General features: G+C 41.4%; 3 protein-coding genes across 7 annotated transcripts; 1 reads left to right on the plus strand and 2 right to left on the minus strand.

Moving 5' to 3' along the window:
- Positions 1-5,065: 5,065 nt before the first annotated feature.
- DPH3 (diphthamide biosynthesis 3) lies at positions 5,066-7,401 on the minus strand. The gene is made up of 3 exons (XM_068674312.1): positions 7,234-7,401; positions 6,995-7,069; positions 5,066-6,526 (listed from the first exon to the last, which is right to left on the minus strand). The coding sequence occupies exons 1-3, from the start codon at positions 7,342-7,344 to the stop codon at positions 6,461-6,463; spliced, it is 252 nt and encodes an 83-aa protein (XP_068530413.1). The 5' UTR covers positions 7,345-7,401; the 3' UTR covers positions 5,066-6,460.
- Positions 7,387-24,058, plus strand: OXNAD1 (oxidoreductase NAD binding domain containing 1). Of its 5 annotated transcripts, none has more exons than XM_068674307.1 (9): positions 7,387-7,466; positions 10,013-10,122; positions 10,621-10,783; positions 11,050-11,113; positions 13,586-13,692; positions 17,356-17,497; positions 19,839-20,081; positions 22,899-23,007; positions 23,692-24,058. In XM_068674307.1, the coding sequence occupies exons 3-9, from the start codon at positions 10,653-10,655 to the stop codon at positions 23,844-23,846; spliced, it is 951 nt and encodes a 316-aa protein (XP_068530408.1). In that variant the 5' UTR covers positions 7,387-7,466; positions 10,013-10,122; positions 10,621-10,652; the 3' UTR covers positions 23,847-24,058. The 5 variants fall into 5 exon arrangements, with proteins under 5 accessions (XP_068530408.1, XP_068530412.1, XP_068530409.1 ...); XM_068674308.1 differs by lacking the exon at positions 7,387-7,466 and adding an exon at positions 7,544-8,073; XM_068674309.1 differs by lacking the exon at positions 7,387-7,466 and adding an exon at positions 8,107-9,327.
- A 4,655-nt stretch (positions 24,059-28,713) lies between these two features.
- On the minus strand, positions 28,714-121,184 carry RFTN1 (raftlin, lipid raft linker 1). The gene is made up of 10 exons (XM_068674306.1): positions 121,053-121,184; positions 112,012-112,167; positions 83,968-84,154; positions 71,853-71,961; positions 57,718-58,135; positions 53,768-53,971; positions 45,998-46,113; positions 35,660-35,763; positions 34,164-34,245; positions 28,714-31,122 (listed from the first exon to the last, which is right to left on the minus strand). The coding sequence occupies exons 2-10, from the start codon at positions 112,154-112,156 to the stop codon at positions 30,730-30,732; spliced, it is 1,758 nt and encodes a 585-aa protein (XP_068530407.1). The 5' UTR covers positions 112,157-112,167; positions 121,053-121,184; the 3' UTR covers positions 28,714-30,729.
- Positions 121,185-121,896: the final 712 nt, after the last annotated feature.

Raw genomic sequence — 121,896 nt, forward strand, 5'->3', positions numbered from 1 at the left:
AAGCACATGGAAAGGAAGTATACAAATTACAAAATTAAACAAAGTCAGCTAAATGCTGGGAGGAGGGGAGCATTAACCAGCCTGGAAGTCCCACCAGAATACGTGGAGCTTCCACCCCTTCATCAGCTGCTGCGAGGGGAGTGCAGCAGAAAGACACCCCAGCTGGAGCAGGAAGGCCACCTGAGCTGATGGAACCAGCAAGGTTCATTTGTGGGGTTCACCACGAACAGAACGAGGCAGCTCTCCTAACAGAGCGTACTGACACCATGTAACTCCTTTACACGGAATGCAGAGGATTATAATTTGTCACACAACTTCAACAAGTGATTAGCTGAGCTTACAGAAAGATATATTTATTTCTGAGACCGTGCCACTAGTGCATCAGGCTCAAGAAACCTGTAACTTACCAACTGTGTGGTAGTGTTGTGGGGAAGCACCCCCAAATGCTGGCCCTGCTCCTTATTACACTCCTCCTTAGCTGAGGGCAGTGCTGCTGCTGGACAGCAGGCCAGGCAGCACCATGCTCTGACCTGGGACAGCCACTGCTGCTGGCACCACACGTCACCTCACCCCCTGGGACAGAAGAGTTCTCACTGGCTCTGAAACAGCACTCCGATGGGTGGTTTATCTCTGCCTCCAGCCTGATTTTGCATTTAAATTCAAAGTCTGATCCTCTTTACCAGGCTCCGGGATGTACACCAGAATCCACCAGTGTGTTAACGCCAGTGCAATGCACTGGGGGTTACAGAAGCCTCTGCATGATAAAAAAGCAAAGCCAAGGGTATTCCATCATTATGAGAGGGAAAAGAAAGGATAACGGGTTCGTATTTTATCTACTTTTTTTCTCCACTATATATAATTAAATCAAACTTTAATCTTAACATCTGCCACAAGCCACAGTATCGGTTCTAATCTGTATGGAGTGACACAAAATGATAATTTTTTTGCCGCAGTGTACGGAGATCTGTACAGCACTATCTGAGAGATGCAATAAATGCCATAAGATGATTGCATCGGCTTTGCACGGGTGCAGAATTTCCCCAGACAGACCCAACTATGGGTCAGAGATCTGCAGAAATGAGAACAGTTAGGCAGTAACTATGTCAATGTACTTAAAAAAAAAATCCTCCTTGATAAATGTATTTTATTTTCCTAGAGAGCGTGAAATAGTTATTTCTAAGGTATCAGCAAACTTGTGTGTAAATACTGTTAAGACTACACACTAGTCCTACAAATGTAGGACTAAACACAGTAGGACTGCATCAAGCTCCGAAACACTGCAGCTATTTAGACAGCTACTGGGCTGGAGTAACTTTTACTTGAAACAAGGAACGTGTCAATAGGTGTTTACTAACCTGTCCAGCATTTGTGAGGCCAAAGCAAGATCATTTGCCAAAGGAACAGAAAGAGCCTGAAGAGGGCACCACAGGAATGACTTAGAGGACAGCTCCTGTTGATTTTACCCTGAGACTTGCGATAGCTGGAGCCTTCCCCAAAGGAACAGCTGCTGCACTCAAACAGCAAGGCAAGAACCTGAACTTTGACCTCAAATTAAAAAATCATCACCACACAACAACAACAAAAAGAGGAAATCACAGTAGCAAAATGAAAACATGACCCCTATAAGTTTCAATAGTTGAGAATTAGTTTAAAATACATTTTTAAAACTAAGATTTTAAGCCTAACTTAGAATTGACAGGGGCCTAACTCACAGATTTCAAAAGCTTGGTTTCAGCAATGTCAATGACCTAACTGCAAGCACAACTGCAAACACAGAGAAGAGCAAAAAGAAGAGATGCTTAGTTAACAACGTATATAGGGCAAATACTCATGAATAAATTATTGCTCTGTGAATCCACCTTAGATTACTTTTCCACTGGAAGGAAGAAAGCAGACAGAAGGTTATCACATACAGAAATCAGTCTAGCTGCCGTTCAGACATGTTTCACAACAGTGACCCCTGACAAGTCTTCATGAAGCTTTGAGGGTCCCAAAATTTTCCTTCTCAATCACACAGCTGCCGACACCACAATCACGTACATTTTGAATCGTTCCCTCACATCACCTTATGCTAGTAGGGCTTCTTCCCTCTCTATAGCAAGGAAAAGAAAAGAAAGCCAAGAATGAGGGTGGAAAACAAGAAACAAGGAGTGTTCAGGGGGCTAGGCCTCCCTCGGTGTGCTGGTGGGCAGCACAATCCAGCTTGTGGCTCAGGAAAAAGCCCACAGGTATAGCTCAAAAGAACTCCACTTTCTGCTTTACCTGCTGTAAGAGCTAGATTTGCATGGCACGGCACATAACCTCAAGCAGATGATGCCACTTTGCTGTTCAGGGTTTTTCTTTGTATTTAGGGTTTTTCCCAGAGCTATGGTCACTGCCTGCCGGCTGCATAAAGGCACTGGTGGATGGGGCAGCTGGCCTCACGCCTGCAGAGCCATTCACTCTCTGCTGTGACTGCTCGGTGGCAGGGTTCGTGGCAGAGCAATGATTTTCCACGACACGGTGAGAAGCCTGCACCAGGTGGGTGAGCTGCCAGGATTTGTGCAGAGTTGACCTGAGATGCAAACAGATTGAAATGGGGCTGTAAAGGGGCAGGAAGGAGTGATGACAGGTCTTAAGCATTCACCCTCCTGGTTAGCATTTACCCTCTTCCCTAGTCCCTTTTGCCCCATTTCCTCCCTGACAGCAAGTGACACCAAAAGCTGCTTCCCAGCTTGGCACAGCTTCTTTCAGCTGCTGCCACTGTCACTCAAAAGGTTTGACCAGTTGCAGCATCCTCAGGGTTACACAGGATCCCCCGGATCCTCGCTGTCTCCTCTATGCCATGGCTACCACAGAGACATGAAGAAATGAGCGTTTTAAATTACCATGAAGCAGAATCAAAGCTATATCCTAGCCAACTGTAAAGAGAAAGGAATCCACGAGAAACTCATGGCCAACATTTGTTACTACTTCAAGTATTCTGATAAAAACACTCCACTAAGCTTTCAGCGTAACAAATACCTGTCCCTGCAGTCAACGTAGATCTGAATGTTACACCAAAATGCAGGAGGGATGGAAATGGGATATGGGGAAACTACTTTTCCTAGTGACAACGCACAGCTGTCAGCTCACTTTAATTTACACCTTGAAGGTTTATTTGAAACTAACCAGAATCTGCTTCTTGGTGGACAGACCAGCTGGTCCACACAATCACCTTTATTCACTCACATGATGCTCTGCAAAGGAGATGAGTTTTTTTGGCAGTGCTGAGAATCAAAATTAAAAATGATGATGGTAGGAAGGAATGACAAGGTATTTGCCTGACAGCCCTTCAGGTCACCACGACTTCCCTGCCACACAGGCACAGGGAGCGAGTGCAAGAGCTGTAATTGGTGACCCACAGACCTCAGCTCTGAGAGGTCCAGGGCTTTGTCCCAGACTGCCAGCGCAGCTATTCAGAACTAATCGTGTCTGCCTGGTACACAGGCACAATGAGTTAGCAGTACATGACCTTCTCAGCTCGTTTCTTTGAAATGCAAACAAGAACCTGACTGTTGGAGAAGCAGAGCCTCTTCAGCTTAACAAAGAGCAAATTATTTCCCATTTCTTTCCTTAACATTGTGGCAACAGGGTATTGCTTGTTTTCAATACGACATGGGAGCCTAGCGGTGTGTAATAGTGCTGATGGCATTAGCAATTTCAGAGCTTGGCTGTCTGAAACTGATCACAAGTTTCTCCACCCTCTGTAACCCCCAGTGAGCATGACTTACTCCAGCGGCGTCTGCATTAACGTCCGCACAATGCTGTTCTTTATCAAATACATCAGACCCCTCTGTGCAGTCAAGGACCTAATCAATTACACAACCCATCTCCTTGTCAGAGACAAGCAAGCAGCCAAAGCCTTCTTTGTGCCCCACATAGCTCTTTGCAGCAGACAAGTGAGCCATTGGTTTCCAAGAGCACGCAGCACACAAGGGATGGATAAGAGGCCTACACACTGGGCAGGAGCCCACGGTGGTATGAGGAAATCTTGTGACTGAATTCCAAGACAGGAACATTGCTGATGGGTTACTCAGATTGCCCTGCCTGCAGTTTTGGAATTACACAGCACAGAAGAATTTAAAAAAAAAAAAAAAAAAAACGGGCACCATGTCACCATCACTGAGCTTTTATTAAGGCTCCACTCCGTTGCTACAGAACTCCACCCCCCTCTGCAGAGCAGAAGGGAAAGCAATGAAACGGCTCAACACTTTCTAAATATCTTTCTCAGACTCCCAAAAGGCAACAGAAGGGGGAGAGAGATCATCCATCCTCTTTGCTTTGTCTGTCTCCTCCCTCCTCCACCTAGGACAGCAACCGTTCTCTCAAGATCTCTAAGACACTGCAATGAAACCAAGTTGAAAGCAATTTCTGCAGGCAAATGTGGACACATCCTGTTCTAACAAAGTCAGACATGACATTGTGCTGTTGTTATCCTACGAAAAAGCTCTGGAAAAGGAAAAAGGGAGACAAAATAGTTGACTGAAGCATTGATATGTACTACCTAACATACCCATAGCACATACATAAGTGGCATTATTAAATAAATGCAATCCACATAAGATGCAGCTGATAAACACTTCCTTACAATCTTGTTGGAATTCGACCACATGGAATATAAATAATTCTCTACTTAAGTTTCAAAAAACGTATCTTCATGGCAATGCCTTACCTTCATTAAAAAAATAACAACTCCCCTTGAAATCCGGCCAAATTAATTCTGTAAAATGCATGCACGTTCAGATATCCTACATGAATCACTTTGGGTGAAATAAAACACATGGTTTTATTTATAAGACTTGGGTGGGAAAAAAACAAACAACTGATATTTATGCAGTCTGAACATGAGCTTAAATGGGGTTCCTGTAAATTTCCCTTGTAGCACCCACTCCTGGACTGACACTTAACCACTTTTTTTTAGCTAAGCTGAAGAGATTTCAGTACCACACTGAAACTGCAGCAGCAACTCAACACCTTCAGAAACTATTCTGGCCGGTGCACAAACAGAATAACAGAATAAGCAACAGCTCATTATAACCACTGGTGCAATTTCAAGAATCTTTATTTAAATAAACAGTCGAAATAAATATTTGCTAAGAAATATCTAACCAGTTACCACAGCATCTTCTGAAGCACAGGTATTTAAGTGACACGAGTGCCACCTGCTGGTTTCGGCATGAAAACACTTCGGGTTGTGCACGGTGCCTTCAAAACTTCTAGCTAGAGGGTGTAGGGTTTGATTGTTTCTGAATAACTCGAATGTTCCTTTCCAACATTCACAGAACGTTGTAAGAACAAAAATAATTAAAAGATGGATATCAGTAAGACTTGTTTATCTCTAGTGCCTGGAGTGAAGTAATTATATAAACGCTGCACAAATATTTCCCCCCAAATTTACCTTCACAGATGTCAAATCCTACAAAACATATGAATGATCATTCTTTTCAATAAATACTTATACGCAGTGGCCTGTAATACAAGAAGTAGTCTTAGAATCAAGGTACTTTCAGAGTACACTCTTCCAACTCTATCTTAAAATTCTTTTTTATTCATAAATCAAGCGAACTGTGGGCATTTCTTCTCCGGGAAGTGACAGAACAAAGTGAGACCAAAAAATTCAGGAAGTGCACTGCTATAAATGGGACAGAGAACTGCAGCCTGCTTTATATTTGCTGTAACAGTCAAATCACTGAGAAGATATGGGCATATTAAAATCCACTTTTGAGTTCAAGTCCATTTGCACATTATTAGTTTTGAAGGGTAGAAGGGTTGGACTCCTTTTGTTTCATTTCACACAACAGAAGTATATTGTTATTTCAGATATCCAGTTAATACAGCTACCAAAGCTGTTACTAACTGCAATTTATCAAACACATCTGCTTCATCCACATGCTGCGCCTTCTTTGTGCTTGCAGTAGTGAAAACAATTTACCAGCAGCAGTGGTTCTGGGCCTCCTGTTCCTCCTAAACTCAGCACAGGCTGGAAGCACGAGGGTCCACTTCCTAGGTGACACCGAGCTGCACCAACACAGTAATTCTGTATGGCATCACGCCCCACAGGCCTTTACGTTTCGTCTCCCAACATTTCATCTCTCTGTGCCATTTGGCACTCATATATGCTCACTGCTCTCTACCATATCCAACTGTAATGTCACTCTGCACGCTTCTGAATATTGATTTGAAGTCAATCCGGATCGTATTCCAAGTCTTCCAGAATATGTAACCCAGCTATTATTTTCTTAAAATGTGCAACATTTTAGAACAAAACCCGTTCACGTTCGTGTCCAATAAAATTCTTATTTGTGTCATTATGACAGCCACTTATTGCACTCATTTCTCACAGCAGCAAGAACTTCCAGGCGGAGCACCACGTCTCTTCCCGAAGTTGTCAATCCCACAATTTCTTATCCTAAAGCAGCAACAGTTCATGACGCGTTCGTCAGCACTTAACCAGTTCCTTGTTTGCCACAGGTTCTGCAATGACTTCATCACGCATGAACTGTTCCTAGAGACAGCAAGCAGAGTTTTAGTTGGATTTCGTTATTTTTGCATCTCCTCTCCCTCAGAAGACATCAGATCACCATTTTGCTTTCTGGCGTGGATGTTAGCGGCATGAAATTGTCTCCCAAAAGATGAAAGCTGTAGCATGCCTACTACTTATGAAAATTAGATTAGATGGCTGTGCTGCTGGAGTCACAGACATCTTAACATCTCTGAGGCTGTTTTGCCCACGTTTCACCCCATGCTCACCCAGAGCAGGCATGACATAAAGCTCAGACACAGCAGCAGGCAGGCACCAGGAAAGAAAATGAGGCAGGAGAGGGAGCCACAATGGAAGGGACACTTCAGCCGGCTCCCTGCCAGCCTCACCCCAGGCTTCCCAAGTCCCTTTAAAAGCCCACAACAAACCCCAACCCCCCCTAGACTGAGGCAGCACGAAGCGAGGAGGCGCAGACCACCCTCCCGCACCCACCTGGTCGTAGATGACGCGCAGGATGAGCGAGCAGCTGGGGCAGGTGGCCACCTCCTCGCCGTTCTCCAGGTCCTCCTGGAACAACAGAGGCGAGAAACGCTCAGACAGCGGCCACCCCTCACCCAGGGACCCTTCCCTCCCCCCCCTCACCTCACCTCACAGCTGCCCCCTCCCCCCCCATCACCTCACGGGGGCCCCCCCCAACCCCAAGTGCTCGTCCCCAGCCCCCCGGCCGTTACCCGCGTGATGAGGAAGCGGTCCCCGCAGGGGCAGGGGTAGCTGTAGGTGCCGCTCTCGGCGTCGTACTCGAAGTCCTCGATCTCCACCTCGTCGTGGAACACCGCCATCATGGCGCCCGGCCGGAACGGGCGGGGAGGGACGGGACGGGGCGGAAAGGGAGCGGCGGCGCATGCGCAGAGCCCGCCTGCGCCCTTCTCCTTCCCGCCCCTCCCGTCACGTGACGCGGCGCCGGGTAGGGCACGGCGGGGCGGCCGTTGGGGGGGGGGGAGCGCGCGCGGCGGGCGGCCGTTGGGCCGGTAACGGTCGGTAACGGTCGGTAAGGGGGCTGAGGGGAGGCTCCCCGCGGGGCTGCGGGCTCGCCCTCAGGCTGCTCGCCGGGCACCGCGGGGGTCACAGCCGCGGGATCCGGTCCGTGAGGGCACGGCCCGGGCTCGTTGTGAGGGGTTCCGGGGTTTGTCAGCCGCGGGGTGACAGCCGCAAAAGGGTTGAGTGGGGTCTGTAGGGCTGGGAAGGGGTCGGCGGTGGGATCAGCCAAATCTGAGGGAGAGCTGATGCTCAAGGGTTTAGGGCACTCCCTCTCTTTTTTTTTAACTTATTTCTTAATATATATATTTTTTAACGCGTAGAACTACACATATCTATATCCTAAATGAACAGCTGTCAAAATAGGGCTAGCTGTAATGGCCTGCCAGCCCTAGCAGCACAATGATTAAGTCAAAGCAAGGGTGTAAATCAAGCAGCTGAGAATCTTCCTGTTGGGTTTTAAAGGCAGGCCGCGTGTTGGACCAGCAGGTGTCGCCGTGGTTGGCAGCAGTGAATCCCAGAAGAGGTTTTGAAGGGTGCGAGATGCGTTACAAAAGAAAAAAAAATGATTTAATCTTCATTCTCAGTCCTGGGCCTCCAAAGCAAAACATTAGACTTTTTGCTGTGATGATATAGTTGAAGTCCCAGCTATTGGAATAAACTCCTCACATAAAAATGTCCTCTTTCAAACTTCACTTTTAATTAATTAGTGTGATAGAGTGAAAAGCTCGAAAAAAGGTATCAGAAAGCATGTGGAAGCCTGAAAAAGGAGATACAGGTGAATGTAAGCAAGCTGCAGTACCTAAACAACTCTAGGTCATAAGCTGGTCTCATGGATTTGGGTAACTCAGTGCTTTCTGAGCAGGGTTTACAAACTGAACATGCTGATCTCAATTGAGGGATGTGATTTCTTCATGGGATGTGTACTTTGTCCCAATAGACTACTTAAAGAACGGTAATACACGTTACCAATACCTTTTCTATGTTTGCACATAGACACCACAGAAGTACTTTGTTCAACAAAGTATTCAGTATGTGCTCTGGCAAAAACTTTTTCCAGCAGTTTTGCCTGCTGGTGGTGGAAGAGTTTTTAATAATTCCGCTTTGAAAAGTCGCAAGCTGCTGTGTAATTAAATGCTAAGAAGCTATTACGAATTACGGACAGGAAGTATTTCTTACGCTTGAAGTGGGCATTTTAAGCAGTTACAGTAAATGTATTCCGTTTCTGAGCAGCCTCATTTACCAAAGCTCTGCCTCCCATTTGTATGAGATTACAAACAGGACAAATTGCCCAGTGACCAGCCATGCAGCTGCCTGTGAAAGCCTGGCGTATAGGCCTGATTAGTTAAACAAGCTGGATCATTGCCATTTAAAGGGGTTCAAAAGGAGAAACAAACAGTTTGAAAATAAATTACATGCTTTAAAAGAATGCAGGAAAAGGGGATTTAAATGGAAGTAATGGATCAAGAATGCTTTAAAGAAGCAAGGGACAGCTTCATAGAGCCAGTATGATAACTTGCTAGGTGAGGGTAACATGATGGAGAATTACGCTAATCCGTTTTAGGAAAAACGAGGGCAGATTTACAAGCAATGGGAAATGTCTTTGGGCTCAGTGTGAACCTTTTCCTACACTTGATGAGTGAAGGATATTTCCGACTTGTTTTGGAAATTGTACGTCAGCTCATATTTCTCTGTCAACGCTCCGTTTTGGTACGCAGCTCTGAAATGCACGCTGTGTCTCCACAGGAGTGCGCGCTAAGTCTCCTCGAGCCGCTTAGCTGTTTAGAGGTGTAAGTATTTTGTAGGGTGTGCTGCATTGACATGTATTTCTACATCAGCCCCTTAACCAGGAAATAGGAGGCATGTATGTGTTTTTAACCCATAAGCGGTTTTATTTAATGTTTATAAATGTCTGTTAGAAAATAAATTCTGGCTGGGAAAAGGTAATACGTTTCCAGTGTTTGTCCAATCTTTTTTTTTTCAAACACAAATACTGTGCGAGCACTTAGAGTGACAGACACGCTGACCGGGGGGACTGCTGGGTGTCACCTGGTCAAAGTCCTGCTGGGAGCAGGACGGGTGCCAGCGCGGGATTAGGCCAGCCCCAGGTGCAGACCTTCACGCTTCAGTTCACGAGGTTTCTGTCACCCAGTTTCTCAGTGTCCCTGGGAAGGGACGCCGTCCCTGTAACTTGGTATCACCCCCAGGCTTGCTGGCAGTCCGTTCTGTCACCATCAGCCAAGCTCTCGATGCAGGTAACAACATCAAGTGGCCACTGAGCCTCAGGTTCCTAACGGCTGTGGTGTGGGAGGTGGTGTCAAAAACCCCAGGGAAGTCGAAGCACGTTGCGTCCACTGCCGTCCCCTGGCTGCCTGAGCACACATCATCAAGGAGACGGCCTGCTTTGTCAAACTGGATTTGCCCTTGGTACATCCCTGTTGAATTGCACTGATTGCTTCCCCGGCTTTCACACAGGTTCCCAAAGGGCGAGCTCTGAGCAGTTTTCTGGTGACACGGGTGGTACTGACTGGACACGGACGCTGCTGCTTGCCTCCTAAAGATGGCCACGCACCTGTCCTAGTCAGGTGAGGACTTTCCCTGTTAGCTGTGGCCTTTCACAGATGACAGGCAGGGTCTCACAAGCATGTCTTCTGTGTCTCATGGTGCCCTTGACTATATCCTGCCGGGCTTTGTGCATTTGGATACATCCAGCTCCCCTAAGCAGTCCCTAAAACTGTTGCTGCCTCACTCTTACCTGCCCTCTGTCCCAAACACTCCTGGTACAAGCAGAGGTCTGGCGGCAGGCTCTGCTTGTGAGGACAGAGGTGAAAACAGGGGGGACTTCATCGTTTTATGCATCATTTGTGACTGGGTTGCCTTCCTGTTCTATTCACAGATGCAGTTTCACTTCTTTATTATACTTTTGTATTTCTAAAATTCTTTCTTGCTGCCTTGTGCATCTGTTGCTAATTTTAGCTCCAGCTGAGTTTTGGCCTTCCTGATTTCCTGTAAGTAAAGGGTGAGAGCAAGCAGTGTCAAACAGTGGGTATTTCACTTAACAAATATTTACATGGATTTTTCAGGAGCTGGAGATTCTGAAGACAGCTCGGCCATCATGGCTCATGCCACTATTCACATGGGTGTGACTATTCCTCAGCTCCTGAGAGGTGCCAGCAGAATTTGTCCTGCGCATTCCACGCTGACGGTGTTGAGGCACTCTGCTTTCTGTTACTGCACAGCGAATGGGTAGGTTAGCCATCTATTTTTTTTTATTTTTTTTTTAAGGAGAACGTCACGATAACACTTCAAAATGAAGCTGACAAGTTGTTACAGACCTGTAAATACTTAGCTAGCTCCTGATTATATTTTTCTATTTAATTCCTGCTTAGACTTATGTCTTCTGAAACGTAGGCTGGATTACACAGGCAAATCATCGTGTTAACAGAAATTCCTGTCAGTGAAGGACAGTAGCAGAGTTGTCAAAATGACAATTTGTTTGCTTTGTGTTGCAGCACACTAAAATCAAAAAGGAAAATGGATCATCTAGAGAGAACAGCAAGCAATTTTCGCCAGGAGGTTAGTGTTCTGTTCTTTGGGGTGTTAGAAACTTTTTTTGTCTCGAGTGAATAAATTGGATAATTGGTTTTGATTCTTAGGATTCCCTTTCTCTTCTACTAGAGTATATTTCACTTTTTTCTCCTCATTTATGCATAATTGTTCACTTCATGTTAGACAAGAAATTTAATTTAATTCTAATCAAATACAGACTATGATAGGTAATGAAAGCACACCCATGTCCACCATGATGTGAGCACTTCCTAGGGTACAGGTTAGCATCGCTTGTGGACGTACAGCTTCTCAAGTGCGTCCGATTTACGCTGAATTAATTCAGCACACGGATGGAGTGACTGCATAGAGACAGGTGCAGATGGATGCATGTTCTTGTTTACTTGAGACATAGCAAGAAGGATTGCAGTTTTACAACCATGTTTTCATCTTGTATGTTTCTGATTGCTTGCCGTGCTTTTTATGCTGAAAACAGAAACTGGGTAACTGGAAAATAAGTGGAATAAGTGGATACTTAGGAGTTGGGAGCTCTGAGGTGGTGCAGAGAGCTGTGTAAGGTCTGAGGGCAAGAAGGAAGCTGTATGGCTTAGGTGGAAGAGCAGAGCTCAGTTCTGCTAACACATTCTCAGCATGTTAGAGGATTATGTTGTTTCTTTTTTTAAAAATGCTTGATTTATATTTTGTTACTTTTCTTCTGACCACTTTAAAATCAGTTTATTTTAAATCCTTCACTTGGTTTGAAATTCCATGTAATCAGCAGTTTGCTGCTCTCAGCCTGTATTGCCTTATTTGGCCAGCGCAATCCTTTAGAAAGATTAAAGAATTATAGGTCTGTGTTGTATTAACGTACATGACACACTGTGTCACCTGCCGAAGTGTGGTAATGTGAAGGGCAAGGGCAAGCAAAAGTGCCTGACTCTTTCTTGAAATACAGTGGCAAAGTCTAGGGGCTTCCTCTCTTACTGCCGCCTTGCTCAGGGCTGATCGGATACACTTGTGATGGTCCAAAATACTGGCTGAACATCCTTGGTCACCCTGGCAAATTTCATCTTTGTAATAACTTTATCCTGATTATGAGTTATGTTTCCAGTGCCCTGTCAGATGCATTGACCAAAGAACAAATTAGGGAGTGTACAGAAGAGTAAAGGGAAGAAGGAAGATCCAAACTTAAAGTCCATTTCCTCCACTTAGAGTTTCTCTGTTAAAACAGCCATTTAAGTCATGTATTTGACATTTTGTCTTGTTAATGTAGAATGATCACTTTTCCCATTTAATGCTATCTGTTAACACGGAAAGGAAACGTATGCTACTTTATTTTAAATTGGCAAATGTCCTGCTGTTTTGTGGGACAGCGGATGTGTTCAGATGTTGCTTTATGAAGAAATTAATTTCCTGCCATGTGTTTCAAATTAACACAGTTTCTTTTCCTCCTTTTCTCGTTCCTCCTTTTCCCTTTCCTCTGCTATTTAGTCTTACACAAATAAGAAATGATAAAGTTGTGGTGGCATTACTGGTATTTACTTATTATTTTATTTGTCATTAGCTTTTTCTAATAGGGTTATGGTATTGGCCTGTTTGGACAATATGTGGGGTACTACTTCTGTTGTAGAGGTAAAAAATTGATAATTATAAGTGAAAAATACCCAAAGAGGAAGGTCAGGGAGGGAATGATAATCTATGTTGCACTTACAGGCATCAAAGAGTTTAAAGTCATGTGGTGCAGTCCTCCCCAAGTGATTCTGTTGCTAGATCTGCTTTTCATTTAGAAATGCACTATTTTTCATTATTTGTATTTGTTTTTTTGTTATTGTGTTTCATTGTTTGGTTTTTAACTCTTTAGAAGTGGTATCAGATAAATAACTATGACTTATGCGTCCCCTTCCATCTGGTTGCAAAATAAAAACTCTTACATTAGCCAGTAATGAACGCGTGTGTCTCAGTTTCCCTGTGTTCGCAGGTGACACACATGGTCAAATTGGTACATGGGTAAATGCAGTAATGCAAGGCATTCAATTACTTCAGTAAAACTAGATGCAGCTCCCAAAATCTGACAGTAACTTCAATAGCAGCTGATATTTTGCAAATTTCCTTTGTCAGTCTTCACATCAGAGATCTTTTATTTCATTGCTGGGAAGATACAGGAGTGTTTGCTTTGTGCAGGTGTCAAGAGAATCTGAAAAGTGGTAGTTGGCAGCTGCTTCTCTGTAGCTGAAGTAAAACAAGCTGATACACAATCTTAGATGAACCCTGACAAAACTGACAGACGTGGTGGTCTATAAGTAGAAAACCATTTCTCTGTTCATTCTGTAGGCCGATGGCTTCTTGTTTCTCTATCACAGTGCAAAAATGTTGGTGCTTTAGGTAATTAACTATTGCAGGTAATGGGAAGTGATAGATATCTCCTATACAGATCCTGAACTACTTTCCCTGCAGATACTGTTGACATAACTTATTTACAGTGACTTATCTTCCTTTTGGTAGGTAATTTCACAAGCCAAAGTGTGTGGAATCACCAATGAATCAGAGACAGTCAAAAGACTCCGTTTGGCTATTGCAAATAAAGATTTTACATTCAAAGCAGGACAGTGGTAAGATTTTCCAATATTTAAGGGGGAAATTACTCACAGAAGCCCACTATAACATGGTAAATGTTATATGGCCTCTGATATATGGTAAATGTTATATGGCGTCAGTAAATGGCCTCTGATAATTGTGCCTTGGAAAAATGTAGTAGTTCATATAAGAGGATGTTTTATTATTCAGGGCTGAGAAAGTGCTGGTATTTTTTAAAAAGCCATTATTAAATATGTTAATATTAATTTTAAATGTTAGTTCTGATTGTTTCATTTTTTGTCTCTGGTTTATATGTGCTACAAGATTTCTTCAAGAGAACTTTAGAATCAAATTGTTTAGTTGGAATGGACTTGCAAAGATCTTTGATTCCAACTGCCTTTGAAGTACCCTGCACTTTATTCTGCAAGTTGTCTTTACAGCTTTTATTTACTAGTCGTTCTTACAGGGGAGCAGGGACTGCTGCTGCTTTGCAAGTTATTTATTTTTTGTTTTTAACTGTATAATTAAATCAGAATTGCCTGGTATCTTTTATTCTCCCTCCCCCCAAAGCTTCCTCTTTGAAAGGAAGAGCCTGTTAAGTCAGTTTCATACAGAACTACATATCCACAAACTTGAAAATAATGTGGAATTATTAAGTCTTTAAAATTAGCTGCCTGCTTAAGCAACCTTGCAGTGCTTTTGTTGTTCACACATACACACACACACACACACACACACAGAACACACTGGATTTTCATGTTTGTCTTCCTTTCTTATTAAAAATGCTTTCGCTCCATCAATGTTTTTCTCTCTTAATTTAAAACTATGAGTAGTTGCTTTTGGCACCGGTCATTTAAATGGTTCTTAAACTTTTTATTGGCTTAGGCCATCTGAAAGTGGTTTTGCTGGAATCAAAGTATAGCTGTGAGGGTATTAACAGCATATGTTACTCTTGTAGTGTTAATATGCTGGCTTTTAAATTTAGAACCAGAACACAAGATGTTGATTGCAATAATTTGTATTTGTGGAGTAATTTGCTGCAGTTTTTGCACATGTGCAGTGACTCATATTAAATTCTTGCTTGCCAGTACTCAGAAAGTGCATTTACCCTCCAAAAATGCTGTAGCAATTATCCTGCTGAAAACTGAAAGCTTTAATTATAATTACTCTTTTTCATTTTCTTCTTCCTTTAAAGTGTTCTAATGCTATTGTAAGGGATACAACAAGTTTTCTATACTTGTAGCTATAAACCGTGGTAACATTTTTTGATGAGCCATACAAAATACCAGACCACAATTTCCTGAGTAGAAAAGGCTAACTTGTTAGAATTCGCTATAGATGTTACAGACAACGATTATCGCTAAAAAATATAGGTATTTTTGAAAGTGTTTTAATCACCCAGTTTTTCAGAAGCAAAGCTTAATTTGGTTTTCAAGCATGCTGGTAGATGTTGGTCTCCATCTGACTTCAAGTAATAACGAAAAGACTTCTTGTTATCTGTTTTAATTTCCTAAAACACGTGTTGAGGTATGTGCGTGTTATAAATAACCTACAAGAAGTAGCTTTATGGTTTTGTTTCTAATCTCCAGCAACCATTAGCGACTGCTATTGGTTGTTCTTTTCTTAAACGTTTGGCTTAGGTAGCCTGTAAAATGAAGGAAATGAAAAACAGCCCTAAGGTCTTCTCTGAGTTGCATCTTTTTGAGCCTCTCCTTTTTGTGAGGCTGTAACGCTGTGGTTTTTTTCTCTGTTCTCTACAGTTCCTTTCACTGAAGCTGTCACAGACAGTATTTCTTCTGTCCTCTTACACTCCCTACGCACAGCTGAGACGTGTCATCAGAAATAAAGCTAGCCCAGAAATTATAGTATCCTAAGCACTGAAATCTTTCATCATGATGTAATTGGGAAAGGAATACATAGAAGGAAAAGCACACCTGCATTAGTACTATAGAAGGGAAGAACTACCTTCAGTTTAGGCTTTACAGCAATGTTTGGTTTTGTATCTAAGTTTCTCCACCAGGCATGATGAATTTCTCCCTTTATAGGTCAAGGAGAACATTATAACTTGAATGTAAATTGTTACTTTACAGCATAAATGTCATTTCTTATTCATCTCGTTAATCTAAATAGTGAGATTATTTTCCACCAGAGGGTGGTAAAGAGCTTTAGTAGCTTATTGAGGTGTTCTTTGATATGATACGCACTGCAACACAAGAATCGTCCTTCCTTGTCTCTAGATCCTTACTGCCAGGGATGCTGAGCCCCAGTCGGTGGGCCTGCAGAAGCTGAGGACAGCGAAATTAGTGGAGTGACTGATTTTGCAGATCAGCCAGCCTTCTCAAGTTTTGTTGTTTGTTTGCCTTTCATGTGCAGTCAGATACTTCTGTAAGTCAACAAGTTTATTAGCATAAAGTAGGAAATTGTTTCACAATATTATTGTGCACTGTGCACTTTGTGCATACTGCAGGAGAAAAAGAGTATTTTTCTTTGAAGGCTGAAGCTTTGTAGGGAGCAACCAGGCAAGATTTTCTATTCAGTAATAAACCATTCAGAGTGCTTCTCTCCCCCCTCAAGATTCTGAAGTCTCCATGAATACAGCCTTTCTGTTTAAAGACAACATGCAGTGGAAACTGGTCTACATTTCATGTTGCATTCCCACTTCACTAATACTGAGCCAGCTTAATTGAGGCTTGAATTGCGTAATCACGATGAAGTACTTGGCACTGCTTACCACTGTGGCTGTTCCCTAAGCGGAGCAGCACAATTGGCTTTGAACATTAGTTTTATTTTGAAATACAAGGATATTGTTATGTGCTGTAGAAAATTGAAGGATTTAAAGATTTGGCAACCCGGAGGAGTTTAAATGTTAGTTCACACACTGACGTAAAACTTTTTCAGATGCTATTTGAGCATGGAAGCCTTACGTTTATGAAAATGAATTACAGCTTAATGACTTGCCTTCCATATTCTCTAATTGCTGATGTTGCAAACGGTTGGCCATATGTTACCTGCTCGTGTGTAGAAACAAGTGATGCATGGTTTACTTTTGCTTGAAAGAAATTCTTACTTATTTCAGTCCTAATTTCTACCAACCAGAAAAAGGTATCTGCCACCAGAGGGCACTGCAGCTCAATAGGTAAAGCAAAGCTGCTTGTTCTAGTAACTGACTGTGTACATAAAGAATTTTTTTTTTTTTTTTAATTCAAATATTTCATCTTCCAAAGAAAAGAAAAGTGTTTATTCAAAACCCTCAAATTTCTCCCAGATGAGTTTCCCACCTTTCCTTTGTTTCAAAATCGAAGAGAGCAACAAAGGCACTGAAAAGAGTGGGATTCAAGCTACTCTGTCAGGCCATATTGTGTTTTGGCTTTGTTTTAATATGCAATTAATTTATTTAAACAGTTATAATTCTAGTCTGTTGTAAGACATTGCATCTAACGCTCAAGGCAGAACAGTTAAAGACCTGCTGGTATAATAATGATGATGACGTGTTTCCAGATGACAATAAATCTAACAAAATGGTGTTACTCAAGATTAGGTCTACTTATTGGAAAAGTTATCTTGTGGAAGTGAAGATGTCTTTGTAAAGGTTGGGTAATAGAAATAAAGCCAGCAATTCTGTTTTGCCTACCGTTTTCCATGTTTGGTTTTGTTTGTTTCTTTGCTTGTTTTAATTTTTGGTTCTCATCACTTTTTAGGGTTGATTTCTTTATTCCTGGAGTATCTGTAGTTGGGGGATTCTCAATGTGTTCAAGCCCTGGTCTGTTGGAACGAGAAGGAATATTAGAGCTGGCAGTTAAGTACACTGCTCATCCTCCTGCTCACTGGATTCACACTGAGGTAAACAAGATTAGCTGTTGATTGTGACATTTAGCATTAGTTTTTCATTTTCTTTTTCTCAGTTGGGGAGGGTGGGGGTGTTAGACTAATTTTTGTATTTACTACAGAACTCCTGTTGACTTGTTTGAGCATTTTTAATACAATATAAATGTTAAAACCTTTATTCGGTGAGAAACTGAGATAGGATACTGATACGGTAATTTAGTTATTGTGATCATTTTAGGCAACTTGTGCTTGGTGGGCTTACTGATACTGCAATCTTCATCTCAGGGTTCTTGCTCCTTTGTAATTTATGCACTGAGATCCAGCATTTCTATAGCATTCTTTTAAATATGCAGTATTTTTGTAGTATTGACATAATCTAAAACTTGATTTGTTTCCTATATTAAACATGAGGTCTGACACGGGCCTCCTGCAATGTTTTGTCCATCTGTTTACCCTGCTGAGTAAGAAGTGTAGTATCGCTGCTGCTGATCTTGTTTCATTGATGATCCGTCTTAGCAACTTCTGTGCTTTTCAGTGCTCTGTCCTATTTGCTATTTCCTGTCTGGTATTTAAATTGCTTAAATGCGGCCGCAGGATTTAAATTGACAGATTCTTTCAGGTTTACAAATACCGCAGCAGTGTTCCTCGTACAACAGATACAGTAAAGATTAATGCAACTTCACTAAAATTGAAAACATCCAAAGTGATGCTCACCTAGTACTTAATCCAGTACTAGGCCATCCACAATATTTCAGCTGGTGCTGTATCAACTCATCTCCACCAGATCTTACCCAAAATAACCTTTTTGAGGTGTTCTGTAGAAAGTGTAGTGGGCATACCAGCAAGACCACGTAGTACTTAAAAGAGAATTGCCTGTTGTTTTGGTAATGCTCTTTAGAGAGCACGAGAGCCTAAGTTCACAATATCCAGTCTCTGAAGACTGTCTTTTAGGATTTTTGATGTTGTAATTCAGTTTGCTGCTGCTGAATGTTCTGGTTGAATTTATAGGAAAAGCTTTAGTGAAAAGGTAAGATAGTTCACCCATGATGCTGAAGAAAAACCTGCAGGGTGTGTATTGACTCTTCTACCTAAACAAAAATGCATGCTTTTTCCTTAAGAAAGAAAAATAAAAAATCAACCTAGAGTTTGAAAAGGTTGTATATCGGGAGAAAAAAATCTGGTACTTAATTGTTTAAAAGTTACTTATAAAGGAAGTTAATATCTCAGGGTAAAAGATGTCATGGGACCAGTACGGGTTCAGAGGCATTTAATTTTTAATATTTCTGAATATAAAATCAATAATTTCAATACAGTGTACCTTATAGCTTTTGGAAAATATAGCCTTTTATTTTAGAACAATGCATGTGTAATGCATTGCTTTGCTTCTCTAAGGCAGTTTAGATCAGACAGGAATGAGATTGTTGCACTCTAAAAATGCTTATTTCCACAAAGAATATCATACCCAATTTCTTAGGAGGAAGTGCTTCTTTCTATAAATGATTCACTTCTAATGTTTCAACTTTTCTTTTTCTCTCTTTTTTCCTGCCTCATTTTGTTTACGTCTCCTTTTTATTTTTAAAACCCTGTATATTGTCTGAAACGAGTGCTGTTTGCTGCTGCTGTTCATTCTGTTAACTTACAGGGAGATGTGGGAGAACTCACCTGGCTCCTCTGTACTGCATTCTCACTCTTCATATAGAGAAGCAGTACCAGTTTACCACGAAGATGCTTACCCACATGTTTTATTTATTGTACTTTAGTTTTCTATGTTTGGCAAATTTCTGTAAGAAATTATTTTTTTCCGTACAGAGATTTTCCCCCCTTTTCTTCTGCAACACTGAAGCTGCAAATGCAGAAGTGGTTCTGCAGGAGATGGTGTAGCTACTGACATCACTTCTGGGTCATTTATTATTTTTTGGAATGGGAAAGAAAAACCTTGAGTCTGTGAAGCTCATTCTGACTTGCTATGAGGCCTCCCAGCAAGGCCTTTTTTGACATGAGACTGGGATTGCGTATAATTGTGATCCTTGCATGTTAACCTCGGGTTTTCACAGCCAAATAAAAAAAACGTCAGGTGAATCATTCCTCTTACGTGGGTGGGAAGGGGGAGTCACCATCCTGCCTCAGCAGAAGACTGAAACTTCTGAAAGTAGAACTTGATCTCTAGAGACACTGTGTAACAGATGACTTCAGCTAACTGGAAACTGCATTTATTTTAAAATATGTTAGTTTTCCCTCATTGGTCATTAAGAATAAAAAGCCGAAGTTCAGCAATCTTGTGATGGTGAGGTACAAGAAGAGTAATTTCAGCTTTTGCTTTTGGTTTTGAAATTAAATATCTTCTTTTCCATCCTAGTGTACTGTTGACTCAGAAGTGGCTCTTCGAGTGGGAGGTGATTTCTTCTTTGATCCTCAGCCTGGTGACTCCCCTGTAAAACTAGTGCTGATAGCAGGGGGTGTTGGAATTAACCCATTGTTTTCTATACTGCTGCATGTAGCAGATCTTCATGGATACCAAGAGCGTAAAGGAAACGAATACAAAATGGGAACGGTGAAGCTGTACTACAGTGCAAAAAATACAAAGGAACTCTTATTTAAGGTAAATAACAACTAAAAAAAATAGAACTCAGCTATTCAGCTATTAGTGTGTGTATCATTCCGTTGCCAAATTACAGAGAACTCCTCTGTGCAGGATACCATACAAGCAGAGGCCAAATCACTTCCTGCCTCAAATCCCACGTGCGTTTTAATTACTTACACTGGTGTACAAATTTTGGATGCTGTAAGATATACCTGCTTTCATCAACTTCCCTGATCAATCGATTAGCCCTGCATGTCTACGGTGTGCTGTAATCTTGTAAGAGCATCACAGCATACCAGAGGTTCCACGTACGGTAATATATCTGTGTATAGACACACTAATAGTATGCATACTGCTATATATCGTGATAGCACAACCACGTAATTGCAGAACAGATTGTATTGAATGTAAAGACTAGCAAGAGCAATTATATCAGAAGGAAACACTTTCCAAACTCATAGGGAACCTTTGTTGATACGACATTAGTAGTTACTGGGTGTATGAATTAAGGATTTTATAAGCAGGTCTCATAAAACTGCTTCTAGCAGTACTTCATCAGCATTTCCTTAGCAGTTTAAGATCAGTTATCACGCACTTGGCCATTAAGGGTTACTGACAGTGTTTTATGGTCATGTCAGCACAGCTTCTGTAATGAAGCATCCCTAATGATTTAGGTTTCTTTGAAGAATTGAAAGCTTTTGATTGCAAGATCAAGGTGAAAATTTATGATGACTCCTGAAATTGTATATAGGATCCATCATGAGTTTTTCCTCTGTACTCCTACCTTATTTTGAGACCCGGAGATGTTTGCTTTCTTGAAGAGGCATTTGTTTGTTGTTAGAAGCAGCATAACAAACTGGAACCTATCTATTCTTCCATCTGGCCCTTCTAATCTCCCATCCTGTTCTGAGCCTGCCCGCTATTTTTCAGCACAAGAGCCAGCATTTCTTGGGTTCCGGTTCAGTAGTATTATGACAGCAGAGCTGTATTAGAGCTTCTGGAACAGAAGAGAGCACAATGATATGTTGCAATGCTTAAAATAGATCTTTCCCTTCATTTTTCATGTCCCTCCAGAGCACTTATAAGAAAATTCTTTATATCTGTGCAGAGGATTGAGGGAATAGGATCACTAGAGTCTTTATGTTGTTGTGAGATACATCTATATAAATTGCCACAAGGAATTCCTAGGGTTTTGCTGGTGCTTTGGAGGATCTGTTTCCTGCAGCAGTGTACATTCTGTGTGGTCCTTCAGCCTAGTGTGACTGGTTTATACTGGTTAGTACTGCTTTGGGATGTGCTTTGGTTTCACAGCTATATGCGCTGCTTTTGAAAATCTCATTCTTTAAAATGGTGGAAGCAGTCAATCTTAGAATAGAACTGCGAAGGACAGCATATTAACTTTGCTACTTCAGGATGCCGTTCAGCTGGGGTTTCCTCATTTCATTAGGGCTGAATGTGATCCTTATTTCTTTATTGTGGCTGGGACGCTGGGATAGGTGTTTTCCCTTAGGTCTGTATGGCTCAGCTGTCTGCTTCACTGGCTTACCAGGCTGCAAAGATCCTGCTGAGCTGTTCAAATTCTCCTTCACTCAGTTAAAGCGAGCCTGTCCCTTGCCTCAGGATAGCACAGGAAAGTATTTTGGTGTTTTATGCCACACGTGTGTGATACCTGCCACTACCCATGTGTCTGAATTTACGGAGTAGTAGATTTACAAGTAGGTGCTGTGAATGACTGGAGGATTATTTCAGCAGGTTAAGTCCTGCCTTAAAATGGGTTTGGCATGCCGTCTGGCTAGGTCTTAGGACTCCAACTCCCCAGGACAGGATTTGTTCCAGAAGTGCTATCAAATTGTGCATGGTTCCATATGAAGGGGACAGAAGTTTAGAGTTGGACTCAGAACAGTGCAGGCAGGCCAGCATTAGAGGTACTTGTGCAGCAGTGTACAGCACTGCCTTACGTGCTGCTCTGTATTCCATGTCTTTATAGGGGATCAGAAACAGGTTTGCTGGGGAATTAAAAAATGTCTGCCTTTTTTTTTTTTTTTTTTTTCTTTTTTTGCTAAGCAGTCCATGGCAGTCTGTTCTTAGTAAGGAAACACATAGCAAAATGAGCTAACTTACCTATTCACAGAAAATAAACTATTTCCAGTGTCAATTCCAGCAATGAAAATCCCAGTTGGTATAGAATCTAGACAGTAAACTAGTCTTAGTTTCAGAACTAAGTATAGCATCTGACTGACAGGGGTTTTTTGTTTGTACGTTTCTGTTGGTTTGGTTTGGTTATTGAACCAAAGCCACTAGATTTGTGGTGCTAACTACCACAGCTGTGAATTACTGAACTCAAAATCAGAGATTCTACTCTGGTAAAAATAGTGTTAGCATTACACTGTAGTTGGTTTTACTTGGGGAAGAAGAAATAGTAAAGGACCTAGTAATTTTACCAGATAAAGCAGCTGAGACTTAAAAAAAATTCTAAGGGATGATAAACACTTGCTGTGTGGTGGTTTTCTTTTGTTTGTTTTAAATGGAAAACCCACATGGGAAGTGTAGGAAACCTGGAAAGCACATACCTGGTTGTTAGATTCAAATCTTAGAAATTACAACCTGTTGTAAAAAAGGAGAAAAGCTCTAATAACATAGCTGGTAGTATATCCAGATTCCATGTTCAGAAACTCTGTGTACGTGTGCAGATCAGTCCTTTGAAGTGGAGCCCACTGCGTCCTCAGTGCTGAAAAGCAAGAGTCTTGGTCCTGGCTAATAATCACTGGGACGGTATGCGTACATCTGCTTTGATTTAATGGCCTGTGGTATAAGCAAGTGTGTTTAACATTACAGAAAAATATTCTTGGTTTGATGAATGCATTTCCTGGAAAGATCATGTGTCGTTTCCACGTTACCCAGCAGAGCTCACAGATCTGCGAAGAGCTTCAGCCGCACGTCACAGGTAAGCACCACGGCACCGCACAGCGCCCCTTCCTCCACGCCTAAGTCTGATTGCCTCCTTGGAGATGAAGTTTAACATAACTAGTAGCAGCGTATGTTTACATACATAATTTAGTATTTTTAAAGTTAAAGATTTAAAATGAGATGTGAGTTAAACCCAAGTAATTTCAGTGTACATATTATGCTTCGGAGAAAAATTATACTTTTGCAGTATTTGTTTGCTTTTCTACTGAACCACCTCTGTTGAATCTAAACTTCATACTGGTATTTCCCACTGAAAATTTATTCCAGAAACTAGTATTTACTTTGCTTAAGGCAGGACTGATGAAGGATAAGATGACTGTTTGCAAGAGGTACTTCATCATGTTTCCATTTCTGTTGTATTTGTCTTAGAGATACTTATCTGGTTTTTTTTTCATCTTAATATGGGATTTTTAGTTGCATGTAAGCCATGTTTCTGTTCAGTGACTAATATCCCATGCATTCCAAGCTGGAAGTACTGATCTAGATTCCCAGAAGCACAAATGGGTTTGGAGGCCTCAAAACTTGATACCTATTACCCTTAACTGGGCCTGACATTTTTAAGAAATGAGCGGTTAAAACGCCCCTAACCATCATTCTTTTTGATATTACTACATAAGTAAATATCTCTGTTCTCATTTCCTACTTTTTTTTTTTTCATCAGAGGGAAGAATATCTGAAAAGGATCTAGAAAAACATGTATCTAAGGATACTTTATGGTACATCTGTGGTCCGCCTCCAATGATAGAATCTATATCCAAACTACTGTCCAACATTGGTGTTCCTACAAACTGTGTTTTCTTTGAGAAATGGTGGTAGTGAACAGAAAATAATTTGTTTTCAGTGTTTTTTGATGTAGTAAAATGTACAGAAAACGGACTTTGAATTACTTGGGAGATTTTACTTCATAAATGAAGCTGTCTTCAATCATGATGGTGTTCTTTTAATTTAACAAAAATACAACTGTAATACAGTGCTGCTGCTTTTGGGGAGAAAAAAAAGGTGATTTTATATTAAAGACATTAACTGTTCTGGTTTGTGGATGATTTGTTTATTTCTTATGGTAGCAGCATATTTTGACTCTATGCACTTGTTTTACTAGTGACATTTTAAAAGACTCTCAGTGTCCAATTCCGTAATTGTAGAGAACTGATTGTGCAGCAGTGCCCAATCAGTTTATAATAAATAATAATTCAGGCCATGACTTCTGAAGCACTGCTGAACTGTTGTGCTGCTGAGTGAACACACTCCCTTCCACAGTTCTAGATATTAAAGTAATGGCTTTATAGAAGCAGAGGTACTGCACTGTGACTTCCTACACCTGGCCATTCTTGTTTAAAAATAAACAAACCCTTTCATGTGGTTTACTTAGGTCACTGTCAACTGTGTTGACAGTAGGAGACGTTTTCTTCATAATCGTATTCAGACCTGCATTAAAAATACTGGTGGGTGAAAAATCTGTGAGCCCTGACAGAGCTGCACAGAGCTCTTCCTGTGAACCTGCATCCCTTTGCTGGTGCTGAGGCCACCCAGCTGGTGCTTGCAAGCGCCGTGTCCTCAAAAGCAGCAAAGATCAGCAACAGCTGAGGCAGGAAATCTCCTTAATCCTGCTTCAGTGTAGAGTTTTAGAAGGTTCCAGGACATTCCCATTTTGGTTGGGTGAAAAAAAGTCTCTAGAAACCTTGCTCTTCTGTGCCCCTGTGTGCTGAGAGCTATGCCCTTCTTGAACAAAGTTTCCCCCTCCCCCAGCTTGTAGAAAATCTCATCATAAAAATGTGGAAAATAATCATTTAAAAAGCTATAATGAGAGAGAATTAATTATCTGTATAGACAGTTCAGGTCCTTAAGTGGTAGATTCCCAGTCTATACCTGAAGACCTCAAAATGGAACATTTAAATTACTACAAATACTAAGTGATATTGGATTATTTTAAAATCTGAAACAGATGAGGCCTCCTCTTTGTTAGTGGTTCTTTTCCTTGCGCTAAATATTTCAGGCAGTGGTCAATAGATAACGCAGCAAGTTTCCTGCCATCAACAGCCCTGTACTTTGCCTTAAAGGGAGGTTGCAAGTATGCTGATCCCATCACCTGCTTTTCAGCCTGTCACAGCACTGTTGGTGTCAAACAACTTTTCAAGGATCCCTTCCCAGTGCTTGGGTAAAAAGGCCTGTCACCAGCCCAGCTGTAGTTTTTCTCCCAAAAAATTGTTTCAGCTGAATCTTGGCACCGTTAACCTCTTCCATCAGTCTCAGACACATTTTACAGGTTGTAGGATGCCTCCTGCCCCATCTGCATTCATCTCGTCCTCAACAAATAGACAGCTGAAGAAGGAACCTCCTAGCCCTTGCTGCAGTTGCTTCTCCCCTCAGCAGTCCCTGCAGCCCAGGGGGAATGTCTCATCAGATTCCCTCCTGCTGAAATGAGGGGAAGGATTCTTCCCGAGTAGCCCTATTTCAAGGAACAGTTCCCTGTTCAGTCACTCCCAAATGTAAATAGGACAGTGTGCTTGTCACGAAGAATAAAACCAAGGGGTTTTGTGTTCATGAAGATCACAACTGACAGGTCAGAGCTTGATGCTTGAAGGAAGCAGGGTTTTTCCCTAGAAAAGTGCAATAAACAGGGCTCTTGGGAAGTGCAGTGGCCTAAAATAAAAATCTGATGAGGTTCCTCTGTGTTTTACCAGTGTAATGATAAAGAGACTCTGAGAAACCTTTAAATGTCATTTTCCTTATGACTTTGAAGTTATTAAGTGTATTATAAACTGCTGTACCCTTTATTTCCCTTAATGCACATGCTTTCTTCAGCCCAAATGACATCTCTCATAAACCGCTCCTCACTCGCACCAAAATGGCCACTTTACAAAAGGCATTTCAAAACCCTTTGCTGCTGTAATCATCCTCATTCCCTCTAACCTCTTTCTGTCATCCCCTGTTACACTCAGACGGAGAGCTGTGGGGCAAAGACACGGCTCTCTAATCGTATGCTTGTGCAGGGGTATTAAAAACTCACCCACGCGCCCCTCTACAGCAAAAGGTGACACACACAGACACACCCCACCGTACCACTCACCTCCGTTACTGTGAACAAGAAGTCCTTTTCTTACCTTGAAGTTATCCTGCCAAAAGGCCCTGAACATCTTAACTCCATAATGCATACATTGGTAATAAACGTCAGCACCCCCTGCCTCCATAGATCTTTCCTGTTGACACACAAGAATATTTTGGAAGTCTCTTCTTTAATGGTCTTGTAGTGAAACATCAGTTTCACCTTAATAGCCATTTATTGGATCCTACTCCATCGTAATTGATGCAGGAAGAAAAAAAAATGGGAAATTAATTAACCTATATAAACGTACGCTGTACAAATAATTAAATAAATGTGATGCTACTCTAGGCTGAAGGAAACAGAAAGCAACCCCTGCTGTTCCGCAGCTACTGAGTTGGAGAAACATTCTCTTCACACTGTCAAATCGCAATATATCATTTGAGAAAATGTTTATTCTGCTCGTATTTGTGCTATCAGCTAAGGAAAGACTTCTTAGGAAGAAAAAGTAGACTAATGATTACTTCTTTCCTGATAAAAAGTGGTAGAATGAGCTATGTGTTCATCTCTACACTTAGATGTAAACTTCGTGAGCTGGTTTGTGAGTTACCTGGTGTTGCAGCTTTATTGGGCTGAATCGTTTTCGTCCTCCTGTGACATTTACTTTAGCAGTGTGCTGTGTGCTTGTCTGCTACAACGAATATGAAGCATTCCGATTGGATTTGCATTAATTAACTGGAAAATAGTGACTATTCAGTTATTACATCATTTTAGTTAGTAGGGTGCTTTTAGAGGGAATAAAAGAAAGCACTTACATTGAAAGCCTTTTCTTCCAGCCCTTCAGTGTATAGGTAAGGTACTGATTAGAGTCAGCTGCCACATTGAGCACCACAGGCACCTTTCTGCTGATGAAGGCTTTTGCGAGGATAGCCTTTTAAATCCTGAAGCACGTTTCCACTGACAGCCTTGGATACAACTCTTAATTCATAGGTGCTTTGGCATTGTTAGCCAGCACCCTTCATGCCTTTGAGAAGCGTTTATTGGCAAGAAATTAGTATCTGCTCTTCTTACGCTTTTCAGTTACGGGATGATGAAAATCCTGCATGAAAATCGGGAAGGGCTTTAGTTCTGCCCTATAATTGGCTCCCTGAGGCAAACGCACCGAGTCACAGAAACTACAGTGAAAAAGCAGGGCATCCAAATGCTCACCTCAGAAACTGAGGGTGATCTAGGAGGCAAATTAAGAAAAAAATAAAACCAACAATGTACATTGTGTATTGTTTTCTGCTTCATTTCTAGCTTCATTTCCATGTGTATGTGAAAGCACCTGTGCGCTATTATTTCAAAGAAATTGTTTGCACGTACACAGACCAATTGAAATAACTACACAAGATGAGGCGCCAGATACAACTTCTGTGCAGTTGGCCTCTCTTAAACTTCACCTAAAACTATTTTGACGCCTGAACATTTTGGACTTTCAGCCCACCTTCAGCCCCTCTCTCCTCACCCCCTGGTGCTGGTTTCAATATCCAACTGTATCAATTTCAATATCCGTGATTTCAAAATCAAGGGATAGTTTCAGCAATCCCTTTTCCATCCATCGTTGAATTTCGCCAGTCCCCTGTTCCATCTTCATTCAGCCTTTACATTTCCTTAGTTGTCTGTTCCCTTTGAACTCACCCTCTCTGCCACTTGTCTTGCTCTGAGCACCACCAGCCCGCACAGCTCCTCCTGCCAGCGTAACCCGTGTGATCCTCCTTCGAGAGGCAGCTCCTGCGACTGCTCTGCACCTGTGGGTTCTGTGGGCTCAAGGAAGCGTTAAAACCCGTGTTAAAACATCAGAGGGCCACCTGCCTGTGCTGCAGCGCCTCACGGTCACTCACCAGCCCACACGGCTGGGAGCTCGGAGGAGCTGGGGCTTCGCTGGGAGAGGTCAGTACGAGTCCTGCACCTTCCCTGTCAACTTGAGATTGAGGCCGTGGCTCCGCAGCCAAACTTCCCTGTCAGCCTCTGCCACGTCCAGCCCCTCCACCGCTGGCCAGGTTTGCAGATAGGGGAGTTAAGCTCTGGCCTGGCCATTTCCCTTCTCCGTTCAGGCCTTAAATAAGGTGCCGACTGCTTGCTTTCATTTCCTTGGCCCCTGTGGTGGTCTTGCTTCTTCAAGCCTGAAGTGGCAAAGAAGGCCGTGATACACAACACGGGTTAACAGAGCACTGCTCTACCCCAGGCCGCCTCTGCAGCCCGCCTCACGTCGGTGTCGTGGCCGCACGGAGAGCCAAGCTCCCACATCTACTCGAGACAGGGGCATGGTGAAAGCACGCACACAGCTCCAGATGGCCAAACTACCTCAGACTCCTTCAGAGTGACAAGTTTTTTTAACTGAAAACCAGCGATTTTCTTGTCAAACCTGCCCAACCCTAACCCACTACGTCAGGTACAGAACAGGGATTGGTGTCAGCCAAGGAAACCTCCCCACAGTGCCTACGTGCCCTGTCAGGCTGGGGGCAGACAACCAAGAAAGCAAGAAGTCGTAGCACTGGGTGACTACAGCTAACCCAGAAGTTAGGAACTTCACCACCACGCCGAGACCCCGAGTTCCTCCTTCTGGGGACAAACAACTGGCAGTTGAGCAATTACCACAAATAGAAAACCTCCTCATGAACTTTATTTCTCTTTAGTTTTGTAAGCAGTTGGGATCCAAAAAGGCTCGAATTGCAATCCAATAAATGCTTTCGCTATTCAGAAGTATTTGCAAAGTTCATTCTGTAGCAACACTTTTTACGAGTAAAATATTCATTAAATACAGGATTTTTTTAAACAAGGTTAATAATATAAAGCTAGTCCTTAAAACAGAAACCGTCAGGAGAAGTATCCTATGATAGTAAAATTTGCAGACAGCTACTTTAAACTGTCCAGAGCAAGAGACCTTGGCTTTAATGGGAACAACTGAAATAACAAAGTTTTGACGTTACTGGAACTTCAGCCTAATATCAAGAAACGGAATGAAATAATTGAAAAATATCGCCAGAAACTGAATTTACTTACGGTCCTGTGGTTCAGCCACAGAATTCAAAATAAATACTCTTCAGTCAATCGATGAAAAAAAAATATTACAGTACTTTGTAGGTATGAAATGGAATGGCTTCAACTTGAGTGCCAACCTTCCAAATTAAATGAATATTCAAATGGCATGATTTTTCCCTTCTCTGCAGTGTTCTGCCAACTGTGCAATTTTAAGGCATGGAAGAGGCTTTTGAACCACGCTAGGTGTGCATCTGATGCAGAACACGGTTCTTCTGTTGTACAGCATTTTGGTTAGAAGAGTAAGGAAAACTATCAGGCAGAAATCAGTCAAGGGAAAAAGCAACAAATCACTTCCAAAGCTTTTGCTTCAAAAAAAAATATGAACAGGGAAATTCAGAATATATTTCTCACCTTTTTTAGCAGATCGCGTGACCGCTTCTAAATAGGGATCAAGATGGTAAAGAAGAGAGAAACAACTATTTTCTACATTTTTAAGAACGCTGAAGTGCTTGGAGAATATTGGTACAGAAATTATGTTACACATGTACATTCACTTGTAAATATTTTAACATAGCTCCAAACATAAAAATGTTGGTAATGTTACAGAATTCTGTTAGGTCCCAAAATTTGGTTACTTGTATTAAAACAAAACAAAACAAAGCTCTATTAAGGTTTTTGTATTCTGTAAGGTCATTTAGTGGCACGTGTAGGCCACTGACCCCTGCTATTTGTGTATCATTTTGGTTCTTTCCCACAACATATTTCATAGCAATGAGGAAGTTGGGGAAAATCACATGGAAGGGGCAGATGGTGACATCTAATTCCTATTTTAGTGGAGAGCCACTGCAAGTGCTCTTAACCAGCTTTGCCATTTCATCTGCTTTTCTGTCTTCCAAAACCCCCACAACTATTGCTGAACTTGATTGGCAAAGAGAACGTAAGCAACAGGAATGCGAAATGTCATTTTATACTGGAGTCATCTGCCTCACACAAGTGTATCGTGAGGCTTGTTTACCCAGTGTGCCTAAAATAGGTGTATGATTTGCTTATTGCTTGAAGATCTGCAAGAGTTAATAAAATTCAGAAGAGAGTATCATCGTAAATATGCTGTTTGAGATAAATACAGATATGGCCTTCGTATCTAAGCCTTCTGATTTCAGCCTGTTTAAGCCCAAATTCCGTTTTCATGACACTACAAGCTTAATGACAAAATAACATATGGCACAGTAACTTCTCCAGCAAAGATACGTGGACAAGAAAATATTACAGAGTAAAATCTGAGCAAGTGGGACGTTCGCCTTGCACTAGATACAAACCTATTTTGCTACGGTCAGTCACAGAAAAACCCGAGTATGTTTCTGTCCCTACTTTTCAATTTCAAGTGTACCTTCAGAAGACGGAGTAGGGCCTTTCCCACTCCGTAATGTGGATGGAATTTTGGCATTAATTTCTGTGGGTTAAAAAGCCTCCTGTAGTTAAAACATTAAGATAGCAGTATGCTAAGGAGCAAAAATAAGTACAATGCCAAAGAAATGCTGAATTGAGCAATGGAGTTAGTGATGGCGATTAGCGAAATCTGTTCTTTTGCCTTGGCAAAGTATCAGCAACTCACAGGGTTCCTAAAAAGTCAGTCTTTTACTCACAGCAACAGTCCGCATCCAGTCCTGCCCCCTCACTCCCGGGAGCGCAGTCCTGCCCTGACACTCCCAGCCCCTCGCAGACCCCGGCGCTGTCTTCATGGGTGTCGCAGCCGGCAGGACACGTTTCCTCCGACGATGCCCCATCGTGATGGGTACCTCTGTCGTTGCTGCCACCTACCTCATCCCCCAAGTCTATCACATCACACGGCTGCTGCTCTGGGTCAGGCCTTGCTGCTGCTGAGATTTGTGCTTCCAAGTTTCTTGTGTTCTCCGTGACTTCAAATTCCTGCTTCTCCGACATCTGCTTCTCCCCGCTGCTCAGCTTGGCCTTCACGGATTTCTTCGTTTGTTTGTTGTGCATGTCCTCTTTGGAGAACCTCCAGTGAAACTACAAGTAAGAGGTGCAAATGTTAAGGGCCACTTGAAACAATCTCAAGCTGTCATTTGCTTTCCTGAGTAGAAATGTTTTTGTTATTTAGTTTTAATTCAAAGTTACTCTGCCTAAGAAGACCTAAGATGAAAAAATTGTGTGACTAAACCAGACGGCCTTAAGATCATTTGTGCCTACATGTATGCATCTATTGCACAGAGAAGAGACTGTTCCGCGTTCTGCTTCTGCTGTTTTACGTACCCAGTAGGTTCCTTTCTAAAAGATATTTCATCACTGGGGCCCAGGGCATCCTGGCAGTGTGCACTGTGTGGAAAGCAGGACTGGAAAGCTGCACCAGTGCTGACAGAGGAAGCAATTGTGTGGTGTTATTCCATCTTTTTCCACCAGGCTAACAGGGGAACTAGTACTGTACCCCAAACTATCCCCAAACAGTAAAATACTCTGCTTTTTGGAGAGACAATACAATACCGGGTCTTGCAGCATTTGCCACAAGACTTGCCACAGCTGCCATTTCAGAACTGTTTTAACTACCGTTGAAAGCAAACAGCAGCAGTACCTTGAAACCTTGAAATACTGACTCGACTGGTCTAACATACACAGGGTCTGACAAATATTTCATTAATATATATGCTTCATTCATCAAAAATAAAAAAGACTTCTCAAGGAAAGGCAGACCAGGTTCCAAGCCACAGCTGAGCCATCCTACAGCACACTACGCCCATGTGAGCACACAGCCATTTCACCAGGGGTGTCCATGCTGAAGCAGATTCAGGGATGGGTTAGGAGGAGGTGCTCAGTACTTTCCACATCACAAATAAAAAAGCCATTTTTCCCCTGCGACCATGGCTGTGTCAAAGTTGGTCAAGAGAACAATTTACATTCATAAATGTTTGATTCAGCTATTTATTCCTTAAGCACAAAGCAATTCAAAGCCCATTAAGTTTATTAGATTGCAAAGATGGAGCAGCGCTCCTTCCTGCTGCTTGTCAGAAGGTAGTATTAAATAAAATAATAAGAAAAGGACAGAAACTGGCTTTCACAAGATTCTTGGTTTAACTTAGAGGAAGCTTTCTTTCCTTTTTCTATAAATTGTAATGGTATTTAAGTGAAAGATAACTTCTTAGTTCTGGAGCTCAATTGTTTAAAATTCACAGACACCTGAATGTTTTCCTCTTTGATTTGCAGAAGTGCTGGACACCCACAGCTCCTTTGTAACTCAAAGCTCTCTCTGACAGAAGACAAGATCAGAGCCCTGAACATGATAAAGATCAAACTGTAGGAGATTCTGCATATGTATGTGTAGTTATTCAGGTATATACACTGTATTTCACCAAAAAAAAAAAAAAAGTATACAGCTTGTTTCTGCTGAAATGAGTACCACTTTTTAATTAAGTAAATGAACACGATTACCTCATCATTAGTTGAATATTGCGCTAGGAAGAGTACTTGTGTCTTACCAGAGAGAAAAAGAAGTTCTACCAATCCTTGCACATTTTCTTTTCTGTTCACGTGGCTAAACTGAACGGCAGCGGGTTGGTAAGCACAGATAGGATGGATCCGTTTCCAACACTGCAACATCCTTTTAATCTTATCGGTGCATTTCCCTCCACGAAGTGGTTATCTACAGACATTTTAGACATGCCCTACCTAAGCTGAAAAAAACCCTGAGAGCTTGTGATGTTACATGTGCAGAATATTCAGCAACTTAATCAAATGCTAAGCTTGGTGTCTTTGAAGTGACTCATAACAGCCATTTACAGACGTTGGCCAAGTCTCAGAAATATCTATGTAATTATAACCAACGTGCCCTATTTTCCTTGACCTTTAGGCTGAAAACGCATGCTAGCAATTTTTGCCCTCAAGTATGTCTGTATATTTAATACTGCCAACAAGCGAATCCTTTGTTTTGTCAACCAAACATTGTTCAATAAGTTTTTACATCCCCGAATGAAAAAATGTAAGCAAATTATTGAGTCATCTGGATGGTATGCGTTTGTTAGTACAATACAAGAAAGTCCTATCATACTGTTTTCTCTGTTTGAAGGCTTACAATTGATTACAGCTTCCCGCCCCTTCAATTCAAACCACACAAAGTGGCAATAAAAGAATGACCGAGTATGGGCACCCCAACCCTTGTCCCAACATCCCTTTAATCACTTGAAAACGAAGAGAAGAAACAAGAAAGATGGGCTTCGTAGCAAGTTCACAGTGTTATTTGGCTCCAGCTTCACTACCAAGAGAGGGTAAATCCTAAGTCACCGCCATACTCCCAGCAGTTCCCTCCTACTTCGGTCAGTTCAAATAGTTTCCTATTCTCCACTGTATCTAAAAGGTGACTTTCACAGAACCAGGCTCCAATTCATGGCTTTATAGATGAAATCTATCTGGAGTTACCTAAACCATTGGGTAAAATGCTCTCAGTGCTCAGCTCTGCTTAGCTTCCAAAAAGGGAAACGTGAATACGTATGTGTATCCACATATGTGCATTGTTAGCTGTCAGCTGCCTTCTCTGATCATGTAGGTGGATTCTGGGGACTTCTTTTGCTTACATTCTAGAAGAATTTGTCAACCTTCTGGTTTGTTTTTCTACCTGCTAGCACGAGGTAGAAACATGAGCCATGATCAGGCCTGCACTGTGCTAGGCTCTATCAAAAGGTGTAGCAAGAAAGAGAACAAGTTAAATAGAAAAGCCAGGCAATGGGGGAGAGACAGTTGTACCAGTTCCACCTTGCAAGACAGTGAATATGGGCAGAGAATTGTTAAGTCACGTATGCAGGTTTATGACAGAGCTGTAAAGAGAAATCTACGTCTCTTCTGCTGCTGTGAGTTCAACAGAGAATGAAATACAAGAGCTTTCACATCATCTGAGCATCTTCTTTCATTTGAACAGTTCAAGTCCTAGTGTGTTGCTACTGTTTACCAGGCCTCTTTATCACAGAAATGTTGAATAGGCCATTTTTACTTCTATGGGAAATCAATTACAATATTAAAATTCTGCCAACAAAACACAAAGAAACCAGGAACATAAGGTTATTTACCTTAGATTCTTTCTTCTTTGCTTTCTGGGGCAAAGAAGGTCTCTGAAGAAATACAATTTGCTTTGTAGATAAATTCCCTTCCCTGAAAAGAAACAAATGCACACTCCTGAGAATGAATTAAATCCACATGCAGCACCGTTCAAAGTGAAAATCCATCTCAGTCATTTATTTCTGCAGGTCAAAGTAGAACAAAATGAAGGATGACCTAAACATCGCCCGTCCCCAGTGCTTTTGAGCAGCCTGGTATTTTGGGGGAAAAAAGATTGACTGGTTAGCCTGATAGTCTGTGACATAACTTTGCTGAATGTTTTAGCATTAGAGTGTAACCAGAATAAATCGTTGTGAAGAAAAAGCAAGAAACCTGAGTGCCAAGGTGCATGTACTTAGCAGAGTCTCAGTGACAGGGGAGGGCTCCCTCCCTGGTGGGGCACACATCCTGGATGGGGCTTTGCACCCCCTACAGGTGTGCAGCAAGGCAGGAGGCACAAGCAAATGCCACCTGCAGCTGGATTTTGGTGCCTCCTGAGCTGTCGACCTGACCTGTGTTACTCAAGTTATAAATGGGACACAAAAAGCGAGAAGAAAAAAATACATATATTTTTATATACATATATATATATATATATATATATATATACATGCCTTTAAGGGAGGCTTAAAAATCGTAATTATGATTTTTCATTCATTCCTATATTTAAACACACATGAAAGACTTAAATCCTATTTTTCCACCAGCACAGATGGCCTCTACTTTTTAGGCTTTTATGTGTTGAAGCAGTCTTCATCTATATCTCATAAAGAACAGGGCGTATTTTTAATTTTTTAAGATAAAAAATAATGAGCGATCGTATTGGTTTATATATAAATATATTCCTGAGTAGTTCAGATCCAGAATGTTTCATCTTTGTGATTAACAAGCAGGATGACTGTTTTTCACCACCATTATGAAGAGTATTCTTAAGTGACTTGCATTTACGTCTGAAAGCTCCAAATATTAGTAACAGCAAAGTAGCCCCCCACAGTGATTATATATGCAAACAAAGCTCCTAGAGTAATGACGTGCTCATCTCACATGGTTCTGCTCAGCTAGACTGTGTACACCAACAGCATTAGACAGATACTGGTTAAGAACAAAATAAATTTCCTCCAAATTGGCAACATCTCACTACAAACCGAACCCCAGGTTTTGGTTTTGCTCTAAGCGGGGCTTTTAGGAGATCCAGTGCAGGGATATTTTTTCTTTTTACACAGAAGCAAAGCCAATAAACAGAAAATAAATGCAGAAACCACAGGGCCATGCTGCATTATTTTGCCCACCAGACATGTGCTTCCTGCCCTCTGTGGCTTGTGATGCTCAGGAAACCCAGCCAGCAGCTGCAGGAGGGTTTGCGAGGGTAGCTATTGTGTGCAGGCAAGGAAATCTCTGCAGAGAGAACTGCTTGTGGTGCACAGACAGTGCCTTCACGGCCAGAAAGCAGCGCTCGCCCCCTCCCTACCTGTTTGTCTTCACAATTGGGGTAGGAAGCACACACGTCAGCTGCCAGCCGTACATGGCAAGGGAATTCAGCAGTGGAACGTAGTCTGTCTGCACCTCGGCTCCCTAGGAGAGAAAAATCAACAGTTAACATCATGGCTTTGGAGCACGACAGTCACTGTGGCAAAAACAATAATAATAATAATTTTAAAAATGCACATAGGTTTTCTGGGAGGGGCAGAGGGTTTTTGTGTTGAAGTGAATCATTCTGTATGTTCAGCTACGCAGGAAGGAAAACGTGAGACTCGGGACCAACCACCAGGTCATCCTAAGTGTTAAATGGATTTCCTTAAAACGGTAAACATCTGTGAACTTATTTATTTTTTAATAGCGCCTAAATCATCCATAAAGCTTTCTGTGTTTCCGGATCTGAACAAGACAACCTCGTTGTATTTTATCAATTACCTCCTCCCAGGCAAAAAGATATTCAAGAAGATAAAGACAATACTGCTTTGCCCAGATTCTGTGCTTGTCTAGGCTAAAGAAAATCCTGCAGATCTGTCCTGGGATCTGTTAGGTGACGCCGTAATGGTGCACCAAGAGCACGGCCAGAATGGCCAACAACAACAACAGAAACAAAACCTAAGTGCAGGTCTATTCCTTTTATCACCCAGGAGCACGCATTGCCTCCTTGTTATTTCCAATCAGGAAATCCGTGGGCGAGACCCAAAACACTGCCTTTCTGTGTGGAAGTCTGGCTTTAGTCACAGAGCCACACCACAGAGCCTTGCTCATGCTCCTCCTAACAAACGGCAAAGCCTGCAATTCACACATGGAGAACACTGGTGATTTCAACAAAGATTGCTCCAGCGAGGTGTCTAATTGCCAAGACGTCCACTAATTCAGCGAATAGATGCTGCAGCACATTTACTAGGTTTTAATAAACGCAAAGCAGAGAAGTGGCTACCACTGGCCTCTGCAAATCCAGCTATATTCCGTCAGGATGACAATTGGATTTGCCAGAAAGCCCAAGCCCTTGCACTGGTTTCATGTGCACGCAAGGAGTTTTAATTGCCAATTCTCAACACTGGCCAAAGCACAATGTCCTCAGTGTTAATCAGAGCTCTTCCAAAAAATCCATTTATTCTGCAGAAACAGTCATTTGATCAGAATTAATCCAAATCCTGCTGTGGGATTTCAAAGTATTCAGGTGATTTCCAACCTCAGCTATTCCTTTTTTCTAATGCATGCCCTACAGGTCACCTGATGTCTTCATAACTGAGGAACTGCCTGACTATGCCTATTCAAAACCTGATCTTGATTGCAAATAGCTGAAGAAGCTCTACCACTCCTGCTTAAAAAGGAGAGCGTGCTCAACTAATGTCACCTCTGATTTCTGTGCAGAGGCTTTCAGGGACTTTTACAGGTACTTTACCACATCAGCAGGTACAGACCAGCACTGCTAACTCCAGGTGAGGAGAGAGATGTCCTGAGAAAGGGAGCAATACCACGTGGCCTCTGGCTCCTTCTCTCTGCAGTGATCAGGACGGATCACACAGCTGTGACTGTGGTGGGTCCAGAGCCTGCCCAGACTCCCATTCTCCTATTTGCCCTCCCTCTCTCCACAACTGGTTTTTAAAATAGAGATTGCAAGGGTAGTGCAAAAAATGATGACATATCTGGATGCCTTTAATTAGCTAACGCCTCGAAAACAGATTAATCACACTCTGAGATTTATCAGGTTGGTCAACAATGCCTTCCAGAAACGCAGATGAAAACGGGAGCGTTAAGAACAAGGTCAGAGCACCCACCACCACCAGCCCCCCACGAGGCACCTGGAAGGCCACGTAATAGGATCTGACCTAGTCCTGTCAAACAGTGTTTGTAAATGAAAAACCAGCAGGAGCTCACTCATTTAGGGAGTGCAAGAACAGCAGGTCAGGAAAGACTGGCAGGGCAGACCTCGCTTGTGCCCCGAGCAAGTTCCTGTGATGCAAAGAGGACTCGTATTTTGATTTCGTTGCCTCAGGTCGGTGCTTACCAAGGAGACCCTTCTCCTTCCACCAGGATGCCCAACAAACATGTCAAAAACCAGACAAGGATTACGGCAACGAGGGAGGACGCGGGCACCACGCAGAGCTCGTTGGGCTGCTGCAGAAGCCGGCTTGTCTCGGGGATGTGCTGCCGTTCCTGCCACAGCCCGCGGCCCCTGCGGGCTCCGAGACAGGGACCTGTCTGCGCGGGGACCTGTCTGACCTGCCGGGATTAAGCACCTGATTAAGCAGCTGATGGGGTTGCACTGCACAGCCCCAGTGCTGCAGAAGGGAAAGAAGGTAAATCACATCCCGAAGTGCGAAGTTAGTGGAAATTAAGTCGATTGAGCTAAAAGGAAATACAAAGAAAATACGGAAAAGGGAAAAAAAAAAAATCTGTTGAAAGAGTGCCGTGCAACTGGCACAAGAAGGTGGTGTATTGCTTTGTGCACGGGCTGCTGGCTGACAGCACGATGTGCACGTGGACTGTTGGGAGGAAGGACGTGTATCCATTATGCAGAGGCACACACCGCCTCCCAGCTCCACAGGCCCTTCACCAAGCCCTCACCCACGCTGCTTTGGAGGACTCCGGCCCTGCAGCTCTTCCCAGATCCCCGGGGGAACGAACTCCTCCTAATAATCGCCTTCGTTTGAAGGTGACAGACGAGAGGAGGAGTCTCTCCTGAATAAACAGGTGTAATTCATGCGGGCTCCTAGCTCCTTCCTTGCCAAAGCAGGTAATTGCAGCCTGAAAGCCACAAGAAATGAATTCCCCGGCCCCCTCCTGAATCAGCAGCCGTGACCCCATCCCACAGCCAGAATTCACCTACCAGCAGGAGTCACGGTTACACACACCTCCGGACAGCTAGACAGAGGAATACAGTATTAAAATTGTTTTATCTACTATTACTTCAGGTGGAGGAAATTTAATTTCAAGCACCGGGTTTCATAAGAGGAAATTTCCGTGCTCTTTCTGCCTAACAGATTCGGGTTAGAAAACCACCAGGAGCAGAAAGTAGGTGCCAGAGCTCTCTCTGCTGAAAAAGAAGTGTTCAAATAACGTGCCTCAAACCGGGAGACGTTTCATTCAGTGAGAGGGTGGAAAATTTTAATTAACTTGCTTCCCACTCTCCTGTAGATGAGAAGTAATCTCTGATCACACCTTGAGTGTCAAGAAGCCAGAGCATATTGAGCTAGGCTTTTCCCTTGACTTCCATCACATGAAAAGAATTCATTTTATTTATAGTTGTATTGTCTGTTTGCAGGATTGTTTTTTTCCTTTCACAGAAGCTTTTGCTCATTAGAAAAGAATAAAAAATATGATTAAAAAATGATAAAGATAATATCTAGGGCAAGCCACACAAACAACGGCATTAACCATTTTTCTTTTCTTTTCTCCCCCCTACTGCGGCAATTTTAACCACAGCAAGATAATAAACACGACAACTACTAAGCTCTTCTGAGACTGAAAAAAGTTCATTAGAAACCATTCTTTTCTGGGCTAAGTGAATGTGATTTAGTTACCAGGCAGCTATGGATTGTCACTATTTAATATTTTTTTGCCAACGTGGATTAAAGAGTGGAAGATTGAAAATCCCATTAAGTAAATCCTAATAAAAACCTTTATGAGGAAATCCCGACAGACGGCACGCTAAGGTCTATGGACAGATGGCAAAGAGGATGGGAAGTGAGAAACGTGGCTGCTTTGCGAGCACAACCAACTCTTTGTGGGGGCAAACACAGTGCGTGCCATCCCAGCTCCTTACAAAACACGACAGAGATCCCGCTGAGGGGGCAGCGGGCGCTCCTGGCTGCTGGGCTGCAAGGCTCCAGAGCTGGGCCTTTTGCTGTTTCACTGCAGGAAGGATGAAGAATTGGTGAAGGTAAGGAAGGGGACAAGGAGACCAAGTCCAAGCTCCAAATTGGCAAATGATTTCTCCATTCCTCTTTCAAACTCGTTCCATAAAAGAACTTCTCTTAATAATGCAACATTATTGATCCATTAAAACCATTTATTGCAAACAAATGAAAAGTTTCACAAGTGTTTCAGCAATAAAAGTTGGACTAGGCTCTTCTAATATTGTGCTCCTCCTAAATTACAGCGTATAATGTATCACAGAACCTTGTTAGCAGACCTGCAGTGCTGTAGGAAAACAACGCCCCCACTCCAAGACCAAGCCAAAATAAACCAAAGACACAATGAAAAACCACACAACAGCAAACCAAACAAAACAAAAACCAGGAATAAATAAATCTACGGGCAGCCTTTTGCTCATTATCCTGGGTATATGTAGTTTAGGCTTCTTATTAATGATTACTTGTTATATGTGAATTCATGCACAGTGAATTATTTTTGAGAGTATGATGAGGCTTCAACACTGCACTGGGCAGCATCCTGTTGAGACAGCTTTTCTGAGATTCAAATGTGCCCAATCCCAATCTCAGCACACGCACGCACTGCTGAGCAGCATTTACATCTGTCTCCATGTCTGGAGTAAAATAAGAATAAAAGAAAATAAAAAACTTCCTGTGCCAGCAAAGTCCATGTCTCTCAGTGACTTCTCTGGAGGCACACCCTACTTTCTAGCACATGTATAAACCGGTAAAAATAAATGTTTGAGTACTCCTGGTATTGCCTGCACCTGTAACGCAGAAGCACGTCTGTGTAGCAGTGCTGCTTTGCATTTATCAAAGCAGAGGACAGGTAGCAAAAGCTCCTCGAGCTGAACACAGTGTGCTCTCCTCAAAGGAAGTGTGGAAACATCTTATGAAATGTGTTAAACTTAATATCGCACAGGAGCATCCACATGACAGGACAATTCCACATAATTGGCCACGGAGCACAAGAAATAAACATGACCTAGCAGTCCATTAATACGTTTTCTTAAATAGCTCTGGTTTATCTTGTTTCCCAATTCCTGCAACATTTGTGTGCTATGTCTTTACATGAGTGCTAGGTTTTCCATTTATCCTTCAACTGGCTTCGGACTAAAAAACAAACCAAAATAAGAAAACAAACAAACAAACAAACAATCTGAGAACCTGTGTAACCCAGCTTGCCTTACCACACAGAGCTTAATCTCCTCCACACAGCTTCCCCGGTGTAATTCCCTCGGTTATACCTTATTCTCAGACAGACTTTGGCTTCTGCAAAAAGGCCTCGTACACCACTTCACCCTTACGAAACTAATAATCTGTTTCCAAGCAAGAAATGCAGCCAAAGAACAAACTCTCCACAGCCCCAGGTCCAGTCAACGGGGGAGGAGACCTTGAAAAATGCCCTTTTCGAACTTGCAGGGTTGTGTGCATCCCAGCGGCTGCTTCCTGAGCTCCTCAAAATGCCGAGGCCCATCTTCTACCTGCCCAGCAGCAGCACAGGGTCAAGGAGGTGCATGAGCCAGTGCCCTACTGCCTGGGTGAAGATGACCTGCTGTGAAAAAGGAAAAGACTTGTGCCTTTTGTGAGACTTTATGAAGAATAAAATTCGAGGTCTGAAATGCTTCTTCACAGCTCCTTTCTTAAGTGGACGGATCAGATCTGGTATGCTCACTTTTTCCTGAAAGATTTATGGCTGAGTGGGAACTAATGCTTACCTGCAATCGTGTCGCAAACCTAGGCAAAACGTTACAAATAGAAGCGATTTTTTTATTCAGACTGTTTTAAATCCTGTGCTTTTCTGCCCATTTATCTCAAGTGCCTGTTACTCAGGTGGAAGAAGTGTTCGCGTTGTCAGATTCCAGTACCTCGAGCACCACAAGGAAGTATTGGAAAGTTCCAAATTTATGTTGCTAAATTTATCAAAAAACAAACAAACAAAAAAAAAAACCAAAAGATTCACTTCTGCATTTTAATCCTATATACAGCATATGTCTACTGAGTCCAATAAGCAAATATGTAGACATTTATGCTGCTTTTGGATCTTACCTAAAAGAAAGAAACCATTATAAAAACCTGTTAAAGATAACAGGTTCCTGAAGGTTTTGTTCAGCTTTACTTAAACAACAGCAAGGGACAAAATACTGAAATACTATGCCCAGACAACACAGACACCCTTTGGATGGCAAAAAGGGTCACTCACAGAACTGCATTTCATGCCCATCGCCATCAGCTCCTTTGCTGCCCTCGTCTATGGCTAAACCAGAACTGGCTTAATTGACGTATGACCTAAATCAAATCTGCAGTCAAATCAAATCTTCATTTCCAGAGAATTTTTCTAAAGGCTTACATTAAGGCAACTTGCAACCTAGGCTCAGCAGAGATCAGTCTTAAATCTTCTGATATGTCACACGGTAAAAGATTTACCATGTCTACAGAAGGCACTGACCCCAATCAGTTTTGAAAGGGAAGTGGCAACACCGTGATATATTTGAGATTGTATTCATGCTGGTGTACCAGAGATATGGTACAGCAGAAAATAAAAAAGTGATGAATCGCAAGCTGAAGATTTTCAGTGAGAAAATATCTGTAAATTAAGGAGAGTATTTTCAGAATGAACAGGCCTTCAGAAGAAGAACAACGAAGAAATCAAAAATAAATATTATAGCACAACTTTAAAGACAGTACTAGCTATTTTGTCATGGCTAATGGGGGAGAGAAGGTGACAGATTAGAGTTGGGGAGAGGGAAATCATGCAGGCTTTGATTAATCAGAGCTGTCTCCACACATTTGCCCACACAAGCAGAATTAAAACCATCATGCAAGTTTTAGGGCTAGATCTCAGAGACTGCAGTGGAAATAACATGCCCTGACATTTCTACAGTTAAAATGACAGGGATGCGAGCAGCATTTTGTCATTAGAAGTCCTCTGGTCAGTCACAGAGGATGTCACAGCTCTACTTAGCTTGAGAAGAAAGAGTTAAATTACTCAGAGCTATTACATCCTGTCTGCTGCTTGGCGGGACCACATACTGTGACAGCTGCAAGCTTTACATCCTCTGCAAACTGACATTTTACACACAGACCCAGTGCATCACACTGTTCAGCTTGTTTTTTCTATTAGCCTTAGCAATTAAAAAGGCAGCACTTTCCCTGCTAAGAGGTGTGCCAGCCCCTCTCTTTTGCCTTTATGATTAAACAGCAAAACTTTACCTTTTCAGTGAGAAAGGTTCTCTCCAGATATATATATATATATATATATATATATATATATATATTATTACTGAGGGCATCGTGCTTGCTGTATGTCTTCCTGTCTTAAACAGCTTTCTTTTGTTGTGGCTGGGATTCTATTCATTTGTTTCTTCTTAATTGGGCTACAGCACAATGAATTCGCACAGTTCAGACCACATCTGAACAAGTTCACAGCTCATCCAGACAATCATATCTGATGCAAATTTAAAACTAGGATCCATTACACACATTCATGTCATGCTGTCCATCACTGCCTCTGCTGCTGCCTTGGTATATACAAAAATAACAAACGGAAAGGTTAATCTAAATCACAGCTAAACTTATATCAAAAAATAAGAAATTCCACAATAACAAGGCATTTCACTGCTCCAATACTCTCTCTGATAATATTTTGAACCACCCATAATAGAAATAAAGCATTTACTGGCTACCAAACTCTGTCTCCTTCCTCCCATGTTACAGTCCCTCCCTCTGCCCCTTCATTAGTCCATGCTTACAGCAAATAAGGGTGAATTCCAACAGGATTTAGCAGAGAGGCAGCTGGTCTTCTGGTCAGGACACTGGGCAAGTGCCTACAGATTCTTCTGGCTTCCACTACTTCTTTCATGCATTTGGTAACTTTACTTATCTGTGCCTGCTATCTCAGAAAGCACAAAACATGAAATACCCAGGAAATTACTTAAATCTCAGGGGAAGAAAACAGAGGTGGTCAGCTCTGCTCTGTCTCTGTCTGGGGAGAACCTTTCCAAGAGTTCCTCCACACCTCAGCCTCCTTCAGCAGGCTTTTTTCCCTCCACTTTCAGATCGGCATGTAATGCACCCATCATGTCCCCAGAAGAGGGGCACCGTATCTCAGAAGAGCAGAATTGCCAGGAAACTGCCAGCATCCAGATTTCAAATTACAGCAGAGAACAATCTGATCACACCAGCAAGTTGTGCACATGCTGCCAGCCAGCTTCTGAAACTGCACACAGACCTCCCAAATCTTGCGTCTGGAACACGAGATCCTCCACATCAGCCCTCCCACAGACACGGTATGCAGCACTACAGCATCTCTGGACACACCAGATGGGTTTCGTTGGCTGGTTCCCTAATCTGTTGACCAGCTGTGCCTCCAGCCCGGGACAGCTAACCAGGAGAAACGCACTGCTACTACGATTAGGGCAAATGATGCTCTATCTTCCAGGGCTCTGATACTTTAAGGGGCCCTGCCAGAAGATACTCCTCAACTGTACCCTAGTTTCAGTCCCTGCCATCACAAGGTTCCCTTTATCAGATGCTGTCCTTCTCACGTAGCATGAGGCAAACTTTCTTATGTTCACCAAGAGCAAACTACAAGGTGTGTAGGGAGCATCGTGTGTAACTCCATTGCAATATCCTTCTGAGCCTCACAGAGGTGGTTGTCTGAGAAAAGCCAAACTGATTCAGACCAAGAACCCATTTAACTCCGAAAGCTGCCTCCAGTGTGGCTCTACAGGACACCTACGGGAGAGTAATATCAGGGCAAGCACGTAGGATACCTGCCCCAAATATTCCCTCAGCACAGCACATGGTTTAGTTTCTACTGAAACCAGTTGGTGAGGTGAGGCACAGTAAGTGGAGAGGACCTGGGGGGGGTTCCCTTCCAAAACGCACACCTAATCTGGACTAAAATGCTTGTACAGATGCATAGATAGCGATAGAGAAGACAGAAACTGTGGAAGAGATGACTTTCTCTATCCAAACCCATCTAAATTTTTGAAGCCATAGCATTCTCCAGAAATGTGATCCACAGATCTACCTTCTGCTGCATAAAGAATGACCTAAATTAATTTCTTTTTGCTTGTTTTCACCTGGCCCTTCACTAGTGCCATATGAGGGCTCTCATTTTTTTAGATACACATTAGCACAAGAAAAACTGCTGTTAACACATTACACTGTTCTTCAAAAAGTTTCTAGCCATTATTATACAGCCATTCCTTGCTACACTACAAAGTCATCATCTAATAACCAAACTCTTAACCCTAGCCTCTTGGAATTTCACACATTTCGTCTAGCATCTGTCCCAATTTTCGTTACTTTTAGTAATCCATACTTTTGGCATGTATTTGCCTTGCTTAAGTCTCTCTTAGGATTTCACACCATTTAGGATATATTCTAAGCTGGAAGATCAAGCATCGCCTTTATAGATACCTAAAATATATTTCTGGCAGACCAGAGTAATTTAACAATAAATCAAAAAAAAAAAATCTGAAAGCTAGCCAACAATTTCTTCTTTACCCCTGTGATCTTTTTGCTTCTTTTTGTGAAGTATTTTAAGCCCAGTTTTTTAAATACCTACCTGCATACCAAACTTGCTGTGGAAGATCTGTATTGATTGATCTGAACGGTGGTTTTACTGATCTGAGTGTGCATTTAGATCAATAAAAAGTCCACCTATGATATGTACAGTTTGTTTTCAGGGATCTACCCAGAACATACATTTTTTTCAGCATATGAAGGAGGTCAGACAGAAGCAAATGTGATAATTTCTGCACTCCTACTGCATGTAAGTCTATGTAAAGGGCCACAGCCTTTTTAACTGCAATACTACACTGACCCTCATGGTCATATTCCCCTTGCAACCAATGGAGATAGTCTACAATTCATCTAACAAACACCTGTATTTTTGGGACAGACAGCCCTGAGTTTCATTGCTCACCACCACCCACGTTGCCCCCTCTTCCCACTCACCCAATAAAGTATGGAAAGGATCAAAACAGTATCAAATGTCAAAAAAGTTTAGGACAAGAGGGAATGGCCTTAAGTTGTGCCAGGGGAGGTTTAGGTTGGAAATGAGGAGACATTTCTGCTCAGAAAGAGCAGTCAGGCACTGGGACGGGTTGCCCAGGGAGTGGTAGAGTCACCGTCCCTGGGGGTGTTCAAGGAGAGGCTGGATGTGGTGGCAGGGACATGGCTCAGTGGATGACAGTGGTGGTAGAGGGATGGTTGGATTAGGTGATCTTGGAGGGCTTTTCCAACCGTAATGATTCTATGAAAATCAAAAGAGCACTGTTCAAAACCAGAGTGTGGTTAGCTGACATTATTAATGCTGATCCCTGTACCTCCGTCACCTGTATGCTACTGCTGAAGGACAGGTAAATACGTAAGTCCGCCTCTATGCAGTGATTTGATTTATCAAAAAAAAAAAGAAAATCAAAGAAAAACTGCACACGTACCTTCAGTACAGTCCACTGTTCTACAACAATAGCATCATAGCCCTGCATGGTTTTACCGTCTTCCACAGCAACATCTTCAAAGAGAAACACTCCATCCGTTGTTCCATGAAAGGAATCTGTGAAAACGCAGGGTTACAAGTAAGCTCTACAGAAGACAACCCACGTGTAACGAGGCATTTGAATTCATTAACAGCATGTTGCTCCAGGCATGTTAATAAGAGAAGTGCGTAGACCTTCATCTGAAAGCCCAGCTATATTAAATGAATGAAACGGAGATCTCTAGCAGTTTTTAAGAGCAGCCACCACCGTCCACTCTGTTACTCCAGAGTCTGTCATCAAAAGACACAGCTCTTGCATTCTGAGCAGGCACAATGAGTTCAGCCCTCAGTTCTGCACTACCTAAATGAAGTTATACATCCATCTGCAGGCTGAAGACCATGCATTATGTTGCATCAACTTCTCAAAGGCTTTTGTAGGTACTCTGATAATATTAACATCATGCATGCAACCTCCCAAGTCCAAACCCTATCCATGGATCAGGCACCGCGGTTACCATGATCTACACGGACAAAGGATGATCTGGCATATCTGAATGCTGTGAAAGAAAAGATACATTCATAACTATTTCATCAATTTGTAAAGGCATTTGGACCATCTGGCTTAGTGGCTCTCTACTCTCATTTGTATTCCCAGCATGTTCAGCCCTTTTTCAGACTCCACATACTATCCAAGTTACTTCAGCACCGCTTTCTCCTTGAACCTAGCTGTATACTTGGTTATCAGCAGCCACTCCCATAGGCAAGCCCTCATTTTTTATCAGCTTCGTGACACAATAGACTCCAACTAATTGGAAAAACTGGCTTACCTTTCCTTGCTAAAGTAAGATAAATGATGAAATAATAGGCTTTTCTAACAAACAGTACATAAACAGTATTGTGCTCTTTATCAACAGAGAGAACTCCTGTCACATTGTCACAAGCATGTTCCTCAGCCTGCCTTCCTGGTTTAAATAACACATTTACCCTGTACAACTGATTATAAAGACCTTGCTCATCCCCGGCCTGAGTGTTGTATTTTACACAATAGTTTCTTTGCATTTTTAGGAAAACAGTGTTCCTTGCAGCACACATGCCAAACTGATAGACCCTCAAACTGACTTGTAGGTAAGACAACACATATCAAACTCATCATCAATTTTCACAAAGGAGGAGTGAAGAGGATTAAAAGGCTTCTTACCCTTGTCAACACGACTCCTAGCCAACACTTCATATAACCTATACTCAGTTTATTATTCAGAAATGCAAAGCCCATAAAAAAATAGACTCCTGTGCTTGAAGGCTCCTGTCTAGAAATATATGTGGCAAGACTGTTGTTGCAGGTGTAAAGCATCTGCACGGCCCCTTGCTTCGACATGCATGGTCCACTGCTCTTTTTTTTGCTGAAGTTTCAATCCAGTCATTCAGTTACAAATGAGCAGATGCAAATACTCATAGATAACACAAAACCAGATTAATCATTTATTTCTGTTGAGGAGGAGGAAAGTTGTAAACCTTTTAATAATTCCCACTCTCTTTGGGACTATGTGGATTAGGTAGATTTCTTATCTCAGTGAGGTGAACATTCATTTTTGCTGTGAAATAGCAGGTAATGTCTCTAAAATAGCTGGGTTACAGGCTGGAAAACATGGGGAGAACGAGCTTGTCATATCCAAACAGGCACAAGCCTCGATTACCATATTTTATACAGAAATGGCATTTTGTTAGGTCCTACATTTCAAAGTGGGAACCAACCCAGCTTCTGTGCCATACATTGCATCCCAACACCCCAGCCCACGCCCAGATCTATTTTAGGATGCACAGCATACAAATAACCCTTTGCTTTTCTAAAGTGGGGTTCGCAGGACAGCACCTAGGGCTGAAAGCAGAATCCCATGCAACCACTGCACACAGACATCGGAGTCTTGTAAGGGAAGCTTGATACGCTAGCAGTGCTCTCGCCTCTCCACAGCGAGTCCTGTTCATGAAATTCAATGTCACACTGTTGGCACAACTGCAGCCTGAGCTCTGCCCACACATTTGCTTAGCCAATTAGTAAGCGATCACAACACAATCAGCATGCGTGTGTTTACGCTCTCATAAATCATCCACCGTGCTCCGCTCCGCTGCGCGTCCCACTTGCACAGCTCGCAGCTCCCACACACGTGAGCGTTACGGCACATAGGCAACGCTTTAGAAACTAACAGCCGAGCTCGTGAGACCCTACAGGGAGCAGACAAAGTTGACTCCACTTCCTTGTTGGGTGTACAGGGATTGTGGTCGCAGGCTACACCCTGTCCACCCTAAAATCCATTGATCTGCAAAGAGAGGCACTGAGTCTCCCTGCAATACCTTTATCCCACAGATCCTACAAAGTCTGCAGCAACTTAGGCTACAAACTATGTTCTATAGGTGAGATTTGCATCACTTGGCATTACATATTTATGGCATGGATGTCTACAGTTGAATTAGCCACCCAAGTCTCTCTTTTACAACTGATGCAGAGAAATAAGCATTACTTCATTCAGTACCCAGCTTCATAGGTTCACAGAGTAACTGAGCTGGATGGGGACCTCAGGATGTCTCCAGTTCAATCTCCTGTTCAAAGCAGGAGCAAACCCAGTTGCTCAGGGCTTTACCCAGTTGTATCTTGAAAACCTTCAAGGATGGAGACCATATAACTTCCCAGGCAGCCTCTTCCAAAGTCTGACTGTTCTTATGATGAAAAAGTTTTTCCTTACATCCAGCTAGGACGTGGCTTGTTTCAATTTACACACATTCTTTCTCATCCTCCAACCATGCACCTCAGCCAATGGTGCATCTATTTGGGTTATCTGTCTTCTTAATATTCTCCTCGTGCACTAGCAGGCACTGTTAGGACCCCCAAATTTGACCCTTTTCCAGAGTGAACAAAGCCATCTCCTTCAGTCTTCCCTCACAGGACACGTGCTCCAGCCACTCATGCTCAGCTTGCCACCTACTAACACCGCCCAGGGCCCTTTCACCAGAGCTGCTGCCTCGCCAGGCAGTCTCCAGCCTGCGTGTGTGCAAGGAGCTCTCCCTGCCCAGAGGCAGGAGATTTGTCCTCATTGAATTTCCAGCAGCTCCTGCTGGGCTGTTCTTCCAGCCTGCCCAGGTCCCTCCGAAGAGCAGCCCAACCCTGACGTACATCAACCGCACCCTGAGCACGGGATCGTCCGTAAACCTGGCAGAAGCACCCACCCTCGCCTCCTCTGCAGCTCTGCTAGCGCTGTTGGACACAGCAGATCCCCGGACAGATCTCTGTGGTACTCAAAGCACGACCTGTAATTATTACCCCGAGCCCCGCCGTGCAACCAGCTGTTTGTAACTGTCCAGTTGGCTTCCCATACAGGCTGCTGCTAAATCCCTGCTGACTCTTCACAATGACTTTCCTCTCCTTCATGTCTCCAGAAATGTGTTTCAAGGCAACTCAGCGATTTTTCCAGTGAAAAGAAGTGAGGCTGGATTGTCTTTTTGGTCTTTTTTGAAGACGGGCGCAACCTCTGCCTTTCCCAGGTGTTGGGGACCTGCCCTGATCTGCAGGACCTTTCAGAGATGAATAAGAGTGACCTCAAAACACCACCAGCTCTCCCAGCACCTTGGATGCAGACCATCTGGTCTCAGAACTCAAGCAACCCGTCTCGATCTTCATCCACTGCTGCTTTCCTGCACCTCCCTGAACCCTGCCCCTAAGCTCTGTGGCCTAGCAAAGGAGGCGCTAGGTATCTCAGCCTTTCCTAGGTCTTCTGTCATTACATCATGTACCTCAGAGTACCCACCCATCTCTTCTATGTCTGATGTGGGACAAGGTGAATCACAACACAGACTGTCTTGGCCTAGGCCTATTTTACACCAATTAGAGTGACAATTTTGGGTGATAACTCATGCAGACACCTGCATGGCACATTCCAACATTTATTTGGCTGAATCTTACCTAACCAGCCTACAAAGATCAGCCATCCGAAGCTTTAGATGGTGAGTCGGTCTTTCCAGTTTCCACTGTTTCTCACAAATAAGTATTCATTGATTCTGGTGTGGTTATATACTCTTTTGGTAAAGCCTTGCTTAACAATATTATTTCCTGGAACTTAGCCTGCATTAACAAGGTCTTTAATAATACCAAATATTAATTCACTTGCAATAGGGCAATAAGTAATGCCAATAAAACAAGCTACTGACATTGCTGTTTATGCCATCATTTCCCAGTCTCTACTCTTGAACCGACATAACTTCACACTTCCTTAAAGAAAAGGCTCAGAACACAGAGGTTACAATCATTGTCCCTCCTCTGAAAATGTTCTATTGCCACTGCATTTTCATTAAGGTATCCCACTGTGCACAAAAAGCTATTTTCACTGGTTGTATAAATATTTGATGTAGCTCTGTTGACAAAAAGCTATTTTGATGTTCTGGCTTCTGATTTACAAGAGGTATACGGTAAAAAAATTCTTTCTTTGCTATGACAGCTTTTCTAGCATGCAACAATTTTCACTGTGTTGTCTTTGAACTACAAATCTCCCTCATCTAGGAAACTAACCTTTAGGCTGCTGGTGCTCTCAGAGATGAAAACCAGCTATCTGGTTCTATGCTTCTATGTGCAATGTGATCTGAATGTTGGCCTTTGCTTCAAATTTATATTCCTCCCCTCCCTTGAACCTTTTCACCTTCACTATGAGCAGAAAAAATAATTCCATATGGATGATAAAAATTCCAGCCACTTCAGTGGATAAGGTGAAAATAATTGGCCAAATGCATCACTGGTTCATCTCTGTCAGCAGCAGCGCAAATATAACAGAGACAATCAACTTGCTCCTCTAAAAACCTGACTACTTTCCTCCTCCAACCGACTCATATTTTGTTTAAGCCCTGTCAATGTTTTATGGCCGGTTGGCTGGCTTTTTCTAAGCTTGAAAGCCAGGAAATTTACAGACAACGGTAAAACAAATACAAGAATGCCCAGTATTTAAAGAACTGTAGTTCAAAACAACTAAAAATGATCAAGCTAGTAATTACTCTGTTAATGCATGAAAACATAGCTTTGATTCTTCCTCTCTTCTCATCCTCACCTACTCTTACAGTGCTGACTGAAAACTTACTGTTAAAGGAAAGAAACAGATCCTTCCTGTTACCTCTTTTCCATTTTCAGTGGTATTCATTTGTACCTGGCTGCTATGGTCTTTACTTCTCACTAGAAGAGGGAATGGGTAAAGTCCTAAAATCACTTCAGATCACTTCAGATCACTTCACATTTGCCAGCATCAGTTACGCCTGGGATTACAGGCAGCATTAGCAATGACATGAGTTGGATGAAGTTAACAGCAAGTAGTAACAACTCCAAATTTAAATAATTTATGCTGCTGTTTCTAACTTACTAGCAAAGTCTGAAAACATTTAATGTATGGTGTAACACTCCATGGTTTACATTTTGTAATTTGCAAGTGTGTTGTATCTCTGTTTATTATTATATGGCATGATAAGCAAAAATAAACAGTTGCTATCAGTGAACTTTAAAATTCTTTTAAATACAAATTATTAAACTGTTGGCAGAAGGAAGAAACAAATTATGTCTGCTGATAATCTGCAAATCTTTACTTCAGTGGGCATTCCAAGGACAAGGGGGAAGAAGATAATAACTCTGCTTTTAAGTCTAATAAGCAAAATAATGAATTTGTACTTTAAGGCAAAGAGAAAACCAGTTCCCAGAACAAAGAAATGTATATAAGCAATTAGATAAAGTATGCTAATATTACCTTGATTTGCAAAGGGATTAATCAGTGAATACAGAGATCAACTGTGAGGAGATGGATAGGCTGCCTTAAAAGACTAGAAAAAAGACAAGAAGCCCTCAGCCTCCTCTTTCTTCTGCCTTTCTACCCTGGTTGGTGTAAGACTGAAAAATCTGTTCCACTGCTCTGCAGCATAGGAAAATGTTAGGATTTAAATCACAAACACTTAACTGCAACTGAGAGTGACTTACAGATGTTCCTAGCAAATATCCTTCTAATAGCACGGGCATAGTCACAGCGTGTTAATGCAAGAGTTTTAACTGATACCCTTTTAAAAGCCTTAACTCTGAGCTTCCTGGCTACTAAAACTGTTCTTCCTGAAACTGGAAGACGCTAAAGGAAAAAATGTTTATTAATTGCTCATCTTCAGTCTCTAATCTAAATTAAGCATGAATCTGTCCACTTTCATATAATTCATTGTCCTGTTTGCATAGAAACTTTCATGTCATCTTCAAGCTTACTTTATCTATGTCTGTAGGCAGTTATCCAGCACTCCTCACTGGGGTGTCCGAGTACATGAACTTCTCTCAGAGCTGTTATATAAATGAACTTTATAAGTTTAAATAACAGAAAAATGCTGTGTTTAAAGCATTTTAGAGTACATTGATAAGCAGATTTTGTTAAAGAAAACACTGAGCCTGATACAGCCAATTAGTTTTGCCTTGATGAGTTGCAATTTATACACATAAAATAAATGACCATGGCTTTAAATAAGTTAACTAACAATTAGGCTTGCCAGGAAGCTGTACGAAAGCATTCCATCGAATGAACTTTAGCCCTTCTTTTTTTTTTGCTACTTGCCACAAAACAAAACAAAACAAAAAAATAGGATTGCTTATTAATTTCCCAATTGACTTTTACCAGAACCAACTAATATCAGTGTGTTTTATCACAGGCCCTGGAATTCTGACTGGCAGCAAAATGGGAAGAAGATGCTCTCGAAGCAGTTCTCCTATAATTTTGTGGCACAAACCCATGGAACTTAGTAGCAGGGCCCAATCTATGGGTTACCACATCCCTTTTGAAGAATGCAAAACAAACCAAAATTAGGTGAAAGGTTCATAGCATTCACAGCATTCAGCCATAAGCATTTTAACTGGGCAGTATACTAGTCACATAATTTTCCAGTAAATCTAATTTGGCTGCAAGTTCAACATTTCGATGTTCAAGTACTTCCCTTGATTTGTCCCCATGGTCATGTCTCCAAGATCCCTATTATGCACCAAAACCTTTCTTTGTGCAACAGGCTTGTCTGCAGGGACACCCCGGTGGCCAGGAGTGTAGTACAGATTGGCTGCATACAGTATGAAGTTGAATTCACTGCTACATTTTCACAGCATGCAAAAATCTGGTTTTCAGTCTTTTCATCTTAATAATACCATCATTGACTCATCACACACATGAAACTTGTATCACTAGGATGAAACGAGAAGCACAGACATTTTTTATAAAAATATTGTTCCATAAATGTGAAAATATCCTCTGCAAGAACTGGGAGTAACAAGCCAGATACTGGCCAGATAAGACTAGAGGGTCCTTATAGGTCCTTATACTGCCCTAGCATCAGACCCAGGCACAGCGTGTGGCCAGAGAGCTAAGAGGAAAGACACTTCCATTTATGTCATCTGCTTTACAATCTTAGTAATTTAATTCATTTTACTTGGTACTGTTGATTAAGTCTGTGTATTTCTGCAGTTACAGAATCTCTATTATGTTTATAAAATACATGATCTCAGCTTTCCTTATTCAGATGCCAAAATATTTCCTGTGCTTTCATTCCACTTCACTGAAATAGGATGATTTAAAACAAATATGCCCCAAGCCTATATTAAAAGCACCTCCCAAATGTCTTCTCTTCAAAGATAATGACCTCTATTAGAGGGGAAAGGAAAACAATCACAACATAATGCTTTCTGTAATTTCCATACCATTTACCATTCCCAGGCTGAAGATGGCGTTTACCAAGGAGCCTCCTTTCCTGAAGTGATCTGTCATGTGCTCCAGCCAATTTGCTTCTAAGCTGTTGACAGTCTGCCCGTTCCTGGAGATCCTCATAGGGATGGTCACCGTGTAATACTGGCTGCATTTCTGGGGGGTTTTAGGCTTGTTGAAGAGCGCGAAGATCTCTGTCTCTAACAGAAAGTAAAAAATGGAGTAAGACAACAACCACATTATGGTATGTCAGCTAAAACAATGCAGAACCCACTGTTTGGCCTCGTCTGACTATACGGTGCAATTGCAAATACTTTGGGACATGTTTTTCTCCTTATTACAATTCTGCAGTGTCCAACACAGGAGGAACCCCAAATGCAACCCAGTACTTTGATTGCCGTTACACTATTTGTTACTAACAATGGATTCACTATTGATAATAACACATTTTCAGGTAACCATAGTTGTGTACTAATGGACAGTCCCCCCACTACGGTTACCAGTATAAATCAAGATACAAACCCTAAGAAGCTCCACAAACTGCATTAAGTACCATACAAGTCACAATATCACTAAAACTTAAGGCACATTTTTTGACTTCTTTTTGCCTACTGAATGCACTCTTAAAAGAGGTTGGTTCAAATATGAAATCTTGCAGATTTAGGAGCAACTGCATTACACAGATCATGGCCATTAAAATGAAGCATTAAATAACTTGTTTTTGATAATGCTATGGCACGGAACCAGCAAGCAGTAGGCTCATCTAAAGAAAACACAATGAATCATAAATAGAGAGACAATGCTAGCTGGTTAGTTGATTTACTCTGGGTCTGAGCCAAGGCGAGACATTGACACAACAGCAAATGAATCTTGAAAGTAGAATTGTGAACGGGCTCAAAAATGAGAACATTTTCTAGACTCTGTTCCATATCTCCTCTTACAACTGAAAAAAAGTCACCGTTGACAGCAAAGTTGAGCTTTCACAGCTCTGAGGTTGGAAGTAAATTTAAGTGCAGATTGACTATTGACTTGCAAGAGCCAAAAAAATCCCTCTAAATAAATAAAAAGGGCAAAAACGTCAAGTGAAATCCATTCATTCAACAAGCTCCTCTTTTTTTTCCAAGTTATTATATTCTAATCTCAAATATTAAAATAAAGAAAGAAATGTCAAGAGAAATGCTAAGATTGCTCTCTAACAGAAACGTCTCTGAGCATGAAGTGTGTAAATGAAAATAATATCAGAAAGGAGATGCTGGCAGCACTTGGAAGCAGGAAGCTCACTATATAACCAAACATGAGAAGGAGACCTGAAGATCTCAGACATGAACCGTGATTAAAATAGAATTAAAAGAAATAATTAACATGGCTCCTCTTGCTGTTTGCCAACTGCTTAGAAAGAACAAAACGATGGAAATCCTACCTCAAAAGAGCATACACATAGAAGTTCTGCAATCAGTTGGATTCTGACCCCTAAAACAAACTCATGTTGGAAATTGAGATCTTTTGGTGTATAAGAAGACATTTTACTAACAACAGTAAATCATGGAACTGGAAACCCATAGGGAGATGATAATTTGGATTTGACACTGGGCTGTTGACAACACGCGTTTAAAACGTGTGGGAGTCTTTCAGTGGTTGACTTGGTTTTGCAACCATTGCTACACCAGTCCTTCCCACTGTTCCGGTCACTACTGACAAAAGTTTCCCCCAGGCAGCCTGGCTGCTCAGGCATGGACAAATACACCTCCAGTTTGGTTGTAAATAACACGGCACTTTGGGACACAGCATTGGAATATTTGTGCCTTGTTCAAAAATAATTATCATTGGTGTTTTCAGAGCCCTTTAACCAAAAGGCAATTAAATGAGCATTACAAAATATTCAGAAAAAAAATATGAAGCAGCATAAAAATAACTCTTAAAGAGTACACAACTTAAATGAAAGGACAAAATTAAGATCCCACAAATTGTAAATATCACTCCCCCCCACAAAGTTTAATGTAGGGAAGAAGGAGTTCAAGAGTGATCACTTCCTATGGAATAAGTAGGGTAACCGGGAAAAAAAACACCTGGTACTTTCTACCTTCATGTTCCCAAGGAAGGATGGAGAACTGGTGCCAAAGACTGAAATACATTTTCCATGGGAGGAAGAGGGAGTGCTGTAATAACAAAAAGCCATACCAGAGTAATAAAGAAGTCAGCAATGTTGTATAGGCAATAGATTCGGGAAAATCCTACTGGAGGGGAGCTATTTCATTTTCTGTCATATAAAAGTGCCTTCTCAGACTTTTACTCTTGGAAAGTATTTGCATAACTCACCAGTAAAAATACATGAAAAATAAATAAGGCACTCAGAGAAAGAAAGATAAATAAGGAAACTAACCACATCTTTTTAAATAAAACCTCTTATCTGGCAAATCAGAAGCTGTAATAAACTCAGCTAGGGTGTCTCACACAGAAGGCTGGGAAGATTTGAGGTGGTCAGCTTCCCACTATGCAGAAATATTAAGAACATGGTTGCTTGCAGCAAACAATTTCCACAGTTCAGTGCGGAGAGTAGCATCAAAAAGATAATTGCTAGGTTAACTCTCTCAAGGACAGGATATATAAAAAGAGAAAGAAGAACTACAGAACTCAAAGGGGTTCTATAATGAGTAAGTATCTAGCATAAAACAGCAGAAATTATTCAAATAATAGCAGTGCTTTGACCAAACCTGGCTGCTGCCTTGCCCCCAAAATTTGAGGATCGTATAGCGAGAGGTTACTGAAGAATGATCCAAATCTGGTGACAAAAACCTAATTACATGACAATGCAACGGAAACCAAGACAATAGTCCAAGTCCAAATAGTCCAAGAATGCATATTCATTCTCAGTCCTACATTATAAAATCCCCAAAGGGCCAGGATTGTTTGACTGAATCTATGTAAAACATGAAGAACAGCGATAAATTGAAGTCAAGGACAGTACCAGCTCAAAGGAATGTAGATGGAATTTCCTTATGTAGATTTATAACTCGTAAGGAAAGTAAGTAAAGAAGTAATAGAAATAAGTGCACACAATCTCTTCTAGGATGTAGACAAATATAGGAAAGAGAGATTTAAAGTGAAAAGGGGACAAGAATCTTTTTCTGATGATTTTTGATTTTCTAAATTACTCTGGTTTACATCCTATTTTAAACTACAACTTCTGCTACTGAATTAACCTCTGAGAAACAAACACCTTAAGGAGGGAACTTTGAGCCCTCAGCTGAGATTATTTTTTTTTAGATGATATAAAATGACATCTAAAATTGGAAAGCATATCAGAAGAGATATAAATCAAAGCAGAGGAGAGAAAGAACAGGAGAAGGGGAGAGAGAAGGGGGGAAAGAGAGAGAAGAAAAAGGGATGGGATGAGATGAGAATAAAGAAAAGAAAAAAGAGAAAAGAAAAATTGAAAAAGAAAGAACAAAAAAGAAAAGAAAAAAGAAGTGAAAAAAGAAAAGTGGTCTGTGAAAAATAACCTTCAAAAATATGAAAATCATAAGGTAAATTATTAGGAACACCATTTCCACAAGGACCGTTATTATGAATTAGCAAACATGAACCATTAACAGAAATAACTGCTGATTTCCAGATACCAAATAACCAGAGTTCTCAGATTATCACAACAAATCCAGAAATCAACCAGTTCAGCTGAACAGCGGACTAAAATAAATCTTTCCACTGAGGCACAGGAACAGGACATAACACAGTTGCACCTGGCTATATCAGCTCTTCATTTGCCATCCGACTTACCCTCAGTGATTGCGAACCGCCTAACAATGCTGAAATGGGGTTAAGTGGTTCAGTTGGTGCACCCGTTCTTGGCTTTTACAGCGCTCAGTTCCCAGCCCCGAAGGAGCTGGGAACATAATTGAGGCAATTTTAAACTTGGCTTTTAAGTATTAGAGGTCACTGCCATACTCACTGCCGGTAAGTGGTTTTGAGCCTCGTGCTGGCACTTCGTTCTCTGCAACTCCATTCTGCGTGTCTGTTGCTTCTCTGACGCTCGGGCTCTCAGGTTGTTCTTCGTTGCCCTTCACAGACTTGAAATTGGGCTCCTCAGTAGCCTGTCCTTCACCCCTCCAGCCTTCCCTGGATGTGGCACATTGGTCAGCACTCTCCTCACTTGGCGCTTGAGTATTGCATCCATTAATGCCGTCTATTTTCTCGCCATCCAGCGAAGCCTGATCCTCAGGGCAATTTGAAACATTTTTATTATCTCTTGATTGCACAGAGTTGTTACTGGCGGGTGTCAAAGAGGAGCTGACAAGACAGTTCTTTTGGGAACGGTACTGAGGTATAATTCCAACAAATTTCAAGCCTTGACTTGCTGCATCTTGAATCTACAAGTCAAAGAAGATTAGATTTTAACTGTCAAGCTGTCTTAGCTAAATAGAAATACAGAAAATAACACCTTTCAAGGGAGCTAGCGTGTCATTTTGCTACATTTGTCCACTACCACAGGAAATTGTCGTTACATTTCCATAAAAAGCTAAATTCCGCAGAAGTAGGATGAGAAATTCCCTACACAGCCTAAACTGCAATAATACAGAAGTGCACACATGCATGCACACACACAAAGGGAAGCAAATGCCTAAATATTTCTTCACAAAGCATAAAGGATTCTTCAAAAAGTTTATTCTGAATTACCAGAGGTTGCATTACTCACACGAAGTTTCAGCATCAACCTTATGAAGTCACAGGCTGACTGTTACACCTTCTGCTGTATTAGGCACGTGACTGTGACTTTCACACAAGAAAAAGGTTATTAATTCTCTCTGTTACATGCACCAGCAGAACAACAGTTGTTGTTTTTCCTATTTTGGATTCAGACACAAATGGCAAACTTTCACATAATGAGTACATAAAAGCAAAGTTATTTTAGTACATCACGTTTGGGAAGACAGAGAACTCCACACAATAGCTGGGAGATGAGTGAAGAAGAAGAATGAAAACTAAGAGGCTGTATTACTAATCCTTTACATTTTAGGTAAAGAAAGTACACGAAGGAATCAAAATCAAAAGGTCCTAAGAAAAGAGCACTGGGCTAGTAGTGACGATCAGATAAAGCAGGAATTAACCAAGGAAGGTTTGAGATGTAGCAGAAAGAGAAATCTATTGCAGAGACTCAGCACTACGGACACACCATCCAACAGAGATCTCAGCCTCACACTCCTGAAATCCAGCGAGCCAGACTCTTGTGAAAAGGCCTGAGTTCATTTATCAAAATCACCAACAGAAAAGGAAAGCTTTCCATGTAATGCACACACTTTGTATAACATACAGTCTAAACACGCATAAATATTTCAAAAAGAAATGGCTTAAGAACGGAGAAACAGTTTCACTTTCTGTGCGTACCATGCAATTCTGGAGAGCTGAAGTGTCTTAATTATTCTCTGAGGTTCAATTTTGTATGAACTTGTGTGAAACAGTTCAGGCTTCTTTTCAGGAGCAAGTGAAATACAGTATTTTACATGAATCTTTGCGTTGTGAAACCACAAGGGATGGAACAGAATAGGGAAGAATTTTGTATAGATGTATATTTAAATATATACCCACATATTTTAAGAGGAAGCTCGTTTCTGCATTTTCCCTACCCAGAATTATTTTTTTTCTAAATGAATCATCTACTTCCTGCTAACGTGGTCCTGTTCTGAACATACAAACCTACAGATGATACCTGATCTACAAGAACTTCCTCTTTCAAACCACCGCTTTATTTTTCCTGTTAAATTAACCCTTAATGCTGTGATGGCAGGAACTTAAACAGGGCTCTCCAGGAAACAAACAACAGTTTTTACAGGGGTTTAGCCTGACGAACGTGAGATGCTGACTTTACTAAAGCTCACTGCTAAATGGGGAGGATAACCTCCAGATAAAAATACTACCTACAGTATCTTGATCAAATGGATGTGTGTCTGCAAGGAACATCAGCACGCCACTTTGCTCAGAAAGGTTGATGTTGCACTCATAACACACTTAAAGTTCCTGAATCCCTGTTGCTATTTTACAAATACATTTTTAAGAAGTCATCGAAAGAATTACAAATTCAGCTCATCTGTTATCACTAATCTATACACACATCACCACATTTGTTTAGCAGGTTGCAGGGCAGCTAATTATAGAAATTTAACTTGTATGCAACTCCTAAGGGTGTGAGGATAGTACATATGTAGTTTTGTTACTGGTCCTGGAAGCCTGCTTGTCAGCCCATAGCAGGCTCTCCCACACTGTGATTTGGATGAGAACAGCTTTCACAGCTATTGTAGCAATGTTTTACAGTCTTGGCACACTCAAAGAAAATATGTTCATTCTAAGGAATACCTGAACCTGATGTTTTCCTTCTGAGGCTCTTGTTCTCAGAAGAGCAAGAGGAGGAAATAAGGATGGGATGATACTCTAAGCTCTATTAGCCTAATGGTTTAGCACAAATATTACAAAAAGAGAACACGTCTGCACTTTCCAAATAAGCTAATCAGCAGTATATAGAATACAACATTTTATTTAAACCTACATTTCCAATTTTCCCACTTGCGTAAGGGAGAACCAAGCATCTCGTTATTTTCAATAAAGCCAATGTAACAGGAAACGTTACATCGACTGGGCAATGGAAGCTGCAGAAAAGCAAAGTGATGCATCAGCAGATGCAAACAGGCTGTCCTTCCAACTTCCCACAAAACGACGAGGAAGCTAGCTCACGTCATAAATAAAGTATGAAGCCCTAGCATTTTTGACCTATGAACGAAAGTAATTTGATTTCAAACAACAAACAAAAATAATTTGATTTTTTGGCACCCTATTTAGAGTCTAAGTAGTGCAGAATTATAGTTGCCTTTACAGCCAGAATGAATTATGCCATCCGGTATCCATCTCTAGTTCTTGTTTCCTGTATTTGAAATGCTCAAATTCCAAAAAACACAAACCCGGGCTCAGACAAGAAACCAAACCTCGGTACCCTGACAATCAGTAACAGGGCAACGTGCAGGAGAAAGCAGGAGTAGAGGTGAACTGAATGGAAAGAACACGCTGCTGCTTTGTCAGGCTCACCCACAGCATAGCCCAGATCAGATAAATGCTGCAATTCATTGATTTTATGTGCCAGCCTAGAGAACAAATGGGGAAAAGCCCGTGCCATGCTACAATAAGAGGAAAAAGCAGAGAAAATGCATCTCTACTGTGTGCCACATCAAAAAAAAAAAAGGCAATAGAAGTGCTTACACCAGTTGATCCACAGTAATTTCAGTGATTTCCCTGACCTTTTTTATATTTTAAACGTGCTACATAGTTGCTCTTTACACATTGGGAAATTTTTGAAAGGGAAACTCCGACAAAGAAAAAAAAATTATATATATATAAACATAAAACCACAATTCTTTGGTTCTTTCCCCAGATAGGAACAGAAACATTTTTAGTGCCTCAGAGAGCAGCCTGGATGATACTAACCACAAATTCAAACACAGGTCTACATCACAAAAGATGCTGTTATCAACAGAAGCAGAACTTAACTCATTTATTTTAATTTGGGTAAAAGAAAACAACAACAAGTGGGTCCATCTAAATCAGTTTATAACTGGTTTGTATTAATCTGGAGACGTGCCAGTTTAAAAACAGGACCTGTTTAAAGAAGGGGTGAAATTTCATGTGTACAGAGGGCCAGTGCCATTACAGAATTTAATGTCAATCCTATAATTTGCTTGATTAGAAACCTGGCATTTTCCCTAGAGGGGAAAAAAGGACCAAAGGACCATTTAGCCTTTGCTATCTGTGAAACAAATATCAAATCTCCCACTGACTGCAGCAGGGACAGGGACAAGCACTGTGTCAAACCCCAACGTCACTACCTTAACCGAATTTCTGCTGGGGCACTTGTGTTAACACTGCTTAACATTTGTAAAGCATTATTGATCATTTTGTGACCGCCTGACCACTGTTTGAATACTGCCTTTGGAAAAAAGGCACCAGCAGTAGCACAGAGCAGTGGCACTGAACGTTATGTTGATGTACCAAATTTATGTCCCACCTTCTGATCCTCTTAAAGGCTTCCTACCTAGTTCGAAAATTGCTGGTGGTCAAATGTAAAGGTCTGTAACAACACGCCTTGCGATGGTATAAATGAAAGACGAAATCCTCTTTTCTGAAAACTACTTATTTTTAAACTATAGGCATCACGACCATGAAGGAAACCCACAGACTCCAGGCTGAAAGCCCATTTTGAACGGTTACGTACAGGTTTTCTTTTTCATATGTTTAGAATAGAGACACCTTGAAATTCATTGCACAGTTCACGTATTGTCTGTGTGTCTGTGTTTCTTGTTGCATTATCAGCTCCAAAATAATCTCCAATTCACAGAAAGCAAGATGGTATTACGTATAAATACAGGAGCTCAAGGATACCGTTCCCCCGCTGAAGAGAACTGTGATTTGTCAGCTTCTGTAATTGCTCACAGTGAGATTCTGCACGCCTGTCCCATGGGATGGCACACAGCAAACCAGACACTGCCAGGAAGCTCAGGGTAGTATCCCACCTGCATCAGTAAGCACGGGAAGTAACACCAAGCCACTTAATAATGAGAATCTCTCTCTTGGATAAGGATTTCCAAACGGTAGACTTAATAAGACAAGTGTTAGGGATTTCTCCTAGCTCTTGTATGCCAGAAGCTGGAAGCTCTCAGCATGCATGCAGAGCAAAAGTAGTTTTATTACTGTCATCAGGACACTCCAATTGGTAACAGTCCCAAATGGGCTCAAGACTTACACTTCCTGACGATCTGGATGAAAGCTATCTTCGAAACTTGGACTCACTTGGACTGAACATTTCATGAACAGGTTTGCTGTAAGTTTCATGATGTAACAAGGTAAAATGCCAGGTTAAAGGGGACTGCTGCTAATACAAAAACAAACAAGAGAAAAAACCTACAAAGAGCATGGATAGCAAAAGCACACTTGGAGAACGGACAACATTCTCCAGTGGCAACAGACTGATTTCCCAACAGCCAGATGCATGCAGTTAGCTCTGCAGTGAACGAAGAGGAAGACAGCCACTTAGTCCTGCTGATGGGAAAACATATGGCCTTTGAAACAGTAACTTTGAAACAATTTTGCTCAGAGCTATCTACATTTTTTTAAACCAAACATAAGCTGTCTTAGCTAATAAAAGAAATGCTCATCTGTCTGTTTGCTTGTTGTTTTTAAAAGAATAATGTTCGAGGCATCAGATCTCCTAATGCACACCAGAAATAAGGTCGCTGTATTCTTCCACCTCATTTTAGGATTCAGACAAACCTTCTTTGCCAACAGAGATAGCACCAGGGATCTTCAGGCAAAGAACATAATCTTGTGGTTTGAGGAGGGTACTACGTACTGCGTGCCAGGAGCTGGAATTGGAAAAGGATGTTCAAGACTACGGTTCTCCAACTGTGTCCTCCTTCATTAACATTTAGCAGTATGCTTCATCACAAAATACCGAACGTCCCCCTCCTAGCTTGTTCATTTCTGGAAGCAGATGTTTAAAATTAAGACAGGCTTTTAGTTTGCCTCTGACATTTACTATAGATCTTGCTTGCTCCATCCTGAGAAGGCAGCAACACGCACCAAGAGTTTACTGCTTATTTTAAAACCAACTAAGCTTAGCTAATGTTCTGAAGGAGGGTTTAGTTATTTCTAAACAACTCAAAACTTCCATGACTTTGGCACTTTGCATCGTTAAGCTTACAAATAGGGATAATTCTACTAATCAAATAGCAAAGCAGCAACTGCTAATCATTTCTCTGTCCTCTTACTCTCAAACTCTGTTTCAGTACTTGAAGGCATCCAAACCATGCAACCTTTCTGACGGGATACGCTGTCATTGAAGCATCTCCTTCCCATACTTCTCAGTTCACGTTCACCTATTAAATTATGAATTTGATATGGACAGTACGTGCTCTCATAAATAGCAGTAAATATAAATGTAGCTTACAGAAAGTCAAATCCCCGTCTGCATTCAGACTTTCCAATTACCAGTCATTTTCAATGCCAATTACATTATAATTGGTCATCATGGATAAAACACTGGAGGGATGCCTTGAAAAGAGTACCAGTAATCCCAGACCACTGGGTCTTCCTTTAGACAGCATTGCTGGCAATGTTTATATTGATGCTTCCCATTAAAACCTTAACCATAATTTTGTCACTTCAGAACTTTAGATAAGACTGTTGCAAGTAAGTTCATAGATACAAGAGAAGACAGAGTCCAAAAACAAAACGCAAAGACAAAAAACATCTTCGCAGTACACAGCTCCTTCAACAGAGCCATCGATGGGACACTTTGAGCTCTCACTGCATTTGTGGCAGAGCAAAATAAGGCAGCAAACGGGGAAAAGAAAGCAAGCTTCGCAGTTTTGCAACATGCTCATTGGTAGTAGACTCTGCAGATTGGAACTGAAAGCTACAAACAGAACAGGGAAAAACATAATTATGCAAGAATTTACTGCAACCTACTGTTCTGTTGAATAAAACAGAAGATATGCTCTTTAGACAGCACTGCCAAGAGAGATTAAGTTACAGCAAGCTATGTCTCCTGCTACCAGAGCCAAGAAAGGGTCTAGGGTAACAAGTCAGAATTCCCCTTCAGCTTCTGTCAGCGATGTATTCCTTCTTGAGAACGACTCAGCTGGGCTATGTACAGAGCAGGGCAGTGCAAGCAGACGCGTTCCTTTCAGTGTGTATCCCATCTCAGTAGATGGCAGCTCCTGAAACCACACTATCTCATCCTCTGTAGTGTTGTGTGCAGTGATTCTTCTCAAATTATTGTCTTATTTCAGCATCTGTTCCTTCCAGAAAGCTAGCAAAGGAAGAACATCATTGGACACAGACTACAAAGGTTCAGAGACTGGAGTACCTGCCCAAAAGCCGTTGTAACATACCCGAGTCCTTCCAGCTTTGCCCTAAGCTCTGAGAAGAAATCATGGATTTATCCACAGCATTTAAGATATATTCCCTTAAAACTGCTTTAGGCCTGGGATAAACTAATACAGAGCAGCCATCTTCTTATTCCACCCAAATACCTGATAACACTACCAAATACCTGATAACACTACCAAAACAAGTCTGTACAAAGTATGTCTCAAAAGCTTGATCCAGAGAACCAACATTTTTCAAATGCAAAGTGCAGGCCATGCCTTACATCTGAATCTTTTGAGAGACACTCATAACCTAATGGGTGAACAAAGCAAGGGGAAAATAAAGATTTATAGAGACGGTTGGTTGAGCTTTGTATCTATCAATCATTTTCGCTGGACAAACACAGTTCAGTGTTTGTAGAACATGAGCAAACATATTCATTTAATTGTAATCAATTTGAAGCCATGCTATTCAAAACAGATATGCTGGTTTAGTGCATCCCTTTCCTAAGCAATAAAAAAGCGTTTGTGATAGCTTTAAATATGAAGAATTCGGTCTCAAACTTATGGACTTGACATTTAATTTGCAGGGAATGCTTTCTTTTATCTCTATGTAAACCAAAGAGTGTTTCTGTATAACCGCATTGTTACATCAAACCATCTGTTACTTGTAGCCAAAATTACAGTTTCAACAATTTGACCATATTTTATTTTAGCACAGAATAAAATATTATCATGTTTATTATTTAAAAAAAAAAGTATTTTTTTTCCCACCAGACAGAAGCGGGATCATTAAAAACATCAGCTACATACTTTACAACATCTATTTTTATCTTGGTCAAGAGGACGACTCTAAAAGCTGCTGGGGGCAAGGGATTATAAAAGCACAACCAGGCTCCTGGGAGAGTCCTGAAAATAGTTGTGCAATGTTCATGGGAGATATATATCAACACCACTCTTACATGGCTTAGTCAAAAGAACACAAGTTGAAAGAAGCTTAACCAGGAACAGATGTTTCCCTTCACACCAGGCTGTTTAAAATACAGTATATGCTATTTTTTACCATTTCTTGTTATATATACACTTATAAAATGTTAACAAAATGCACTTTAATAAATATTATCACAGCGGATCACAAACAGCTGAACCACTGATGTTGAGTTTTAACTTCTGCTTCATGACCATATCCATTGCTAAGATCCAAATACTCAAAAACAAAATAGGGGCTCTGATTGCTCTGAAAAAAATGCAGAAAACAAAGCAGTCGGCTAAGTGCTCGGAGATGGTTTTCATTACAAAGTGCTAAAGAATTAACGGGTGAATTGTTCTTTTGCAAGTACTCTGGAGAGTGAAGGTTTCAGAGTAGGATTTTTTCTGTTTGTTTGAAGGATGGAAATGATTTTAGAAGAGGTTGAGATCACATCCAGATATGTAATCCTAGGTAATAAACAGTACTGCAGAAGGGTAATTGTCTAGACACAGAAGTAAACTGGAACTGCTCAGTCATTTGAAGAACTATCCTGTGAGCAGTATTAAAGATTTTTTTCCCCTCCCCTCTCTATCTTCTACTACCACCTGTTCTGACCATGTCTCCTGCAAGAAATTTCTGAACAGGTCAGCTAAAACATATTTAAAGTAAAGAAAAATGTTCAGGATTACAATATCCATGGTAACAAGCCCTGGAATTAACAGAGCAATTGGAGACTTCACAGAAGAGATCCTTGTAAGACTGCAGCAACACATTCAAGAAATCCACCAGCAGCCTAGAGCTCTTCCAAACATAAAAGCTTTGCTCCTATCACAATGCAAAAACGAGAAGCATCAGAAATGAGAAACAGAAAGAGACAAGAACGTGAGAAATACTGAAATCAGTATTTTTCTATGTGATTGTAAGTCCAAAAAATTGAAAGATTAGTAATATTTACATTAAATTTTCATAGGAAATTGTAGACTTTTGTCTTCTCATTTGCTTATCACGTTATTACAAACACAAAAATACTTTTCTCTATATAAATAATACATAAATACAATATAAATATATGCCATTATGGACAAATTTGTTCCGGGACACTTCTCATTTTCCATGCCTTCATCTAGTTAAGATGCTGACGAGAGTTTTAAAACTTAGAAGTTGAGAGGTCAAAATCATTTACTATCCTCGTACACACTACATGGACATGTGAAAGTGCCCTGTTTGATCCATAAGTGATGATTACGCATTCTGATGTGAGTAAACACACAGGAAATGAGCAGAGAGCCGTATCCGGGCTGAATCACTGCCTTGATTGAGAATATCTATGGAAAAGATTTTAAAAGATAATTCATATTGACACTAGGGTTTTATTTTATGGGAGAAGTCCTTCTAAATACGCCAACCGTGCTTCCACCTAGCAACTAAAAGAAGCTGGAGAACTAACCTCTCTTTGAGCAGCAACACAAAAATCCTTCACCCATCAGAACCACAACACAGATGACTCTCCAGAAAATGATGCACATGAACTAAGATAGCAGTCATCTTGATAACACCATAACAGATACAAAAAAAGAGAGCAGGAAAAGTAGTGCGTTGGTAGTTTGATAAAAGCATCAGACCTGCAGTGAGACTGACCTCTGGTAAATGTTCAGCTTTCTGGAGAAACATCTCACCTTCAAAGAATACACTGACCGAATTCAACTACAGTTTAAACTTGTTAGTAATAAAGTACATTAATTTACAGTGCATGAACTAACACTCGAAATGTATCAATTCTTCATGCCAATTCTATTCCTGACAAAGCTTTTTTTTTTTTTTTTTAAGACATTTATAGAAGTTCTAGTAAATACTCATTGATGCTATATTCCATACAACTGCTGGCAGGACTCACATACAGGAGATCCCTTCAGCAATGTAGGATGCGAGTTCTTCCTACCGGCATTAGCATGCTGAAGACACTCTACACAGCACTCCAGGTTGGTTAAGCAGTCTGGAAGAAGCCCAATGATTAGAAACAGGTAAATCTAGTTCTAAAACAGGGTAAACCTCTACCACAGCAGTGCAGGAGACTCCTTAAAAGTTGGCTTTGCAAAGTAGTCCAACTTCCTACTCACCCCTTAATTAAAGGCAACTTGCTTTTGTACCAGGAGGACTGGTGATTACTGTATCAGATGCCATCTCCTAAAAGAAGTAAACGGGTGACAGCATCCTTGCAGTGAGTTTTGGTGGCATATTCCTTCCTGGAGTCCTTCTCAGTTAAGTCTGAGAGGCACCATCACTTCCTTGGCCCAGCAGCCCTATTACTAGAAAACAAATGTCAACAAACTTATAGACAAAGTCACTACACCTGCAGGATTCACAAATATTTCTAGGGTACTCTGAACTATGTCACCAAAGTTCACTGAGACTGTGAACACAGGGAACAGCAATGAGCAGATTTGACAAACGTTGTCTCATACAACAGATTTAGTCAGAAGATTACATGCTCCAACATGGCAATCATATCCCATGCTAGACTGGTCTACTTCTAAAAGCATAAAACCTATTACTCATCTGTACAACCCTGGCTTTGTCGGAAGAAGCTGGCTTCATTTCTGAATTGTGTCAGGTAAGGACAGGCCAGCAGGAAAAGGTCTTTCTCTAGGCAAAAACACAAAAGGAAGGTGCCTGCATTTGGATTTCAGTTGAGATACAGCATTTTTAAAAGATGCTTCTCCACGCTTATTGTACTTCCATAGGGAAGTGCAATGGGTCCACAGGGACAATCAATTTGATCAACGAGATCAAATTGGGAAAAAAAAATAACAAATAAAAATTTCCTTCTGACGGAACACTGTTAACCAGGCAGCCAAAAATATAAAGATGTGCTTCCTAAATTTTAAAATGTCAGAACTGGGTAGAAGTGGTACAGAAACTTCTCTATTTCCTAACCTTTCACCAACACCACAAAGATGTGAACATAGAAGTAAAAGCCTTCTGTCTGCTACAGTTCTTCTAGAGAATTTAACTCGGATTGATGTGAAAAGCAAAGGTCATGAGAAACATACTTGGCATTCATATATGACTGTGTATCTAAAATAATTCTTTGCTTGGGATGTCAGCCCAACTTCTCTCCTTGCTGCAGCAGACTCAGGAGAACATCCTCAGATGAAAAATATGGTAACAGAATACACAGAACTAAAGAGCAACTAAGGAAGTAATTAAAGGCCACCCTATCTTACATGAGACAGAAGCCAAAGTATTACAAAATAGGGGAACTTAGCAGTAGCATTTCTGACTTGTAACAACTTCAGAATGATCTGAGCCACAGAGATCTGAAGTTTAGCTCTGCTCATTAAAGAGCAGATGAGCAAATCTTTAATCTCTCTTTTTCCCAAGAGCAAAAGACAGGAGCGCTGATAGCAGTGCAGCAGTAACATACTTATACAGCAGTTCAGGTGCTTCTTCCATTGCCCAGGAATTACATGACCAATACATCATGGGACTGTTTGAGCTCTTCAGGACATATCAAGCTACATGTCATTTCCTAAACTAGATCCACATGGATAGGAAGGAACAAACAGAACACGGTGTTGGAAGCCTGTTTTTAAGACACAGGAACAGTGTATCCCACACAGCTTTATGTCCCCACTACCTAAGAGCCTCCTGTCTTCCAAGGCTCTTGCCATGGTCAGAAACCACAGGGCTGGCAAAAATGTATAGAAAAAAATAGGAAATTTGTAGAGAGTGCTGAAGTGCAGAATATTCTCAGTACTGACACACAGATTTGACTGGAGAGTTCTTTGGCATTTCTGCAATGTTTTATGATCAGCCCAGTACCCAGGCACTGTGTTTCAAGGAGCTAGAAGCATTCTCCAGGTGAAAGAACTTCTCTGTTCCTACTTATTTCTCTTATACATTTACATGGAGTTACAGAAGAAGAAAAAAGTTATTACCTATGCTGTATTCCACTGCAGAATTGTTTTGTGTTTGCCAGGAGCAAGTGGTTACTAGTCAATACGACATACAGCATTTTCAGTGCAACAAAAGGTCAGCTGAGAAAAGAAGCTATTAAAATCGCACCCTTGTCCAAACTCCATGTAAATAATACTTGCTCAGCAGTGCACAATAAAATCAATAAAATTAGTTTTCCCAGGGTAATTTTTCCTAGCAAATTCCCGGTTGGAGAAAAAATTGACTTGTTACTTTATTTTGAAAATATGGGTATTCTATTTGATATCTTTTTTTTTAAATATATAGTAATTTGCAATGCAATAAGATGGCAAACCTGTGCTAAAAGGCTTTCTTACAAAAAGCTCTGTGATCAAGGATTGACTACTCAATTACAACACACTATTAACTTGGATTGGATTCCACAGTTTGAGAATTACAGGGCTGTTCTTTTTTGAAAGCAAGCAATTGCCCTCCCTAACAGCTTTTTGTTCCATTTTCTCTGAAGAACTTCCTTTATTTTTCATTTATTTTGTTTATAAACATCTGTTTTATTTGCCCTTAAAAGCAATGGACGTTTTTGTTGCTCAGACAAATTAGTTAATGTGACAATTAATTCCTAGTCCCAAACAAGTTCTGTTTCCTGAATTATATTTACAAAAAAGCGTTGAGACTTTCATTATGTGTTTAATCAGATACAGACAGGGACACAGCACACACCTGACAGCAACAACTTCAAAGAACTTCAAATTCCTCCACATCAAATAACATCTGAGGATGAGCGACATACTCAGCCAACAGAGAAACTGTAAATATAGATTTCAGCTATTAAAATTTAAATGATTATATTTCAAAAAGGCATCTTCATAACCCCATAGTCAAATGACTTCTACCAACAGAAACATTTCCAAGTCTAGAAAAGCATTTTGAAGACTCTCAGAAATGAATATTTATGGTAATAAGATGACTCCTGGGTTGTCATTTTGTTTTCATGTCAGCCATGCTCTTTCTGAAGATTCAACTGCAAATACATTTTCCATTGGAATGATGCAAAATTTTGCTGCCAGTTGTGACATATTTCTACTCTGATTTAAAGAACTGAAGAGCAAAATCAAACATATTGAAACTAATAGACAAGAATTACACCACTTTTACCTAAGTGTGAATATGCTGAAATAATCCCAAATAGTGCAATAACACAATAAATAGTGTAATAACACAATAAACCCTGAAAAAAATTAGACTCGGATTCAAACTTCTGAAAAGTAGTACTTGTTCAGAAAACTTCAGCTTGTTATCAAAATCTGTTTATCTGTTAAGTATGAGGATGATCAGATCTGCATTATTTTTAAACCAGTTTTTACTATTCATAGCAAAAAGCAAAGATTGAACATGAGTGTAGTCTGTCGAGCTGAGTCCCTATCAGGCTCATGCAGCCTGTGCTGAAGTCTATTCTGCAAAATTGTCTCCACGACCATCACTGCAAGATGGATTAAAGCTAGGGGAGTCCGCCTACCCACACTATTATTACACCAGGTGGCTATGTCAACATAGTATTTATTGCTAGCTTTTATAACATGTGATGGGACACAACAGATGCTGCAAAATCTGAAGCATGCACAGCAAATCTGTCTCCATCAAAATGGACATAACCTGCTAAATTTCAGTCTAGCAAAATATTACATCACCACAAATAGTTTAAAGAAGAAGGCAACAAATGAGGAATTGTAAGGTTATTTTCAATTTCATCAATATATAGAAAAGTTAATTGAAAGCAACACTATTCTGGATGGCAAAGCGCTTTAGTTTATGAGTACAGTCTCTAGCTGCTAACATCATCATACAGAACAAAACTTTAGGGAATCTGGGGAATTCCAGGAGTTAATAGGCCTTTTATCTGTTGTACTATACAACAGTATATTTGCACACTAAAATGAAAACGATGATATTGTTTCAATTTAAAATATTTACACCACTACAGGACTGTCTTCTACCTTGGTAACTTAGTTGGTATCATCTGTGACAGACCACTCTTCTGTGATACTACAAGTCATTTTCTCATAATAATACGATTAATAATTTGTTTCTCTTTTAAGTATCATTGCCCTTCAGGTATTTAAAATTACAAAATACCACCAAATTCTAGTGAAGTGCTTCAACTACACAACATTCATGCATATTCCTATTGTCAGACTGACAGAACCAGTAGCAGCAACTAATGGCGCAGATAAGAGCATGCTGTGTTGTTTTTTTTTCTTAATTTGATTTTTTACTCACTCTCTTAACAAAATCAGGTATCTCCTTTTTGTCTGAAGGTTGGTTCAAATAGGAGCAGCACTCTACCTCCAAGATATATCCTTCACTGTGGATGTCACCTTTTGGAGACCTGAAGAGACAGCAGAAAAACAGAATTATTTTCTGTTGTTACCAATGCAAACCCAGGAATCCCCACTGTAAGTATTTCTCAACGAGAGATAACATTCAGACAAAACTTCAGTTCCAACACATTTTGTCCACTGAGTTCAACACAGTTTTGACAGCCTGCAGCTACAGCACATCACTACTTGCTAGGGAAGAAAATCACGGCAGTGATTGGGGAATGCCTCAGGGACTTCCAGATTTCTTAATCTGTCCAAGAAACAGTTTTATCAGTCTGGCATCTAAGGCCAACACCAAGGGGATTCACAGGCAGTGCAACTCTCAGGACATGCAGAAAGCCAGCTCCAACAGCACAGACTGACAGTGGCACCAGGCCCATTTGGGCAGCCTAAAAGATCAATGTTGCTTGTATGGAAAGTGAGTCTCCTATTCTACCTTAAGTGAGAAAAATGGCAAAGAAATCAAACAGGTGTAGAACATGTTTTATAGCTGGTAACCAAAGGAATACCCACTCTTACCTACCATTATGCTAAGTCAGTATTTAAAAACTAGAAGTAATCAAAGTAGTCTACCCTTCAAGTCTTACCTCACGCTTTGTTGCTGAGAAATGCAATTATGTTTCTTCTCTTTCAGAAGATACTAACTCCTAAAATAATTCAAACCATGTGACATTTGCCACATATATTGCTGAAAAATGTGGAAACATGATATTGGTCAAAATACCCAATGGGAAAGTTTGGAAGTTTGCCTGAATGACCTTGAGAAACAGCCCACAGGCCTGCACAGCAAAGCAGTGCCACCGAAGGCAGTTTTCATCTCTGGACTGCCGTGGAAGGAAACTGATATGCTTGATCAATACAGGAAACGTAGAGAATCAGTTGTTGTATCAGCTCTTTAGGAAAACACATAGAGGAATGTACAAAAATAAAAGCCAGCCTGTAATTCTTGGGATTACTAACAAAGCAGTTATCTTAACATCTCACACAGAGCATCAAAAGATCCAGTTTGAAGTACAGAAGTAATTCTGGGCAGCGGCTGCTTGATGGAGCAGGTACAGACAGGACAGAAAGAAAGGTGAAGAAGTTTGAACCAGGACTGCTGAGGAAGCAGCAAAACACCCAAACAAGGGCTTTGCAGGCTTGCCGTGCTTGTGAAAGCATTTCTGTGTTAGAGCTCTGTTCTGAGGACTGAGGCTGTGTGACACGTAAAGCACACACACCAGCTACAGATGGTCCCAGGGGCTTTCCCGAGATGCTCGCAGTTACTCAGAGCCATGAGATGCGTGGGCTGCTGACTGCAAACTGGAAGTGCGTGTTTCCTAGGCAATACTGCAGAAAGTTTCTGAAGCATCACGTGACGTTATATTTTGTACTTGTTCCTCCCATCTTTGGCCATATACACTTGCTTCATTTCTCTCATCTCACCTATACATGAGCTACACAGTGTTATTTTGCAGATCATGAGTTGTTTAAGAATGCTGAAGCCCTTTCCCTACTTGTTTTTCTTCTGCTTTCTAGGTTCTCCTCATAACTCATGGTCCTGTTCTTTTCTTGACTCTGGATAAAAATTGCTATCCATGGAAACTCTCCAAACACCTTTATAGGATTTACAGAAATCATTACTGGGGAACTAAAAGGGTCCCGCTACCACCCGTCTGTAACAGGCATACAGGAATTCATTTAAGCAGCAAAGAACAATTTGTTACAAAGAAAAAGTCATTTTTTTTGAGGGACAACACATGAACTACAGACAAGCATGTTTAATCTTCTAGATAATGTCCTAGATAAAATAATCTAGTCTGTGCAGATTTTCCATGGCAGATTAACGGCTTTTCAGTAACATAAAAACACATTTAAGAAAGTCTCCCTTCTACTGTACATAGTGGTACACTTAGAGTTTTTTCTATAATCTCTATATGACTAACTGGAAATGTAGCCTTGATGTTATCTAATCATCATTTCCAGATAGAAATCATGTTTCCAGATAAAAATATGTATGAGCTAAGGCTCTCTAATACCCTAGCAATCAATAAATCATCAAAACTGCCACTTGATAACGCAATGCAAAGTCCACGCCACATCAAATGGCGCAAACACAATTCTCCAGTGCTTCAGTCACGTATTATTCCAAACCACAAGCGGTTACTAGGAGCAGGGAGCAAGGCACCAAGCCTTTTTTACACACCAATCCTTTTGTTTTGAGGCACCACGAGACCTTTGCCTTCATGAGGATGAAATGTGTCAGGCGGCTCCCTCGTGGGGGAAGCCCACCTCACCCACCACAGCCCCGCTCCGGCCTGCCTGAGGAAGTGATACTCCTACCTCGGAGACTTTGAAATAATACAGCTCAAGTTCAAAGCTAACATAGCAAACCCCGAAAATCAAGTATGTGCCACACTATCCATGCTTATTTAAAGTGAGGCCCAGGGACAGAACAGACCCAGAGGCCCAGTCCCTCCTGTGCCCGCTCTTCGCTAAAGTCTTCTTCACACGGCCGTCAGCTCTCAGCGGTGCTACAAATACTCGTGACAAACAACAACTCACTACCCTAAAAGTACCAGAAACACTGTACTTTCATGTTTAAACTCACTGGCTCTTGGTAAAAATAAACCCTTTTCAACCTATAATGCTGAGGTTTGTACACACGTATAAGGAGGGGGAAGTTGGCCCTTGAACCACTCTGTCCTAATTCCTCTCCTGCACCTCAGCAGCTTCCTGGCCTCTGAGTTTGTGTAGTTTTCGGAGGACGTACTTGCAACCCATTTACAAGGAGTAAGTGTTACTTGAGATACAGATGATATCCATAAAAGCATGGCAATTCTTACCGTAACTATTTAAAATGACCTGTTTGTTTATTCCCCCTTTAACAAGCACTTACTCCGAAACGCACTTGCTGCTGGTAAATATTTAAGAGAACACAAGATAATGAATTCCTCTTCTGAAGAATCTGAGGGCTACCTCTGCCCTAGGGTTCACAAAAATAATTGCATCAAAAACCAGTCTGCTAGGAACATTATTTTACAGAATACACGTAACAGATCCTGTTAAAGGCCGTAAAATCTCTACTTAGCCTCAAACAGACGCACCATATATTACCAAAAACTATTTTTCCATGCCTTCAAGTAAAATATGTCCATATATGTTAAAGGCAGGTCTTTGTCTATACTGGTAGCTTTTACCTTTTTAGGAAAAATTCAAGTCTTTTATTCTGTCAAAAACAAACTAAGAAAACAAAAGCTATAGCTTTTCATGTAAAGATAATAAATGGCACTGGATTCCACAGACTGCAAAAATAATTTTCTGAGCAAACCCAGGTGGACAAGAAATTATTTCCCCTCTCTATACAATAAACAGCGCATTTCATATATGAATCACAAAGTAATTCATCAACATCATAAAAGTCTCTCATTACACTATTTGAATATAATTAGTATAGCCAAACAGAAGTAGCTAAATACAGGTATAAGTAAATTCTATACGGAGCAGAAATAATTATATTTTCCATTTTATTAATTTAAGAGGACTACTTTTAGGACCAATTCAATTAGAGACTGTGAAGTAGATGCCCAAAATAGAAATAAAAATTCCCAAAATAGGAACATTATCAAGATCCTTGCTCAATCAGACAATGACAGGACATGGGGGAATGGCTTTAAACTAAAAGAAGGGAGTCCTAGATTAGAGATCAGGAGGAAATTCTTCTCTCAGATGGTGGTGAGGCACTGGAACGGGTTGCCCAGAGAGGTTTTAGATGCCCATCCCTGGCGGTGTTCAAGACCAGGTTAGATGAGGCCCTGGGCAACATGATCTAGTGGGTGCCTATGGCAGGGGGTTGGAACTGGATGATCTTTAAGGTCCCTTCCAACTCGAGCCATTCTATGATGTTATGAAGACCACAGAGGTCAGAGGAAATGTCCAAATCTCCTGACTTCAGTCTCATCCCTGCACTCATATCCCCTTTTCTTATGAAGGAGGACTGATGTCAGTCATTTGAGAAATAAACCAATAATCTGTACCCTGGAGTCTGCTGTCAATTTTACAGCACAAGAAGTTAATAGAAAGCAAACATAATTTTTCAAAAAAATTAAAGCAATGGTTTTATGTAAAGTTTATTTCCACCATCCCATCATAAAATATTTCTCAACAGAAAGCAAAAGAGAAATGCTGAGATCATTTTATCTTTAAATAAAATGTATAAGCTCGAACAATTTGAAAGATCTCCTTTTTCTTCTTGATGTATACTTAGCCATTTCTTCCACCTCATTGGATGAAAAACTGTATCTTCCTCCCTTCACTGTCTTTGGACATTCAAGGTTGTTTTTTTTTTTTATTACCTGTGCTCTTTTAATTAATTAAAAAAAAAATACCTTGGGCCATTTAAAAGTATCTTAGCCCTGAAAGAGGTACACTGGGATACAGTCACGTTGTACCTTTCCTGGAAGCTATGACTAACAGGAGAAGCTGGTACACCATGACCAGGGCTCGTACTCATTGAAACGTACGTAATGATGCTTGCGAGGGAAGAGAAGTGACAGTGCGAAGTATGTGGTCCCTTTGTATGCAGCGAGGAAGGGAACTCTCCTGTCCATGACACCAGGAGAGAGTAAGCAAGCACAGGTTAATCATGGAGACTGACAGGAATTTTCTAGGCTTTTTCTTGTTTTTCTTCCTTTGTTATGTATCTCATGGTTTGTCTTCATCGATTTTCCAGAAAAAGGATTTACTATCAACTGTGGGCATCCTCAGTGACTACCAAAAACCTTAACCAGAGGGTGGCAAACAGCTTGGAAGGAATCTGAGTCTACCTGGCACTGTTCAGAGGGATGGAGTTTCCAGGCACATCTGAGCTGGGGGTAGAGGGGCACCCTTAAGTGTCACTGATAAGGAGCAGGCTGAGGACCACAGATCTGAAAGAGTGGGGTCTTGAATCCTAAACTGGTCCTCTAGCGCCACTAAAGAAGAGGAAAATACATAAAATAAATAAGATTTCCACTTACAGTTGGAAGCTCACTGGCCAAAAATATTTTATGATGGTTGTTTCAGTAGGCTGTCATTTCCTGTACAGCTGTTTGCAGTTAGGCACCATTTCATGGCAGATAAACCACTACCAGCTGCAGAGTACCAGTAACTTAAACATTAACTATTAAAGCTGACACATCAGTGTCTGGTACAAACTGGATTTCCAATCCTTTTCAGATGTAAGAAGAAAATAAGGGAGCCAATATTTGGTCCTAATCGTCCTAAATTTCTCCATACCCATGAATTTGAAACCTTGAAAGCATGCTTGTAAGCTGCAGAGATACTCCAAAATGATTGTTTATTTAACATGATGCGGGGAAGATATGTGCAGTCTTGAGATTTTCCACTGCACAGAAATAATTCCATAGCAGAACAGCTTATGTTTCCAAATATATCTGCATATTTGTAACAAATTGATCTTCGTTATGAAAAACTAGAAACACATTAAGAGGATTAACATTCATGGTTGATACCGGTATTAGTTCCAGGTTAAAAACCTGCCAAAATTCAATTATCTGAATGCCAAGAACTCAGCACTTAAAGATTCACAGGTTTTATGACGCCCACCTAAAAAAAAAAAAAAAACATTAAAAAAAAAAATAAAAGCTGGTATATTGTATCATAACCAGCTCAACTCTGACACGTGGTGCACTGTTTTAACTTTATTATCTAGGTATTTTCTTTACTAGGAATTTTATTAAATAGCAAACCTTATCACTGGAATATGTACTTTTTGATAGTACGTATAGATAAATACTTTTTAAATAGCAGCATATAGAGTTTCTTGAGAGAAGGTCAGGCGTGTATGGACACATAGGCTTCTTTTACATGCAGTGTTTATAACGCTGAGAACATTGATGAAAGAACATTTATTTTGGGTCAACGTTGGAAGTTGTTGTTAGGAAATATGTATTTCTTTGAACTTAAATAAAAAAGCTTTAAAAACCCTAGGCATTGTCTTTTGAGCTAAAGGAAGATATCTGTTGACTCTTGGGCATGGAATAAATATTATTCTTTCAGCAAGCTGAAATCAGCCTGCTGAGAGCAACAACACTTGCTGCATTTACACACAAAATGTGTTTGATCCTAACTCTCATGAAGGCAGGGTCAGAAATTTGCTGTCTTCAGGCCTAAATCCTACATGAAAATCAAATAAATACACATATATACACACACATTTACATTTAAATTAAGAATATATTGTGCCAGTGCGAAGTATGTATTTTTGGCAACTCCAGCAAGCAGGGGGCCCTGGAGAAGATCACTGATATTTTTCATCAAACTGAATTATTTCAAAACACAGACTGGAGATTCTGTATGTCTGCAGAGACCTTCTGTAGAACTTCTCAGGGCCCATGAAGGAGACGTTGGAAACACTAAGCATGGATTTAGCAAGGGTAAATCATATTTGACCAACCTGACTGCCTTTGACAATAAAATGACTGGTCATTTATGGCAATTTAAGCAAGAGATTTGACACTGGCTCCCACAATATTCATCCACTCATGGAATAGTTTGAGTTAGAAGGAACCTTAAAGATCATCCAGTTCCAACCCCTTGCCATGGGCAGGGACACCTCCCACCAGATCAGGTTGCCCAAAGCCCCATTCAGCCTGGCCTTGAATACCTCCAGGGACGGGGCATCTACCACCTCTCTGGGCAACCTGTGCCAGTGCCTCACCACCCTCAGACTAAAGACCAAACACGGCATGAAAATTTTCCACATGGAAAATGAGGAAATACCCAAGGAAATCAAACATGGGCTTTCCAAGAAGAGGTATCAGTCATGGCTCAAGGCTCAATCAACTAAATTCGATATAAAGTCAGAGCAAGAACTCCCTGTTTCAATTAACTATCAAAAAATCTTTAATAAAAAAGCATTTTGGGGCTAGAAAGAGTCTCTGAAAAGGAGTCTCTGAGTTTCTGGATGTCTTCAGAAACATTTTCATTGCCTCTGGAAGGCGAATGTGCAAACCCAAATGCTAGAGGACCAACCCAAGACTTCATAAAGCACCACGCTTCAAGAGGCTGCTACTCCTTCCTAATGTAATTGTTTTTTCATACTTCATCAGTTCTTCAGAATAACAGTTTTCCCCCCTTTCATGGAAAGAGAAGCTGTTTCATTCATTTGCATGTTTAAGTCATTTCAATATTTTGCATTTACACTTGATTTTGATTTTTTTGATTTACCTTGATTTTTCTAGTCTGTTGTAGAATCCAGATTTTAAGTGATGCAGAGGAGACAAAAAATTAGCTATTTCTCAGACGTCACTAACAGAAATAATTTGGAATTAAAATCACATTAAAAATAAAATGTAAAAATCCCATTTTACGATTAAACTTTTGAACTCAAGTCTGTCAAACTTCTTTGCAGATAAATAAAATTATTTTTGGCTAAGTGACGAAAGTTTGCATTTCATCAGGATTAATGGAAATGGGAAAATTGTAAAAATAGAAACAGAATCATCTCATCAAGTGTATTACTGGAGCACCTGACACCTCATTATTTTACAGTAAGGAAGAACAGCTGCAAAGTTGCTTGAGGTAAACATAGAAGTCTATTCTAAAAAAAAATTCTTAAATTATATTATTTAGTCTAATTCTGTATGGCCATGTTGCCTTGTTGACTACTTTACTGATTGGAGGGAAAACCTGTAGAAGAGTATATGTTAAGAGACACATGAACCAAAGAGAAAAAACCTATCTGGACTTCAGATTATTTCCCTTGTTTCATTCAACTGTTATAAAATAAACCATCTGCAAACATGTAAGAATTATTCTAAGTAGACAGTTGGTGAGTCTGGACCATATATATTTCTTAGTAGAAAAAAAATGTAGCACGAAGTATTTAAAAAGAGAAATGCAAACATTTTAATTAACATTGAATTTAACTTCAAGACATCAGACAGGGGTGTCACACTACAGGGAGCTGGGGATAAATTAAAGCAGCTTTGCCTTATGGTATTGTTACAATTTTGTTCAGAAGCAGACTTTGGGATTTCTTTGCAGGGAACAGGCATAGGCTGTCAGTGCTAGTGCTTTGCACAAGACACCTAAACACAGATGCTGATATTCAAAATTAGAACATATGGAAAGAAAATGGAAAAAAGAGACACGCGAAGAACTAATGACCTTTCCATTCCTCAGGGGAACATAAATGACATGCATGCTACTCTCCTTACTTTTGTTAGCCAGGGCCTTACAAATGAGCTGACCTTCCTCATTCCCTTTGCCAGGAGCAATACACTACCACAAATTCTCACTTTCCAGGATACTACCATCCATCCTTTTTCCTGAGATGATTCTCTTCAAGTGTAAATCAGTGTGAATCAACTTTTCTCAAGTGTGAATCAATGTGAACCAGCAGGCCATGGGCTATTCTTCACACCTAGAGCCTTCCCTGAATCTCACCCCCCTGCCCCCCCCCCCCCAAAAAAAAAAAAGCTGTAAGAACCTGGGCTCAAAGATTCTTCTTTGCATACGTTTTAATGAAACAACTTCTCTGAGAAAAGTGTCTCAAACGTTAGCACAGTCAGTAAAAGTCAATTACTTTTTATTTTAAAAGTCCATTGAAACTGAGAGAGAGGGAGAAAGGGAAAAAGTAATCACAGAAACATTAGAATTATTATTCCATTATTCTATTCTATTCAACTTCCAAACCACTTCCAATCAATTGGCCACTGAGCATAATGCAATTAGGTGCTACATAAATAAATACAGTCAAATCTAGTATATTAGATTTATCAAGAGCTATGGCAGAGTCATTCATCTACTTGGTAGACTATGCCCAGTACCTCTAAAGAATTAAATGCTTCTACATTTATTGCATTTCCTTTAATTGAACATGACACTTTGCAGCGTAGATAATTTTATTGTTGATTTATATATATGCATATATATATATATATGCATATACTTGCCCTTTACTTTTAAATTTTTCTTAACATTTCCAAGCAACAAACCTTGCTTTTCAACATTTATGGCTTCCATATACATTAGGAATGTGTTTCCTTAAATGTCCTAGAGCAGGAACGAGTCTTACTTCCTTATTTTCCATTACTGAACATACAGCTAGAACAACATAGTTACAGAGAAAGCAGCACAGATTAAAAACAGAACTATCTAGTGACTTTCAAAGAAAGAAGCAAAGTTACAATGACATTGCATATTCACACAAAGTGTTTTAAAACTCCAGAACAGTGGCAAAACAGGAGGACCAACACTATTAGGTACTTTTTCCAAAAGCTTTAATGTCTGACATATCTAAGCACTCCTCTCTCCATTTTATTCTTGAACAAACTAAAGGCACCACAAATTTTACAGGTAGCAGCAGCTTGCAGATCCCGATGCACATCGTCTGTTGCAGCTAGCACTGCCTCTTTCTACCTTTGGAGAGGCAATGCTACCTCAAACAAAGAACTCCAAATGTGAGGCAGCTTTATACACAGAATTGCTATTACTGCACCAGAAGGCACTCACACAACAACTCAGTTTCTGTTCCATTCGCGCAACAAAACCAGCACGGTGAACACACCGCACCTGGTATCTGCTGGACAACTGACAAGTTAAGCATGTGGTGCTGGAGCCATCTGTGGTGAAACACCTGCAGTAAAAGAGGAGCTACAGCCCCAAGGGTTCTGCAGAGATGGCTGGGGAATCCTGAGGGTGGCCCCACACCGCAGTGAAGAGCTTTTTATGACTCCTTGGCTCCCCGTGCACGCCTGGCACCACCATCAGAGCGGACAGCAAGAGACCACGTCTTACTTTGCAGTATGAACGATGTTAGCAGTGAACCTACAACTGTAGCTGGGCTACTTACACTTGGAAATCTTACAACAGAAATAAAGATTGATCTCATCAACAAATATCCTCGGCAGACCCCAAGAGTTTAGCAGTTTTATACAGACACAGTCTACCGATGCCTGAGACCTGACAGTCTTCAGTGACAAAGGTGTCATTTGTCCTGTATCAGCAGCATAATGAGAAAGGTTAATTCTGATCATAGATTTTTCCCCCATAGTTCTGACTTGAATAAGATAAACTCATGGTTCCAGTACAACAGGCCTCTCTACAAGCCATGGTCGTGTGAAATCCATGCAATGTCCATCTCTCTCCCCTTGTGCTGGATGATTCAGAGAGCCACTGCATTCACACGCTGCGAAAGCAGTTTCTTCCACACTCTTGGCCAAACCAAAGAATATCTACACTACAATAAACACCAAACTGATGTAATTTCCCCTCCTGATACTTCTCTGTTTTGTTTTGTTGTTTTTTTTTTCCCACTGCACCAGCTCTCTTCCACTTCCCCAAGCACCAGAAATGACAGATAAGAGCAGGCAAAGAAATGGAGTGTGAATGCAAAAGGAGATCTAATTGGTTCAAGACTCTCTCCTGTCTTTAATTTTGCACAGTCATTTACAGCTGTCTGAAGCGTGTGAAACACTGGCACCCAAGCGAGTGAGTAGGCAATTAGGATTTTGTACTCTTTCACATTCATTCTGCACAGATGTAAACTACTGGATATGGCACAAGACAGCAGTGACTGAGCTTTCTGGCTTGACAATGATGTCCCTTACATTTTTACTGCCAAGGAGGAGGATGCTTTCCCCTGACGCGTCTTTACAGCTTGGTCCTGAAAGACATTGAGCCCTCTGACCCCACTGCAAACTCAGGCATGCAAATGCTTTCATTATCTGCAGCGGGGCACTCTGTAGGCAGGGAACATAAGGCCTAACAAATAGGCAAGCCCATCACAGTACTACTCCACAAGTCCACTCTGCAGCCAAACACTTCGACCTTAAAACTGGAAAGCCTTTAACCAACAACATCAGGATGCCAGCATGATGTTTTTCATTAATAAGACTAAAAGCAAGTCAAGGTAAATTGAGAGTTATTTTAGAAGCTAGCGTTGGCTGTGATACCTAATGCCTACATACAGTTGGTAAGAACACAGAAAACCTCCCTTAGGTCACAGACTGAAGTCTGACTCTGTCCATACTTGCTCCCAGTTGACCACCAGGCTGTAGCAAATTGAATGGTGGTTTTCAGTTTTAAAGAGGTGTTTAAAACAATTCCAGCTTTTCGTTCAAGCATCAGCAGAAAGACTGGAATCAGCAAACAGGAGGCTGAGTTATCCCCCAGCTTTCCGTAAAGGTCACTCTAAAAAGGGACAGAGTGAGAAAGGCAATTTATGTGGGAAAATTGCACAACATGGCTGCAACAACATGGGGAGCTGCAGAGTTGTGAGCATTGAAATAACATTAAATTGTATTTGAAATAGTTAAGTAAAAATCCTAAATCTATGTTTAAAATATTCACATTTTAATTCGCTTTTAACTAGTTAACAGCGCATTCTATTGATGTTATTAAAATCAGATTAAAACATAAAAGAACAGTATTCCTGTTTGTTTATTCATCTTCAGACTTTGATTATGTAAAATATTCTTAATACATTTTAAGACTCTGAACAAAGCAAGAAAGTCATCTTTTAATTTAAGGAGCTTGTGCTGAATCAAAAATTAAGAGAGCTTGTATTGTTTAGAGGAAAGAGGAACCTAAAGTCTACAGATAAAAGCATGCATTAACGCTGTGGTTCTCAAATTAATTGCATTAACTGTAACCCGCTAAACACAAAATATGTCTTTACTAAGCAAATAGTTCTTCTGCCTTAATTAAATCTAATAAATTATTAAAGGGTACCAATCCTAGACCATCCTCACAAACTGTCAGGCATACGGTTTGTTTGTTTGCCTTTCATGACAACATATCCCAAAATATAGAGCATATTTCAACTTGTTATTCTCTGAGTCGTCTGCCAAACTGCGGATGAATTGTAAACACGAAGAACATGTTAAGCCTATTCAAGCCCACAAAAAAAAAAATTAAAAAAATCAAGTCTTGCACAGTAAACTCTGCTATAATTTCCTGATGTAGGTCAAAACTCAGCAGGAAATCACATTGTCTATTTTTATCCCAGTTCACTGGAAGTGCTTTACCTTTCTGTTTTCTTGATAAGCACAGCCCTGAAGATTTGTTCCTGGGGAGTTTTCTCTTTTTCATCAGTTGGCTGCACGAAGGGGTGGACAGCAGCCAAGACGAAGCCCTGCTGGTACAATTCTTGCAGCTGAGCTGGAAGATCACACAAGGAGGAGAGCTTGATTGCAGATGATCCTGGTAGCTCAGCTGGAAACAAAAGGTAATTGGTCAATAATCTTACACTGGACTATCAAGTTGTTTAAAAAAAAAAAAAATCCAGGCTCTTCAGTGTTAAACAAGCTTCACATTGGTCTACAATATTAACACAGAAATTGACCGTTCCTAAGGCCCATTTGTACATCAGATTGTAAGCAGGTTGTCTTGGTGAAGGGCTTCTATCACGTAAGAGACTGGTGTGATTAAACAAGAAATCAGACATTAAAAAAAAAAATCCCTACATAATCTAAGAGGGAAAGGGGATAGTCAGTGAAGGGAGAACATGTCAAATTCAAACAAGTAGACATCTGCACTATTAGACTTGGAGATCACTGGCAAAGTGCTGTTGAGACCAAATACCTACCAATATGTCTAAAGTGTATGGTGGTAACAATACTAAGAGCATGAATACCTGTACTGATGACAAACTCTTCAGAACAGACACTGAACCCATGAAAATAATCCACGTCCAATCTGCTTTCTGTGGGGTGTTAGGCCTCCCTATGAAGCATCTGAATCTGCTGACTACTGTCAGACCCTCAACATATAAACAGCCAGTATATGCAACTCCCTGCATCTTCTTGGCATCTTGTGGGCTTCAAAAGAAAATCCCATAAATCACCTAACACAACCTTCTACTCTGCCTCTCTACATCAGTATTTCTTCATATGTTTTTCACATCTTCTCTGAAAAGAGAGCTTCCTTCCCTGCCTTTGCCTCTTCATTTCTCTCTCTGTTGGGAGCTATTTATTATTTCATCCCTAACTATGCCAGAGCACATTGTACGGAGAGGTGCTGGATAGCTTCCCCTCCTGAAACCAGGAGGGAGGGGATGTTGCAGGAAACACGGCAGAGGTTCCCAGCACCTTGCAAGCGTGGGCCCTTCCTTAAAAAAAGCACCGGAGAACAGTTTGTGTGAAAGACACCAGCTATGCAAAATAAGGTTTCATTGTACTGCTTTTTTCATCAAATTATGTGGCTACCCTTTATGAATAATGAAAGAGGTTATCAAAAACTAATAAATATTCAAAACTAATAATACATGGAATAATTTAAATAATAATAGATTAGCTGTGCTTGGTACGCTTTTTCTTCATATAAGACCATACTCCAGAAGAGGGTAATGGAACTTTTTGACCAGGGACTGGAAGATGCAGTGTTTTTATTATTTTTGCAAATAAAATGAGAAATCCAAGCCATGCGTATGTTGACAATAGGTCTCTGCCTTCTGTAGCAGCTTACAAATCACACGAGAGTCATAAAAAGGGATACCCCAATGAATTATGTATAATAAATAACACAGCTGACTGACTTACTGGACCCTACTGGGGATCGACATAGGGAAAGAAACCCAGATGTTAGAAACACCTTTTTCCTCTTGTGACACAGAGATTCCAACAACCTCCAAATATGCTTCAAATAATTTAATTAATTAAAAGAACATGAAAGCTGGTATAGTCTTCTAAATGTGGGTTTTACTCGGATACAATTAAATGACTAAATCAACAAAGTTACTGCTGGTGATGGTGCTCCAATTTTTACCAATTGTCTATGAAAACTCATGCTTGTCTTGCATTATGAACCTTGTCTCTGGGTTCTCCTGAGTATGCCTTCGTAAAACTCATAGAAAGACCAGTCATTACCATTGGAGTGTGATTGCTTACCCCTAAAAGTTAAACATGAGGGGAAAGGATGAAAATGCATGCAATTGGAGCCTTGGGAGCCTTTAACCTGAGGATTAAAAAAGAAAGGTAATAGAAAACAGAGCTGGAACGGATCATCCACCTAGTCCATTGTAATTATTACCTAGAGGCAAGAGCAGTTTTAGTTTTCTCCTCAACTAACAGTGGCCAAATGTCCTCAATGAATTTCATATTCTTTTTCTTTCAGTTCTCAATAGCCATTCTCGATTGTTACCTCCACAGTACTTAGTGCACATCTCAGATTAGCAAACTTCAATAAATACACCCAGTAGTAGTCTACTGCTAAAAATGTTAATGAAAACAGTGAAAATTAATAGACTATGGACAGAAATATTTGAAGTCTTGCAGTCAATAAATCTTTTTGCTTTGATGGTGAGCTACTGCTATTTTCTCCTTTGACCAAAGATTCTCCAAAAAGAAAAGAAAGTTCCTGTTACACAACTGATATACCCAAGGTCAAAATGGGTTTCCTGGGCCAACAGCCCTGTGCATTCTTGCTATGCTGCCATGTGATGTGGATTCCTTTGGAGAATCCTTGCTACCCATTATCCTCCAGAGTATAAAAATGTGTTCCAGTATCTTTCTGGGAATTAAGTTAGATTAAGAATCACAAAGTTCTATCTCAAACTTGGTTGAAAAAGGACATCAGACCTTCCTGAAGAGTCACATTCATCCTCCAACTACCTTCAAACTGGAATGAAAAGATTTCCTTGATTTCTTATGCTAATTATTCTAAGGTGTCTACACGTAGGTTCAACCTACTTGCAAACACCTGATTCATGAAAGCAGTCATTGATCCAGTCTTTCCTTATGTTAGTTTAAATATCGAAGAATACTAATATTTTCATAAAGCCTTATACAACTTCAAATAAAATCTGTCAAACCTTTGTTTCAGTTGTTAAAAGAATCCTAATCATGTCTTTCTTTCAAAAGAAAAAGGAAAAACAAAGTTATGTAGAACAGGAAATTGAGTGAGGTAACAGAGCAAATAAATGACTAATTAAAACCTTTAATGACTCCAGTAGTTATTATAGTTGTGATAAGCCTCTGCTTCACCAAAAGCTAAAGCTCAATTCTTTTAGCAGCATCCCTGTAGGTCTTGAAATGAAGTCAGGTCTAAGTTTTACATTCTGCTCCATGTTTCCTTATTTATTGTTGCACTTCACAACCTGACCTCAAAGTCTCTTTTGTTTATTCTGTCTGCATCTAAAAGAGTGCATAAGAAACTTGTAAATGACAGATGCTGTGGTGTGTTTTTTTTATTATTTTGTTAAAGCTAAAAGTGGAAACAGAAGTGCTGGTTGCTTTTGGAACTGATTATCAGGCAGAGTAATTCATTGCCCAACTGGTAACTGAAGCTGAAAATACTTCCAGCAATGCCTGGACACATACACAAGACTACAGGTAAGAGAAAAGCCAAAAAAAAAAAAAAAAAAAAAGTTTGTGCTACACAACTGGTATTTTCAAGGTCCAAATGACTTTCCTGGGTCTACTGACTTGTGCATTCCTTGCTGCTAATAGGGAAAACCTGCCCGAACACCCACTGACCCCATCTTCCCACAGAAAATAAATAAATAAATAAATAAAAAGGCAGAGTTAAGATAAAAATCTACAGATTGAACCATGTACATTTATAGACAGTTGTTTCTGCAGCTCCAGAACGTGATTTCTGGGAAACAGAGGAAGATGGTGCAGTCTGCCACATGGATCCTAAGGGATGAGAGTAGGCTGAGAAATATGGTTGGGGAGACATATGTAGGAGAACTGGTTCCTCCTTCTTGTTTTAATGTGCTCCTCTTTCCCTGCAGGTCTTCTTGAGCTGCATTACTGTGGCCGTCATGAGAGATTCTCCCAGGACTGGGTGAGCAGCAGGAAGCATCAGCATCACCTCCAAGAAGAGCCTCCATGAACCATCAAGGGCTGCTGCCAAAGAGATCAAACAGCCACCTACACCAATGTCCAATGAACCCTGCAGCCAAAGAGGCCTTTGCAGTCAGATGATGCCCCACAGTTCCTCAGCTGTCTTGTCTTGATATATGCTCACACCCATCTTACGGTATTATAATGGCAGACTTGTGTTCTTTTGTGTTTGGTATCTCTGGAAGTTACCACAGGCTATTCTGGAGGTGGTAACGTCTCACTTCACAGAAAGTTGAGATGCTATAAACCAACATTTTCAAATAAGAAATATATATAAACAGATAAAATACAGCATGGTTTCATCTATTAGCTAATGCTTAATAAAGACAACCATCGGCTACTGTACCTCTTTTTATAATATATATTCTCAACAGAATCAGGTATTTTAAATTCTGTTGTACTTGATAATCAGCAATTTTCCCTCCCTGCTACATACCTTTATGACAAAGCTAAGACAACCTTTACTGTTTTGGTTTGTTTTAATTTCTTTATACTTGCTCAGCAAATAATTGAATCAATGCTACGATCCAGGAAAAGTAAAATGTTAAATGCCAAAACTGCATTTATTTAATTTCGCTTTGCTGAAAAGGTCAAATTCCGGTCTGAGTTTCTCAGTACTTATCCTTAATACTTTATTTAAAAGGACAAACATTCAGTTCTACTCTAACTTCTCTTACCCTGCGTTAGGTGCTTACTTGGCTTGTTTACTCCAACAAAACAAATGTCAGAGTTTTCTGGTCTTCATTTTTTAACATGTTTTCCCAATTAGGCTTTTATGCTCTCATTCCAGCTACAGCTGTTAAAGACTGATGTAGCCCATAAAGACAGTTCACATTACAGATGAAAAAGTCCCACAAACATTTTTGGACTCCTTTTATAAGTAGTTTCTATTTCTCGTTCAAGTTTTCCCGTTCATTTGCATTTTCAGATGAAACCATTAAGCAATCTTTTCCCTTGCCATTAAAGCGACCAAACATCAGCTGCAGGCACTCTGCCTGTGTGGATTATACAAGACATCACCTTGCCCCAGAGCATGCCCAGAACGGTGGTCTGAAGCAGAAAAGGAAGACAAACCAACACACTGGACCAGGTAATGAAGCGATGCAGCCCCAGTAGCCACGAGCACAACGCCCCTATTTGATCAGGCCTCGAAGACCTCAGCAGGCTCATCCCCTACAAGAAATCCTGTCCTCACTTTTCATTCCCAAAACGTAGGATGAGGCAGCTCCCAAGCACCAGGAGCTCCTCCTGGAGCTACGTGCTCGGGCTCCTTCTCCCACCTCCTCCTCCCAGCACCCCGACCCCTCCGGCCTTGCAGGCCCTCCGGCCTTGCCGCCCCTCCTGCAGAGCTCCAGCTGCTTCTGGGGGCCTCACAGGACACACGGTGTCTGCTCACCTCTTCAGGACACCCTGGGGCTTGTGGAGCTCTCCTACCAGCGTGATTTATTTTCTGCTGCCCCTCTAAAGCACCCAAACCTCTCTCCTGCACGCTGCAAAGCACACAGGAGACCACCACAAAGAACCCAGCTAGGGGCCAGGCACCAGCGTCTCTGGTCCTGAGCAGATCCAGCAATGAGCACATAAGATGGAAAGAAGCTACAAGCGAAATTGCGCTCATATGGTAATACAGTCATTACCCAACAACATCCACGGATTTCCTGCAGGGTTTTATAATAGATTTGACTATTTACCTTCTGCCTTTAGTGACCGCCGCATAGAAAATGGTATTAGCTTGCTCTGCTGTGCCTCATGAATCCCACCAAGCTGGCTGTAATTGCTTGTCTGCTGGCAGGAAACTAAATAGCAACAACGAATGGAGACAATAATACGGGAACAGAGCGTATCACTGACCATGTGTATGAGCAAACGCATAAATCTGGCCCAAGTCCACACCATTTCCTACATTTTCACACAGAGCAATTCCTAGCACGTTTATGGTTGTTTGTAACAACCTTGATCATTTCATAGAATAACAATGTAAGCACACTTCCTTTACTCAGTATGAGGATTCCCTTTTTAAAATTTAATATTAATTCCTTTCCAACAAGTTTAATTTAATTTAAAGAGATCAAACCTACAGCAGACCAAGGTCTAGCAGAACAAAACACCGCCTTTGCATTAGAGCTGGTCAGAAATTGAACTCGCAGGTTTACTTGCTAGAAGATGCGGTTTCACCTACCTTAAAACATTTCATAGGAAGATGTCAAATGCAACAGCAGCTGCTGGGCACAGAGCTGCTCATTTGGCTCTGTCAGAAAAGGAAACCCAGCTCATTGCTCCCACACTGCTGCCTGGCAGCTCTGGTTTTCTGGATAGCCCTCTGACCATAAATAATTTTTGCAAGCTGAACAGTGATTGCTAAGTGAAGGACCATCCCACAAGGTGTGTCTTTGGTTTGCCAAACTCCTCACATTTATCAGTACAGGCCCTGAAGGCTGAATGGCACAAGCTCCATAGGGAGAGGTGGGCAAATGGCAGAATTCACCTGGAGGAGGGTGCACAGTAAAATCCGCTGGGGAGTGCTGGCTTTTGTCTAACACCGAAGCACAGACTTGTAAAGATCCTCTCTGTTCTATAAATAAGAAAAATTTCAAGGTCCTTTTCACTGACATTTAGCAGTTGGTTTGGAACAGCTGAAGGAATCCAAACCATCATCCTTTCCAACTATTAAGTCTTGGTAAGGCCAATATATTACTCTGGAGAGCAGAAAGCAAACCATTAATTGAATATTATCAAAACACTTAGTGCCTGATTCTGGGAGAACACTATTTCCATCCAGAGTCAACCTCAAACAAAAAGTTACAGAGGCATCTAACTGCAAGTTTTCATTCCTTGTTACAAGCACTAAAGAGCTTGTTTTGACACTGCACAAATTGTTTGCATGGCAAAGCAATGCAGTCATGTTGCTCTCGTTTAACCATTCTTTCCCCACGGAATCCACCAGTAGTTTCTTGTCGTCAACAACAACAAAAATGTATTAAAGAATCAGAGTACCCCCAGTGAAAATAAAGGCAAAAGCACCTGTAATATAACTTAGAAAAGACAGAGAGGTAAACAGATTTCTGGTGAATTTCCCAAGGAGATCCAAATCTTTATTTCTGAACTCACACTTAGCAGACTCAAATGCTCACGCAGTATGACTAATATAGAAGGGAATGTAAGATGTTTCTGACAATGTCACAGAGTTTTAATTAGCTGAAACGCACTAATGCTAGAATACAATGAGTTAAAAGCTCCACCTTTTGGAGTGAAATCAGTACAAGCTGCACTATCGTCTTTTTTCCTTTCTAATAGAGCTCCCACGAGGCACACAGAGGTTCCTAAACTTTGAAGAAGCTGGAGACAGCCTCAGCGCATTATCGCTCCGGCTGTCATCAGAGGCAAGACACCGGTTGTTAATAATTCACATTGCTTTTTTGGTTATGCTAAATGACTTTCTTTCCATTTTCAAGGCAAATACAATAAATGTCACCATCAAAGAAAGCAACAATGAATACGCGAGAGAAATCGGGAATTGAAATGAAAGGTGGCTGTTCAGTAAGCTCCTGGTGTTTACTTTTAGTGAGAGTAATAATGGAACTGTGAAGTATTCACAACCACAAGCACTGTGTCTCAAGAAAGGAGGTGAGAGCAGAAAGGCTGAAATTGGATAAGTGCCCTTTGAAAGTATGTATATAGACATCTCTACGCAGATCTGTAAATATATGTGTGCATACATATGTATGTGAGTACATGTGTATGTACACACACACACAGACATCCTCTTCTTTCCTTTAGGAAATGGAAGGTATGTGCACTAGTCAAATCAAGAAAGTACTAAACTAGCTCAAAGATGCAATGAGATGAGACAACTTCCTCCCACCAATTCTGTTGTCTAATCTCACAGCATCTTTGAGTTACGTTCTTTGTCCAATCAAGGCTTCATGTGGTATCTTGCAAGCATAAGGTAAGTATCTTAAGTACTGGGTACAGTCCCTGCTATATGGTGGGTTTATGCATGGAATAGTTTTATTCTTGGTGTTTCAGGGAAAAAAAAAAAATGCATACCCAGACTATCACATCCACCAGAGTGAAAAACCAGCCATGGAACAGACTCTACTTACCTAAATAAATCGACAGGCACTTCTTAAATGACTCAGCACTCACATACATTAGCTTGTGGGCAAAATTATGCAAAACAGCAAAAGGAAGACCACTTGGCTAGGTGCAAGGGTAACAATCGTGCAAAATACCAGATGAAAGAAGATGAAAAAGGGGCAGGACTTCTCATTTAGACTGTGCACAGAAAAAAAAAAAAAAAAAAAAAAAAAAAGAACCAAATCCCATCCCTTCTGTATTTGAACAGCTCTTTGACATGGTATTTTGTTTGTCCCTCCTTCCTGCTCTGCAAAAGGAGAGGAATTGGTTCTGCTTCCTAAACTGATGCAGACCAAACACAGAGACAACAAAGGGAGGTAATTTACATTTCACAAATCCAAGAAAACTCCAGTTACGTCTTACCAAATGGAGGAAGCGTTCAAAGTTGTAATATTTTATTCATACAGACTTGTTATCTGTGTAAGCTTCCAAAGGCAAATATTACACTGAAATACAGACGGGTAATTCTGAACGACGGGACGCGCTAGAACATTAATTCACATCTCTATTTCCACTCCCCAAAAAGGACTGCTTCCCTGTGCTAAAGCCTTCCGACACCAAGTTAATCTACAGATAGTAATACTTTAGATGCCCAAGTCAAACACTGAATGCCGTTCATTTTAACAGCTTCAGAAGATGTGAACTAGGACTTCCCACCACTCACACGGCGGTGCAGCAAGTTCCATGCTCTCACAGCACGTAGCCAGGCATCAAACACTTCAAAAGGCAGGGAAGGAGCAGCCACCCAACAACACAGAAGAAGCCAGAACTTACTGAAGAGATCTTCTGACATCTAGCAGCCAGTGGCATCATACGATTTGAGGGCTGATGCATCTTCTTTCTTTTATTTTGGTCCCTCTCTAGCTATATACGTTTACTATTTTCCTCAGCAGCAACAGCAGTTAACAACAGGGAGATTTACAGCTAACCTCCAGAATCTTCCAGTGTTCTCCTTCCCATACTTCTCAATATATCTTTTTTCCTGGCATAACCCCCTCTTTTTCCTTTTCCTCTCCTCTGTTTTACGCTTCACTTCGATGTTCTTTCCATATTTCTGGCAAATTTTCATTTGGGATTTTCGATCATGCAGAATATAGCAAGTAAGCAACGCTGAACTCTTACAAACTTTACAGTAAGCAAACCTGGACTGCAGCAAAAGAGCACGAGTAATACCCTCAGAGGCGTATAAAAAAGGCACATTTCAGGAACTTCCAAATTATGCACAATTTGTGCATTTTATGGTATATTCTCGTAGATGAAAAAAATCTCTGAATGAAGTTTGTAGCATTTCTGAACTTTCCAATTTGCTGTATCCTGCTGACGATAATACCCTGTATGTGCTGACTCTTCAAGGAGTTAAAAAGCAGAGAAGTTCATCAATCTACATATTTCCATCCAAACCAACTGTGAGCAGTCTTGAAATTATTGGGGTTTTTCTTAATCAAGCACAGATGAACAAAGTAGGCTGCATGCATTAAATTAGGAATTTTTTCCATATTCACGAGATAATTAGTAAATATAAATCTGATTGAAGTCTAGTTCCCAAACTGAAAAATGACAAGAGGATTTCAAAACATTTAGGGAAAAGGGGGGAGAAAGAAGTCAAGGGCAGTAACTGTCATTGAATACAAGCACTATCATTTGACGTATGTTTTTCGTGACACACTGAAAATTGTGATGAAAATCAAAGATTTGGCGCAACACAGATGATAAAAATGCTATCGAAGTACTACAATAAAGGAGGTCTTTCCCCACTTCACAAGATAATTACTGCATGTTCTAAGCACACGCCAGGTGAAATAACTGGACATTAGAGAGGACATTTAGAAGTCTGGATTTTAAAAATTCGACCTTTAACACAAAGATCTAAATTCACTGACATATCCAGTAACCCCGGGGAGGATGGTTTGGATTCATCAAGATAGCTCTAACTCACCAAGCCAACCTGTGCAACAGAGAGCTGATAGTCTCCAGGGAAACCAAAATCCTCTTGGCAGGTCATGCCTGTATATATTTTAGACACAGCACTTTGCTGTATATATATGGGAAAAGGACAGATAGCTTTATAAATGCTTGAAGGCTTTATTCAAATGTTACCTGCTGGTTTCTGCTTCTTTTCACATTAAATCTCCAGTGTTTCACACGCATTTTCCCCTTCTGTTGTAATAGCTGTTTTCAGTCTTTCCTGTAAAATCTTATTTAGGATGATACCGTGTGCCAAGTTTGTTTGATTTTTTTAAAAGCCTGAAATGGATTTTTTCCAATCCTGTGACTAAAGTCCATATATTACCCTATTTCAGATGCTCTCATTTCTTGCCTGCTTTGACTAATAACATTCCTTTTCTTCAAAAGCAGCAGTACATACTAGGCATTTAATACTTGAAATTGGAATACATAAAGTTTAGAAGTGACTTTCATCTTTTTATCTTTTTCTTGGCTTGAAGTATTTTAGTTTTTTAGATAAAGAGATGACATTTCCAATTTATGCATGCTTTTCATTTGGAAGAGAACATAAAGTGCAACTTTTCAGTGTTCCTTGGGTGCTCCCTTAAATCACATTCCTTTATTTGGGAAATCCTGTGATTTTTCGTAGAAGTCTGTTAAATTGTTTTCAGCTTTCCTGGCAAAACTAAACAAATGTTAGAGCAGCCAAAACTTGCAATGTGTGCTGTATAACTAAGAAAGCAATGTTACTTGAAGGTATATTCTCTGTTTGATTTTGGCCCTGGGTCTGGTTATGTTTCAAAAGGAAAGCTGGGTAAAAGAACACGACATGATGAAATCCAATATAAACTGGAGATATTTGCGGAAGATAAATTAAATTCTGAGAAAAGGGAGGTATAATGTGTTTGGATTTTCTTTAAACACATTATCCTGTAATGACGGTGAGACAAACACTTCCATGGGCATCTCTACCCACAACAGGTGTTAGTCTATACTCAGAAATAAAATTGACCCATCTAACCCTACAAAATTCTCCAGGAAACGCCCCCTTGATTTTAAAAAGGAATAAAAAGTAAATTAAGTCTCTTCCTTTCCAATTATTAAGCATGCCTGGGAACTGCAGTGAAAATCCAAACACAAAACATCCTCCAGAAAATATTTACCATTTTCCCAGCTCTCCGTCCCAACACTTCTATGCTTTTGTTCAGCTGTGTTGCTTATGGGAACATACTCTCATCACCACAAGTTTTAATACCTCTCTTAGGGACAAAATGCAAATTTCACATTAGGTCGGCATCCATAGATGAGCAAGATTTAAATTTTCCTGTGGCAGCAGATCTTGGAAGATTGTCCCAAGACCTCGGCCACCCAGCAGTGCCAGTGGGAGCGATCCCGAGCTGTTCTGCTTCTCGCTGGAAAACGGGCCTCGAGAGGAAGATCCCATGATCCGAAAGCTCACTCTTTGCAGATGTCACAGGAAACGCTCCCTGCTACGGTGTGCCTCACGTGCGAAGCTCTGGGTGGGAATGCACGGCAATGGGGGGTGGCAGCAATCCCTGTGAAGCAATTTCCCCACCAGCTCCTGGTTAAGTTGGCATGTGGAAGAGGCATGTGTTACCCCATTTATGGTTCTTCGAATGACCACATAAACTAAAATTACTTCCAGAAGATGGGAAGCTAGGAGGAACAAACGGATGGCTTATTTTGCAATGAATTCGGCAATCACGCCCTTCAGAAGTGAGGTAAGGGAGAGTTACATCTACACCAAAGGCAGCCCGCTTTACAGTCCATACGTAATGGGATTTGCCACTTCTACCAGGACACACAGCTGGTTAAAGAGCTGATGAAAATCACTACTAGAAAAAAAAACACAATACTTTTTGCTGAAATATGTTTTTGCTACCTGTATCACTGCTCACACAATGCTACGATACGAATTCCTACTCAAGCTATTTTCCACGAGCGGCACAGCTAATGACGAGTGATTCCCGCTGATGAGTCTTTTGTTCTCCAGCCTCTTACTGCCACAGCCTCAAATTTCCCTTTCTTTTCTTCTCTCCCATCCCATGGATTCTTCAAACTGATGAGAAACAGCAATTGGGTGGCTATGCTGCAGCGAAGCACTCGCTCCCCGGCCAGCGAGGTGCCGCCGAGGAGAACATAGGTGGCTCCTTACCTTCCCCTGGTTAACACAGGTCTCTGCCCTCGACCCAGCTGGCAGCTTTTGCAGAGTTAGGAGCAATTTAAAATTTCTAGCAAATTGGTTTAAAATTGACCAGTATTAATTATTCGGGGGAATGAGACAGACAGACTGGGAGCCTTTTTTTTAAACTCTCGTTTCCCTAGGAAACCAGTGAAACAAAGCAGAAAAACCCATCACACTACCACCTCCAAACCCTCTGGAAAAAAAAAAATGAAAAAAAAAAAAACAATCAACCCACACCTTTAAAAATAAGGACCTGAAAGCAAAACTCTGCAAAAAGCACTAGGGGATACGGCCTCCTCTAGCTCCTTTCACGGCGGATTTAGCAGTGATAAGGCTTTCACAGAGCACTGAAAACGACTAGCAAGCAATAGCTCACCACTGGCACCTAGAAGAAGTATGTCACTGCCAAACACACCACATCACTTCGACTTGGCAAGAAGGCTTGAGAGAAAGCCAAAGAGTAGTGGAAAAGGCTGTTAAAAGTTAACAAAGCACTTCCCAAAAGTACTGTTTTGTTTTTTTAAGCAAGTCTGCTAGAGCATGGGTGATGGATTTACTACAGAAAAAAAAGAGTTTTTCTTGGCCAAAAAGCCCTGCTTTTTTTGCTTAGAGCAAATTTTCCTGTCACTCTCCAGAATCTGAACTCCTACTCCCTCGTTTCAGAAAAATGCGGCCAGTTGCTGGTTTTAAGTGAAGAATTCCCACACAGCGATACTGATAGCACGCAAATCTATTGTCTAATGGGGGTCATGGGAAACAGGCCACAAACTCGCCTGTCGCTGCGATGGAACAACCAATGCAGAATTAGAATTATTTTTTATTTTGCAATAAAACGGTTGTTGTTGCAAGTTTCTGGAAGACTAGCCGAGTATTTCCCCCAAATGCTTGGTAGAAGGCATCATTATAACTTTATTTCTGTGTCAGAGAGTCGGTGTAATTGTCAGGAAAAGCACATTCACTAGAAATGAAAAGGCAAGGCACAGACACCTCGCCTTCACGGCTGCCCAAGAATGAGTTAACCAAGTTATTACAATCTAATCCCATAGTAGAAAGTGCATGCAATAAGGCTGTAACAGATGTCCTGTCCAACAGGGACAGGATTCTTTGATGGTATGAAGGTGGTAATTATGAAGCATTATGCAGGCAGTCTTAAGATCTAAACCTCTCCTTACCCCCTGGATAGGATCCCTTCGGGGAGGTCAGCCACAGCAAAATAACTAGTTTCATAAATGCACATTCCTGCTGATAAAATAATAAATACACAAGCAAATAAACAGGTCAAACCCTCAGTTCCCTTTAAAAAGTGTATAAAATGTACTTCAAAGGTGGCTCAGTAGTGTATGAAAATGCACATCCAGAGCCAGCATGCAACAACATCACAGTCTGCTATTGTTCTCGTTAGCTACTGCTGGCATGGACAGTGCCTCGGGACCAAACCTGTGACAGTGAGCACAGCACTGTGCCTCTGCGCCTCGGCCAACGCTGTCTGCCCCCTGTCCTTACCAATGCAACCCAAGGAGAAGTCACAGGCGGCCTCAAGGGGCTCTAACTCCTAATCCTGTGACAGCCCACATTCAGGATGCTTTTGCTTCTCTCCGTTCCTAAATGTATTCTGCAAAACAAAGAATCATTTCTAAGACCTTCTAGGTCAAGGAGAGCCAGACCTGTTACTCTCTAATAACAAAATGTTACTGATAAAATAGTCTTCCTACATGGTTAGGACCTTTAAATAATGACTTAAGAGTGATTTAAAAAAAGGCAAAGAGACAGACTGAGTTTCCATCACTAGTTCTGGAAGGGTTCCCTGGAAGTATCTGTTGATGAGCAGCCCAATCTTTCCCCAAATTTACTATAACTGAAAAAACAAACAACAAAGCAGACAAGTAGTGCAAGAATGCAGCTTGACAACAAAGTCTTAGAATTATAAAGTATTTTATTCAGTGAGCATGTGGTGAAGAACAATGGAAATAATCCCCCAGAATATGTACAATTTTATCTATTTGATCATTTGAAAGGCTTCATCAAGGCATTCAACCCAGCTGGAAAAATCGGGTGGAAGATGGACTGCAGAGAAAGACAGATGCTGCATCTGAGCTGAGCATCCCCAAGTAAACAAACAACAAAACCAAACCAAAACAAAAAAGCGATTCTGACACGGTTCCAAACTTTAGGAGACAATAACTTAACAAAAGACCATTTTTTCTGTCACTCTTTTTGTTCTTTTGTTTTGTGATTTGAGATAAAAGTAGATGCTAATTTTTTTTTGCTTACTAATAATCTGTGCAATAATTGCTAGTGAATTAACCCATGCAATTTAGCACTATTTGTCAATTCTTGCATCGGTTGTTATTAAGAAATTCAGGAAACAATTGTTCAAATAAAAGAACACCAATAAAGGGCTTAGCAACTGAGGAACTACAGCAGTAGACTGGTATTTATTTACATTTCACCAGTAACTATATCTTGGCTCATCTCTAACTTTCTCAAAATCCCATCTATTTACTCGTAAACCTCATACCTCATTCTCTTTCAGATTTAAGGCCTTTTATCAAATCACTCGGAAACATACGGCACCTTTAGGACTTCTCACATCCTTGATGTCTTGAATTTTTTATGTGCCACGTAGTATGCGGAAGCCTCTGTATTCTCGGAATGAGATGAACTCTTTCAACTGATGACTGTTTAACTGAGACAGGTAATATTTTTGCAGTTCTTAACTCATCTGCCGACTGTCAAGCTTGTCTTTAGTGCGCTGATCAAGAGCTGCAGCTCACACCAAAGGCTTAATGAGATTCTCCTCTCCTTGAAAAGGACTGTTTCTTTCAGAAAAGTAGCTAATCAGTGCAAGTCTCAAGTTGAGAGGATGATTATTTGGGGAGGGGGGGAGAAGGAAAGGAAGGAAGCTGAGAGGTCCTTACAATTTTAACTAAACAGAGCTCCATTTATATGAATAAGCAGGCTTTGGAGAAAAAAAAAAATAAAAAATGGCTGGAAAGCCTTAAACTTGCAGGTCCTGTACAAGACCTTACCACAAGGGGTTAATATTTACCAGTAAGAGCCACAGCAGCTACCTACAGTGGCTGAGTAAGCATTGGACTCAGATGGGAACTCTTGCGTGTCACCTTGCATTTGGGAAACCCCATCACACTGCTGCTAATCTTAAATTTATCACATAGTACAGTGTGTGACGAGTATAAAGTCACTTGCAAAAGCATGACTGCACACAAACCAGGAGTTTGCTGGGTGTGCAAGCTTCATCATAGGAAGCAAGCCGCAATTTCATGCAATAAGTATGTCACCTGGACTCCTCCCAAATCCAGTATATCCCAAATTTGTTTGGCTGCAGAAAGACAAAACCCAGCCCCTAAGACTTGTGTTTAAGCTACAGAACATAAACATGCAACACACTCCAGGGATTTGCCAGGACACCTGAACTAGTGCAAAGAAGCTTGTTGGAAACTGGAAGCAAGCCTAGCACAGTGCTGAGCAAATGCTAGTAAGTTCTTGTCCTCCACACAATTCTTCCAAATTGTGTTCCTCTCCTTACGTGATGAGGCAATCTGGAGGCCTGCATCAATGTTTATCAGCTTTGTAACATGTCACAGATGTAAGAGTAATTTTTTAAACAGGATTTCACCGAGAAATTACATCGCAGACTTCTGAAGTTGCTGCAGACTGGCCATGACTGGTAGGCAGGTGTCAGATGTACCTGGAACTCCCTCAACGTTAAGCTGAAGCCTAATGGAGAAAGGCACATCACACCAGGCCCAATACGAGATGTTTACTTGGCAGCATCCTTATACATTTTACAGACAGAATACGTATTAAACTTCCTAATGCACACACACAGGCTTTGAAAAGCAAACCAGAAACAATAGTATTGTGTAGATAATACCTACCACAGACATTGTCTCTACAAGAAGTCAAGGTAAAGAAAGCACAGGTCAGGCGTTCGCACACAAAACCCACGCAGATGCCATAAGAGACTAACCTCAAATACAATTAACACTTGAAACACAATGATTAAAGTTTGCAAGCTGCATTATTTTGCTGAGTACAATATTCATAACCTTAATTTAAATTGTAGTCACAATTATGCTTGTTGCTAAAGCAACAGTTCTACCTATTTACAGAACCGGGCAATGGAAATGCAAATTCTGCAGTTTCCGTGCACAATAGATGCGATAGATTCCAACTATGTGAATGTTTTCACGTTATTCTACACACAAAATTGAAATCAAATGCTGAACTTCCCTAGAAATGATAGCATTTTAAGGTTTAAAATAACCTTCCACTGTTCAGTAATAAAACAAGCCTAGCACACTCAGGGGCTGCTTTTCATGCCACTTTGTGATTTAAAAACAAAACAAAACACAACAAGGTATCATGAAAAATCCAAAAGGGATCTGAACCCAGAAATATAGGTTGTCTTCTTCAGTCCAAAACCACGTGCCTGCCTGCACACAATGCTATGGGTCTTGTTCAGGCAGAGCTCGATAACAAGCCTTGTCGGGATGCCAGCCGCAGCCCCTCGCCAGGTGTCACTTTTGTTAACCCAACATGAAGGCATACCTCCGGCAACAAAAGTCTCAAAACACTGAAAACCCATGCAATGCCGTGTCGTCTCCTGTCACTTAGCGAGTCAAATGATATCTGTCCCTCCGTTTTTACTGTCACCCATCACCCTGGAGGGTTTGCAGTTCGTGTGTTCAGCTTTGCCTGTCTCTTTATATTCTTTCCCTATTTTAACTGCTCTGCTTCCTCTATATGATCCCTCCTTTCTGAAGACCTTGTCTCCTCTTTCACCCCCTTCTATTTTATGGCACTTTCTTTCCTCCTGCTGTCCTTTCCCCACGGTGACATCTGCCACTGTGAAGATCCAGCGTGGTGCCACCCAGGGCCTTAAGGAAACAACATTGCCTGTCAGCCTCTACCAAGGGAAAAATCAAATTTTCTCAGGCACAAGATAACTCAGTGACATTATCTGGAGTTGCCAATATGATGACTGCCTTTGGGTGCAAGAGAACCAGCAGTCATGTAAAGCTTAAGATGATTAAAGCAGTTTCCTTGTAACCAAAAGGCAACAACCACGTGTGGACAGATGGCCCAGCTTCTGTTACAGAACAGATCTTCAGGTGAAAGCACTTCACCAAATCTGCTGCCTAGTTGGACCTTCATCCTCTGAAACCCAGCTTCCTCATTTGGGAGAGCCAGGGGAGACTGAAGCCTCAGGCACCACTTCTGTGAGCCTGCAGGTGAGATCCACAAGGACACATTGGGGAACCATCTTGTGCCAGCTCCATGCCATGGCCAGAATCAGCTCTCTTTGCCACAGCCCATGACTCCAACCTGGAGAATTGCTCCTCTAAATATTGTGTTAAGATGGAGGGGAAGAATAACATTCACGGTGGATCACAGGCATGAAGCCTCAGGTTTGCAGAAAAGCAATGCATACCATCAGTCTCACCACAAAAACTATTTTACAAGACATTTCTTGTGGCCATCAGCTGCGAGGCCCCTTCCCTGCCAAAACTCAGGGGAACTACTGGCCAACATCACACCACTGGCTCCACACGCAGTGTTTGGGGTCTCCTGGCCCATGACCTACAACAGCAAGCTCCTCCCAAGCTCCTCTGTTTTTTGGGGTGCAGCAGCAAGAAAGCTATGGCAGGGAGAATGGGCTAGGGATATTATGGCTCACAATAGGGCCAACACAGGTCTTGGCTGCAGCACTCTTGTGCGGAAGAGTGTGGAGGCACTTTTTAGGATTGAGGGATTCTGGTTATGAAGACCCTCTGAGGCAGGTACAGCCAGAAGCCTAGGAACAGAACTGGCAGTCCACTGCCTCTGCAAAGGACAACAGAGAAGGGACAGATGCTTGTCAAGGAGAGATGAATGCTACTTTGCTAAGAATAAGGAAGATTTACTCTCCATACTGCAGGACTTAAATCAGCCTGCATTGCCTTCCTCACCCTTAAAACTGTCTCCTCTCCGAGCCATGGAAGCAGGACTGACTTTACCACTCCTCCCTTTGTCAGTTCTCCCTCCTTTGTCGTTTCTCAGAAAAGCAGGGTAGGAGCATATTCACCCTTCCCCCGTCATTATCCTGCGTGGTGCACTGCTGGTAGTTTTTGACTACGCTTGTCCCTAACTCAATCCCAATCCCCAGTCCGTGAGGTTTCCTCAGGGTCATTGAGACAGCTGCCAAAGCCATCTGTGAAGAGGAAGAAAAGGTCAAAAAGGGCATTGAGAGAAAAGAGACACAGTGACTATGCCTATCTAGAAGAAATAAGTGGTCAAATGGCAGTAGGAAAGGAGTAAATCTAATTTTTAGACACTCAGCTCTGCTGCGCATCTATGAGAAGGCAGGATTTGAAGGATGGCACTGGAGACCTTGGTCCTGACTTAACCCACTATAGATGTACCCTCCCTCCCCAAACTGGTTAGCCACAGACCAATAGGTACTGCGATCATGAGACTCCACAGGATGATAACAATATCTTCAAGAGCAGGTTTAGACTCCCAAAATTCATCCAGTCATGGCATAGCTTGGAACAACTGTAAGTTGTGACCCACCAAACCAACCTCAGTGCAGAGAACCAACCACCAACCTTACCAGTCCAATCTTGTGTCCCACACCCTTCAGTGGAACATGGGCAAAGCACACAGACAACAGGGAAAACTCAAGAAAGTAACACACGGTCCATGTCTTCCTCCTCGGACTGAAGAAAGTCAGCTCGTCTGGTGTGTGCTCACATAGGAGCTGCCACAGCTGCAGAAGGAAGCCATTTTGTGGCCTCAACTCCATCGTTGGCCAGCGGGGAAAAAAAAGTCACATAGCATGTGTGAAAAAGTAGGAACAGAAACAAACCAGGAACAGAAGTAAGAACAGAAATTAGACTGCTTTCTGCACGTGAAAAATTAAAGAACAAGCATCACTGGCTGAGACAATGACAAGCTACCGCTAACTACACAAAATGGACACGGGGACAAAATGGCACCTGCTAGACTGGCCCCCAGAAGACGGGCTTGCGAGCCAAAAAGCAGACATTTGTAACAAGATACCTTTCCTTCAGATGGCTTTGAGGCATATGTAGCGGGATGTCCCGCTGACAGGAGAACACACCACCTCCTGTCCAAAGTAAAACCCTCACAATGCAACTAATGAGGCCTAAACTCCTCAGAAGCACCTGCCACAGTGACCTCCTCCTACACCACACTGCTTGCTTGGGACATGCATAGTCTGACACTGGCCAGTGCTGAGCTATGGACCCTGGGGTCTGACCCACCAAGAAACTGCTACAGGTTCTGTGAAATAGCCAAAGGTCCACAGTTCCCATGACAATAGAGATTCTTCATCCTTCCTATGGGAATATCACAAAAATGAGAGTAAACAAGAAAATCCCACACAATCAAGGTGTATCTACTCAGCATTTTCTTTTCAGTACAATTGAAGAAAAGTGACTTCTCACAGTAAAGAACAGCTGACAGCAACAATTCCTCTTTTCTCTCAAACAAGGTGTCCTCCACTCACAATAAACCAATTCCAAACTTATAATTCGCACGAGCTTTTAGCCAAATAGCAACGGTTATTTCCAAAATCAATGACTGTGAACTGCATTGAAATTAAAAGATTGCACAGATCTTGTGTATCATCTTTTATCTTGCTGGTGTCAAGAAATTTGTAGTAACAAGTCATACAAAGACTAAACAAGTTACTGCAGAGATCATGCCTCATCACTTCTGTCCCATAATAAAGCCCTAAGACAATTATTATTTAAAGTTACAAGCCACTGTGTGTCCCAGTTAAACACAAGGGAAGTTTTGTTTATTAGAAAACAGGATTAGGCTCCTCTGGCTTGAAGAATCTCATCATTCCACCAGAAACGCCTGTCTACCAGCCACATAGACTGCCAAATCTGGTTCCTTGGCTCTTGAACAGCATCAGGAGATGAAAACCACATGAAGATTGGAAAAATGTGCAAAGCCAGAGGCAAAAGAAAAGACAAGGCCACTCAGAAAGATCATGTGCAATGCCTTAGTTACTGATAGGATGGAAAAGTTTCTTGGATGTTCAGAGCTCTTTTTAGACAGATCTGTAAGTATTTTTCCACGATTTGAGTTAATTACAATTAGCATTCATTTATGTATGACGTATGGTATGTATCTATTGTAAGAATTCAGTAATTGCATTAAGAAGAAGCTTCAGCTAACGGAGTAGATACAATCGACAACTACATGGTAAGAATGGAGTATTGTAGCTACCCATTCTTCAGTCTAAGAATGGATACAGACTAGGAAAGTTAACACAAACATGACTATTGCAGCACCCATATTTTTTCCAGAGTGGAATCCATGAATAGAAAACATCTTGCAGATGTTCCTTTCCTCCCTTGTCCATTTTGCATTTGCACGCACCCGCTGCCGAACCACAGAGGCAGAATCCCCATAGAAAAAGTGGCTGTTACACTGCTCAATGTATTTGGGGTGAGATTCCACCACAGTATCTAAAAGAAATCTTTTTTTTTTTCCAATCACAAGCTGAAAACACCAGTCCAAAACACATCATATGCACATTCTTTGACATATTTGATACTTCTAATATACTTACCATATTGTATCTAGGCTTCCATCTAGCCTATTTTAACACAAAATAGCAGTGCCACAGTTCGGCTGGGTCTTCAGGAGACAGGCAATACCTGCAATTTTTTTCTATTTGAAATTTGAAAGGTACACGTAAAGGCTATGTAACTATTAAGATATGGGCTTGGAAACTTAATTCATAATATTGACCAACTTCTTGCTTTAGTTTCTGTGAGAAGGGTGTTTTTAAGGCCATGATCTACCATTCTCTCATGATCACATTCTCTCTTCTGTATGTATAAGCATATCTAGATCTGTACATCAATAACATGTGCGTATGGTCTCCCATAACAAAAACCTATATAAGATAATTATGGAAAGCAAAGCCCGTATTTAGAAACTAGAATATCTCTTACAGATTGTACTCAAGTTATGGATCCTTAGTTAAAAGCCAACAACAGTAAAGAAGTTCAAGTTATTTCTAACAATTCCATAAAGCAAATACATTTATGATGTAATTTATTACATTTATTAAACTACTAACATATGGAATGTTCCTTTTATGTCAAATTGCAAGTTTCCCAAGACACGCAAGTAAGTTTTATAAACTGCTACAGCACAAACATTTCATTTTGCTGTGACTTACAGTGGCAAGCCCTGAAGGGTTACACATTACTAGACTGCAATTCACTTGAAACAAAATACCTGCATGCTTTAGAGAAGCCAAAAAAAATCACTTCTTTACATTTGCATTAATGGAAAGGACTGAAGCCCAGACCCAGAAAAGCCCTTATGCTGATTCTTTTTATCATGTGCATATTTTCATGTGTAAAAAATCTAAGTTGAATGGGATCTGCATATGGACAAAGCTGAAATGAAGGGGAATCGTTAACAGAATCTGAGATACGCAGAAATAACCCATTGGCCTCTTCCGCTCATCGTCTTACTGCTCTTAATATGTTATATATTAATATCCTCTCAAGCAATGTTTTAGTCTGTCGTACATGATCGATATACAGTCTGGTTCAAGCTATCACATCCCATTAATAACCTAACAATATTTTGCCTTGCTAATTTTATTTCATCACTCCTGAGGACAAAATGATGGTAACTAACCCAGGCAACTGGAAATACAAAACTGGAATGCTAATTTCATCTATGTTCCTTTGCTTACAAAAATGAAAACAGGAAATTAAATAACTTCACCAATGGAGAAACAATTGCTTTTACTAGTCTTAAATCAAATAAGAACACCTGCAAATGCAGGGTCTTTTTTCAGATATACAGCCACTTGCTCAGAGGTTTTTGTTGTTGTTGTTCTGCTTTTTTTCCCTCTCTCAAATGAATGGTGAAGAGAAACAGAAAGCAGAAACGAGGCACAAATAACTACTTAACGTAATATAAAAATTACTGATAGGAAGAGATGGTAAGCACTGAAGTCGACAATGCATATTACATTTTGTAGCAAACAATTTCCTGATAAAAATGCATATAAATTCTGTGGAGAAAATGCCTTCTCTATCCCCAGCTTGCACACTTCCCACTGTGTGACACTTCCAAGTTCCAATCAGATTATTCTTTCCCCTCTCTGAGGGAATAACTGAGGTTTTTTCAATTAAATTAACTACGTAGACTACACACAACTGAAATTTAATCCTATATTAAGAATATGTCCATATTGAAATGCTTTTTTAAATTTTGATTCTAATATAATTATATGTTTTATAAAGGTTCATTAACCCATATGTGCCTTTATTAGAAAAAAAGCAATAAAAGCCCAGCCATATCAATTGTAATAAAGCTGCAACTACCTTTTTTTTTTTTGAGCAGCAAAACTGGCCCAAAGCATCAGTGTATAGTAGCCAGAAGCTTGCCAGAACTTGAAAGACGGATCCACTTACCAATTTATATTGTTTTATACGTACATACGTATATATGCATACATATAAAAATGCCTCAAATCAGAAAGCTTAGTAAGCGTGTAGTAAGTTTGTTATTCAATGAGTATTGGCCTGGTAATACAGTCCTTAGGCAACAACAGTTAAAACACTTCAGCAAAACTAAGTAGGGTGGAATTGTTGAAATATAACTAATAACCTTACTTTTAAAATAATTTTCTTTTTTTTTTTCACTAAAGAGAAGAATTATTGACAATAAGGATAAAAACCATATGCCCTTGTGTTCACATTATGACTTCAGAACTTCTCTGGGACATGTGAAATGTTGTTGTTTTTCATTCCATCAGTCAAAACATCTGGATTTTAGTGGGTTTATAGCACAAACGGCTTGTTCAGACTATAGCCTTTCCCCATTTAAAAAAATTTATATCCCCATTTCATTCTCATCACATGGCTAGCATATGTTTCATGCCAACTTTATTCAAGGCCAAAACCTGTCATAACTCATCAGGCCAAAGCATTACTACAGGAATCTAAAGCAAAGCAAAAAGAGATCCAATCAAGTCAGTAAAACCAAACCAAAAAACTCAAACTCTACCCTAATCTGAGGAGAAGCCCTGAACCCTTGCTCTCTCAGAGGGTCATCAGAACTGAAGAGGCAGAAGAAAGGAAATAAAGGATGAAGAAGAGGCAGAGTTCAGTTTCTGTACAATCTGTCATTCTGAGTGAAGTTTTCCAAAATAAGTAGACTAGATCCTAACAGGGCAAGAACACAGATTGTTTAAATATTTCTCTTTCAAATCAAATAACAAACCAAACAAACCAGCTTGCCCCACAGTGTCACTGTTGAAAACGTGTGTGCTTTATATTAAGGCTCGTCCGTTTGTGAGCGTAGGCCCTCCTCAGGTACACATGACATTTACCTCCTATTTCCACCTATTTCCAATGAAACAGAAATACATGGCACCTTGGAGATAAGAGGTACAAGATGATCAATATTCACTTCCTTTTATTATACCGAGATGGATGCAAAAACTTTTTTTTTTTTTTTTTTAACTTATGAGGGTCATACAATCTTTTTATCTTTTTTTTTTTTTTTTTCTTTCCAGTGAAGTATACACACACAGACACTAACTCGTCTCTCCTGGCTTTACAGCAAAAGGATTTACTGCAACACGAATCTGATGCAACTGCCTTTTACTTTCCTCAAATTCTTTCTTGTTAGGAAATCCAATTATTGTCACTTAGCATTTGTCTCCCCTCAACGTCAGGGCGTCCAGATGAGCCGCAAGGCTTCTTGCCGAATAAGGCCTCGTTATTCTGAAGCAAGGACAAGCCAGCAGAGAGCTGGAAGAAGACTGGGCCTGCAGATAACGCTCCTGAGAGCAGGTTTTGGAAGAAGTGAGTGCCCTCCATGCCACCATGGCATGTCCCCACCAGGAGGGGCAGGTCTCCCACACGGTGTGGCCCAGGGGCATGGCAGGAAAGCAGGCAGAAAAATGACTGCAGGTGAAACCTGTCAGAAGAAAGCTGGAGAGAGACCTGGCACAGGGCACAGTGACAAGCAAGACTGACTCAGTAATGGGATGAACTTTGTAAGAGGACAGTGAGGTGGGTTCATTTCAGGAGCTGGAAGAAGCTCCACATTGCAGCTGGGACCGCCTCACAACTCACCACTGCCACCAGGGAGAAGGCCCCACTCTTCCTCTGCACCTCCTATGGCATGTTGCTACCCAGCAACGAGCCATCCAAGTTAGAAATCTGTTAATAGCTTCTTTAACAAAATCTGTGCTGATTTTACCGATTTAACTCTGGTGAAATCTGCTGTGATCTCACCAGAGGGAGAGCAGCAGCCCATGTAAGCTTTGGGCAGTACAGACAACTGCAGGGTAGCACACAGGATGATATTGTCAAAGGACAATGCTGAAAATGGACTGAGACTTCTTGCAAGAGGCAACCTTAATGGAAAGGGAAGGCTCGTGAGCAGACACTGTACAGCCAAGAAGATAAAAACCCAGCAAACAACAAGAGAAAACCCCTTGAGGGGGCTTCCCTCAAGGTTCTGAAATGTGCAAAGTGCTCCTTGTTCCTCAAGTGCTAACCTGCTTTCGATGAAAACCCCACATTGCTATCTATTATCACACTTGCTCAAACAGTCTGGCAAATCTAAGGGTTTTAATTCTGAAGAACCATGAAGATTGTCAGTGTTGTGGCACATAATGGGAACTGTTGGGTTCTTCATACTCTGCTGTTCTTAAAAGGGTGGCAGTCTTTCTCTAGACACTTTACTTTCTAGTGTGTCAATCCCTTAACACCGGGAAATGTCAGAATGAAGGTTACACTTGCAACCTTAATTCAGTCTTTTGCATGCATACGTTATTTATGCAGTACTTAAATAAGCCATCTAACACGATTTGCCATTGGACATCTGTCTTGGTGTACAGCATGGCTCGAGTTTGGAAGTGAATAAAAATATATAATAAAGGAGCATATTGCCTTACCTTCCTTCAGCTGTTTATGTCAGAAGGTAAACTAACCAAAGACAGCAAGAAAAGCTAAGTTTGTGGCTAATACAGCAAATGACCAGCAGGATAGCATTTTATTCCCACTTCCAACTCTGTTAGTGTCCTGTATCTTCCTGGCTGCACACTCTCACCACTTACACCAACACCAGCATTTTCAGACCCTCCACAAGACACTGACCACTGCAAAGCCTTCTGCCAGGCTTACAAGTTACATGAGTTCACAGAGATGACACATGTGAAACAGAGCACTATCTCTCCACTTACAGGCATAGAAAACTTAGGTCCTCTTAGCTGCCTATGAAACTGCAACTAAAACATAGACAGCATTCTGGAAAGCGGTGTCTGGTTTTCAGGATTTTAGATTTGAGAATAAATGCGGTTCCAAACTGCAAATGTGATCAGCATCCACACTGATGACTAGAAGTCCATGAAAGCTGCTTTAGGAACACATGAAAAAACACTGAAGACTTGGAAAACTTCTGGCTGTGTATTAGCTCCCATTTGAAAGTGGAGCTAATCATATCCCTCTCACCATTAAGATTAAAGGCTTGCAAGAGATACAGGTGGCAGAGCAGTAAATATTACAGAGAAGCCTCAGAGAAAAATGAATAACCATCTTCAGAGCCAGATCCACTGATGTTCTAAATAAGGCCTAAAGTAAAGATACAGTAAAACACCAAGCAGCCACTCGTAATTTAGCATGGCTTATTCTAAAAAGCATACGAAGCAGAAAACCTGTGGAAAAGATGATGTCAGGATATATACGCACTTAAAGGGCTAAAGTAGATTCACAGAAAACAGACTTCACACTCCAAATGTTCTTTTTACACAGCTGTGAGCAATTCATTTTTAGAAACATCTGAATCCATGCAGGCATAGGTGAAGCACTCATCATTAACTCTGGTTATCTGCAGAGGTTATTTCTGAGCAAAAAATATAAAGGAACCAGTGACTCTCTTGCTATTGAGAAAAACCTGGAACATCCTAACACTATGTAGGAGGCCAGGAGCCTTCATACAGCTGGTGACATGAACAGGGGGGAGCTGCAGAACCCCAGGAGCTCACAGTCATGGGTGATAGTTAGGAAAAAAAGCAAGAACCACAGCTTCCTGCCCTCCTCACCTGCCCACCTGCTGGTAGCTTCAGAGATCAGAGTGATGAGGATACAACATGCCAAATCAGAACTCAGTTGGAGCTGAACAGCTTATACTCACTGGAAGACCAAAGAATTTGATAAAAGTACTTCTATTCCCAGTCTCTTTAAAACCACGTGTCCTAAAATCCTAATAAAACAATCAAGGGCGAGTGAGGAAAGTGTACAAAATATGCTTTACAGCAAACCTACCCACTTAACTGGACTTACAAAGTCTGGGTTTAATTTTTTGCTCTGTGCCAGACATCCTCTGTGCCTCAGGCAAGTCACATGGCTGTCGGGTGTACTGGTTTCACCCACACGGTGACAGAGATACATCCTTCATGAGGGGTCAGGAGAACACACACATGAAACCTTGTGAGGCATTCAGCCAGGGCAGCAACAAGCGTCACAGAGGAGCCCATACAAGTGAGCCCTCAATACTAATTCATTGCCACTAATTCCATCTCTCTGAAAGCTGTCAAACTGTCAAGCAATAGAGACTCAGACTGTTCACTCTGAAATAAAAATAAATAAACGTGGAAGCAGCTATAATACATAAACATGGAAAAACAATTTCTCTCCAATTTGTTTGGTGCTCTCGGTCACTGCAGTGCATCCCAATTAGTGTAACAGCAAATGGAAGAGTATGAGAGACACAAAGTCTGCACAGACAAATTTCTCAGCTCCTGCACTGCCTACAAAATCACACTCCTGTCCAACCACCTACTCCAAACCTCCACTTTTTTCAAAATACAAGCTCGCTTGCAACAAGTTGTAGAAAACAACAAATTCACGTTAACCTGGGGTTGAACACACTGAACTGCACCAAGAGAGGTGTCACGTAAAACAATGTGCTAGCAACTCTTTGTCTCGCACAGAGAGAGACCTACCGCTTTGGCTTTTCCTTTGACCTGACTTGCAAAACACGAAGTAGCAGCACACTGCAGGGCAACAGCAGAGAGGCTCTAGCTGGCACCCAGCCAGCTAGCTGTAACACATTTTGGTGCTGTGTTGTTTTATATATAGCAAGAAGCAGGTCCCAGCCTTCTGCTCGAGCTTCAGATTTCCAAATGGTGTGAGGAGTAATTGCTTGTAGAACAGGCTAATTTTGAAGTGAATGAGGGCACAGGCGATGGTGTGAGCAATACTGGCAGAGATGCTCGATGTCAATCAGCAAGAGAAAAAACGGAATAGCTACGGATCGTCATGAGAATTAAAGCAGACTACTTCAGGTATCAAAAAAAGGTAAAAACCACATGAGGCTGGACCCTCACTTCTTTGATGTTTTAGATCTTCAGGGTCTCCCATTGCTCTGTTTCCACCCAGGAGTACACCTATAAGTATTTGTAACCATGTAAGAGTTATTTAAGGTAAGATTGCAAAGCTGAGAACACTAACTTTAACCTCTCAAATTACTCCTGAGGGAGCACAGAGCGCAGAGGAGGAGGAAGAAAAAACGAGTAGTAAAGTATATAACCTGCCAGACTTGAATCACTTTACCATATGAAACCTGGACAAAATGCAAATTAAGGAAATGAACTTACAGCCTTAGAGTGACAAAAAAAATGTGGGTAAACAGAATCTAAAACCTGAGAATCTACAAATACTTGTGGTTAAAAATTCACAGAAAATTCTCACTAAGATCTCTGCATGTAAACACTATGAATGAAGAGAAAGCATTTACTTAAACTAAAAGACATTTTAAAAACTATTACACACACTATTCTAAAACCATTATAGAGCAATTAACTTGCCAATTTGTGCAGAAGAAAATCTGAAGTAAAACTGTGTACTTACCATCGTTTAGTGTTGTGAAGTCCAAGAATCGATATTCATAGCTGACATCTATCTTGGTTTCTACCTGGGGCCTCTTCAACGTTGAATAGATGTTACCAGGTCGTTTTTCATCATGCTTCTCTAGTTTGTTCAACCCACAACCCATTTCAGCAGCTCCTGATGCAAACAGGCAAGGAAAGGAAAAAAGGAAAATGACTAAACGTGTTTTGTTTTTTTTTTCCTTCAAGTTTAATTCACCACAGTATAACATAATGAAGGTTTTTAGTTTTAAAAATGCAAACTACCTACAAACTATATGAAATAGTGTAATTGAATAAATGCTCAGATAGTAAATGAAGTATATACCATTCATATCAAGCCCCGGGCACGCTTTTATTTTATTGGAAAACTGACAGTTTAATGCATGTATTCTGCATCTTTCAAATGTATGCAATAATATACTCTGGGAGACACATAGTGCATTATAGAAAGTGGCTGAAAAGGCAAAATAACTTGCTAATATATGGGCTGACAACAACAATTTTTATATGAGCAGTTACTATGCTAGCACATAGTATTGTCTTTTAAACAGACCTTGGTAACATTCAAATTAACAAGATTTATAATTCAATAGACAAAGCAGGTTTGCAGAGAACTACCAGCATCTAGGAAACCACCTCATTTCCTTCCACCTTATTTTTTCGGGCTAGCCACCAGAAATAATGGCACGTTGTAGAAGACTTCATCAAAACAGAAGAGGTGCACGATCCCAGAACTGGACTAGATCAGTCTGGCTGCTTTAATAAGCTGCCCATCCCCAGCATTTTAAAGGATTACTCCTGACACTCATTTCGGCTACACGTTAAAGGTTTCTGGTTATCCTGCACGTTGTGGCTCATCTGAGTATGGCAGAACTCAGTGAAAATACCCGTGCTGCAAGGAGAAGGCAAGTCCTCTCATTCCTCTGCTGGTGTGGCTGAGGCAAATTGTTTCAGGCAGCAGTCACGATGAGAAGATGAAGACGTACCAGCCAGGCACCTGAGGTTTTCATTACAACCCACTGAACATCCTGTCTCTGCCTACAAAGAAGAACCAACACTTCTGGGAAGGGAACAGCCACCACCCCAGCAGCTTCTGTCACGAACTACCACTGCCTTTTCCTTGACACACAAGACATGGGCCTGAAGTGGAGAATGAAAAGGTAGCTCGGGTTTCCTGTGTCTCCTATGGTGTGCTTCCACAGCTTTGTTCTCCGAAGCTTTGAAACCGTCAGCAAATTTCCAGCACAAACATATCCGGAATCTACCTGCATACTTACACTCATATTGCAGTTTAATGGGTTTGGTCCCTCCATCATTATTTCCCTGTAAAGCCATCTTCAAGAAGAAATACCATATTGCTTCCTGTCTTGCTAGAAGAAATGTGCTTGAGCCTTTTCTGCCACTCCTGAGACAGCATCTCTCTGTTCCCTTCACCCCCCCACCAGCCCTTGTTTGCATTGCTCCTGTTTTCATTTCTCCATTTGTGCCCAGGTGACCGTGTGCTCAGAGAGAGACCCTACCAGTGCCTACCGAAAGCACGGTAACACTTCCCCATTCCTCCTGCAAATAAATTGGGGTAGCATTTTTCACAGCCAAGCTGCACGCACCGTTTACTGTCATCTTCCTATTAGCCAGAGAGCCCATTTATCCTCATTTGTACCCAGCATGGCTAATTGCAGAGTGCCCTATCTGCAGCAGAGATCTCTTTAACTTTGCTCTATTGCTTTACATTCCCAACCCTTACACACACCTTAATACAAAGCCACGACCAAATATATTGAAATGGGACTGACCAACACATCACACCTCAAAAAAAAACCTCCAGTAGACAGTGGAATCAGGAAGAACATTTGCTAAAACAGCCTGCAGCAGCAAGAAAATCAGGCACGCTGCTTGTGTGCCTGAACTTTGAGCATTTGGGGATTCATCCAACAGCAAACAGCCTCACCTGGTTGTTTAAGCAGAAAAGTAAGAATTACGCTGTTTTAAACACTTTTCTGTTGGAAAGCAAGGTCTGGGGAATTTTTTGATTCTGTAAATTTAAGGCTAAAAAAGCTCAGGATCCGCTTCTGTTCCTCCATCCATACTTTCTGCTAGTATTTTTGAACGCTATGATTTCTTTTTTTGTACCAACAACTACTATACAGTGTTAAAAACAATTATTTTTCATATATTTAGCAGCTTCTTCCTCTTGCCCGTGTAATGTGACTAGCACAAGCCTAAGCCATTATTTTCATGGGTAGATGTGGGCTGTACATTAACGTACCTAAGGAGATACTACGAGGATCTTCAGAGGCTGTCACGGGCCACGTCTATGCAACGCTTCACAAATAGGACTTTACACGGAAATATGAGGGAAGGATAAAAATTATAAGAGAAAAAGCACGAGATGAGTATAAATAAATAAAAAATGAGTATGTTGCAAACTTGGGGACTGAGGTAGCAGTGTTAGCAGCTGCATCGAACTCCTTCAGGTGCCAGTGATGCCCTGTAACTCGCACGCTGAGCGCCTGGGACGGCGTTTCCTCGGACGGCAGCAGGGGCCGCGAGAGAGGACCCTGGGGACTTGGCGTTTTGCATCTCAGGGAGTTCTGCATCCCTCCCTAAATTGCGGTTAGAGTGCTGGCACATCAGAGGCTGCTTTTCCAGTGCTAGCTGTGGGTGCTCTCCCTCGCTCCTCCGTCAAACCCGGCTGAGAAACGTGGCCTGCCCTCCTGGCACATCCCAGTGGTGATCTGCAATCCAACACACAAGCCATCCCCTATGGAGATACCGTGCCTCCTCCCCTGGGACTGGACCAAAAGCACGTTTTTTTACTACTAATTCACAGGGGGAATGCTTACTACAAGACAGTGATTTTCACCTTCCCACTCGCTGGCTGAAACTTCAGATACTATCCTTGAGGACAAATACTTGCCATCATTCGTTACGTATAGACCATCGTATTTATGTCACTCAGTCACACAGTGTGAGGGAAAGGACGCTTTCTTTCAAAAAGACTTGAAAGAAAGTAGAATTTCAGTAGAAAAAGTGAGTTTCACAACGCCACTATCTTTTCCACAGTAATTACGATTCAAGTGCTTCAGCACTAAGAAATAAATCTTTAGAAATAAAGTTCAGCCTTTGATAAAGGAGTCAATTAAAAAATCCAGGGATATATGAATACTTCAGGATTTCTAAAAGACATGTGATTTCTAAAGGATTTCTAAAGGATGTGTGACAGATAAGTACTGAATCGCCACATTCTGCTCAGTGCTGTCCCCACAAACTTCCTACTGGGACACTTTGTTTTATCACCTCTCAAAATCTTTTACCAGTAGTTATTCTCCTCCCGTTCCTTTGCAGCAAAGTCACTCCCGTTCAGAGTCCTTCCACCCTCAAGCCTGAAAACATCTCTTTGCTTTTTAGTCAGAGAAATCAGGTTGTCAACAGGACACAATTCACCTTCCTTAATTTTCTGCATTCAAGGTATTGAAGAGTGCTGTGAGAAACGTTTCATCATTGATGCTTTCACAGCAAATCTCCACCCACTTTAGTCCCCTTTTTCAGCAGCTGCATTGTTTTCCTATCACAGATGTTTAAAGCTACTGTACTACCTGTATTTATCCTGGCTTTCTATAGCTGCTGTGGTTCTACAGCTTTTATTCAGTATTAAAGCAAAATATGATCACTGAATAACATTCACTTTTCAGTAAAATAATTAGAAAATCTTCGAAACCGTCACAAAGCTGATGAATATTTTGGTTCTTCACTAGGTTCTAAGACAAATTTTCTCATTTTTGTCAATTTAAAAAATAATTTATCAATTCACTAATTCCATACTTAAACCAAATACCTTGAGCGATAGAAAAAGCAGCACCTAGTGAAGAATATTAACCACTGAAATGAAGATTTAGGTACAGGCTCTTGCAGCTACACGTGCTGGAAAAACTTATCCCATCTGCAGACTCACTTTTTATTGTGAATTAACCTTACGCGTACGCAATTATCTTGACGACTTCTAAAACTATTCTTGCGTTCAGGCACATGGTAAAACTAGAACTGAAACCCCGATCGAACAACAGATTTTTTAATCTGTATCTAATTTTCATTTTGCAAAGCATCAAAAAGGGAAGCAGCGATGAGTCGCAGAACAGCAGCAAAGACTACGGCCAACTAATTCCCAAGTTCGTCTTCTGGAGGACAACAAAGGCCCCACTGGCGATAGGGAAAGAACAGCTTGCTTCTGCAAACTGAGGCCAAAGTATTACCCATATTTTGTACATCCCAAGTGAATTCCCACCTTGGGAGGCACAGGATAAGCCTCTTGCTGCCACCTCCTCCTCTCCACCACTGAGCAGCGAAGAGCCCCACTCCCATGGCATATGACCTACCACTGAGTGCTGCTTCCCCATCCAAGCTTTTTACTGAAATCGGCACCACCTCCTGCCGTGAGAAGCAGTCATCAAAAAAATTACAACAATTTGTAGTCAGCAGAAGAAAAAAAAACAGTATTTCCATTTTTAAGCACCTCCGTGATCCATGAAAATGAGTGTGTTTTGAATAAAACATCGAAATTTTTATAGCTCTTCTAGAGACCTGCCAAGTTTTCAACTCATCATCTCTGAACCTAAGCTTTGTTAAAATACTTTCAGCAGCTTGGGTTTGCTTTCTCACTTCCCTAGCTTGTGTTCAAAATAGATGAAATACAGCAAGTTCAGAACCACCAGAGAACAACAACAAGCGCAGGAGAACACCATGTGGCTAACCATTTATTTTCTTGTTAATAATGGCTCGGGATGCCTCTTCAGGAGAAAAAGGGCACAAAGAAGGGAAGAAAAAAACAGCTTAACTTCTGTCTGATCTGGGGGGGTGACACGAACAGAGCTCATTTTCTTGCATGATGTATCGTCCCCTCCTTCCATGCAACTCCTAACAATTTATCTCCACGGAATAATAACGAAAATTACGCTGAAACGTAACAGAGCCACATGGCTAATGGAAGCTTGACTAGATTACCAGACCAATTTAAGGGATGCTTATCAGCTAAGTATATATTGGCCAAACAGTTTATTCCAGCTCTATCAACATTACGGAATGACTACTTACAGGGATGATTTGCAAAGGCTTCCTAAACTCTTCTTTTAAAGACATATAGGAAGGGATTCAGCTGCTTAGCATGTTGCATGAGTGCGTAGGCAAATATTGCCCAACAGAAAGAGAAGCACAAATACCTGAAATTTAAACAAGGTGAGTTTAATATTTACACTCCAATGGCATCCATAGGAGACACGCTGTGCAGGCAGATGACGTTCCTGACAGCTTGCTTGTAACCACAATTAGTGAGAAGAAGCTTGCTTGCATTAACACATTTTAAATGTTTATCGTCCAGAGCTAGCGACCTCATTTTGTAAGCTTCACCATAAATGATGATTTTTTAAATGCAGATCCTAAGTCACTGCTGAAGTTCCTTCCACAAACTACGCAACACGGCGTTCTTGTGGCGAGTTTAGCAGCTGGGAAACCAGATAACTGCCATGTATTAATAGGCTTTCTCTCCTGATTTTGGTCAAGCCCTTTCATCCTGATTCTCCCTTCCATGGGTAATACTTAGCTACCTCGCAGGGATGCTAGAAGGCTTTTACAAATAATTACAGGACTTCACATTTGTTGTGCGGTAATGAGACACACTGATTTCCTTAAATCCTCGCTCCTGCAAGCCTGACCTTTCCATTTTCAAAATAATAAGCACTTCATGCTCAGCTCAGTTCACTTGCTGGCATGTGGTCACTTAATTCTTGCATCCTCCGCAGTCTGCAAAACACTGGAGTGTTTCGTCCCCCCTACAGCCCCAAACAAACCCTGAGAGAGCTTGCAAATGATGGCTGAGTACCTTTTCTAGCATAGCTAAAGCAACGAAGCAGAAGATGAATAAGAGGGCAACAATAATCAGGCAGAGAAGCATAAATGAAGCAGAGGATTGGGAACACCAGACCTGACAAACAGGCTGTGCAGATAAACAAAGGAAGGAGCACGGTACGCTAAGATGGCCTTTGAGAGGTTCCCAGGATAAAGCCCCACTCCTGTGTTTTTCCCCTCTCTGGTTTAGCTTTGTGTGTTACCTCACCAAGGGGGAAATTCCTTACCAAGGACCTCGCTGGTCCTTTTTCCACAGTATTATCATTCAGGCAACGTTGCAAGCATATATTCAATACATATCACGATAATTTTTATCTGTGGGGCAGGAAAAGCTGTTTAAGTAGCTAACATTTACAAAGTAATTTGAAAAAGAACCTGTACTTATTTTGAAAACACAAGGAACCAGTACCATAAAGCAGACCTACCTATTTCTGGATGGCAGATCTGAGCAATCTTTTCACCATACAGTTACCGATTTGACTGGCGATATCAGGCTTTTACACGTGCAGTTGATAAGTAAATCTCCTCTTATAGAAAGGTTGGTGAAAGCATAATCCCACAGTTATTCTTTATGATTGATTTCATTTAAATGAAATGGCAGAGCAACCCAAGTAAAGCTGCAATTAAGGTTTTCAATTTCAAAAGGCAAATCTCAAAAACTGAGGGAACTCATTAGTGAGATGAACGGGACTGAAAAGTTGGAGGACTTGAACGCAGGGGAGGTCTGGAATATGTTTAAACTACAATATGAATATCTGCTGAATTTGTAACCCAAGGAGGTGACAAGAGAATTCCTAAGAAGGTTTCCAGACCTAGTGAGATGAATTACCTAATAAAGAAGGAAAGGTAGAATAAGCAAAAGGCTTTCAAGGGATGGGAAAAAAAGCTCAGCAGAGGAAACTACAGTCTCAGATCAAGAAACACCAGCGTAAAGTGAAATGTGCCAGAAGTCAAGCTCAGTTAGACAGGCTAAAGATACCGCAACTAAACAGAAGCAGAACTCAAATCAGGAGGAGTAATTTGTCTCAAACCAAGAGCTCTGAAAGAACTGTCGTAATGAAACGCAGATTCAATTGCTAGAATTAAAAACAAACAATTGCACCAGCTATGGTACCGTCTCCCCCAGAGACGAGAGAACGTAGTGCCTGCATGAAAGCAGAAGGAAAACATCATTTGGTCACTTTGGCCCGTTGCTAGTCTAGCCTCAGGAGCTTGCTATGCTTTGGGAAACTTTAAGAAGGAAACAAAATGATCTATGGGTAAATACCATACGGGTTCAACAAAGTTAGAACTGAGAAGTGTCATTCTCAAGTCAGGAAGAAAGCACAGTCCCAGTGCGTGGCACGTCAAATAATATGCCACAGTGGTAATGGGACTTTAACAAAATATTATGAGGCACTATTGGTTTTTCCATGGTGTTCACAAGGCTGACCTCGGGTACAACTCTGCTGCCCCGAAGAACGCCCACCACTTTCCTTCTTCTCACTTCCCCTGGGCCTGCAGGTACCCGGGCCACCTCCGCAGGCTCCCTGCCCACTGCCGCCAGCTCTGTCTCGAGAATCAACGCTGCTCTGTACGTGGGAGGGAGAAGAGCAAAGAGGTAACTGGCAGAGGTGTAAGACAAGTGCTGTGCTGGCCTCGGAGAGCAATCCGAGAACGGTGGGTTCGTGGGAGAACCTTGCTCCTAACCCTACCCACACCACCCGATGACGTTACCCAAAAGATTTAATATTCGGTCGTATCACAACGCAGTGATATCGCGATGCTTTCTTTCAGTACAGCAAAAGATCCAGATGGTTCCTCTCACTTCTACAAAATACTTGTAGGTGGGGTGTTTCTGGTAAAGATAAAGAAGCGTTAACAACACTGGATGAAGCACTGGGAATGTTTCTTCTGCAATTCCACGGCTGCAAACGTTCGAGCTGCCTTCAGGTGAAGACGGAAGGCTGCTGGGATGCTAAGAAGGACTAGGAAACTACTCTGGAAAACTTATGAGGAAACCGAAGCAGCTAACATCTATTGCCTAGAAAATTAAAGACTGAATGGGCCTGACAGGAGCACGCACAGGAATGTTAGGTACGAATCCAACCCTCCTTTGAAGTGAATCCCACAACACCCTGAACCCACGGAAATCAGGCAGTTAAAACAGATGCGTCCTGCGATGTATGCACAGCAGCTTCAAGGACAGTGAGTAAAACCATGGCAAGACACAGACCTGACAGTCCCACGCTTACTGCCTCGGGCTAGTTTGCCACAGAGTACGACCCCAGCAAACTGATTTGGGGTAAAGGCAAAGCGGAGCGTGGAGCCAGCTGGGAAGTTGTGGGATCCCAGATGAAGCTGGGGGAAGAAATAAGGGAAGTATGATTTCTTTTTTTATATATATATATATATATATTTTAAATACATACGTCACCAATTTTGGTTTTTACGCTCCAGCAGGCCGTGGCTCCTGCTTTGGGGCTTTTCCACCCGCGGTCACTCGGCCACCACGACCTGGCAGCGACGCGGTGCCCGCGGGGATTTAACCCCGGCCGCTCGCAGGCTGGGGGAATGCCAGCGCTCGAGTGGTGGAAAGCCCCTTGCCTCGTGTAACTGGCTTGAGGTTAAGTTAAATTCCTAAAAGAAGCGTTCAACCCGCGACTATCTTTTTTTCCTTAGGGAGAAAAAAAAAAAAAAAAAAAAACAGACATTAAACACACAAATGTGACCGCTGCTATTGCGAAAAGGAGCAGCGCTGCCAGTAACTTTTCCCTTCCACACCAGAAGCTGAAAGGAATGGGTTCCTTAAAAATAAACCCTAAAAGCACAGGGACAAAAAGGTTCCCCGTGGATTTGGGGACGGGTCGCGTCCCGGCAGCGCCCTGTGCCGCTAACTCCGGGAGCACAACTCGCTCCCTCACAGCCCGGCCAGGTGAGCCCAGCCCCGGGCGGGCAGCAGGCAGCCCCCACCTGCCCCCACACCCCTCCGGGGCAGCCCCACAGCCCCCACAAGCCGCCCCTAACCCTGCTTTGGGGCAGCACACGGCCGAGCCCGACCCCCCCGGGGCGCTGAGGCGGCGGGCAGGGAGCGCCCCCCCCCCCCCCCGGCCAAGTTTCCCCTTCCCCTGCGCTCCCCGGTACCTGGGACGGGCGGCGGGCGAGGCGCAGCCCGGCGGTGCTGAAGGATGCCCGGCGGGCGGGGACGGCCGGCCCCGCTGACAGCGCTTCCTCCTCCTTCTCCTCCTCCTCCTCCTGCCCGTGCCCGCCCGCCCTGCTCCGGGGCCGCTCCCCCCTCGGCGCCGCCACAGGGAGGTGCCGGGGCAGCGCCGCTCCGCCCGCCGGCCCCGCTGCCCGCCGCCAAGTTTGCCCGGCCCGGGCAGGCGGCTCCGTCCCGCTCCGTCCCGCTCCCAAAGCCGGGGTCCGGCCCGGGGCCGCGGCCACTTCCTCTTCCTCCGAGCCCCGCCGGGGCCGGGGCAGGGGCAGCGGCGCCTCCCGGCCCGGCCCGGCCCGGCGGTGGCGGGGCTCCGCCGTGCGGCCGGGGCTGCGGGCAGGAGGCAGCGCCCGCCTGAGGCAGCGCCCGCCTGAGGCAGAGCTCCCCCTCCACACACACCCCCCCCAGGCCCTCCCTTCCCCGCTGTGGCTCTGTCTGTCCGTCTGTCTGTCCCGTTTCAACACGTTCCTGGTCCCCGAGCCCGGCCAGGTGCCACAGGGCAGCAGCCCAGCCCTAAGGCTTGCCAGCTGCTGCCCGCTCCTCAGGGAACAGCAGCACATCTCGTCGCCTCCTCCAGGTCCTCACACCACATGGCAACTGCCACCAGCTTTTTACCCATCTGGTTGGCCACCCACCCAAACTACAGCCATCTAAGCAGCACTGTCACCTTCCCAAAACTGCCATGGCACCCACAACCCTGGCCCTGGTCTGCAATCCACCCCCTCTATGACAGAAAGCACACAGGTGGCACGCTGTAAGATGCTTCCAGACACA

This window comes from Anas acuta, chromosome 2 (assembly GCF_963932015.1).
Source record: "Anas acuta chromosome 2, bAnaAcu1.1, whole genome shotgun sequence".
NCBI classification, from domain to species: Eukaryota; Metazoa; Chordata; class Aves; order Anseriformes; family Anatidae; genus Anas; species Anas acuta.

What these genes read in the sequence shown, in the direction of transcription:
- DPH3 (XM_068674312.1), bottom strand. Translation starts at nt 7,344, where the DNA reads ATGATGGCGGTGTTCCACGACGAGGTGGAGATCGAGGACTTCGAGTAC. An exon ending in ACCGCTTCCTCATCACGCGG is followed by an intron (nt 7,070 to 7,233) that starts GTAACGGCCGGG and finishes CTGTTGTTCCAG; the next exon opens with GAGGACCTGGAGAACGGCGA. An exon ending in TGCGCGTCATCTACGACCAG is followed by an intron (nt 6,527 to 6,994) that starts GTGGGTGCGGGA and finishes TGCTGTCTCTAG; the next exon opens with GAACAGTTCATGCGTGATGA.
- OXNAD1 (XM_068674307.1), top strand. Translation starts at nt 10,653, where the DNA reads ATGGCTCATGCCACTATTCACATGGGTGTGACTATTCCTCAGCTCCTG. An exon ending in CAAAGGAACTCTTATTTAAG is followed by an intron (nt 20,082 to 22,898) that starts GTAAATAACAAC and finishes TTAACATTACAG; the next exon opens with AAAAATATTCTTGGTTTGAT. An exon ending in GCTTCAGCCGCACGTCACAG is followed by an intron (nt 23,008 to 23,691) that starts GTAAGCACCACG and finishes TTTTTTCATCAG; the next exon opens with AGGGAAGAATATCTGAAAAG.
- RFTN1 (XM_068674306.1), bottom strand. Translation starts at nt 112,156, where the DNA reads ATGGGTTGTGGGTTGAACAAACTAGAGAAGCATGATGAAAAACGACCT. An exon ending in CAGCCTGGGAATGGTAAATG is followed by an intron (nt 46,114 to 53,767) that starts GTATGGAAATTA and finishes GCGTTTTCACAG; the next exon opens with ATTCCTTTCATGGAACAACG. An exon ending in CAAAGAAGAAAGAATCTAAG is followed by an intron (nt 31,123 to 34,163) that starts GTAAATAACCTT and finishes TCTTACTTGTAG; the next exon opens with TTTCACTGGAGGTTCTCCAA.